The 127,500-nt window shown below is 40.3% G+C and overlaps 2 protein-coding genes across 7 annotated transcripts in view; one reads left to right on the top strand and one right to left on the bottom strand.

Annotated features, from left to right (window-relative positions):
* Positions 1 to 39,306: 39,306 nt before the first annotated feature.
* Positions 39,307 to 113,625, top strand: gdpd5a (glycerophosphodiester phosphodiesterase domain containing 5a). Of its 3 annotated transcripts, none has more exons than XM_062048413.1 (17): positions 39,307 to 39,609; positions 62,004 to 62,178; positions 75,516 to 75,619; positions 76,489 to 76,582; positions 76,669 to 76,728; positions 76,792 to 76,890; positions 79,801 to 79,894; positions 81,202 to 81,347; positions 81,548 to 81,630; positions 83,995 to 84,145; positions 84,519 to 84,740; positions 86,535 to 86,680; positions 94,036 to 94,183; positions 94,418 to 94,500; positions 102,555 to 102,569; positions 102,790 to 102,902; positions 112,745 to 113,625. In XM_062048413.1, exons 2-17 carry the CDS (start codon positions 62,062 to 62,064, stop codon positions 112,834 to 112,836), a joined length of 1,767 nt encoding a protein of 588 aa, XP_061904397.1. In that variant the 5' UTR covers positions 39,307 to 39,609; positions 62,004 to 62,061; the 3' UTR covers positions 112,837 to 113,625. The 3 variants fall into 3 exon arrangements, with proteins under 3 accessions (XP_061904397.1, XP_061904396.1, XP_061904398.1); XM_062048412.1 differs by having other exon boundaries at positions 84,519 to 84,749; XM_062048414.1 differs by lacking the exon at positions 102,555 to 102,569 and having other exon boundaries at positions 84,519 to 84,749.
* Positions 113,626 to 121,598: 7,973 nt separating this feature from the next.
* samsn1b (SAM domain, SH3 domain and nuclear localisation signals 1b) overlaps positions 121,599 to 127,500 on the bottom strand; it is a 44,866-nt gene continuing 38,964 nt past the window's right edge. For all 4 annotated transcript variants that reach the window (XM_062048406.1, XM_062048408.1, XM_062048407.1 and 1 more), the window contains one exon: positions 121,599 to 121,995. In XM_062048406.1, the coding sequence (XP_061904390.1) occupies positions 121,844 to 121,995 (152 nt within the window). In that variant the 3' untranslated portion in view covers positions 121,599 to 121,843. The remainder of the gene's footprint in view (positions 121,996 to 127,500) is intronic.

Here is a 127,500-nt window from a genome sequence, read left to right as displayed (position 1 = left end):
TTCATCTTTTAAAAAATGTCTTGGTGGTCAGCTATGGATAGTTTAATGTCTCTGGAGGGAGGCTGACAAAAAGCAGAATAAGAAAAAAGAATGTCCTTGCTTGGTGCCTTCTGCCGCTCTGGTGAGGGAATAAAAAACAGGGTGTGGCCCTGCGCGTGTCCGTCGCTTCTGAGCGCTTGTCCTTGCGCGTGTCTTCGAAAATGCTGGCATGACGTCATCAAGCTCTGTCTGCTTTGTGCATTGTGCTGTGGCCCAAGTCATAAAATGTTTGACGAAATGATCGATTGGGTTACCATATTCTTGCTGTGGTGGTGAGGGAGTCGAAGCTGTCTGCCCCTTGCTTCGACTCGGTGGAGCAAGGACGGATCTCGCCTACGGCAACGAGCATGGGTCGGTGGAATGGCGTACTCGCGAGGCAACACAGAGTAGACCAGGACCGCATCGCCATCTGGCCATCTGTGAAGTATTTGCGATTCCAAAGATGTGGAAGACCTCAGGCAGCGTGCAGGTAAGAAGATTTATTTACTTCAATACACAAGGAAATGTAACACAAACTAGTGCTAGCTTAGCGTAGCATGAAGAATAACAAAGTGAAAACATAGGTAGCATGAAACAAACAACAAAACCAACAAACAAACCGTCGTTTGTAGCGAACAGCGAACAATGGACCAGCAGCTAAGACAGGGAAAACACCAGAATATAAAGGAGAGTGATTAGGGGCAGCAACAGGTGAGAACGCTAATCAACAAACAGAAAACAGGTAGGGCTAATCAGCCACCTAGTAACAACAAAACGAAACCAAGGGAGATAAGGAGCATTGAAAAACATAACTGGCCACTAAACTGATTCAAGATTCAAGATGATTTATTGTCAATTCTTAACATGCACAAGACCAGTGTTGGGTTGGTTACTGAAAACCAGTAACTAGTTACAGTTACTAGTTACTTCATTTCAAAAGTAACTCAGTTACTAACTCAGTTACTTACACCAAAAAGTAATGTGTTACTGTGAAAAGTAACTATTTAGTTACTTCTTTTTTTTTTTAAAGCTCCCATTAATGCTCTTTTAGCCTTCATTTCAGTACTGTTATTGCACTGGAGAATAATACAATGTGTTGCTCAACTTGACATGCATTTGCATCACTGAACTCTGCTAAGCAATGTGGTCTACATAAAACACACAAAGACAAAGATATGTTACAAAGGCCAATTTGTTTCTGGCCAGAACAAATTGACAAAACTATTTTAAATAGTTGCAACATAACATACATAAGTAACAAACAGCATAATAACAGCATAGCTGTAAAGCAAGAAAGGCACACACTACATACACAAAGCCTAACCAGGCATTTTTTCCTCAAGGAATTCTGACACAAAATCATGTCTGAAGCCCAGAACACTCTACACATTTCCCCAGTTTTAGTTTAGAGATAAGGAAAGATTGGCCTGGCCCACTAGCATCCCTCTTTATGTTTGTGAACTTTATAGTCTATACATTTAGAGTGATGTGATAATAAAACACTCTACAAGTCTAGAATGAAAGAGTATATAAGAGAATTGACAGCAACGTTCCCTCTAAGGTGCGCACCTGTGCAATTGCGCACTGCTCAAGCATCCTCTGCGCACGGCAAATCTATGCCACGCACAAAATCAAATAAAAAAATAAGCGCATAACAATTTTCGACACGACACGACAGAGACAACACTTTTCGTCATCCTTGTTCAAATATTGTAACGTCTGTCGAGACGCTTTGAGGACATGAATTCCATCCATCACTTTACTGAGCAAAACTCTTTATTGTCGGCCATAAACACATCACCAAAACGTTAGTAAAAAAAATGATATCTAGCAAAAGTGGTCATTTTCTGCAGTACAAACCAGACCAAAAGCAACTTTGTTAGATCAACAGCAGCCGCTCGCTCTTTCTCACTTGCGCCAACACATGAACATATGGCACTTAGCCAGTGATGCGTTTACAGCCACACAAAAAGTCGGACAACTCCAACACCACACATAAAGTGTAATTCCAGGTCGTTTTTCTTTATGATTTACCAATCAAATGTGTGCTTATTCTAGTGTCATTTATTAGGAATCTTAATTTATAAATATTAATCATGAAATGCTGTTAGTATATTAAATAAATACTAATAAAAATATATTTTTTACAAACAGGAAGTTGCAGGAATGTACACATGATCCCCTGCTTACATCTCATTGTGCAACATGTGAATGTTTTAATTGGGAACTAAATGCAATGTCTGAAAGGGGTATAAATTATTTCCAAAGCAGGACCACCACCCAGGCAAACAATACAAGTTCACAGTACATGAAAAACAATATTTTTTGTTTTTGTCATTGTAAGTGGGCCTAAACACTTATATTAGAAATGGAAAAGACTGCTGTCATTTGATTATAATAATCAGAATCAGAATCAGAATCAGAATAGTTTTATTGCCATTGTTTGAGAACGGGTTCACAAACTAGGAATTTTTCTTGGTGCAATCGTGCAACATAAAACACATATAACACATATTTGGTAATAAAAAGAGCTGGAACTGAGCTATCAGATCTTGTTATAGACTTAGAAGGAATTCAAGGAGCTACTGTTAGGAGTTATTGTTCATGTGCCTGGTGGCCGAGGGGAAAAAACTGTTCAGGTGGCGGGTGGTGTGGGTTTGGATGGAGCGTAGTCTCCTGCCTGAGGGGAGAGGGGAGAATAGTTTGTCTCCAGGGTGAGAAGAGTCAGCTGTGATCCGACCCACACGCCTCCTGGTCCTGGAGGAGAACAGGTCCTGGAGGGATGGGAGCTTGCAGCCAATCACCTTCTCAGCAGCATGTACGATGCGCTGCAGTCGATGCTTATCCTGGACTGTGGCGCCGGGGAACCACACGGTGATGGAGGAGGTCAGGATGGACTCGATGATGGCTGAGTAAAACTGCACCAGCATCTCGGTCGGCACCTTAAAGGCCTACTGAAATTTTTTTTTTTTATTTAAACGGGGATAGCAGATCCATTCTATGTGTCATACTTGATCATTTTGCGATATTGCCATATTTTTGCTGAAAGGATTTAATAAAGTTTGCAACTTTTGGTCGCTGATAAAAAAAGCCGTGCCTGTACCGGAAGTAGCGTGACGTTGCAGGTTGAAAGGCTCCTCACAAACTGTGTATATGTAGGTATGTATGTATATATATGTGTATGTGTACATGTGTATGTGTATGTTTATGTATATAGATATGTATGTATATTTCTGGGGGTACGTTCTGGGCCTGCCTGTCGGGTGGGGGTCGGCGCCTCAGGCTACTGCATTCGGACTGCGTGTCTGGAGCTCCTGGGTCCCACCGTCCATCCCTTCCGGGTGGCCGTCTTGGTTGGGGCCTGCTGGGTCTGGTCCCTGCGTGTACTGTGGTAGTTTGGTGCTGCAGGGTATTCCGAGGTGCTGCGAGTCGGCCAGTTGTTGGGGTAGCGACCTTGTGTGTCAGCATGTCTGTGATCTTCTTTTAATTATTTTTTTTATTTATTTTTTTATTATTTTTGTTTTTAATAGATTTAATTATTTATTCATTCTTATTTTTTAATGTATTTTATTAATATTATTATTATTATTTATTTTATTTATTTATTTTCCCCTACCTCAGGGGGGGACTCGGCGGGGCGGTTGCTGGTTGTTCCATCTCCATCGTTGGGGTCCCTGCGGGTGTGGTGGGTGGTTCCCGTGGCCCCGTGCTGGGTGGTCCTGTGGCGGCCGGCTTGGGTAGGGTGGCCGTGGGCTGGCCTCGCCGGGCTCTCCGGGTGTGGGGGGGTGCTCATGGGGGCCCGGTTGCCGGTGGAGCGGGGGCGGTCTTCCCGTCCGGTTGCGGGGGGTCTCCGGGCCCCTCGGGCGGGGCGTCCCGCCTTTCTGTCTGTGTGGGGTGTGGTCTCTCGCTGGCTTGGGGTCTGGCTGCCCCCTGCTTTTCTCGTGCCTTGTCCTCTGCCGGGTGCATCTGTCTGCGGCCTGCTGCTGGCCCTTGTGGGCGGTGCGGTGGGCCAGGCTCTGGGGTTCCTGTCGCTGTCCGGCTTGGCTGCGTGGGGGCGGTGGTCCCTGGTTCCCTGGGCACCGCACCTACTGTTTATGAGATGGGCTCTCGGGGAGGCTGGGGCCGTACTCTGGCTCCCGCACACACTGGGAGTCAAATGTATTGTACATGCAAATTCACATATACTCACATACATACATACACACATACATAGGTACCTACGCTCCCACATACATATACAAATACAGTACATATTTACACACTCAAAGTTCGTACATCCACACGCACACTCATTATACAAACATACTGTATACACATGCTGTACATATACATTCACTGTAAAAACATACATATACACATACTGTACATATACACTCACTGTACAAACCCACACATACGCATACTGTACATATACATTCACTGTACAAACACACACATACATATACTGTACATATACATTCACTGTACAAACACACATATACACATACTGTACATATACATTCACTGTACAAACACACACATACACATTCTATACATATACATTCACTGTACAAACACAAATATACACATACATTCACTGTACAAGCACACATATACACATACTGTACATATACAAGTACATATGCACACATACGCTCATGCACATAATCACGTTTCATCAAACATATATTAACGTTGTTGCCCTAGGGTAAACTGGGTATAACACATGGCACACTGACAAAGCTTAACCTATTGTCACTATAACAATCTACAAGGTTAATGTAGGTTGCTTCTCTTTCTTCCCCTCCATTTTTCTGCATTCTTTCGTATCTCAAGTTATCATTACGTATTTGTATTGCTGCATTTGAACAATTGTATTGTTGATAATAAAGGTAAAGTGTTGGTATTGTTTATTATCAATAGCACTATTTCTATTGGTATTCATATTGCTTCATTTTTAGTGTAATAATGCTCATTATCATTTTTGTATTATTTTTTATATTCGCTAACTGCTTATTTGCTGTTACTTTTACCATCATATTTTTACATGTCGTATTTGCTGATGTTGCTCTGTTGTTGTTGTTGTTGTTGTGTTTGTTGATGTTGTTTTTGTCTCTCTGTCTAATCCCCCTCTTGTCCCCACAATTCCCCCCGCTGTCTTCCTTTTTTTCTCTTTCTATCCCCTCCTGCTCCGGCCCGGCTGCACCAAAATGATAATATAAATACATTTAATAAAGTCAAAATACAAATAAGGCAACAAGAGAAGTATCCTACACTTCTCTTTTGTAAAGTAAATCTGAACAGCCGATATGGGCATCTACATCAACTATATGATTTGCCTGAGAAGCTGGGCAGGACATAAAAAAAGAAAAAGAAAAAAAAAAAAAGAAAGGCTCCTCACATTTCCCCATTGTTTACACCAGCAGCGAGAGCGATTTGGACCGAGAAAGCGACAATTACCCCATTAATTTGAGCCAGGATGAAAGATTCGTGGATGAGGAACGTGAGAGTGAAGGACTAGAGTGCAGTGCAGGACGTATCTTTTTTCGCTCTGACCGTAACTTATGTACAAGGGCTCATTGGATTCCACACTTTCTCATTTTTCTATTGTGGATCACGGATTTGTATTTTAAACCACCTAGGATATTATATCCTCTTGAAAATGAGAGCCGAGAACGCGAAATGGACATTCACAGTGACATTTATATATTTAGTCGGGCATGCTGAGCTGGTAGAGCTTGTCTCGTAGCAGTCCAGGGAGGATGGTGTTGAAGGCAGAGCTGATGTCCACAAACAGGATCCTAGCGTAGGTTCCTGGGGAGTCCAGATGCTCCAGAATGAAGTGGAGGGCCAGGTTCACTGCATCATCCACAGACCTGTTGGCTCTGTAGGCGAACTGCAGTGGGTCCAGGAGGGGGCGGTGATGTCCTTGAGGTGGGGCAGGACCAAGCGCTCAAAGTACTTCATGACCACAGACGTCAGCGCAACCAGCCTGTAGTCATTTGGTCCTGTGATCTGTGCTTTCTTGGGGACAGGACAATTGTGGAGGTCTTAAAGCAGGACGGCTCGCGGCATAGCTCCAGAGAGGTGTTAAAAATGTCAGTGAAGACAGGAGCCAGCTGATCCGCACAGTGTCTGAGAGTGGAGGGAATAATAAGAGAATGTTGTCTGTCTATCTGTGTTGGCCCTGCGATGAGGTGGGGACTTGTCCAGGGTGTACCCCGCCTTCCGCCCGAATGCAGCTGAGATAGGCTCCAGCGACCCCGAAAGGGACAAGCGGTAGAAAATGGATGGATGGATGGAGATTGAACTTGTTATTTAGTCAGGTTTGGGACAGGTGTGCTGCTGGTGTAGCCACAGTGTGCACGTCTGATGTTGCTCACATGGGCTCCACTGAATGCTCAGGGAGTTTTTGCGTTTGCTCACACACATGAAAAATTAGAGGGAACATTGATTGACAGAGTGTGTACCTTCAGTGCTGAATAATGAGCAGAGGCAGAGTTAATCCTTAAATGGTGGTGGTGGAGGGAAAGTGGCATTGGAGTCTCTGTCTCTCTTTACTAGCTTCGTCGAAGCATGTTGCTTATGTAGCTTGTTTCAGCAGATTTGAATTGCAGTTTTGGGCAGTAGATGGGATCTTTGATCCAAAGCACAATTTACATTTAACTAAAATGTTATTTTCTTTGTGCTCGACAAAAGAAAAGTAGTGAAAATATCTCCATGTTAACAAACTCCACTTCTGGCTCCGCCATGATCAGACACGCTCCCCCCCTCCCTCCCCACACTCACACCCACACCCAGACACACACAAAGCGCATGTCTCTCTTCTCCGGCTTGTGACACAAGAATAATCAGAACGATGACACTGCAGCGCTCCGATAAAACACACTTTATACTACATAAAAATTAACGTAAAATAACGCAGTAACGCATCATGTAGTAACGGTAACTGAGTTACTGAATATAAAAAATAACGGGTTAGATTACTTGTTACCGCCGAAACTAACGGCGTTACAGTAACGCGTTACTTTGTAACGCGTTAGTCTCAACACTGCACAAGACACATAAGAACTGAAAAGTACATTTTCGGCACAGTCCCACTAAGAGCAGACATATGTTACAGGGAGACAAGATGAGACCGCCAACAGCGTAGACATTTTTAAGGCGCTCCTTAAAAAAAGGTGGGAAAAAGGTGATATTGGGAAAGGGGGGAAGAGTAAAAAAATATCAGTCAAAGGCTGGACCCACAGAAGGGGGTCCAGACTGAGTCCAAGGGAAAAAAACTAATTTGCAATGCACACATAACACGTTACATGTAATCACAAAAAACTCGCAACAGAGGGAGGGGGAGTTGGAGCAAACAAGCGGTGGTGAAGGCGTTGGTTGGGGAAGGGGCGGTCCGTGCATGTATGCCCAATTGTCTTGGGTGTGATGTTGAAATGTTTTTGTGGACTGGGGCCGATCTCAAAGTTCGACACCAGGTGTTGTTGAGAGAGAGGGAGGTCAAAAGCGTCCATCGTTGAGGTGTCCTCGGGGGTGTTTTTCAGAACAGCCTGTTCCGGATAGCGTCAAGGCCATTCGAGGGAATCAAATCGTAGATTAGGATGTTATTTTCTTCGAGCAGTCAGAAACAATGACTTGCCTGCTCTATTTGTCCGTGCTGGTTTTTCTCAAATTCAATTCAATTCTCCTTCTCATCAAACTTCTGCATGATGTGATCCATTTTGCGATTCAGATAAAAAATCGCCGCAGTCTGTGATCCCACAGCCCTGCCCAATCCTTCCATCGCGACGAACAGCCTTTGGGCTCCTTGAGTGGCTGCCATTGTCTTCCGAATTTGCCGATACACCAGAACAATGCCCAGCCCAATCAGCAGGTGCCCCGCGATCACGGTTCCAAATAGGTAGATGTCTTCCACGTCCTCGATGGAAAGGACTGAGAGGCACATGATTCTCCATTTATCCCAGGAGTCTCTCACGTACCCCGCAGCAATGGTTCCATCAGGGCAGCCAGGCTCCCCCGAACCTCTTTTCCTTGTCGAAAAGACTTTGTCAATTGCGTCGAGAGTCCAGCTGATCATATCCATGTTTGATGTTTAGATTTAAGGACAGCGCAAAGAAAGTGGCTTTAAAAAAAGTTCAGACAAGACAAAACGAACTGAGGAGATTAATACACAGATTCTAACATAGAATGACAAATCATAACAAAAATATTGGGGTCTTTATTCAAAGTTAAATTACTATGATTAATCACAACTATAATAATAATTCATCCATTTCTCTTCCACTTGTCCCTTATGGGGTCGCGGTGGGCGCTGGAGCCTAAAATAATTTATTTGTATTGCACTTTACATTTGATCAACAACGGCCCCAGGCCTATGGACATAACACCATTACACCCATGACCAGGGGTCCCCAAACTTTTTGACTTGGGGGCCGCATTGGGTTAAAACTATTTGGCCGGGGGCCGGGCTGTATATATATAAATATACACTATATTGCCAAAAGTATTTGGCCACCCATCCAAATGATGAGAGTCAGGTGTCCTAATCACTTGGCCCGGTGTATAAAATCAAGCACTTAGGCATGGAGACTGTTTCTACAAACATTTGTGAAAGAATGGGCCGCTCTCAGTGATTTCCAGCGTGGAACTGTCATAGGATGCCACCTGTGCAACAAATCCAGTCGTGAAATTTCCTCACTCCTAAATATTCCAAATTCAACTTTATTATAAGAAAAGTGAAGCGTTTGGGAACAACAGCAAGTCAGCCACCAAGTGGTAGGCCACGTAAACTGACAGAGAGGGGTCAGTGGATGTTGAAGCACATAGTGCAAAGACTTTCTGCACAGTCAGTTGCTACAGAGCTCCAAACTTCATGTGACCTTCCAAATAGCCCACGTACAGTACGCAGAGAGCTTCATGGAATGGGTTTCCATGGCCGAGCAGCTGCATCCAAGCCATACATCACCAAGTCCAATGCAAAGCGTGGGATGCAGTGGTGTAAAGCACATCACCACTGGACTCTAGAGCAGTGGAGACGCGTTCTCTGGAGTAATGAATCACGCTTTTCCATCTGGCAATATGATGGACGAGTCTGGGTTTGGAGGTTGCCAGGAGAACGCTACATTTCGAACTGCATTGTGCCGATTGTGAAATTTGCTGGAGGAGGAATTATGATGTGGGGTTGGTTTTTCAGGAATTGGGCTTGGCCCCTTAGTTCCAGTGAAATGAACTTTGAATGCTCAAGGATACCAAAACATTTTGGACAATTCCATGGAATGGCACTTCAAGTTCATATGTGAGTAAAGGCAGGTGGCCAAATACTTTTGGCAATATAGTGTGTATATATATATATATATATATATATATATATATATATATATATATATATATACATATATATATATATATATATATATGTATATATATATATATATATATATATATATATATATATATATATATATATATATATATATATATATATATATATATACTGTATATTCCTCGTGCACTAATTGACTGAAAGAGTGTGCATTTGCTGCGTGCTCGCCGGACACTGCAGCGTGAGCGCAATGATGTCATGTGTTTGATGGAAAAATGCGTTTTTAGACAAATGCTGATATGCCTGAGCGGCTAGGAGACACAGAGAGTAACAAGTGGTTGAAAATGGATCAGAAAGGACAGATTTTTTTTTACTTGGGAATTCCCGCGGGCCGGATTTTGGACACTGGCGGGCCTCAACCGGGCCGTAGTTTGGGGACCCCTGCCCATGACAATGGGCATATACACAAACACACACCCCTCCCCCACCCCACGCCTTCACCACCGCTTGATTCCCCTTCGGGGTGATTGAAGACTGAGTAGCGCTTTATAGCAGCAGGCCGGCCTCGGGGTTCCCAACTTCCCCCCTCCCTCCGTTGCGAGTTGTTGTGATTATATGTAACATGTTTATGTGTGCTATGGCAAATTAGGTTTTTTCCCTTGGAATCAGTCTGGACCCCATCCCGAGGGTCCAGCCTTTGACAGATATTTTTTTTACTCTTCCCCCCCTTCCCCAATATCACCTTTTTCGCACCTTTTTTAAGGAGCGCCGTAAGTGGCTGACCCGTTGGCGGTCCTGTTCTTGTCTCCCTGTAATGTATGTCTGATCTTAGTGGGACTGTGCCGAAAATGTAATTTTATATGTCTTGTACATGTTAAGAATGGACAATAATAAAGCGTCCTGATCCATCCTCAAATCTCAAAGTGCTACAGAGTAAAATCATCATAAAAGCATTAAAACAACCAAAAAAAAAACAATATTAAAAATTAGCTATATGTTTTTTTTTCTAAAAAGGTAGGTTTTTAGCCCTTTTTTAAAAGCATCTGTGGAAGGGTGTTCCACAGACTGGGAGCGGCAGTTTCAAAAGCTCTGTCCCCCTGGCCTTGAGCCGTGTCCTGGGTGTGTGCAGACAGTGCTGTTGACCTGACCGGGTCCTACCTGAGGTGTGTGTTGTGAGGAGATCGGTGAGGTAAGTGGGGGCATCACCGTGCAGAAAGTGGTGGGTGTGCAGGAGGACCTTGTATTCAATGCGGGTGGTGATGGGGAGCCAGTAAAGGGTGCAGAAGATGGGAGTTATGTGCTCATACTTCCGCACCCTCATCAGGCCCCTAACAGCGCTGTTCAGAACATCCCCTGAGGTTTTGGAGGCTCCTGCCAGGGATCCTGATGAGAAGTGTGTTACTGTTATCCGACCTGGAGGAGACAAAGGCATGGATGAGCTTCTCTGCTGCTGGAAGGGAGAGGATAGGGCGGAGTTTGGAGATGTTACAGAGGTGAAATAAAGAGGTTTTGCAGATGTGGAAGACATGTTTGTCGAAAGAAAAGTGGGGGTCAAACTTGACTCCAAGGTTGGTAACGGAGGGAGAAAGTTGTGGCCAAAAAATGAAACTGAGTTTATGTGGGAAGAACTGAGTTGTTGAGGAGTACTGGTTTGGATGGCTTCTGTTTTTGAGCTGTTCAGCTGCAGGAAGCTTTGACTCATCCATGTGTTGATCTCCTCCATGCAGAAGCTGAGACGAGTAACAGTGGCAGAGGGGAACCCAGTGGGGGACATCTTGAGGTAGAATGGCAGTGGAAATTAATTCCATGCCTGCTGACAACACACCCGAGGGGAAGCATGTAGATAGTGAAGAGGGTTGGACCGAATACGAAGCCATGGGGGACCCCACAGGTGACAGTGTGGGGGTGAGATTTAGCATAGGACCACATGCTCGGTCCTGTCAGTGAGATAGGAGCAGAACCAGTGAAGAGCAGCGTCAGAGAGGCCGACGAATTGCTGAAGACGGAGGAGGAGGATGTTGTGGTCATTGGTGTCAAACGCAGCAGAGCGGTCGAGAAGAATATGGAGGGATGTGGAACCGGAGTCAGAGGCCATCAGCAGATCACTGGTGACTCTGATGATAGCTGTTTCTGTGCTATGGTAGGGGCGTAAACCGGATTGGAATTTTTCATAGAGGTGATTTGATTTGGGATGGCTGTGAAACTGAATAAAAACACTTTTCCTAGTATTTTGGAAATTAATGGGAGATTTGAAATGGGTCGGTAAATTGACAAAAGACAATGGGTCTAAGGTTGTTGTTTTTTGAGCACAGGTTTTATCAGAGCTGTTTTGAGGGTGGAAGGAACGTTGGCTGAGGGTGGGAGGAACGTTGGCTGTTTGGAGAGAAAGATTAATTATTTTTGTTATGAGAGGGGTAATTGAATGGTTGTGTGTTTTTGAGGAGAGAATAAGGGAGAGGATCATGGAAGCATGTGGATGGTTTGGATCTGCGTATGATCTTCTCAACCTCCTGCTGCGTTATAGGAATGAAATGTGAGAAATGTGTGCTGAAGTTGCTGGGATGTCTTGAATGGGACTATATGTGTTTGTATGATAAATGAGCGGATATTGTCAGTTTTAGAGGTAAACAATTCAAGGAACTTGTTGCAGTTATTGTCTGTATGATTTTAGTATGGAGTGATTTTAGGTTTGAGAATGTGACTTACTGTAGAGAAGAGTTGCTTGGAGTTAATTGGATTATTGTTGATGATTGTGGAATAGTGTTCTGAACTGGACAAGGAAAGGGCTTCAGCGTAAGACCTTTAGTGTTCCCGGTATGCCAATTTATGCACCGTCAGGCCGGATCTTACGCTAGCTCGCTCCAGGACACAACCTGACCTTTTCATTTGCCTTAGCTTCTCTGTGTACAGTGGAGCAGACCGGGAGAAGGAGACTGTCCGTTTTTTCAATGGTGTATGAAAGTCCAGGATGGAGGATGGACTGTCATTGTAAAAATCCACAAGGTTGGAGACTGAGGAGGTTGTAGGTGGGAGAATAAGCAGGAGATGATGATTGAAAGAGGAGGAAGCAATGTTATTTAGGTTCCTGAAAGTTATTGTACCTTCTGGTTTTTGTGTAGGGAGATGGTAGGGGGTATTTCAAGCTAACTGCTAATGGTCAGATACATCAGTGACATATACATGGAGCTCAGTGACTATGAGGGAGTCGGTAATTGATCATAATTAATCTTATTTAAAAAAATATATGTATGCCCTTTTCCAACGCAACAACTTTTACAGGAACTTTCCCATTTACCGGGGTAAGTACAGTTCATACTGTGTTTCCACTAAAAACTACTTGAGTAGATTTAATTCTTCAGGAACTTTTTTTAGTTCCTGCCAGCTGGGTGGGACTTTTGAAAATGTTTTGCAACCTAATCGGGGGCAGGCTGTGCTGTTGATCGCTGATTGGTTGAACACAGTTGGAGGCATTCCTAAACGTATTTTTTGAACACAGGACTGCCATTACAAAATGCTAGACGACTTGTTTAGTTCCCCTGTCTTGTGTATTTCTGTTACAACAAACCAATTGAAAGAAGAACGAAAGGAACTCTTGACTTGCAGGAACTTTTGTTGGGCATCTTTGTGCTTAAGAACGCTGATCAGTGTTTTTACTCAGCCGTCTTTAAACTATATGCAGTTTAACGTTTATTAGTTTTTACAAACTTGATTTTAATACGCTAAGCTACAAGTGGATGGACTCTTTTAAACATACAGTATTTCTGGGGGAATATAAAGTACTCAGCCGAATTCAAAGCAACTATCTCAGCTCTGAGACTTTGCTTGAGAAATGTCAAGTAACGGAAGCAGTACACGAGTGGAATGAAGACACATGACATCAAATATTAACTATTTACTTTATTACATCTTGTAAAAGTGGCCAGTGTAGTTAATTTGTGTAGTTATTAGCCTCAAGACTAGTGAACCAAATGCTAATGCTAACAAGCTAATGCTAAAGCCGATGCGTTCGTGTTGTCGGCTTGAGATAAACACTGACATTTATTCTTTATGTATTGTTATTTACAGATTAAATGGACCAAAAGGAATCGCTTGACCCTCATGAATTCCTCATTTACTGAGAGGATGACTTTCTGACTGTTGTACACTGTGGACAAACGCTTGACATTTTAGGACCAATTCGGCAGACTTTATTGTTTAAATCATATTGTTTTATATATTATTGCTTTGTATTTAATTTACTTACTTTTATATAAAATAACTGTGACCTAATAGTGTCTGTTTATTTACATGGTAAGAGTGTAAAAATATACTAAACCACTCATCAGCCTGATTAGTATGAATTACCCTGAGCTGTGAAATGTGGTGGAAACCCAAACCACACACTTCTACAGAAGCTTAGAGTTACAGGAACTAGAGGTTCTAGGAGCCGGAAGTTCCTGAATGCTTTGTGAAAAAGGGCCTATTGTGTATGGGGAGACCGTGTGCTGCTGACCTTGACTTGGGATTTTGTGAATCGGGGGAAGGAATACTTAAAAGGCCCCATCAATCCCATCTGCATGTCTTCCTATTGGGAAGCTGTGCCTGGGGACTGGATTTCCTTCAGGCTCTGGATACTGTGGGGTTGTCTTAGTTAACAAGGAGGCATGGCGTGGTGGGTAGAGCAGCCGTGCCAGAAACTTGAGGGTTTCAGGTTCGCTCCCTGCCTCTTGCCATCCAAATCACTGCCCTTAGACCCATAATAAATTCATAAAAAAAACAAACTTCATGAATGTTTTTTGTGACCAACAAGTATGTGCTCCAAACACTTTATCACAAAAAATAAGAGTTGTAGAAATTACTGGAAACTCAAGACAGCCATGACATTATGTTCTTTACAAGTGTATGTAAACTTTTGACCACGACTGTACCCGTGGCAGAGCTGGCCATGGAGTTGTAGGCGTACACCACCCAGGGACGGTACTTGCTCCAAGATGTGGGCTGGCGGGCAGCCACGCAGCGCAGCATGGTCTCCACGCACTGATTAGATCCGCTTGACTATTACTCTGGGGGTGGTAACCAGAGGTTAGACTGACCGTGGCCCCAATTCCCTTGCAAAAAGTCTGCCAAACACGGGAGATGAAATGGGGACCACGGTCTGACACGACATCCATGGGAATCCAATGCAGTCTGATGACGTGTTGCGTGAGAAGTTCTGCGGTTTCAGCGGCGGAGGGAAGCTTGGAAAGGGGAATGAAGTGTGCCCCTTTGGAGAATCTGTCGACAATTGTCAAAAGGGTGTCTTTACCTTGAGAGGTTGGGAATCCCGTAACGAAGTCCACAGTGATGTGGGACCAAGGCCGGCTGGGGATGGGTAGAGGACACAACAGGCCCGCCGGGGGCCTTTGTGTAGCCTTTAAGGATTGACTTCTTCACCCCAGAAGCCGATTCGATATGCATCACGATACGTGATCACCGATACGATACAGTAACGATACACTGAAGCCTCTTGCCGATACAATGCAATGCGATTAACTCCTATTCTCAATATGATTCACTCCTATTCTCGATACGATGCGATTCAAAATGATTTCATAATGATAAAACATAGACCTTACAAAGGGGTTCAGTTCGATTAGTTGTTTTGTTATGCAGTACCATTCGATTCAGAAATGTTTAAGTCTACATCCAGTCTCTTGCCTCAGAAGCTTAAAGGCCTACTGAAAGGAATGTATTTTATTTAAACGGGAATAGCAGATCCATTCTATGTGTCATACTTGATCATTTTGCGATATTGCCATATTTTTGCTGAAAGGATTTAGTATAGAACAACGTCGATAAAGTTCGCAACTTTTGGTCTCTGATAAAAAAAAACCTTGCCCCTACCGGAAGTAGCGTGACGTTGTCAGTTGTTCACTCCCTCATATGTTCCTATTGTTTTCAACGCAGCTAGAGCTATTCGGACCATTACCCCATTAATTTGAGCGAGGATGAAAGATTTGTGGACGAGGAACGTTAGCGTGACGGACTAGAATGCAGTGAAATACATATTTTTTTTCGCTCTGACCGTAACTTAGGTACAAGCTGGCTCATTGGATTCCACACTCTCTCCTTTTTCTATTGTGGATCACGGATTTGTATTTTAAAACACCTCGGATACTATATCCTCTTGAAAATGAGAGTCGAGAACGCGAAATGGACATTCAGTGCCTTTTATCTCCACGACAATACATCGGCGAAACGCTTTAGCTACGAGCTAACGTGATAGCATCGTGCTTTAACTGCATATAGAAACAAAAAAAATAAACCCCTGACTGGAAGGATTGATAGAAAATCAACAATACTATTAAACCGTGGACATGTAAATACACGGTTAATGCTTTCCAGGCTGGCGAAGGTTAACAATGCTGTGCTAACGACGCCATTGAAGCCTACTTAGCAACCGGACCGCACAGAGCTATGCTAAATACATTAGCTCTCCACCTACGCCAGCCAGCCTTCATCTGCTCATCAACACCCGTGCTCACCTGCGTTCCAGCGATCGGCGGAAGGACAAAGGACTTCACCCGATGCGTTTGGCGGCCGGGAGACGTAGGAAGTCAAGGTGAGGGCGCCGGCTAGCGCGTCTGCTCTCCAACAAAGTCCTCCTGGTTGTGTTGCTGTAGTCCGCTGCTAATACACCGATCCCACCTACAACTGTCTTCTTTGCAGCCTTCATTGTTCATTAAACAAATTGCAAAAGATGTCCAGAATACTGTGGAATTATGAAATGAAAACAGAGCTTTTTGTATAGGATTCTACGGGGTACCATAACTTCCGTTTAACTGACTACGTCACACGCATACGTCATCATACCGCGACGTTTCAGCCGGATATTTCCCGGGAAATTTTAAATGTCACTTTATAAGTTAACCCGGCCGTATTGGCATGTGTTGCAATGTTAAGATTTCATCATTGATATATAAACTATCAGACTGCGTGGTCGGTAGTAGTGGGTTTCAGTAGGCCTTTAAACTCTGCCTTACTCTCTGTTTGAACTTGAAGGTTGCATTTCACATTGCTTTTTTTGTGTGGAGCAAACCAATGGGCCTATTTAAATTCACTATTTGAAAATGAAATGACATGTTATTATTAAGCACTCCTCTCTGCTTACTATGTTAACCCATTTTGTTTTGACAAAACATAACTTTACAATTGTAGAGGGCACTCTCCACTCCAGTATGAGCGATATGCATGCTAAGTGCAAACAATCATGACTGTTATGCAAAGAAAAATTGTGTCTATTATATTGATATTAACCCAAATGTATGTTAGTTTACCAAGTACTGAATGTAAAAAACAAATAAATAACAAAACTACAAGTTTCTGATAAAAGTAGAAATATAAAATACTATTGGCAGAAAGTTTCTGCGAACAATACTCTACGTCTCTTCATGTGTGTAGCCAGGTTTGTCGTGTTACTCACGTATTTAATAGCAGCACGGCATTCTTTACATATTGCATGTGTCTCATCATTCTTACCGTCTTCCTTATAAAACCTGAAGAATTTCTATACGTTCGATTTATGCAAGTGTTTGGGAGCATTGACTATCTCATCACTGTCATCGCGTACATTGTTCTGTGCTGCTCCGTCCCGGAAGTGAGTTTCCTTATGTGCCCGCCCTGGAAATAGGACAGTCAGGGCTGCCAGTCAGATCTTACCGCTGACCTCCATGGATCTTACGTGAAAATTAAACAACCGAGACTGTATAAAACTAGTTTCTACAACACGTGACACTGCGCTGAGCAGGAACATCTGTATCATTTTTAACCAATACAGAGAGGCAAGAGCCGATGCATCACAAACTTGCCCCTGTTGTTTATCGATGCATGATGGACTGTATCGGTGCAGTCGCATCACAAGTGTTTGATTCGAACCACCGGTGCAAATCAGTGAATCTGTCCATCCCTAGTAGCCTTGTTGCGAGAGCAGATGTTGCAAGCGGCGACAAACTCCCGGGTATCAGCCTCCACAGATGGCCACCAAAAACGCAGTCGGATGAATGACAGGGATCTGTGCACTCCAGGATGGCAGGTGAAGGCACTGGAATGACCCCAGTCCAATACCTTAGGGCGACGTTCCTTGGGTACAAACAGTCTGTCGGATGGTCCGCCGTTCGGACCCGGGTAGGAGCGCAGAGCTTCCCTGACCAGACTCTCGACCTCCCAAGTTACCATGCCCATAATACGAGCAGGAGAGAGGATGGGTTCTGCCCTAGGTGGGCTGGAAGGTTCCTCCGAGAACTTTTAGCCGGGGAGAGACGTCTTGAAAAGACAGCACATGGGTGCAAAAAATTGTTCTTCCCTGAGCACTGGGGAAGCACTGCCCCGATACCGGAATTGGAGGCTTTTTTTTTGATTGATTGAGACTTTTATTAGTAGGTTGCACAGTGAAGTACATATTCCATACAATTGACCACTAAATGGTAACACCCGAATAAGTTTTTCAACTTGTTTAAGTCGGGGTCCACTTAAATTGATTCATGATACAGATATATACTATCATATAGAGAGAGAGAGAGAGAGAGAGAGAGAGAGAGAGAGAGAGAGAGAGAGAGAGAGAGAGAGAGAGAGAGATCAGAAGGCATAAGAAAAAGTATCTGCATTTGATTGTTTATATTTGATTATTAGCAATTGATTATTAGCAATCCAGGGAGGGTGTTAGTTTAGGGTTGTAGCTGCCTGGAGGTGAACTTTTATTGCGGTTTTGAAGGAGGATAGAGATGCCCTTTCTTTTATACCTGTTGGGAGCGCATTCCACATTGATGTGGCATAGAAAGAGAATGAGTTAAGACCTTTGTTAGTTCGGAATCTGGGTTTAACGTGGTTAGTGGAGCTCCCCCTGGTGTTGTGGTTATGGCGGTCATTTACGTTAAGGAAGTAGTTTGACATGTACTTCGGTATCAGGGCGGTGTAGTGGATTTTATAGACTAGGCTCAGTGCAAGTTGTTTGACTCTGTCCTCCACCTTGAGCCAGCCCACTTTAGAGAAGTGGGTAGGAGTGAGGTGGGATCTGGGGTGGAGGTCTAGAAGTAACCTGACTAGCTTGTTCTGAGATGTTTGGAGTTTAGATTTGAGGGTTTTGGAGGTGCTAGGGTACCAGGAGGCATCCACCTCAATTGTAAAAGGGCTGTTATGTTCAGGATGGACTAGCACCGGGGCTGAACTGAAGCTCTCCTTGAGGGTCTGGAAGGCTGTGCTGGCCTCCTTGGACCACTGAAAAGACGAAAGAGTAGATGTAAGAGAATGAAGAGGAGCGGCTACCTTGCTGAAGTCCCAGATTAAGCGACGGTAATCCCGCAAACCCAAGGAAACGCCTCAGTTCTGTGCGGTCGGTGGGTTGGGACCTCTCAATCACCGCCTCGACCTTCCTAGGGTCTGCTTTGATGTGCCCCTTCTCAATAATATAGCCCAGAAATCCGAAGGAAGGGGAATGGAACTCGCACTTCTCGGTCTTGATGAATAAACGGTTCTCGAGCAGACGTTGAAGAACCAGGCGGACGTGTCGTTAATGCTTCTGTAGGTCTTTAAAAAACACAATAATGTCATCCAAATAAACTACGACAAACTGGTCCAACATGTCCCTCAAGACGTCATTGACTAATGAAGACAGCAGGGGCATTAGTAAGTCCAAAAGGCATTACTTTGTACTCAAAATGGCCTAGGTGTGTGTTGAATACTGTCTTCCATTTGTCGCCCTCCTTGATGCGGAAGAGATGGTAGGCATTACGGTCAAGGTCGAGTTTGCTGAAGATGGTCGCTGGGGCAAGGGGCTCGAAGGACGAACTCAGGAGGGGTAGTAGATACTTGTTTTTTATGGTGATGTTATTTGACTGACGGTAGTCGATGCATGGCCGCAACGAACCGTCTTTCTTCCCCACAAAGAAAAATCCTGCTGCCACCGGAGATTTCAATGGGGTGATGATACCGGATGCGAGAGAGTCTGTAATGTAGTCCTTCATGGCTTGTTTCACTGGAAGGGAAAGGTTGTACAGGCGGCTAGAGTTCAATGGCACAGTCGTATGGTCTGTGTGGGGGAAGGGAGAGTGCACGTTCCTTGTCGAAGACTGCGGCGAGATCATGGTAAATAGAAGGAATATTGGAAAGGCCGGGGGGGTGACGCAGGTCTGGGACTATCCAACAGGGGTAATGCAGACTTCAGACAATGCTCATGACATGCCGTACTCCAGGCCAAGACCTTTTCCGAGGACCAGGAAATATAAGGGTCGTGCTTCTGGAGCCAGGATTGGCCAAGGACAAGTGGAGCAATCAGGGCATCAAGGATCCAAAAGCTGAGGGTCTCTTGTGGTTGCCCGAGAGGGTCAGGGATAAAAACAAAGTTTTGTTGTACAAACCCCGTTTCCATATCATCATCATCATCATCATCATTTTTATTTATCTCCTTCATTGATGTGCATCTTTGATAGACAATTATAACACAATTATTCAGTTACACCGTTACACACCAATGCCTGAGAAGGAGCAGGATGAAGAAAAATCTTATATTTTCCTGCCCCCTTCACATAATACATAGTCTTACTTAATGATATGTGAACCAACAATTACATCCAAATATAACGAGAACAAAACAAAACAAAACAAAACAAAACAAAAAAACACACAAGTGCAAAACTTCATGAAGTACAAACCGAACAAAAAAACAAAAGAAGTAATATACAGGTACACCTCACAGGATGATACAAAACAAATACAAAACCAGGCAAAAAACAAGTAAATTAATAAATATAAAGCAAAATGTAAACACTTATGGCTGTCCATATGATTTTATTGTTCTGTCTTTATATATTTTTTTCAATTGGAATATATTTTTACAATATTTTATCTCATTATAAAGAGAATTCCATAGTTTAACCCCCACCACTGATATACACATTTGTTTTAAAGTTGTCCTTGAATACTGATGTTGGAAATGACCTTTTCTTCTATGCTCTTCATTCTCAGAAGTGATGACAAACATTTTTTGTAAATTTGCTGGTAATGTTTTGCTTTTAGCCTTAAACATGACACATAATGTCTGTAACTTTACTAGCTCCTGTAATTTCAATAAACCTGAATTAATGACTAATATGTTAGTGTGTTCTAAGTAATCTACTTTATGAATAATCCTTATAGCTCTTTTCTGTAGTTGATACAATGCCTTTATGTTACTCTTATATGTGTTCCCCCACACTTCCACACAGTAGCTGACATATGGCAATATAAGTGCACAATACAATATGCGCATTGCCCTATAATCTAACACATATTTTACCTTATTTAATATAAAAATACTCTTAGACATCTTTTTCCGCAGATGTGCAATATGAGATTTCCATGTCAGACCGTCATTCAGTATCACTCCTAAAAATCTAAGTTCAGAAACCCTTTCAATATCTATTCCATTTATTGACAATTTGATCGTTTCCTCCCTTTTCCTCTTACAAAAAATCATGAACTTTGTTTTTTCTACATTTAATGATAATTTATTGGCATCAAACCATCTCTTAAGTTTAATCATTTCCTGTTCAATAATTTTTGATAATGCTTTTAAGTCGTGTCCCGAACTATAAAAGTTGGTGTCGTCCGCAAATAATACAAATTTCAATAACTTTGATACCTCACATATATCATTAATATATAAAATAAACAATTTTGGTCCCAAAACCGAACCTTGTGGAATTCCACATTCAATCCTCATTTGTTCAGATGTATTACCCATAAAATCCACAAACTCTTGTCTATTATCTAAATAACTTCTTAGCCAGTCTAAAACTACTCCTCTCACACCAAATGAATACAGCTTGGACAATAATATAGAATGATCTATAGTATCAAATGCTTTTTTAAGATCGATAAATACCCCTATAGTGTATTTCTTATTATCAGTTGCTGTTGCTATATCCTCAATTATATTCATTACAGCTGAAGCAGTGGATCTATTGGTCCGGAATCCATACTGGCTCTCACTCAACAGCATGTTCTTTTCAATAAAACTATCTAATTTTTTTACAAATATTTTTTCAATTATTTTAGAAAATTGTGACAGTAGTGACACTGGTCTGTAATTAGTGAATCTATGTTTATCTCCCGTTTTAAAGAGTGGAATTACCTTTGCTACCTTCATTTTATTTGGAAAGGTCCCTGTTTGAAAAGAAAGATTAAAAATATAACAAAGAGGTTTGATGATACAGTCAATAGTCTTTTTTACAATTATCATGTCTATACCATCACTGTCTGTTGATGTCTTATTTTTCAGTTTTGTTACCACCGATACAATTTCATTTTCACTAACATCTCCTAGAAGCATGGACTGTAGCACTTTGCTTCCCCCTCTCCATCCACTCTGTATATCTTTATGTTCTCCAATACTCTCTGCCAATTTGGGTCCAACATTCACAAAAAAAGAATTGAATCAGTTTGCCACTTCATTCATATTTGTTATCATCTTATTATCCTCATTGATAAAATGGCTTGGTGGTTTTGTAGGCCCAGATGTTTTTCCTATTACCTTGTTCAGAATATTCCAAGTTCCTTTGATATTGTTTTTATTTTTTTCTAGTAAATTATTATAATATTCTCTTTTTTCTTGTCTCATTATTGTTATAAATTTGTTTTTGTAAACCTTATATTTCGTTTCAGCATCCTTTGTTTTTACTTTTGTGAAATCTCTATAAAGTTTGTTTTTCTTTTTACAAGCATTCTGTAGTCCCTTTATAATCCAAGGCTTTTTATTGTAGCTGTCTCTTTGTTTCCATACATTCGGACAATGTTTTTCATACAATGATACATATATATTAAGAAAAGCCTCATATGCAGCATTTGCTTCTCCCCCATACACCTCATTCTAGTCTGTTTCAAATAAGTCCTTCCTAAACCTATTTATTGCCTCTTCAGTTCTTTTCCTTACATATCTATGAGTTTTTTCCTCCCTCTTTTTATCAATTGGACAGTCATAAGTAAGAAACACAGGTAAGTGGTCACTTATATCATTAATTACTAGTCCACTTTTTATATTATTTTTTATGTCATTTATAAAGATGTGATCAATTAACGTAGCACAATTTGTCGTTATTCTAATGGGTTTGGTGATCAATGGATAAAGCCCTCTACTATATACCACATCCAAGAAGTCTCTTGTTGATTTATTTCTGGGTGAGCTTAGCAGGTCTATGTTATAGTCGCCACACATGACAAATGTTTTATTTTCCTTCACCTTACACAATAATTCTTCCAAACTATCATTAAATGCTTCTATGAGTTGGGAAATTGTGTTAGATGTAAATATAAACGGAATACAATGATTTGCAAATCATTTTCAACCCATATTCAGTTGAATATGCTACAAAGACAACATATTTGAGGTTCAAACTGATAAAAAATATTTTTTTTGCAAATAATCATTAACTTTAGAATTTGATACCAGCAACACGTGACACAGAAGTTGGGAAAGGTGGCAATAAATACTGATAAAGTTGAGGAATGCTCATCAAACACTTATTTGGAACATCCCACAGGTGAACAGGCAAATTGGGAACAGGTGGGTGCCATGATTGGGTATAAAAGTAGATTCCATGAAATGCTCAGTCATTCACAAAGAAGGATGGGGCGAGGGTCACCACTTTGTCAACAAATGTGTGAGCAAATTGTTGAACAGTTTAAGAAAAACCTTTCTCAACCAGCTATTGCAAGGAATTAAGGGATTTCACCATCTACGGTCCGTAATATCATCAAAGGGTTCAGAGAATCTGAAGAAATCACTGCATGTAAGCAGCTAAGCCCGTGACCTTCGATTCCTCAGGCTGTACTGCATCAACAAGCGACATCAGTGTGTAAAGGATATCACCCGGAACACTTCAGAAACCCACTGTCAGTAACTACAGTTGGTCGCTACATCTGTAAGTGCAAGTTAAAACTCTCCTATGCAAGTTGAAAACCGTTTATCAACAACACCCAGAAACGCCTTCGGCATCGCTGGGCCTGAGCTCATCTAAGATGGACTGATACAAAGTGAAAAAGTGTTCTGTGGTCTGACGAGTCCACATTTCAAATTGTTTTTGGAAACTGTGGACGTCGTGTCCTCCGGACCAAAGAGGAAAAGAACCATCCGGATTGTTATAGGCCCAAAGTTGAAAAGCCAGCATGTGTGATGGTATGGGGGTGTATTAGTGCCCAAGACATGGGTAACTTACACATCTGTGAAGGCGCCATTAATGCTGAAAGATACATACAGGTTTTGGAGCAACATATGTTGCCATCCAAGCAACGTTACCATGGACGCCCCTGCTTATTTCAGCAAGACAATGCCAAGCCACGTGTTACATCAACGTGGCTTCATAGTAAAAGAGTGCGGGTACTAGACTGGCCTGCCTGTAGTCCAGACCTGTCTCCCATTGAAAATGTGTGGCGCATTATGAAGCCTAAAATATGACAACGGAGACCCCCGGACTGTTGAACAACTTAAGCTGTACATCAAGCAAGAATGGGAAAGAATTCCACCTGAGAAGCTTAAAAAATGTGTCTCCTCAGTTCCCAAACGTTTACTGAGTGTTGTTAAAAGGAAAGGCCATGTAACACAGTGGTGAACATGCCCTTTCCCAACTACTTTGGCACGTGTTGCAGCCATGAAATTCTAAGTTAATTATTATTTGCAAAAAAAAATAAAGTTTGAGTTTGAACATCAAATATCTTGTCTTTGTAGTGCATTCAATTGAATATGGGTTGAAAAGGATTTGCAAATCATTGTATTCCATTTATATTTACATCTAACACAATTTCCCAACTCATACAAGTACAAACAGGGTTTGTACTTGTGCAATGACAATAAAGACCTATCTATCTATCTATCTATCTATCTATCTATCTATCTATCTATCTATCTATCTATCTATCTATCTATCTATCTATCTATCTATCTCTCTATCTATCTATCTATCTATCTATCTATCTATCTATCTATCTATCTATCTATCTATCTATCTATCTATCTATCTATCTAAGGCTTCTGTGCGGTGTGTAATAGGTCCAAGGGGGTAGCCGTCGAGGGCTTGAACCGGTAGTAAGGTGTCCAGGGGCAGGAGACTGATTCCGGCCTGTCGAGCAAACTCCCGGTCCATGAAGCTATCGTCGGCCCCTGAGTCCAGATAGGCCCCGATGGTCAGGGTCTTCGAGCTTTGCCTTCGCTAGCGAGCAGGCTAGCGAAGGCGACCTCCAGTTTGTTCTCCAGTGAAGAAAAACGGGCCTGGTGTTGCTGGAGAACACTGTGCATCGCAGCTACTTCAGGGCTCGTGGGAGCTCGGGGAGGGAGCGTGGACTTTGCTCTAACAATGCCGTATGGTTCTGACATGGCCAGAACGTACTGTGACAGTACTATGGAGTAGGAGACGGCACTGAGACAGGTTACCGGGAGTTGTTGAGCGAGATGCGGAAGTCCAGGGAGGGCAAGGCAAGCTCTGAGGTCTGTGGGCAAGCGAGAAGCCAAAGGCAGGAGCAAGGCGTCAAGGTCCGTGTCCAGGCGAAAGGTCGAGATCCGAGAAGGCGGCCAAGGAGCCAGAGGGAATGTGTATATTGTAGCGTCCCGGAAGAGTTAGTGCTGCAAGGGGTTCTGGGTATTTGTTCTGTTGTGTTTATGTTGTGTTACGGTGCAGATGTTCTCCCGAAATGTGTTTGTCATTCTTGTTTGGTGTGGGTTCACAGTGTGGCGCATATTTGTAACAGTGTTAAAGTTGTTTATATGGCTACCCTCAGTGTGACCTGTATGGCTGTTGACCAAGTATGGTTTGCATTCACTTGTGTGTGTGAAAAGCCGTAGATGTTATGTGACTGGGCCGGCACGCAAAGGCAGTGCCTTCAAGGTTTATTGGAGCTCTGTACTTCTCCCTCCGTCCGTGTACACAGCGGCGTTTTAAAAAGTCATACATTTTACTTTTTGAAACCGATACCGATAATTTCCGATATTACATTTTAAAGCATTTATCGGCCGATAATATCGGCAGTCCGATATTATCGGACATCCCTAAGCAGAGCGTATTAAATCCTACCCCTTTTCATATCATAGCAGTCTTATCACATTTGTTTTGTCTGTTGTAATAGAACAGTGAATAAATAAATCATATGTAAGTAAAAAATTATTAAATAATCATGATCTCAAAAAAAAGTTTCAAGATGTTCATCATAATTGTTTTTATGTAACGGGTATAAAAAATAATTTATTTCAGTGACATTTCTGCTAAAGTATGTATATTGTTTTGTACTGCAATGAGAGGTCTAATTGCGCCATCTGCTGGTACCTATATGTATATAAATATGGACTGATATTACTCTGCAAAGTATTATAAATTACACTAAAGCTAACGTGAGATGTATTGTAAGATACACAGTCATTTAACAGCAGTTGAAATGCTATCTTGGTGTATTTTTGTTTTGAATTGGTTGTTGCTCACGTCAGATGTACTACTATTTTGCACTGAAGTCAATTATATTTCCCCCTGTAGACATCACAACCAGTGGAGGTGCTAACCACATATTGTGTGTGTGTGCGCGTTCTGATCGCTCATTGCAGGTAATAATTGTTGCACTATGTGCGCTCTTATGTGTCAAGACGTTTATATAAAAGATTATATTGTCCGCCATTATATTGTCGCTGGTCACCACTAGAGGGTGCCAGAAGTCAATTTAATTATTTGTTTCATGTTACGTCTTGTATTTTGTATTGTTCTATTTTCTATTTCATATATATATATATATATATATATATATATATATATATATATATATATATATATATATATATATATATATATATATATATATATATATATATATATATATATATATATATAAAAGGATGATGTTGGTTAAAAATCAAGTTAAAATACGTTGTATTGAAATAATTAAAAAGATAAAGATAAAAGCAAGTTAAAACCATTATACAATCTCAAGCTAAAAAGTATACTGTTAAAACCATTGTATTAATCAAATCAAATCAAATCAACTTTATTTATAAAGCACATTTACAATTTACTACAGGGGTAGCCAAAGTGCTGTATAATGGGCAGGTTAAAAGATAATACGAGAACCGAGCAAACACAACACAACACAAACAGAGCACGATAAAAAAATAAATAACTAAAATAAATAGAACATAAAAACAGGTTAACAGCAGGTGTATTATGGGGCGCCATAGCAGGATGGATATTACTCTGTGTTAAAAGCCATGGAATAAAAGTATGCTTCTAAGAGAGATTTAAAAACAGGAAGAGAGGAGGCCTGTATAACACTCAGAGGTAGGTCGTTCCAGAGCTTGGGAGAAGCACGTGTATTAAGTCACATCTTTAATTGCATTTCATGTAATTGTAAAAATATTAAGATGTTATGTACTTGAGCAGACTTCCCGCACTCTGCTATTGACATCAAAACCAGTGGAGGTGCTAACCACATATTGTGTGTGTGTGTGTTCTGATCACTCATTGCGAAGGTTTTAAGTGTTGTACGCGCATACAAATGTTTTGAATTAGATTCTCCTCTTTTGTTGAGAAGAATTGTTGTACATTCTTGATTAGCAGGTTATAGTTTGCGTGGTACATAATTTTAGCTGTTTGCAAATGTACCAAGTCGTTGAATTTCAATATTTTTGATTAAATAAAGGGTTTGTATGTTCTCTAAATCCAACATTATGTGTTATTCAAATTTATGTTTTTTGTAACACATAAATTGATTGTCACACCATCGAGGAACATCGAGTTGGGATTTCTGTCTCTAGTATCATTCCAGTCCTCAACCAACTCAGGATTTGGAATATTTTCCTCCAATGTTCACAAAGTACTTTTTAAAGCTTTCAACTACTTCGTTCATAATATCATTTTTTACATTTCCATCTGAGAAGTATTTAGGATAATCCTACTTAGCACCATTTTTAATCATGCTAATTACAATGCCCCATGTTGCTCTCATATTGTTTTTGTTCCGGTCCAATAACTGACTGTAATATTCTTTCCTCCATTTTCGAAGTATGCCAGTTAGCTTGTTCTTACACATTTAGTACTTGTTTTCTGCCTCCGTAGATCTTCGTGTTATAAATGTTATAAGCATGTTTCAGTCCTTTTGTCATCCATGGATGATTGTTTTTCTTTTGCTTCTTACCAAGTTGTTTAAATGGACAGCGTTTGTCATAAAGCTTCTCGAAAGTATTGAAAAATATCATATTCATCATCTACATCATTTTCACTGTATACATTGTCCCAGCTTTGATCTCTCAGATCATTTTTGAAAGCTGTCATACTTTGTTCTGTGCATATTCTTCGAAATGTCTTTTTGTCATCAATGTTCCTCTTTTTGTAGTTTCCGTCATAGATTATGAAAACTGGCAGATGATCACTGATGTTGGATATTTGCCGACCACTCGTGGTATTATTATCAAAATTATTAGTAAAAATATCATCAATAAGTGTGGCACTGTGTCCTGAGATTCTGCTTGACCTTTTGATTTTAGGTTATAAACGCAGGCTATACAATGTGTCTATAAAATCATCTATGGACTTTTGTTTGTTAGGGTTCAAGAGGTCAATGTTGAAGTCTCCGTATAGAAAGTTTTTTTGACTGATTTCAGTCAAAGTTGCCTTAATCCAGTTCCCAAACATATCAATGTTTGACTTAGGTGATCTATATATACAACAGATCAGTACGTTTTTGCTTTTTTTCATGACATATTTCAATGGTTATACATTATAAGATATCATCAATAGCTAATGACATATTTTTTTATCACTTTTCGTTACGTACATTGTTACTCTCCCTCCATTCTTGTTGGTTCTGTTGGTATAATTTAGTTAATATCCTTCAAGATCAAAATCCTTTCCTTTTTTGCATCCATCCATGTTTGAGATAGCGATAACTTTGAAGGATTCGGTGAATTGTTCCAAATGCTTCACATTGTTGTAGTTTGCATACAAACTTCTGCTGTTTAAATGGATAATTGACAGTTTGTTGTCTATTTTAATGTTTAATCTTACTAAAGCAGCCAGCCAGCTTTTTTCAAGCGTACACACGCTCCTCCAAGCGCCAGAACCTACACCACTGCTTCCTGAAGCTCAATTCCCACAAGTTCCAGCACCCCTGCTAATCAAGGATCTGCCTCCAAGACCCGTTCCTGTACCACGCCAGGTAAAGCCACATTGCCTCCAATGTTTTGTTTACGTGACAACAAATGTAATATGTTGTATGAAAGAATACAGTGTTGGCGTTAACGCACTTTTTGTGTCTCTTTACACATTGAAATCAGAAAAAAAAAAAAGCCAATTCCAGAAGCCCGCGCGTCCCTTGGACGCAGATCTGTATTTGTTTTTTACTGCCCGGTTTGCTTTTTTTTTTTAATTTGATCGATTATCGCTTTCCGCCGGTGTTTTGTTTTGTTTATATTTGCCGGATCAAATTTCCGTCCCTGATTATTGCGTTTTTATTGGTCGTAAATTTTGATTCGCAGAAAGTTTTATCAATGACAAATACTGCCTCAGCTTGCACTCGGACAACTTTACCGCGAGGGGCTGTCAAAAGAAAGACTTGATGGTAAACACTAAGGTGAGTGTAAAGTCAACTTTTTTTTACTTTATCTTGTGTCATGTCTCCAGTAAATGACTTGTTTTAGTCTTTGTGAGTCCATGGAAACTTCACTTTATATAAGTAAACATTGATTGATTGATTGATGTTGAGAACTGCAGCAGTAAATGAAGCTGCAGGATGTGAAATAAACTGTCAAAACTGTTTTTTTAACATCTTCACTTGTAACATAACTTTGTAACACATTTGTAACAAAATCTAATTAATTCACTTTTAAAATGTAATAAAAGTAGGGAAAAAATAATTTCTATTGGATTTCAAACATAAGTCAAGTGAAGAGCTTTGTTATTAGCTCTTAGCCCGGTTAAAGGCCTACTGAAACCCACTACTACCGACCACACAGTCTGATAGTTTATATATCAATGATGAAATCTTAACATTGCAACACATGCCAATACGGCCGGGTTAGATTAGTGAAGTGCAATTTTGAATTTCCCGCGAAATATTCTGCTGAAAACGTCTCGGTATGATGACGTTTGCGCGTGACGTCACAGATTGTGCGGACATATTGGGACACCATTGTGGCCAGCTATTAAGTCGTCTGTTTTCATCCCAAAATTCCACAGTATTCTGGACATCTGTGTTGGTGAATCTTTTGCAATTTGTTTAATGAACAATGAAGACAGCAAAGAAGAAAGCTTTAGGTGGGAAGCGGTGTATTAGCGGCTGGCTGCAGCAACACAACTAGGAGGACTTTGAGTTGGATAGCAGACGCGCTACCGTGAGTACAGCTTTGGCTTCCAAACATTTGATCGCTTGCCCGTACGTGTGTGCCGCTATGTGCATGTCACGTACGTAACTTTGGGGAAATATATGTGCTGTATAAACTTTACGGAGGTCAACGGTAATTTGGGCTGTGGGATTGAGTGTGTTGTGCGGGTGTTTGAGTTGTATTGGTGGGTTATATGGACGGGAGGGGGGAGGTGTTTGTTATGCGGGATTAATTTGTGGCATATTAAATATAAGCCTGGTTGTGTTGTGGCTAATAGAGTATATATATGTCTTGTGTTTATTTACTGTTTTAGTCATTCCCAGCTGAAAATCAGGTCCCACCCGCCTCTCACAGCATCTTCCCTATCTGAATCGCTTCCACTGCCCTCTAATCCTTCACTCTCACTTTCCTCATCCACAAATCTTTCATCCTCGCTCAAATTAATGGGGTAATCGTCGCTTTCTCGGTCTGAATCGCTCTCGCTGCTGCTGGCCATGATTGTAAACAATGTGCAGATGTGAGGCGCTCCACAACCTGTGATGTCACGCTACTTCCGGTACAGGCAGGGCTTTTTTATCAGCGACCAAAAGTTGCGAACTTTATCGTCGATGTTCTCTACTAAATCCTTTCAGCAAAAATATGGCAATATCGCGAAAGGATCAAGTATGACACATAGAATGGACCTGCTATCCCCGTTTAAATAAGAACATTTCATTTCAGTAGGCCAAATGCAGAGGACACATTTCACCACATCTAGTGTGTGTGTGACAATCATTGGTACTTTAATCTTTAATCTTAATCTTTAACAAGCTAGTCTGTTCGCATTTAGCATCTTTGAACAATATTTTATTTCTCTGTCTGTCTCCTACTGCTTTTACTAAACACTAATTAGCTATTGTCTATTGTTTATTATTTGTGATGACATTAACTTATTTCAGAACACGCTGTAAATCAAGAGTGTAATGACACCTCTACACCTGAGGGAGGCAGTAAAGTAATCCCCTTGGCATTGTAAATATCAAAATAGCACAACTGTTCGTTTGTGCCAGACAAACATTTAAACTATAATAGCACAAATGTTTTTTAGTTGCACAAAAATACATATTTTTTGACATCACTGGTGAGAACATTTATTTTAGAAGGAATTAAAAACCTTAGCAGCACAAATGTGTTTTTATGACACAAATGGTCATTTGTTATTTTAATATTTGCAATGAATTGAGGGTTGGGGTCAGTGCAGCAACTAACTTGTTGCACCTTTAAAATGTTTGGGATTAGAAGGGCGTGACGCAAGGAATCTGAGCTAAGAGTTAATCCTGGCTGCTAGGAATAGATCTCTTACAGGATTTAACTGCTCATCTGAGCACTGAGTAATAACATTGTAAAAGAACTACTGGGACTTGTATATTAATTGTTATTATGCGCGGTGCATTACATTTTTGACTGCCTTAGCATGCGTGACTATTTTAAGGGTCCTAAACACGAACCAGTAGGGAAGGGTTTAGTGTAATATACTGTATGTATATATAGATATAAGGGGAGTATACAAACCCCAAAACCAGTGAAGTTGGCACGTTGTGTAAATCGTAAATAAAAACAGAATACAATGATTTGCAAATCCTTTTCAACCTATATTTAATTGAATAGACTGCAAAGACAAGATACTTAACGTTTGAACTGGAAAACTTTGTTATTTTTGAGAAAGTTGAGGAATGCTCATCAAACACTTATTTGGAACATCTCACAGGTGAACAGCCTAATTGGGAACAGGTGGGTGCCATGATTGGGTATAAAAGCAGCTTCCATGAAATGCTCAGTCATTCACAAACAAGGATGGGGCGAGGGTCACCACTTTGTGAACAAATGTGTGAGCAAATTGTTGAACAGTTTAAGAACAACATTTCTCAACCAGCTATTGCAAGGAATTTGGGGGATTTCACCATCTACGGTCTGTAATATCATCAAAAGGTTCAGAGAATCTGGAGAAATCACTGCACGTTAGCGATGATATTATGGACCTTCGATTCCTCAGGCGGTACTGCATCAAAAAGTGACACCAGTGTGTAAGAGATATCACCACATGGGCTCAGGAACACTTCAGAAAACCACTGTCAGTAACTAGAGTTTGTCGCTACATCTGTAAGTGCAAGTTAAAACTCTCCTATGCAAAGCGAAAGCCATTTATCAACAACATCCAGAAACTCCGCCGGTTTCGCTGGGCCCGAGCTCATCTAAGATGGACTGATGCAAAGAGGAAAAGGGTTCTGTGGTCTGACGAGTCCACATTTCAAATTGTTTTTGGAAACTGTGGACGTGGTGTCCTCCGGAACAAAGAGGAAAAGAACGATGCGGATTGTTATAGGCGCAAAGTTCAAAAGCCAGCATCTGTGATGGTATGGGGGTGTATTAGTGCCCAAGGCATGGCTAACTTACACATCTGTGAAGGCACCATTAATGCTGAAAGGTACATACAGGTTTTGGAGCAACATATGTTGCCATCCAAGCATCGTCTTTTTCATGCTTATTTTTTTATTTTTTCATTATTTTCATTATTAATTTTTTTATTTTCATTATTAATGACGTTAATGCAACTGGTCTAAAATCACTAAGTTGGTTAGATTTACATGTTTTTGGGATGGGATCACAGTAGAAGATTTCCAAATGCCAGGGATCTTGTTACAGTTCAGTGACATTTGAAATATATGTGGGAAGACACTGCAAAGTTGGTCAGCACAATATTGGAGAGTGTGCCCACAAATAAGGTCTGGACGAGGGGCCTTCCTTATTCTAACCCGTATTAAAAGCTCTCTAACATGCTCCTGTTTGATGATAATGTTTGGATCAGGGGTAAGAGACTCTTTAAGGAGGGAAATATTATCGGCAAAGTCATTCTTTTAAAAGTGAGAATAAAAACTATTAAATTCATATGGGAGGTCAGACATTTGTATTCTCTCAAATTTTATAGGATTCCTGCAACTCGCACTACTTCCCTGAGAGATGGAGGTCATTGCTTTTATTCCTTTCCAAGCTGCCCGAAAATCTCCACCGGTATATTTGTGTTCTACCTTATCCCTATAAATTCTTTAGGCTCGCTCCTTACCACTCTGTTAATGTCTTTTCTTTGCTGCATGCTCCCTGTGTAAAATATGCGTTTCTTCATGTTCATGACACTTTTTAGTTCCTTAGTGACCCACGGTTTGTTGTTGGAAAATATGGTAATTTCCTTGAAGGGAATATTAGAGTCTACACAAAAATATATATCAATCAAATATAAGGAAATTGTTAATGTCAGCAAATTTAAATTGCCACATGAACTATGAAATACATCCCAATCTGTCAAATCGAAGCATGCTTGTAAGGTGGCAATACTTTCCTCTGTCCAACATCTTAATGTTTTACTAACTGCACCTGCTTTTTGCCGATGGGTATATAGATGGGCATCAGCAGGACACAAGATGCCCCAAAGGGAGGCATAGACATGGGAGGCATCATTCAAATCATTCCTAAAAGCAGGAATAATAACAAAAAAATATATTATCATAAAATCATGAATGCATTATCTGTGAATAGTTACCACATCCATACATTACAGACTACCTACTGTTTTCAATCAGCTCAGTGGTTTTTATGAAGTCGAATCATTTGGAAAATGCATTCTCTCATTTCCTGCTGGCGACTTGTCATGGCTGGACCCCGCCTCTCACCCGAAGTCAGCTGGGATAGGCTGCAGCCTTCCGTGACCATAATGAGGATAAGCTGCATATAAATTGAAAGAAAGGATGAAAAATGAATACATTTATTGTTTCTACGAAATTGTTGTCTTATGCATGTTAGAATTCAATTACTTCATCCTTGCAGTCATTCTATTGTAACAATACGCTAAATCGGGGGTACCCAAACTTTTTAACTCTGGAGCCGCATTGGGTTAAAAAAATTGTGCGATGATGTCACGTTATCGATGGAAAAAATGCATTTTTAGACAATATGATTTGCCTGAGCGGCTGGGAGACACCGAGAGTAACAAGCGGTAAAAAATGGATTAGAAAGGACAGATTAAAAAAATTAGTAATTAAAGGCCTACTGAAATGAAATTTTCTTAATTAAACGGGGATAGCAGGTCCATTCTATGTGTCATACTTGATCATTTCGCGATATTGCCATATTATTGCTGAAAGGATTTAGTAGAAAACATCGACGATAAAGTTCACAACTTTTGGTCGCTGATAAAAAAGCCTTGCCTGTACCGGAAGTAGCGTGACGTCACAGGTTGTGGAGCGCCTCACATCTGCACATTGTTTACAATCATGGCCACCAGCAGCGAGAGCGATTCGGATCGAGAAAGCGACGATTACCCCATTAATTTGAGCGAGGATGAAAGATTCGTGGATGAGGAAAGTGAGATTGAAGGATTAGAGGGCAGTGGAAGCGATTCAGATAGGGAAGATGCTGTGAGAGGCGGGTGGGACCTGATATTCAGCTGGGAATGACTAAAACAGTAAATAAACACAAGACGTATATATACTCTATTAGCCACAACACAACCAGGCTTATATTTAATATGCCACAAATTAATCCGCATAACAAACACCTCCCCCCTCCCGTCCATATAACCCACCAATACAACTCAAACACCAGCACAACACACTCAATCCCACAGCCCAAAGTACCATTCACCTCCGCAAAGTTTATACAGCACATATATTTCCCCAAAGTTACGTACGTGACATGCACATAGCGGCACACACGTACGGGCAAGCGATCAAATGTTTGGAAGCCAAAACTGCGTACTCACGGTAGCGCGTCTGCTATCCAACTCAAAGTTCTTCTGGTTGTGTTGCTGCACCGATCCCACCTACAGCTTTCTTCTTCGCTTTCTTCATTGTTCATTAAACAAATTGCAAAAGATTCACCAACACAGATGTCCACAATACTGTGGAATTTTGGGATGAAAACAGACGACTTAATAGCTGGCCACAATGGTGTCCCAATATGTCCACACAATCCGTGACGTCATGCGCAAACGTCATCATACCGAGACGTTTTCAGCAGAATATTTTGCGGGAAATTTAAAATTGCACTTTACTAATCTAACCCGGCCGTATTTGCATGTGTTGCAATGTTAAATTTTCATCATTGATGTATAAACTATCAGACTGCGTGGTCGGTAGTAGTGGGTTTCAGTAGAACAGGGGTCACCAACCTTTTTGAAACCAAGGGCTACGTATTGGGTACTGATTACTGCGAAGGGCTACCAGTTAGATACACACTTAAATAAATTGCCAGAAGTAGCCAATTTGCTCAATTTACCTTTAACTCTGTTATTATTAATAATTAATGATATTTATCTTTGTGGAAACACTGATCATCTTAATGATTTCTCACAATAAATATATATAGAAACAGATAAATATCAATATGCAACACTTTATTTTTATATTTTCTCTAAGTGCACATTTTTCAAGTTGAACATTTTCAAATGATCACTTCTAAGACAGTCTTGTGAAATCACAATATCCCATTTTAACTAGCTAGCCACTAATATTTTTTTAACAAATCATGAATTATTTTGCACCATGATTGTACAAATAATAACTCATGTAAAATACAAAAGTAAACTCTCAAATTTTTAAATCATGTCACACTTTGAACTGGACACCAAATCTGTTATCTGTTTCTTTGTCAGTTAGTGGGGAGCCTGGCATTGCATGCTGTTAACTAGTGAGTTGTACTCTGGTGTGTAACTTGACACTGCAACTCTGAGTGAGTCTTGCAGATGTGCATCAGTGAGGCGTGTTCTGTGTTTGTTCTTGATGAAGTTCATGTCAGAAAAGGCTGATTCACAAAGATAAGATGTTTCCTCATTGTTTGCGGAACCTTCTTAATCTTTTGGACATATTTTCACAGCAATCTGGCCTTAAGCTTAATTATGATGAATGTAAAATGTTAAGGATCGGAAATCTAAAGGGAACGTCCTTTCGAATGGAATGCAAAGTGCCTGTTTTGTGGACAGATGGACCAGTTAACATACTTGGTGTTGTTGTCCCAGAAAATCTGGAAGATCTAGGCTCAGTAAATTATGATAATCGACTAAGAAAGCTGGACAAAATTATGCAATTATGGAAAGGGAAATCCCTAACCTTGTATGGTAAAATGTCTATTGCCAACTCGTTAATTATTCCTCAATTTATTTATTTGTTTTTGTCATTACCAGCTCCATCACAAAACTTTTTTAAGATTTATGAGCGGAGGGTCTTCGATTTTGTCTGGAACGGCAAACCAGAAAAGATTAAAAGAAAAGTTTTGTACAAAGAGTATGAATATGGGGGCCGGAACTTCTCAACCTTGAAGCTATGTGTCTGTCTTTAAAAGCATCAATTGTTCCAAAGATGTATTTAAACATTGAGTGGTACACAAATGTCCTGTTGGACAAAAAACATGTACTGTATCAAAAGAAATGGTATCCTTTTTTACAAGTGATCCCCTCCCAGAGAGTCTGCTGGGAAACATGGCGGGGTTCATAAAGGAAACAATCCACTCATAGTGGTGTTTTCAATTTTATGTGCCAGAAAAAAGAGACGATATTTTGCAGCAGTTAATATGGATGAACTCTAATATTGTAATAGATGGAAAGCCTTTCTTTTGGAAATATATGTTTGAAAGAGGAATACTTTTTGTCAATGATATTATCAATGAGAATGGTAAAATTATGAAGTATGATGAATTTAGAGCTATGTATGGTGATGCTTGCTCAAGCTTTTCATTTTATCAACTAACTGGAGTAATTGGGAAAAGATGGAAACAAATAATTAATTATGGAACTACTAAATTATTAGTTTGTAAACATCTAATAAGAAATTCTAGTTGGCAAAAAGGAACTAAAATAAATAGAAAAATATATATTTTTTATTTAATAAAGAAATCTTTGAAGGCTGCCTCATACAACACAAATGGAAAATGGGAGGACTTTTTTGACTGCCCGTTGCCATGGGATGCCATATTCAAACTAATCTATAAAACCGCTATCGATGTGCAAAATCGTTATTTTCAAATTAAAAGTATTTATAACTTTTTACCCACAGGGAAAATGTTAAAATTATGGAATATGACAGAGTCAGACGATTGCCGATTTTGTTGTCAGGAGCCTGAATCCACCCTGCATTTGTTTTGGTATTGTCATATTGTGTCTTTGTTTTGGGTGGAAGTTGAAAAATGTGTTTAAGGATTGGTTTGTTTATGAAGCTTAATGTGGTTTCTGTTATTTTAGGAGAGTTCATTGACAATCATGATTTAGTCAATTTAATTATAGTACTCGGTAAAATGTTTATTTTTAAGGCCAAAAACAGATATTCACTTAGTATTACTTTCTTTAAAACATTTATTCAGTATTTTCTAACTATAGAAAGTTACATGGTTGAAAACGATAATGATGCCAAAAAACATTAAAAAAAAAGATGAGAAGTCCTCAAAGGCTTATTTTGAAAGTATAATTATGTTTATAGATTATATGATATCTGTTGTTGTGTTCCCTGATTTGAGTGACCTGGACATAATCTGGACTGTACATAAATGCTTATTTTGAAAATGTAATTTTGTTTATAAATTATATGCAATCTGTTGTGTTCCCTAATTTTTTTCTGTGTACATGAATGAAGGTGTGTGTTGCTGAGTCCGACTTGGACATTATCTGGACTGGGCCTGGTTTAAAAAACCCTTTAAACAAATCTAATTTCATTGACAACCTGGTCTGTTGAAGATAAGGCCCTTTTTTAAAAAATAAAATAAAATAAGATAAATAAATAAATAAAAAATTATTCGATAAAAAAGAAAGTAAAACAATATAAAAATAATTACATAAAAAATAGTAATTAATGAAAATGTTAGTGGACCAGCAGCCTATACAATCATGTGTGCTTCAGGGACTGTGTCCCTTGCAGATGTGTTGTCTATGTTGTGGGAACCAGAATATTGGTAGCAGAAAGAAATAACCCCTTTTGTGTGAGTGGGTGTGGATGAGTGTGCATGGGGGAGGTTGTTTGGGTTGATGCACTGATTGAAAGTGTATCTTGTGTTTTTTCTATGTAGATTTAATTTAAAAAATAAATAAAAATAAATAAATAAAACAATTTTTTTTTTTTTTTTTTAGAACAGGCCCGCGGGCGACTCATCTGGTCCTTACGGGCGACCTGGTGCCCGCGGGCACCGCGTTGGTGACCCCTGCAGTAGAACTAAAAAAAAAAGAATATATATATATATATATATATATAAAATATATAGATAGATAATAAATATAAATTATATATATATAAAAATATATAGACAGATAGATAAATATAAATTATATATATATATACATACATGTATATATGTATATATATATATATATATATATATATATATATATATATATATCAATCAATCAATCAATCAATGTTTATTTATATAGCCCTAAATCATATATATATATATATATATATATATATATATATATATATATATATATATATATATATATATATATATATATATATATATATATATATATATATATATATATATATATATATATATATATATATATATATAAATCAATCAATGTTTATTTATATAGCCCTAAATCACAAAAGTCTATATATATATATATATATATATATTATATATATATATATATATATATTCATAATTGTATTTTATTTTTTCAACTTGGGTCTTCCCGCGGGCTGGATTTTGGACGCTGGCGGGCCGGATGCGTCCCGCGGGCCCTAGTTTGAGGACCATTGCGCTAAATAAACTTCTTTTTTACAGCGTGACTTTTTTTAAAGCGTGCCATTTCACAGTATGATTTATTTTTACAGTGTAACTTTATGTAAATTTTAGTTTTTTCAGCCTGACATTTTTTCAGTGATATTTTTTTAACTATGACATTTTAAAGGGAACTTTGTAATTTTTTTCCTACAGCCTGCTGCTGCTTATTTATGGTGTGACCTTTTTTTTTAAATTCTTTATTCTATCTTTTTTACAATTTGATAGGTTGATTGGCAACACTAAATTGGCCCTAGTGTGTGAATGTGAGTGTGAATGTTGTCCGTCTATCTGTGTTGGCCCTGCGATCAGGTGGCGACTTGTCCAGGGTGTACCCCGCCTTCCGCCGGATTGCAGCTGAAATAGGCTTCAGGACCCCCCACGACCCGAAAGGGACAAGCGGTAGAAAATGGATGGATGGATGGATGGACTTTTTTACGACATGATTTTTTACAGTGTGGCTTTTTCTTTCAGTGGGACATTTTACAGCATGTTCTCTTTATTTGTTGTGTCATTTTGTAGCCTGACGATTTTTACAATGCAACTTTATTCACACATATTTTTTTACAGATTCCTTTTTTTTTTACCACATAATTTTTTATAGTGTCACAAGAGTGTGACTTTTTACTGAATATTTTTGTTAATAATTTAACATTGTTGTCTTTTTTTTTAGTGTTTTTACACAGCTTTTTTTTTACAGCATGCCTTTTTCCCCCAAATCATTTGTTCTCACTGTGTGACTTTTTTACAGTGTGAATTTTTCTTTTGGTACAACTTTTTTTTCCAGTATGCTGCTTTTTACATTATGACTTTGATATATGGTGTTACTTTTTTCACATAGTGATTTTTTCTTCATTGTGACACTTTGGTTTTTTACAGTGTGCATCTGAACTCCTCCCACTCTGGAGGATTAGTAATCCACTTCTCTTCTGCCTCCAAAGCAACAACTACCTGGACTAACTAACTGGACTAAAAGCAAGAACATTTTACAACTCTTTCCGCGTTTTTGCTCAATTTAAATTAGTAACACTAATGTTTGACAATTTTCGCTCTGATTTTGTGTGCTTTGAAAAAACGTCATGTCGTCATCTAACGAAATAATTATCTAAAACATTTATTCTTGCCAGGAAGAAAAAAAGACTGTGTTAAGGTAAGAAAATGCTCTGTTTAATTTATCAAGAGTACGTTTTACATGCTTTGTTTTGTTTGGTGTTATTTTGACTTATAGATCACTTTGAATCATTAATTTGTGGTGATCAGACCTTGTGGTAACTTGCTGCCATTGAATAATGAGTATGACAAATGACAGAAATATTGAAATGGTTTGCTTTATTTTCACAAAGGTGTTACCATAAAGTACATCAACATGTTTGAAAATGAGTACTTGCACTCTATCTCCCTTTCGCAGCAATTAGGTATACTATAAAGATAATAAGGATTATAAAGTATAATACATGTAATAGTTTATAGATATCTCCGATCCTGCAGTGCGTTTACTTCCACACAAGGTTGGTCTTTTTTGTATTTTAGTCATTTACAAAAAGTAAACATTGTAGGCCATATGCTACTAGGAGTTAGCAGCTACACAACAGCTCAGCACACAGTAGCACACAAGCTAGACATTCGTAATAAGTGTCCTTCATTGAACAATATGTCAGTCTAAAACAGCACATTTGTCAATATAAACAAGTACCAACACATTATAGTTGCATATTACTCACACACACAACGTTTCCAAGGCTTAAGCGTATTAGAAAAAGTATCCAGTAACACACGTGTCTGCATCATTCAACTTACTATGTCATGAGCTTAACTTCTTGAATTGTTGTGGCCACTCAGTGTCCCCTCAAAAAAACAATTGCCACTGTACTTCAACTTAAAGACAGCACAAGTCCATTCCAGACAGTTAATAATAAATAGGTTAGTGTTTTTCATATGTACCACTGTTTTCTGTTTGACTAATTTCACTTAATCAAACATTTTCTAACATTCCAAATTACAACATAATAAAAGTATGATATATTCCTGCTGGTATCGTATCTTATAATAATTTCTAACATTCCACACTACTGATAACATATCGGCCAATAATCAAGGCTCCAATATTGGTATTGTATCCTAAGTGAAAAGGTTGTATTAGGACACACTTAGTTAGAATCCGTTGATAGTTTATACCTACATTTGTTCTCAATATTAAATATTAATACAATATCCATCCTACATGTAACTTGATGACGTTTAGTGATGTCTCTATCTATTATTTTTAATTGTCTCCTCGTTTGGTTTTTGTCTAGTTTGATCTAAATCTGTCTCATTCGATTTTCGAACTCTCCCATCGGTATTGTTAAGTTTAAGTTGGTATTTTAATTACGTCCATTACTATTGTTTTCTTAGTCTGAGCACCCTCTCTTGTTGTTTTATTTTTGTTTGTCTTGTCAATTATTTTACCTACGTCTTGTGACAATCGTAACAAATGTAATCAGATTTTATTTGACTGTAAATAGGGCTGTCAAAGTTAATGCAATAATAACTTGTTAACTATAAATTCCTTTAAAGGTGATAATTGTTTTGATGCATGATTAACGCACGCAAGTGTCCTGACTCCTTTTTGACCTTCGTCCATTCTGTAGCGTGGAGGAATGTAATGGCCTTCTGTTACTGTTGAGCCACAAGCTCGAAAATAGCGGGCAGAAATGCACAAAGAAAAGGTGACATTATGGAAAGCTCAGGTCCAAAGCCATGGCAAATTGTTCTCTCGACAAAAAAAGACCATTTTATCTTCAATTGCCGTGAGATAACATCATTGCTGGCACGCTATGCCGCTTGTAGAGAGGAGGAGCTTCACGTCTATGTTTGGATTACATAGATGTAAATTGTTATTCGAACTGCTTTAATAAGATGGAACAAAAACTCAGCCGAAAAAAAGATGGGTTGAAAGGGAGTCTTGAGTCACTTTTATTGGAGACATTCGTCAAAAAAGTTAAGACGCTTCTCATACCACTCACATACTTCACAATAATAGCCCTAAGCGTCAAATTTGGTCTAACTACCATAAAAAAAGGAAAAAGGAAAAATTACAATACAATCATGCTTTGTCAAAGATGTTTTGTAATGTTGTGTGTGATATTTTTACTGGCAGATTGAAAAAAAGTGTATATTATGTTATAACATGTCCTGGTTGAGTCCTCAATTACAGAATGTTTAGCAGGCCTAATACTACATTGTATTATTAGAAAGGGTTAAAACATTGTCATGCAGAGATATGAACATGATTAACTTGTACAACATGTAATGTACAGAATATCAGAAACATTTATACAGGTAGAAATATCACAGATTATATTACCAAACATTTTTGACGTTCAAACCATGATCGTAGCAATGCATATTTTGTGTTATTAATGTGTGAAACTGGTATCTGAACATAGAAGTGTAGCTCCTCCTCTGAATGCAAGTGCTCCTAAAGCAGCAATACAAATTCTGTATTTCTACAAAATACAAAATCTGGCAAGACACCAAGGCAAGGTTTTTTTTTTCATTGTCATTAAAAGGGTGTTTGTGTCCTTTTTGTATTGAGCTGTTTCAAAAAGCATAATGTTGAAAAACATTTCATTAAAGCAAACCAATTATCTAGTCATGGTAATAAAAAACTGAAAATTATCTGTCTAGGGTACATGTTTTAATGAAGAAAAAGTATATTTATCTGCGATTAATCGCAAGTTGTATTAAATATTTTAATCCTTTGACAGCCCTAACTGTAACACAATAGTGTAACACAGCATATGTTGGTATTGTCAGTAATCAAATTACAGTTACAAATCAAAGAACATTGAGTTACTTACCAAGACACAAATCAAACACCTTTCCATATGCAAGCATCACACAAAACAAAAACAGAAAAATATGGAGCTGACAACATTACAATGTTTGTGTCAACTATAAACTGTGTCCCACAGACAATTGAGTCTCTGCGGCTGCCAACACTACTGACGCGTCCCATTTGTACGGGGTAGTCGGAATTTTCAAATTCCTTCTAGGAAATTTCTACTTAAATGCCCCCCAAACTCTTAGGCCCCTTCTACACTAAGGTTTATGCAGGGTAAATCCCACCTAACTTTATCCTTGTCCACAATGGTCGTTTAAGACCCCCTACCCCCTCCGTCCGCCGGCACAACGCGACCGAGTACGTATGCGCGGAAAATGCACACGTCATAGTCATCTCCAGTGTTGCTGTGTGTGCAAGTTCTTACATTTAACTTATCTGAACAATATCCAGTGTTGTAGTATTTCAATTAACTGGAATCCAGTGTGCTGTGGGGGCCCTATCGTAGTGAATCACACTTGAGCCATCATAAATTAATCAAATCTTTAATGGACATGTGAAAATAAACGATGTGATAAAGAACATTTTACATCAATCAATCTAGGGATCTAAATATCTGGTTAGGACACTCCTCACTCTTTTGCCTTCACCTTCATTGTCCATTCGTTTTTGGTGACTTTATATACCTAGACTTTGAGTCTGCGACATACATGGCGGACAATAACTGATACAGTCTACTTTGCCAGTCCAAAAGCATTCGCCGTTTTCCGTAGTCTTCCCTCGACAGCCAGGTAATACAAAGGACACGCTACCTGTTTTAGCACATCCACGGGAGCCCACATTCTCGTTATCTCTCCTTCGACAAATGGACAAAGTTTTTCGGTAAGTAGAATCACAGCTGACCTGTACATTCGAAAGTTCTCTTGCCGTCTGAGAAGTGTTGTATCCCAAATAGCTGCAATCGCTTTCTCTTAAGCTATTCATGTGTGATTTCCACAAGCGTCTGTACAGACGGAGGGAGAAACACGGGCATGTCTGGATGACTCGCCTTCATATTTCCAGTGGTTGGCTCCGAGTTACGAAACCGCTTTATTATGAAGCTGGCTGTGGCGCGTTCTTTCTGGCGTCACTTCCTGTGTGGGGCGCGGTCTTTCTGGCGTCACTTCCTCTACGAACTCAGTTTGTACCTACTCAGTGGCCTAGTGGTTAGAGTGTCCGCCCTGAGATCGGTAGGTTGTGAGTTCAATCCTCGGCCGAGTCATACCAAAGACTATACAAATGGGACCCATTACCTCCCTGCTTGGCACTCGGCATCAAGGGTTAAAATTGGGGGTTAAATCACCAAAAATGATTCCCGGGCGCGGCACCGCTGCTGCCCACTGCTCCCTTCACCTCCCAGGGGGTGAACAAGGGGATGGGTCAAATGCAGAGGACAAATTTCACCACACCTAGTGTGTGTGTGACAATCATTGGTACTTTAACTTTTAAATGATCAATGAGTCCATACAAAGCTAAGAGCTGGAGATTCAAGAAATACACGGCACACTTACCCGTGTAAAAAATTATCCAAGGAGAGGAACCTTCACAATGATTTAGTGTGGCTGAACGGGGCTTAGGCTAAATGATTATTTGTTTAATGAGTTATCAGGCTTAATGTAGACAGGGTCTTAGAAAGTTGGGTGTCCCACCACACCGAGATGGCTTCAAAAATGGCTGTTCTGAGTCTAAACAATAATAGAAGCTTCTGTAATATCCGTCATTAGCACTAGTTTTTGTCGGATTAAATCATCTATATACAATGCATTGTTGGACATTTATTTATGGTGATGTTACTGTAGTGTAATTAAAATTTGTTCATGTTTTTATACGTTCTACATCATTAGCAATGGTGTCTTTGTGCTTCCTTTTATCCTCAGTGTTTGAAGGTGACAGAAGGAGTGCATATGTTTGTCCATAATTGGTTTTTATATTCAGATAAGGCCAGCGCAAGAACAACTTTCGTGGATGCGGCCATCTTAATTTCTGACCTCATAACTAGAACGCCCTTAACGTCGCTGTGACCTCATTCCCAGCTCCGAAAACGTCCGGGGTAAATGGAACGCAGCGTACGTCCAATCGCTCGAAGCCGCGACAACACCAACACGCTAATGTTGAGCTAATAGCTGAGTCCTGGTCCCTGAGGCTGTTATGGTCATTCATGGTTTCATGTCATCCAAAATGTAACTACTGGTTAGGTTGAGCAGTAAATAACCAAGTAAGACTTGTAATGTGTAATTAGTTACTTTTTTTGACTATTTATCATAGCACTTGTGGTTGATATATAGATAAAGTTGAGGGATAATTATGGAGAAAAACATGGCGACGGCATGGCTCAGATTGTAGAGTGGCCATGCTAATAACTTGAGGGTTCCAGGTTCGATTCCAGTTTCCACCATTCTAGCCACGGTCGTTGTGTCCTTGGGCAATACACTTCACCCAGTTTCCTCCCAGTGCCGCTCACACTGATGAATGAATGTTTGGCGGTGGTACGAGGGACTGTAGGCTCAAATTGGTAGCTACGCTTCTGTCAGTCTACCCCAGGGCAGCTGCGGCTACAAATGTTGCATACCACTATCAATGTGTGAATGTGGAGGGAATGAATAATGGGTTCTCAGTTCTGCGAATATAAATCCATACTTGCCAAACCCTCCCGTTTTTAGCCGGAGAATCCCGTTATTCAGCGCCTCTCCCGACAACCTCCCGGCAGAGATTTTCTCCCGACAACCTCCCGGTATTCAGCCGGAGCTGGAGGCCACGCCCCCTCCAGCTCAATGCGGACCTGAGACTGAGTGGGGACAGCCTATTCTCACGTCCGCTTTCCCACAATATAAATACGCTTGCAAGTTCCAAAATGAATGGAAACAAGAATTTCAGTTCATCCTGGACAGTTCGAAGGGGAAGGTGTATGTTGCCTGTAAATATGTAGAACAGACTTCTCCATTGAACACGGTGGCCAAAATGATTTCTCAGTCATGAACAGAGAAGTTAAACAGGACAATACTGCCATCTAATGGATAGATAATTCAAGTATTTCTTTTATGTAAATAAAATAAATATATATATATAGCTAGAATATATATATATATATATATATATATATATATATATATATATATATATATATATATATATATATATACATGTATATATATATGAAATATATATGAAATACTCGAGTTGGTGAATTCTAGCGGTAAATAACCACGCCCCCAACCACGCCCCCCCGCCCCCCCTACCCCCACCTCCCGATATTGGAGATCTCAAGGTTGGCAAGTATGATACATCTAATCCATTATTGTTTTCTAGAGATGCCCAGATTGATCAGCTAATACCGATTAATGCCTTTCAATGCCAATCACAATAGCCTATGCCTTCCAGCTGATACTTTACTTATTCTCAGTCCTCCGTCCGACAGAAGTAACGTCCGTACGTTAATAATCATCACCTCCTTCTTACAAGTAGTATTATCACTGGAGGACATGGCTAAACATGTTACACACAGAGTATGAGCAAGCAACAGCAGACAAGAAGGCTCGCGAATTGTTAAGGTAGCCACTTAGCTAGCTTGGAACATCATAAGGAACAACATAAGGAATAAGGCCGTCCTAGCCGGTTTGGTACTTGTTTGCAATGTTGTTGTTGATTTTTTAAATATCGTACCATCAGTTTGTGATTTTACCGATGTGTTATCAATGTTTTAAATGTAAGTTTATGTAATTATTTTAGGAGCCTTTATGTTTAAATAATAAACATTTATGTTGGAAGTTGCATCTCCATTCAACACCGGCATGGTGGGTGTGGGGGTTGTCTTGTCATTTATGTGTGCTTTACAGGGGTCGCACATAATAATAATGATGGTATTATAGAGAGAAAATAAAAATGATAATAATGATAATAATAAGGTGTTATTCAATCCTTTACTACCGCATCTAAATGTTTTCTTTAACACTTTCATCACACAAGCTCGGTAACGCAGCTGTAGCTTGCAAACTAAGATGTCAGACTGGCAGTGTCACGCCAAATTTCTTCCCTCTACAAAAACCTTCCCTCCCCCATTTCCTTCCGTGGTCATGTTTCCTCTTACGTCATTGACAGCGATCGATAGCACTTCGGCTTTGACTGCCCGTCGCTGGAAGGATACTTCGTCTTTGACAGCTGCTGGAATCTGAAGAAATCGATTATTGGCGCGAAACAGGACAGTCGCGTGCAGGTTAAGGACCCCCGGCAACTTTGTGATTTTATTGGACGCAGCCCCGGAAGTAAATGGGGGAGGGAAGGTTTTTGTAGAGGGAAGAAATTTGGCGTGACAGCAGCAAACGCACCTCACTACAATTTACTACATTTCATGAATTATTAGACCGATAATCTACTTTCAAAATTTTCATTAGTCATGCTTACATTGTTGTTGTGTTTGGTAAGAAAAAAAAATGGCTGGTCATAACAACATAGCACTATTGTACATGTAGCTTCTCGGAGTGATGATGTAGCGGGAAAATGTGTGGTTTCTCATTTCTTAGAGCGTATTCTCCACCTCCATCTTGGCCTTCTGTTTTAATGGGTGAGAGCTGGTGATAAAACAAAGGAGGAAAGGTTGAAGGGGATAATTCAGATTAGTTTTTGTTTATAAACATGTCCGAAATAAATACTTATTTAATACTTACTTACGATACAATACAAAATAATCCTTGCCCTGTAAACCAGTGTTTTTCAACCACTGTGCCGCGGCTCACTGGTGTACCGTGAGATATTGTCTGGTGTGCCGTGGGAGATTATGTAATTTCATCTAATTGGGTTAAAAATATTTTTGGCAAACTAGTAATTATAATCCGTAAATGTGCCGTTGTTGAGTGTCTGTACTGTTGAGAAATCGGCAGAGTAACCGTGTAATACTCTTCCATATCAAGCAACAGGTAGGTAATTGCTTTGTAGATGTCAGGAACATGGTTTGTCGCGATCACAATATGCAGACGACAGCGGGAGGCAGTGTGCAGGTAAAAAGGTATCTAATGCTTACACCAAAAATAAACAAGACGAGTGACGCTAAGAAAAGGCATTGAAGCTTAGGGATGGCTATGCAGAACGAAATTAAAACTGAACTGGTTGCAAAGTAAACAAAAACACAATGCTGGACTACAGTAAAGACTTACAGCGTGTGGAGCAGACGGCGTCCACAAAGTACATCCATACATGACATGACAATTAACTACAAAATAGGAGCGCAAGACAAGAACTAAAACGCTACACACAGGAAAACACCAAAAAACTCAAAATAAGTCATGGCGTGATGTGACAGGTCGTGACAGTACACCTACTTTGAGACAAGAGCTATAGTGATGCATGGTAGGTTATGGTTCAAATTCATATCTAAATATTGCGATAACAACTTTTTACTGTCAATAACGGCTGCTGAGTTAAATTTGTTTATGTTTTCTGCTGGTGGTGTGCCTCCGGATTTTTTCAATGAAAAAAATGTGCCTTGGCTCAGAAACAATGTAATATTTTATAGAGATAAATGTGTCCATTTATGCAACCAAATAAAAAAAAAAAGTGTAAATAAAAATAACTGATTTGCAACTAAATAAAGACACAACACAAAACAAAAACACGATTGGTTTGAAATGTCAAAAAACATTTTTTTTGGGGGGGGTAAACATATTTTGTAAGGTTACTAATCATGTTCAGATTGCAAATCTTTTTTTTTGTTTTATTGCAAATCCTTTTGTTTAGTTATAATTGTTGTTTTGTTTTTTTTGTTGCTACAACAAACATTTTTAGGTTACAAATAAAGTCAATCTTGTAGGCAGACCTCCTCCGAACAATGTTAGAAGTTTTAGTATTAATCAGTATCATCCACCCTTCGTCTTTGGTTTTTCTCCTCCAAAAGTTTTTGAGGGCAAAAGTAGACAGCAATCACAACCAAATGCCATCCGAGACTGACCAATAAAAACATATTGTTCAGGAGGCCCCGCCCACAAGATTGAGGTAACCAAAACAAAAACAAAAAAACAAATGATTTGCAATCAAAAGTAATTTTGTTTGAAACTATTTCTTTTTATTTGAAATCCATGTGTTTGTTTGCAAATATTAGATTTTTGTTTGATTGAATGGAAATGTATCTCCATAATATTAATGTTGTATTTCATAAAAATAAACTGCCCCACTGGAATCTCAGCTAAAATGAGCAGAATATAACTGCTGTAAAGGAAACAGTATGAGAAAAAAAAAGTTAATGAATTACCTTCTCTTTCTCTAGGCCTTTTGTATATTTGAGTATAATGATCATTGTCTTGAGTGAAGACTAGGGTTGGGTATCGAGTATCGAGTATCGAGTATCGATTGGAACCGGGACTAACTTTCCGATTCTCCCGGAATCGTTCAAAAGTTTACATTTCGATTCCTATTTTCGATACCAGTCCGCCGACCGGAAAAAAATATGTCCGCCGAACCGGAAGAAGAAGCCGCTGAACACCAACGAAGAAGCGCCCACCGCCGGAAGTGTTAGCATAGCCGAGCGAGTCAGTCAAGCTCAAGCATGGATAGCGGGCGTCGGTGGTCGAAAGTGTGGCTTTACTTTACAAAAAAAAATGAAATAACCGCAAAATAACAGACCTCCATGTCCATCAAGAAACGAGTGGACAGAGAGCTGCAGATGTACCAGGACGTTACACCGATACTTATTTCTGACGACCCTGCTGCATGGTGGTGGTCCGGTGGAACCAACAAAAGACTTATCCTTTGCTGTCATATCTCGCTTTCTCCTATTTATGCGTTCAAGCCTCTTCCACACCCAGCGAACGTGTATTTTCCACAGCAGGAGACACTATCTGTTAAGGCTGCAGCTAACGATTATTTTTCTATCGATTAATCTATAGATTATTTTTTCGATTAATCGGTTAATCTATAGATTATTTTTTTCGATTAATCTATAGATTATTTTTCCTTTTACCGATTATTTTTTTATTCAAAATGAAGATGAAAAAATAAATGTAGGCCCGTTTTTTCAAAAGGCATGGCTTTTATTTACAAAAAAAAAGAAGTATGGCCACCCAGTCAACATTGACAACAACATGACTAAATATTCTGTAACAATGTAAACATTTAAAACTTTTAAAATTTAACCAAATTAAAAGTAGCTTATTTGCTTTTTAATGTGCAAATATAAGAGTCAACATCCAGTGCAAATCTTAATATTCTGCAATAGTATAAGCATTTCAAAAGTAAAAGTATTGCTTATTTTGCTTTAAAATGTGCAAAAATAAAGATAAACATCCAATACAAAAAAGTGCAAAACGAAATATTCTGTAACAACAGTGTAAACATTTCAACAAAAGTGAAAGTATTGCTTATTTGCTAAAATGTGCAAAAATAAAGATAAACATCCAATACAAAAAAGTGCCAATCTAAATATTCTGGAGCACTGTAAACATTAAGTATTGCTTTTAAAATGTGCAAAATAAACATCCAGTCCAACACAGTACACAATAACCAATTCTACTCATTCCAGTGAGTGTCTAACAGTTGTAATGAAGAAAGGTTAGCATGTCTACATGCTTTGGTTCTTTTCTTATTTACAATATTCCCAGCAGCTGAAAATAGGCGCTCAGAAGGGGTCGATGTGGCTGGAACTGAGAGCTAATTAGCCTTCACCTCAAGCCAGGATTGCGAGTGAGCTGAGCTGCAGTTTAAGTTTCTAGAAGGTCAACGGGCTCATAGTGATGTTACTAGTAGTTGACTGGGAGGTGTTTATTATCATTTGGGGAGAGTCCGCTGCCTGATGCTCACCTGCTAAACACCTATCTGCTCCACCCTGAAGCGCTGACTACATGCGCTCTGAATACGCACTGCTGATTGGCTGATAATGCTTCGTGTGTACCAATCAGATGGTTGTGTGGGTGGGACAATGCTGCGTGTGTACCAATCAGATGGTTGTGTGGGTGGGACAATGCTGCGTGCTGAGACAGAGGCAGACGGAGCAAAGCAGCTTGCTAAGACTTTAGCTTAGAAACTCGTTCGGTACACCCCCGTACCGAACCGAAAGCCCCGTACCGAAACGGTTCAATACAAAACACGTACCGTTACACCCCTAGCAGATACAAATGACACATTCATGTTTTTGTGTAATGATGACAACGTATGCTCGCGCGGACGATTGACTAGTTGATGGTTTTCTTTCAAATGTTCGTTCATAGCCGTTGTGCTGCTATGATAGGCCATTTCCGCTCGACACAGTGTGCATACAACAACATTATTAGGCCGTTTATTGAAATACTCCCACACTTTTGACCACTTTTGGCATGCTTTTCCCCCCTCGCTCGCACCGCTCGCATCGTCTTCTTTGATCGTCTGCTTTGCGCTTCGCCATGACGGTAGTGTGACGTCATTATGCGACGCGTCGACGCACAAAAACGGCGTCGACGTATTTACGTAACCGATGACGTCGACTACGTCGACGCGTCGTTTCAGCCTTACTATCTGTCCAGAACGCTCACGCATCCTGCCTGAGAAGGCGGATATGGTCATTTTCCTAAACAAGAACTGTCTCTGATTTTATACTGTACCTGCTGCTAATCTGGACTGGGTTTTGCAAGTTGTTTCTTATTGTTTATTTGCTTTTCTGCACCAGGTTAGCCCATCAGTGGGAGCATGGTAACATTTTTAAATACCTGCAGCATCATACACTTGTGTGTAAATGTGTTTTCATGAGGTTTTCAAAAATAAAGCTCTCTTGAGGAAAGTGTACCGTACCCCTGGGAAAATGTATTCATAATTTATAATATTTATATTCAAGTTCATAGATTTGATATTTATATTCTAGTTGAAAACAGCCCTGTGAGGAATTTATAGTAAAGTTCATAAAAAGTTAATAGAATTAAAATTGATGGAGAATGTCAGACTATTTCATTCAGAAAGACTGTAGGTTAGCTAGCTCATTTAAAATATCCTAAACTTTTTTTTGACCCTGCCTCTTAAAAGAATCGGAACAGAGAATCGCCAGGAATCGGAATCGAAACAAAGAATCGGAATCGGAATCGTTCGAATTCAAACGATACCCAACCCTAGTGAAGACTCTATACTAAGCATATTAATAATGCACACATGCTGAATTTTAATGTAAATGATGAAAGGCAGTGGTGACCGATGTAGGCAATTAATAGATTAGAACAATAAATTCAGACTTTTTGTTGCAATTATTTGCTAAGCTACAGAATATGGAACTAAATTTTATGAGAACATCTAAAAATGTCTTCTGAAAAGTACTGTGGCACCACACTTTTTAATGAAATGATTGTAATATAATATACCGTACTGTAAATCAATGATGCACGTTTGAAAAAACAAGTTGAGGTTGTTGTAACAATGTACATTTCCTTTTAGGGTTGTTTTTCAATGATCAAGTCAAACTCAATCATTATTATCAACAATTACCTACCTCTTTACCATTAAAATGTCATCTTACTACCTTTTATTTTGCTTTTTGACGAGCATGTTGTTGACTTCCCCGAGAGGAGTTGTTACAATTACCTACCTCTTTACCATTAAAATGTCATCTTACTACCTTTTATTTTGCCTTTTGACGAGCATGTTGTTGACTTCCCCGAGAGGAGTTGTTACCCCAAACAAAGTCCAGTGCTGTCATCATATTCACATTGCTTAGTGTAAACAAGCCTTCATAGTAAGACGTCATCGAATATGAACTTCATCGTGTAGACTAGACTGTTATGGAATGAAACTGAATTCCAATTGTATTCATGGTGGTAATGGTCAACAAAAACATGAACTCATTCTGAAGTTGATAAATGAAACAATTCTCAGAAATAATTGCCAAACTTTTATTCCATCCATCCATCAATCCATCCATTTCTACCGCTTGTTTCTCTCGGGTAATGGGGGAACTGGAGTCTTTCCCAGTTGCACTTGAGCGGAAAGCAGGGTAAACCCGGACCAGTTGCAATTAATGGAACATTTTAATTTTTGGGACTTTTGGCCATCTTTTATTAATTAGTAAAATTGGTACCTAGGAATTGATTCTGGTATTCAACGGTACCAATTTTCTGTACTTTTGTGTTTGTTAATAGATATTAACTGTTTTTGTAAAAAAAAATAAAACATTTTTTTGTAACGTAACGTTTAAAAATTAGCTCATTATGATAACTGCTGTCAAGTTGTTATATCTTGTTTCATTGTCACATTTCTGAGTTTCATTAGCAGGTATGTCACTAAGTTTCAATTTCAGTTGCAAGTCCAAGACACTGGATGGCAGTGGTGTATAGTTTATGGTGTGTTTTTTAGGTTTTGGTGCACCCTAAAAAGGGTGCATAATACGGTAAGTATTGTACTTATTACGCACCAGGTGTTTAATTATAACGTGTATCTTAGCTGTAGTTTTCATTAACAAATTTGGAGGTGTTTAAATCGCCATGTAAAATCGCTAATGCGAATCAGCAGCATGTCAATAGCAAAGCCAAAGTCATTTAGCATCAAGCTTGCACATTTTTTGAAAAGTGAATCCTTATTTAAAAGGGAACTGCACTTTTTGGTGAATTTTGCCTATCGTTCACAATCATAATGAAAGACATGACAACGGATGTGTTTATATAACTGCCAACAATTTACATTTCGTGACTTGAATATTAACCAAGTATTAGTGATATTGTTATAGGGCTGGGCGATATGGCCTTTTATTAATATCTCGATATTTTTAGGCCATGTCACGATACACAATATATATCTTGATATTTTGCCATAGCCTTGAATTAACACTTGATGCATATAATCACACCAGTATGATGATTCTATATGTCTACATTAAAACATTTTTGTTCATACTGCATTAATATATGATAATTTTAAACTTTCATGCAGAGAGGGAAATCACAACTAAGTCAATTTACCAAAACTGTATTTATTAAACGGTTTTTAAGCAGTGGCACAAACATTCATGTCATTTCCAAAACAGAAAGTGCAATATTGTTGACATTTTAAAACAAGCTATGAGTGCACTTTTGTGCATGATGTCACTAAGATGACATATCAAAACAACACTAAATTAAAGTGCACTTTTTGTACAGAACGCCACTACAATAGTTTAAAACAAATAAACTGCACTTTTATGCATGATGTCACACAATATATTTAAATAACTGTCAAATAAAAATTAGCTGCATAATAGGAAATCCAATAGTGTATCAATCAATCAATCAATCAATCAATGTTTATTTATATAGCCCTAAATCACAAGTGTCTCAAAGGGCTGCACAAGCCACAACGACATCCGCGGTACAGAGCCCACATAAGGGCAAGGAAAACTCACCCCAGTGGGACGTCGGTGTGAATGACTATGACAAACCTTGGAAAGGACCGCATATGTGGGTAAACCCCCCCCCCCCCTCTAGGGGAGAACGAAAGCAATTGATGTCGAGTGGGTCTGACATATTATTGTGAAAGTCCAGTCCATAGTGGATCTAACATATTAGTGAAAGTCCAGTCCATAGTGGGGCCAGCAGGAAACCATCCCGCGCGTAGACGGGTCAGCAGCGCAGAGATGTCCCCAACCGATGCACAGGCGAGTGGTCCACCCCGGGTCCCGACTCTGGACAGCCAGCATTTCATCCTTGGCCACCGGACCTGTGTCCCCCCCACCTCCACAAGCGAGAGGGGGGCAGAAGAGGAAAGAAAAGAAACGGCAGATCAACTGGTCTAAAAAGGGGGTCTATTTAAAAGCTAGAGTATACAAATGAGTTTTAAGATAGGACTTAAATGTTTCTACTGAGGTAACATCTCTAACTGTTACCGGGAGGGCATTCCAGAGTACTGGAGCCCGAATAGAATATGTCCTTCACTATGTGGTAGGTTACTGTGGACGTTATCTCCTTCTGTTGTTGACTAATTTTTTCCTACGGTGTTGATCTGGAAATTGTTGCTTGGGCATTTTGTTGGTGTGGCACCGAATGGAGATGTTGACATGCAGAGTTTCAAGCACTCTTCATTCTCTAGCGGGTGACTTTTCAAATGATGCTACAAATTAGCAGTAATGCTACTTTTTGTAGCTTTTGCCGCATACTTGACATATTATGGTTGTCCGTTCGACATCTTCGCGCGTAAAGCCAAACCACCGCCAGACGATGGACCCCCTGCTGTTTTTCTTGGGAATTAATTCTTCCTTCATTTGTTACCAGATTCGCACCTTCTTTCTCTCGTATTACCACTCGCACCGCACCGTTAGCATCACAGCTAACGTTACCCATGCCGCTACCTCTCTGCTCCGCGAGGGCGTATGACGTTGCACGCGCGACAGTATGTGACGTATGTAAGAAGGTGCGCTTGTTTTTTTATGTTTCTGTGAGAAGGAGAGACTAGAAAGAGTGAGAAACGCATGTAGTGTAATGCCCGCAGCTAAAACCAACTGCGTGAGAAGTATACTCGAATATCACAATATAGTCATTTTCTATATCGCACAGAGACAAACCTGCGATATATCGAGTATATTCGATATATTGCCCAGCCCTATATTGTTACTATAAGTGCTCATGCAGACAGACTATTTATAACGGCGGGATGATCACAAGCTTGTGTGCTTATATTGACATCTTCAAGTAGTAAGCTGCTTCCTCCTTCCTTTGCTTGTGGAAATGTATTGTAGATTATAAATGATGTGTTTCACCTGGATAGTAGAAGGATGAGGACGTATTCCAACAACACTTTGAAATCCAATTTTGACCGGAGATGGCGAAAACGACACGGAAAGATGCTTGGTTCAGCCCCCCTTTCTTCTCGAGAATTATGAGTCATTCTTCATCTAAGCAGGAATATAACAAGATTATATCAATCACGTCCGAATGACAGCAGACATTGTACAGAAAGTGATGAGTTTTTGAAATTAATGCGCCTCATTTTCGCGTATAAGGATACACATATATAAATACAGCGATGGGCAAGCTATTAGGAAAATGTAGCTACAAGTTACTCCTTATTCAATTTAGCTAAGCTAAAGGGGAAGCTATCCCCAGAGAATTGTAGCAATAATTGTAATAATAAATGTAACATTAAAGCTACGTTATATAAATATATAACTTAATGTACAACTTTACACCAAACCAGAGAAAACACACTCAGTTGGATTGTTTATTAAAATAAACAGTAGATAGAAACATGCCCTTTGTCTGGCTTTTTAACATTTCTTTTAAATTGCGTACCATGTACAAAATAAGGGAAAAAACACAGAACACAAATTAAATAAAACAATAATAATGATAAATAAACATCATTAACTATACTGGAATGGAGACTTTTCAGCACAGGTTAAATTACTGTTTTAACAGAAACCACAGTGGCTAAATTACAAATCGACCAAAGGAACAAAATATTTGTCTCACAAAAGAGACATTAAAAGTGAACAGTACTTTTTTGGAATTTTGCCTATCGTGCACAATCATTATGAAAAACATGACGACCGATGGATATTTTTTAATGCATTCTATCTTGTAAATAAACCTACATAAAAGTCGGCTTGCAGCAGAGTCAATGGGAGCTCCTCTATTCCGCCCAAAAAAAACAATAAATAACCATTCATCATGACGAGAATATTTACCAAGTATTAGTAATATTGTTATTTTGTGGCTAACACAGACAAACTATTTATTGCGGCAACGTGATCACCAATTTATGCTGCTATGATTACATCATCAAGTGGTCAGCTGTTTCCTTGCGTCCCTGCTCCTTGGAAGTTCATTGTAGATCATAAATCATGCATCTCAACTGGATAGAAGAAGGCTGAGGCAAAAATCCGACAAGTTGGTACATTTTGACAGCCAATTTAGACCTGGCAGTGGCTAGGGATGATGTTTGATAAGAAATTATCGAGTTTGAGCCTATTATCGAATCCTCTTATCGAACCGATTCCTTATCAATTCTCTTATCGAGTCCAGATAGGTTGTTGTAAATGCAAAAAAACACACAATAATTGGTTTAACAAAAGCTCACTTTTATTATTTAAGAAAACTATTTAATCTAATTAATAAATAAATATTGACTGTTACCCCCCTAAAAAAATAAAATAAAATAAATAAATATTGACTGTTGTTACCCAAAGTATATTAAGTGGGATTTTTCAGAAAAACAAATATATACAGTAACACAAAAACAACCTGTCTGTGTGATCACTATAGGTGTATAAATAATAATATAGTGTTAAATAAAATCAGTCCCTTGGGCACAAAACGGAAAATAATACAGCTCTCCAAAAAGTGAAATTCTGCTGCTATTTGACATAACTGTTTGTTATGATGCTTTGACATTTTTGCACTTTATTTCTTTATTGAAAGAAAATTCTATGAAGAGAAAAGTTGTTTGCAAATGTGGTTACAATGCTAAAAAATGAAAAGTTAAAGCTAAAAAAAGAAATACACTTTATTGAGTTAACATTATTTCTTTATAGGGGGGAAGATGTTTTGAGCTAGGGAATATAACAACTACACTACCCAGCATGCAACGGGAGTGACGAGCATGCGCGGTAGCCCCGAAAAGTGTTGCATGTCGTCACGTAAGAATGAGGTTATGAGCACGCTGTGAAAGTAAACGTCAAGAACTAAGCCAACACGCCTCATCTGCATTATTTATAATTAGACAGACAACACATATACAGTGTGATATTGTTTTGTTTACAAGGAAAGAAAAACAAAAGTTAAAAAAGGGAGATGTGTTGTATATATATGTATGTGCTGCAGTTGCTTTAAGAACGTTGCGACAGCTGCCGTAAAGGAGGTGCGTTGCTAGCCTGGTTGCTAAGTTTCCGGTTGGTCGTAAAAGTGTTCGTCATGTGTTTGTACTCTGCTCAAATCTCTCAGTAAAGTTATTCATTGGATTATACCTTTTGTTTTGAACTTTATTACACCTTGGAGCGCTTTTCCCCGTCCATTTTTTTCCTGCTTTCGCTATCTGCGCCTAATGACTGAGCTACGTGACGTCATTTCTTGTGATGTCACACGGAGCATTTCTTGTGGGACGGATTCGTTCCGAGGGATTCGAATAAAGAACCAACTCTTTTTCTTTACTATAGTGGTCTCGATAACGGGTACCGGTTCTCAAAAAGGGATTTGAGTCCGAGGACTCGGTTCTTTTCTTATCTAACAACCGGGAAAACCGGTTTCGAGTATCATCCCTAGTAGTGGCGATACAAAAAGACGCTCGACTCCACCTCCCTTTTCTTCGTGAGGATTATGAGTCATTCTTTATCTAAACAGGAATATAACAAGATACTAGCAGTCGGCATCCTAATGACAGCAGACAGTGTACAAGTAAGTGATGTCTCACTATGTAGTTGGCTCTCATGAAGTCTGCAGTGAGTAAAAATCAGTGATGTTGGGGAAAAAAAGCATACGGTGTGATGCGTTTTTGAAAGAAATGCGCCACGCATGCTTAAAATGATCAAACTATGTAAATAATACATCTTATTATACATGTGCCTGTTACTATATTACAAATACAGTAACAGGCACATATTGCCTGTTACTCATGTCAGGCAATATGTGCCTGACATGAGTCAGGCACAATGTGTAAAACGTTTACGTTTTACACATTGTGTAAAACGTAAATAAAAACAGAATACAATGATTTGCAAGTCCCTTTCAACCTATATTCAATTGAATAGACTGCAAATACAAGATACTTAACATTTGAACTGGAAAACGTTGTTATTTTTTGCAAATATTAACTCATTTGGAATTTGATGCCTGCAACGTGTTTAAAAAAAGCTGGCACAAGTGGCAAAAAAGACTTACAAAGTTCAGGAATGCTCATCAAACACTTATTTGGAAAATCCCACAGGTGAACAGGCTAATTGGGAACAGGTAGGTGCCATGATTGGGTATAAAAGCAGCTTCCATGAAATGCTCAGTCATTCACGAACAAGGATGGGGCGAGGGTCACCACTTTGTGAACAAATGCGTGAGCAAATTATGTATTCTCTCATACACCAGTGTGGGTGGCACTGGAAGCAAGGTGGGTGAATTGTCTTGCCCAAAGACACAATGGCAGTGACTGGGATGTCGAAAGCTGGGCTTTTACCAGGAAACCCTTAAGTTTGTGGGAGACTGATCTACCTTGTGAACCACGCTGCCCCCAAATCAAAAGACAAAGACAAATGGTGAACCTTTTGCAATAAAATAACAATTAGTGGTTAGCAAAAAAAAGGAATCCCTCAGAAATGAATAAGGGACACCTTGTTAGCAGGGCTAGCCGACCTCGTTGTGTTCACTCGGTAGGGATGATGTTTGATAAGAAATTATCGAGTTCGAGCCTATTATCGAATCTTCTTATCGAACCGATTCCTTATCGATTCTCTTATCGAGTCCAGATAGGTTGTTGTATATGGAAAAAAACACAATATTTGGTTTAACAAAAGCTCACTTTTTTATATAAGAAAAAAATCAAATCTAATAAGTAAATAAATATTGACTGTTACCCCCTAAAAAAATAAAATAAATAAATATTGACTGTTGTTACCCAAAGTGTATTAAGTGGGATTTTTCAGAAAAACAAATATATACAGTAACACAAAAACAACCTGTCTCTGTGATCACTATAGGTGTATAAATAATACTATAGTGTTAAATAAAATCAGTCCCTTGGGCACAAAACTGAAAATAATACAGCTCTCCAAAAAGTGCACTTCTGCTGCTATTTGACATAACTGTTTGTTATGATGCTCAGACATTTTTGCACTTTATTTCTTTATTGAAAGAAAATTCTATGAAGAGAGAGGTTGTTTGCAAATGTGGTTACAATGCTACAAAATGAAAAGTTAAAGCTTAAAAAAGAAATACACTTTATTGAGTTAACATTATTTCTTTATAGGGGGAAAGATGTGATGTTATGAGCTAGGAATATAAAAACTACACTACCCAGCATGCAACGGGAGTGACGAGCATGCGCGGTAGCCCCGAAAAGTGTTGTTGCATGTCACCACCCGGCAGCTAAGAATGAGGTTATGAGCACGCTGTGAAAGTAAACGTCAAGAACTCAGCCAACACGCCTTGTCTGCATTATTTATAATTAGACAGACAACACATATACAGTGTGATTTTGTTTTGTTTACAAGGAAAGAAAAACAAAAGTTAAAAAAGGGAGATGTCATATATGTATGTGCTGCGGTTGCTTTAAGAACGTTGCGACAGCTGCCGTAAAGGAGGTGCGTTGCTAGCCTTGTTGTTATGTTTCCGGTTGGTGGTAAAAATGTTCGTTATGTGTTTTTACCCTGCTCAAATCTCTCAGTAAAGTTATTCATTGGATTATACCTTTTGTTTTGAACTTTATTACACCTTGGAGCGCTTTTTCCGGTGCATTTTTTTCCTGCTTTCGCTATCTGCGCCTAATGACTGAGCTACGTGACGTCATTTCTTGTGATGTCTCACGGGGCATTTCTGGTCGGGACGGGATTGGTCCCAGGGATTCGAATAAAGAACCAACTCTTTTTCTTTACTATAGTGGTCTCGATAACGGGTACCGGTTCTCAAAAAGGGATTCGAGTCCGAGGACTCGGTTCTTTTCTTATCGAACAACCGGGAAAACCGGTTTTGAGTATCATCCCTATCACTCGGGCTGCGATGAACTCTTGTCATGAGCAGAAACTTAAAAGACCAAACCATTGCATGGCTATTGTGACTGTTAATGCAAGTAATATAGTACGATATTGTCATGAATGTCATGACAGGTTTGTACTTTATTTTCTTTACTGTGTTTGGTATTGTTTCTTTTCCAGTGCTCTTATTTTCAGTGGTACTTTCTGTTTGCCTCATTACTTTGGCCCCAGCGCTGTCTCCCACACCTATCCCTGATTGGCAATCTGAGCACACCTGTTCCAGGTTGCCAATCAGGTTTCTTTATAAACCAGCCTGCCCTGCACAGAGTGCTTAATCTTTGGTTCCTGTTTAAATTGCATTGTAAAGTCTCTTGTGCGTGGGCTCTCTATAGCTGACACACACGACGGGACCCGTAGTTCAGGTTGCAACACAAAGTCTTTTATTGTGGCGTTCTCTCGCTCAAATAGTCTTTTTGGTCTTGCTCCCGGCCTCCTGCTCGCTTGTCTCTGCTCTCCTTCTCCCCTCATGGCCTCAGCCCCTGCTGATAAAGGAGACAGGTGATTAGATAACCCGCTTAATCTGGGGAATCCACTCACCTGTCAGCTGCTTCGAAGCCGGTCCATACACACGCCCTTCCCGCAGGAGGCGTGCCGACCACGCCCCCCTCCACATGCATGTTCCCTGCATGTGCACTTCCCAGTTGCATTATTTCCTTTTGACATGTCATGTTTATCTGCTCTCTGCATCTTGGGGTTCAAGACCAACAGAACCTAACAGAATAATCGAGCCAAATACGAACCCCGCAAAATCTGGGTGGGCTGTCTGGAGGCAACAAATGGCTGCTCAGGAGAAAGCCGACAAGAAGTCGGTCTCCCCGATGAAGAAGCTATGTGGCTTGATTGCTGTACGGACTGGGGCGGGCTAAAGTCAGCTGTGGAACAGGGGAAGCACAGCTCTCACCTCTCTTCTCACCTCAGATGCTGCCACCACCATTCTTTCCTCTTCTAGTGAGACCTTCTCAGTTGCTGCTGCCATTATTCCTTCCTGCTCCAGAGGGGTCGCTGCCTGTCTCTCTCCTGGTGGGGTCGTCGCCTACTTTGCCTTCTGTGACATCATTGCCTGTGGTGGGTCTTCGCCAGACACCATCTATCTCTTCGCCTGTGGTTAATCCTCCCATGACGTCATCGCCGCTTCCCCCGAAGCACGCACACCATGCTAAACCTCCAAATCGACAACAGAGGCACGCACCTCGAGTGACGCTGGCATCACCGGCGTGCAGCCCACACTCACCTTCCACGCCAGTGGCAGAACGCAGACTCTTCACGTGCCTTCCAAGCATGCAGCAGAAGCACACACTACGTTCCTGCCTTGCCCTTGCCTGCCTTCCACGCCTGCAGAAGATGCGACCAAGCGCTTACCTTCCACGCTTCGGGAAGATGCATGCACTTAGCACTCGTCTGCCTTATCGTGAGCTCCAGTGGATTTCTACTCGTCGCCGCCGCTACCTACATCTTCCTTGCTGGCTGTGGGGATTTAAGGCCTGGACTGGTGGCCGATCCTTTGCGGCAAGAGGGCAATGTGGTGACCCTCTGCCAGTCCACCCTCCCTTGTTTTGGACCTTAGTTAAACGTCTGGCATCCGTTTATTGATGGGGAGCTACTATCATGACAGGTTTAAACTGTTTATTTTCTTTACTGTGTTTGGTATTGGTATTTATGTTTACCTGCTCTACGCCTGCCATCTCTGCATCTTGGGGTTCAAGACCAACATAACCTAACAGATTTGTTACAAATAAGTGCTTTGCGCACATTATAAACCTTGCAACTTGTTGCCCACATCACTCGTTTACTCGGGAGGGTGACAAGTGTGGCTACTTGTTGTTCAACAGTTAATGCATTGTTTCTGTCCGAGCAGAAGCAATTACAACGGCCGTTACATAAGTTAATTATAGACGTGATGGAACAGCAATTTGAATATGCTTGCTCCTTACGTTCCATCGCAACACCTCTAGTCTTCACCCCTACCAACGTGTATGTTCTTGCACAAGAAGAGCTGAGGTTGATTTGCTTAAACATTTTTATCATCTCATTTCCTGATCTTCTTTAGGGTTCCCAGACCACTGTGGGATGCTAACAGGCTGGTGCTACGTTGAGGCTAAAGGAGCATGGTGAAACACCAACCCTTCCAGGTCTATGAGAAGCAGGTGTTCGTGTCCTTTGTCACTGGCATCTATGGTTGCCGTTGGAAACGGTACCAGCGCTCTCAGGACGACAGCTCCAGGGTAAGAAAATATTGGTCATTTATTTTGAGATGGGCACTGAATCAGAGTTTCACCAAGGAGTCCAGTTTAGGTATTATGTAAAGATCTGGCTTACATTTGAAATGATATGACAGGAGACTATGTAGCTTAGCAATCAGAACTGAGCCGTATTCCGTGGTGGAAACGGAGGCTAATTGGGTATTGTTAATCCGGCCTGTAACATGGAAACAATTATATTGATCAATCTGATTGGCAAAGCAACAATCCAATATTGTCAAGAGATCAAAGAAGATAAACTAACTCGTTCTGCCTAACGGTCTTTTTAGTAATGTGAGAATGATTATGATAATCTACGCTTAGCCAGGACTGATTTTTTGATTTAATAATTTATTAAAGAGATTTTGTGTTTAAAAGTACACATTTAAGTTTTGAACATTGCTGAACTGATGAAGTGATAGTCACCTTGTTCGTCAGTTTATTTATTTATATAGTACATCTAAAAACAACCCCAGTTGGCCAAAGTGCTGTACAGACATAAGAGAAGGGGCACATAGTGTCACATTTACATCATAACACGGAAGGATGAATAAAATACAGTAGTAAAATATACCTTCAAAGTAGTGCAGAATATATCACCTGAAATACTAAAATGTAATAAATAAATAAAAAGGATTAAACAACAAACAAAAACCACCAAGATATCCTGTCTAACTGGATTTGAATGCTAGGGAGTAAAAAAAATGTTTTTAGCCTAGATTTAAATTGGCTCAGAGACTGGGAGGACCTAATAGATAATGGAAGGTTGTTCCGTAGTCTGCGCCCTGCCACTGAAAAGGCTCTTTCTCCTCTCATTTTTAGCCTAGTTTTTGGGACAGCGAGGAGGAGCTGGTCTGAAGACCTCAGGATCCAATTATTTTGCTGGCTTGTTTTATTAAGAGGTAAAGTTTTGTTTTATGTTCAATGTTAAGTGAGTTGTACCAGGAAGCCATGTTGAAAGTTAGGATGGATTCTATTAATGATTTGTAGACCAGGGCCAGAGTGTCCTTACTCATGCTAAAAGACCTGAGTTTCCTCAGCAGGTGGAACCGCTGCTGGGCTTTCGGATAAACGGCATCAGCATGTGTGGTGAAGGAACATAACTAAAAAATAGTTTCTGTGGAACAACACCGCTAATGTTCGTAGCTGCAGCTGTCAAGGCGACCAATTTTTGACAGAACAACACATGCATGTGTTTTCAGCACATGGAATTATATTGTTCAGCATTTACTTTGGGGACCAGACTGATGTGGTGTTTCCTTAAGGCTGCTTCTCCGTCCAATATTGCCAAGTCTGCTTATTATAAGTGACTTGTTTTCATAGAGCTGGGCACTTGTTTCTCTCGTGACATTTGGCAACACTATCTACGTCGTGTAACAATAAGAACTTAGACATCATTGTTTGTGTTGCACACGGACCTCTTTAAGTGACAAATTTCACAGGCCAGAGTTGACAGCGACAGATATATATGTCTGACCCAGGAATCAAGGCTGATGCTCACTAATCCAGTTTGTAGAGTCAGGAGAAAAGGGCAAATTGAAACACATCAGGCAGACCTTTTGGCAGCTTATTTATATTTTCATGGATTAATAAACACTGTGTGGATATTTTGGGGCCAAAGATTAATTCTGCTTCTGTGTGGTGCAGACAAGCAGTTCGACGGTTGCGGTAATTGTCTGCTACACGGTTGATGGTTTGTTTTGCTGATTTAGTGAGTATCGTCTTTCGCACACATATTCTCAGTTCCGGTGGTTGGAGAGCAGTATTGTGTTGATCTCTGCCAGTGTGTGTTTATCTGTTTGATAGAGACATTGTGCAATACATACCGTGTATTGCACAGACCATATATTTAGTTTTAGATACACCGTCTGGTGCATTAGTAACGTAATCTGGGATCACAATCCCAACAATCAGACTTCTCCCCCAGACGACCCAGTTGGGGTTGATCAAGCCTCAATTTGTGTCCAGGTAGCACTACCCTACATGACACGCTCCTCCCCTCCTGATCCACAGCCACCTTGATGCCACTTCTGCTCCACTAGTAGCCAACTTGATGGCCCTTCGCTGGCTGGCCCCTGTAATGCCCAGCATTTTGTAGGCTTGCAGAGGGATTGGCCCCAGCATCCCACTTCAATGGGTTGGCATCTTGCCTGTCAATCATAGTTATTCCTCCACTAGCTCAGCATACTTTGTCCTCTTCCTTTTGTGGACCTCCTCCATACGGCCCTCTATGGCACAGTGAGCTCCAAAGGAATTGCCTGCTTTAAGGCTACTGAGGAAAGAACAATGTCTGGCCTTAATGTTGTCTTGGCGATTGCTTCAGGGAACTTCAGCTGCTTCCCCAGATCAACTGCCATCTCCCAGTCTCGTGCCATTGCTAACAAGCCAGTGGAGGTGTTTCGGGCTGCTGCTGTAGACTTCTCCCAAGCTCTGATAAAAGTGACGGTGTTCTTTACTGGGCGAAGGCTCTTACTCTGGCTGATCCCACTGCAGAGGGAATCCGCTATAGGTTTCAGGACCTGGTCATGTCGCCAGTCTTATTGCGCTTTGCCCAGGGCTTTTGTGTAGCAGCTTAGGATGTGCTCCAAGGTTCCTCACCTCTGCCAGAGGAAAATGAAGAGCTTGGATGGACTTGGCAACACCTTGTAGACCGCTTGGATTAAGAATCATATCTGATGGGGTTCAGCTTTCCACAGCTCGGTCTATGTGACCTTGCACTCTGCAGCTTGCTCCCATCTCGTCCAGGCTCCCTGCTTCCGCCTTCACGCCATTTGGCTGACTGGTTTCTCACCAACATCTGCTCATGCCTTCTTATGGATCAGCGACCTTCTCTCTGTCCCCTGCGCCCTGTCGTAGCAAGGTGACCTGCCGCTGCCTCGGCCAGCTCTATCCTGTGCCACTGTTCCCACCAACACGCTTTGCCGTAGTCCTGCATCTGCGGCAGCCACAGCCTCAACCGCTCTCCACTTCTGCCTCGTCCTGACTTTGATCCCCGCCTGGACAACCTTTGGATTACTGGACTCCTGGTATTGTAGCAGCTCCCTTCACCGTGTGACCAATGAACTCCTTGCTCAGGCTGCTAATGGGGAGTTGCAACTTGATGTACCTGTACAAAGCAAGGCTGCTAAGGCTCTCTGCAGTCCCATTCACCTGCGCAGAAACCTGCTGATCCTCCTCTCAAAGCCTCCCACTGCTGATATGGGGACCTAATAGACCAAGAGGGGCCAGATGTTCCCGAAAGAGAATACTATGCAAGTGAAGGCAGACTTGTCCACCACAGCTAGCTAGGTCCCCAGGTTTTAGTTGGTCTCTTGTATGGAGGCTGCATCTCTCGGGCTTTAGCTGAACACCTTACCCAAGCTCTTCACGGGTTCCTCAGTTGGTAAGGGTATTTTGGTGGTGCCGAGTAAGAAGCAGAACTTGCCAGCAACTTTCCCCCTTTTCAGCTCAAGAGACCTCAACTTAATGCTCATGCGAGCCCAGGAAATTAACTCCTAGAGGCTGTTTAGGAGCCACCTGCAGCTTGGGACAGATGTGCTTGTCAGGTTGTCTATGAAGGCTCGGATGGGTGGCTGACTGACTCTAGACTCGGTGAGGGGCTCCTTACACTACACTTCTACAGACTTCACCAGCATATACATGTCGAATGCAAAGAGGATGACCAGTATTAGTGATGGTCAGATGAAGCCTCATGATTACAGCCAGGACCCCCTTGATTTCTAGGAGTTGGTTTTAAAAGAATGAATACAGAATGTGTTAGTTTATTAAATGTAATGTTTACAGTGATATAAACATTCGAGAAGTGCTGTTGCAGAGAATCAAACCCATGTCTTGTGGAATAAAATGTGCACTCGTGAACCATTATGTTACCAAATACCTGCTGACGTCACCAATACAAGTTACCGGAGGCTATTTAATATCATGACATGGTGGTGACCGGTTTGTCATCATTCTTTGATTCTATTGGCATTTTAAAAACAATTTTTGTTCTCAATTGGGATTCCAAGCTAACCACAACTCTCAAAATCTCACATTTTCAATGGAGCTTGGACGGTATATTGTCAAATATTCCGGGAAATCTGAACCACATCCTGAAACAGTCACGTGGTACAGGCGGGCAGGGAGGCTGGACCGTGTCCCGAAGCAGTCACGTTGTACGAGGTCACGAGTCTTCACATGTCATCATTTCCGGCTCCTCCCCTACATGAGGCAACCCCGATATTCCTCCATTACTCGACACACGCCTTAAAGCCTCTGCACATTTAGTCTCATCACTAACCGAAATGGTACGTCTGGTGATGATCCCCTTTTGTGCCAGTTGGAGGTTGTTGTTCGGGAGGAGACTCTCAGGCGGAAATTGGCATAGTAGTCCAGGATGGGGTCTTTGAACTCCTATGGAATGTGATGCCGGTTCAGTGCTTCTCCGACAAGCTTGTGGTGTATTGATCTGTAGGCATTTGTGGGGTCCAGCCACAGTACAGCCAGGGCCCCCTTGTTCTCCCTGGCTTCCTTGACTAGCCCTGTGACCACGCTTGTGGGCTCCAGACACCTGGATACTGTTTAGATCCTTTCTTTCTGTACCGAGGTATCGATGTAGGAGTTCCTCAGGAGGTGGTATATCATTCGCCTGGCAACGAGGCTAAAGACGATATTGACTTCAACACTCAATAGAGAGATGGTTCGGAACTGATTGATGGTCTTAGACTTTTTGTCCTTAAGGATACACACAACCTCCGCTTGTCTCCACTGATCTGCTACCTTTCCCCTTCTCACCTTCAGGATTTACCAGAGGCTGTGTAGTAGTCTAGGCAGTTCTTGTCCACGTTATAAGATACTCCACTAGGCCCCAGAGCAGAGCTTGCTCTTAGACCTTTAAAAACTTCCTGGATTTCCTTACAACTGGGCTCCTTCTCGTTAAACTCCAGGGCTGGTGCAGGTGGCTTAATCAGAGACCTGCAACGTCCTAGGTCTTGATTTCTGCATTCATTGCTGTAGGTCTTCTTCAGGTGGTGGTAGACTTCAGCTTTGGAGCAGTTAAGTTGAAAGCTACGCTTCTTTTCTAGCAGCTGTTTTGTGAACCCAAGTGGGATCGCTAGGAAGGCAGCCCGCCTCCGAGCCCTTTCCTTCTTTCTCAGCCTATGCCACTGAGCTCTCCTTAAGGTCATCAACCTTTTGTGGATTATGCTGCACAACTCCGCAAGAGGTCCCCTCTCCTCTTCACTCTCAACATTGAGTTGCTGCCTCAAGCTCTTCAGTTCCTGTCTGAGCTGATGGATCTTGCTAGCTCTTTTGTTCATGTTATAGGGGGGGCTTCACTGCTCGCTTTTCCTCCAGCCCTTACCTCTCTGCAGCTAGGCTAATAATGATCGTTGTCGTCTCAACGCATCGTTCGGTTCCTCCTTTGGCAGTTGCCTCCAAGATTGTGTCAGTGTCTTCATCAACATTAAGCCACTTCTTCTCCTTACTAACTTGGGGCCACTTCACCTGACAATGTTCTGATATCCTGTGTGCATCAGGTCCTTGCATCACCGGGAGGCTCTTGGCACTGTGGGGTGACTTCGGGTCAGGTTCATCTTGCGTCTCACTAGTCGTAGTTTCTTTTCGCTCTGACTCTACCACCTTCTGCATACACTTTATCTTGGCCTGGTGGATCTACAGGCCATGTCAGTTCTTGCATTTCTTGCCACATATGCAGATATAGTAGCTACAGTACAAGCTAATTTGCTGGGACGGCCAAACTTCTCCATTATCTCCCACAAGCCATTTCTGCTGGCAAATTCAAAAGCCCTGCTCCTATTGGCATTTTTTCCTGAATTTGATGCACAGCAAAAATCATATTGATGCTTCCATGTTCTGCACAAAAGCCGCACAGGCTTTCCGGGAGGAGATATTGCTCAATATGTTGTCGACAGGAGAAAGATGCCGCAGTGATTATCACAGGCGTGTCTTTCTACTTGTAAATGTGGATGATGATCACATATTTTATCTGTTGATGGACCTTCCCATGGACTTGAAGAGTTATGTCAGTTTATGCATAATGGCTGGACTGCCTGCCTTGTAAACCTCAGCGTTTTTGTGTTTCCCTGAAGCAACCTGACTCCTGCCTCTGAGCGCTATTCCCCGCACCTGTTTTCTGTTATCAATCAAGACTATTTAAGTTGTGCAGCTGCTGTCTTTTGTTGTTGGGACTTTGATTGTTGATGGAGAAATATCTATCCGATGTGGACGACGTCTCTGCTCCATACTTTTCCTAAGTTTTTGCTGTTGTCCAGCATGCTGTTTGTTTTGCACAGCCTTGCCTATGTTTTGGTGCCTTTCCTAGTGATATTTGTCTTTTTTTTTATTTGAGCCTCAGATTAAATACCCTTTTACCTGCAAGTTGCCTCCTCGGCTTTCTGCATCTTGGGAACAAGCCAATTATCGCCGTCATGCGTCTTAGAAAGTCCTGAACAAGACTGACAAGTGTTCCCGCAGTTCTCGTCGAGGAAGTCACAGAGGAAGAATATAAGAGGATGATTTGGGTGGTTACAGAGGCAGAGGCTAGCGGTATACCCCGTCGCCCCAAGACTGGCCTCCTGGCTTCCCGGAATCCACCCAACCTTGGCTTCTGCTCGCGCTCAGGTCGTGAGTCAAACGTTCCCCCTCGAATCAGAGACGGCATCTTGAATCCGCTTCCTGAGGTGGGTGTTAGTGCTGGTAGCTGTGTGACTGGGGAGGCACAGCTTCATCCAGCAAAGCCGCCACAAGCCCAGTTCTTCTTCCTGCAAGACTGCCATCACTTGTGCTTCTTCATGCAAGGCCTCTTCCTCCTGCAAGATTGCCACTTCCTGTCTTTCGTCCAACAAGGCCGGCTCCTCTTGCAAGGCCGCCTTTGCCTGCAAGGCCACTGCCCGCTTTTTCTTTTGCAGCTTTACCTACTGCAAGGCCTCCGCCTCCAGTTCTACGTCCAGCGGGGCCTCCACCTGCTGCACGGCTGCCACCGACAGTTCTACGTCCAGCCAGGATGCCACCACTTGTACATCCGTCGCTGCCAGTCCTACGTCCAGCCAGGTCGCCACCTCCTGACGCCATTTCCATTGCTGCTTCTAGTGGTTCTTCCGCTTACGCCATCTCTACCACCTGCGCCTCCAGTGGTCCAACAATGCCACCAGCTTCTCCAGTGGGCCCTCCGTCGACACCAGCCAGACCTCCAGCCCTAAAGCTCGCCTTACACCTGCCCTCTTTGCTTGCTGCGGAGGCGCCTGTCTGGCGGCAACATGTTTTGCCATTTTGCCACCTATTGCACACACAATGTGTTTCTGTGACTCCAGCACCAGTTTGGCCAATCGAGCAAAGAGCAGCCACCGGTGGTTGCAGCACAATAATGGCACTGGATGAATGAACCACCTTTCTGTCACCACTGTGGCAGCTACCGTAAGAAGCTCTTCTGTGTTGTAATAATACATTGAATAATTAAACAAGCAAGAGTCAAAGTCGTTTGTATTCTTTGTGATATTGCAACGGGGTGCAGAATGGTGACACACTGGCTAAGTCTGTTGCTACACATTTAATGTTGGGTTTCCTGCAAAAGGCAAACATAGGACTTTTGACAATTCCTGCGCAGCATTTGCTTAATTGTGGTATCATACACAGGGACTCTCATTTTCTGACATACTCAAATAGTACTACAAATGCATATTTATAACATACAGAACAATTTTTCATAATAAACCATACATGGCTCTATAACCAGTATACATAATTACTCATAATATAAGCAGTTGACGGCCAAACAGAATTCAGAATATTAATATGAGTAGCGAGCTCCCTCATAAGAGCTCATTGTCAAGCTATCTGCCCCGCACTCATACTTCTACCCTAACATGGCGGCCGTAACGTACATTAGCTGATAACTGTGTACTGCTCAGAAACACATCATAGAAATCATAGTGTTACCAACTTCACATTTTAACTTAACATTGCCAGCTTACCTGCAAAAGGCAAGAATAGGACTTATATTGAAAATTCCTACACAGCATTTGCTAAATTGCGGTGTCATACACAGGGACACTTATTGTTTGATGTGCTCACGTAAGAGTTACACCCTGTGACACTCCAGTCCCATCGAATGCTCATGTGGTGTGACTAACACATATTGGGGATTTGAGGTTACTACATCTTCAAAATGACTGGCAAATATATATATAAACACTGTACCCTGTATTTAAACCAAAAACAACTTTCTTCCATAACAATATAAACCATGAGTGACTTTTTAACTCCCTCTTAACATTAGTTGGATTCAAGAAATACGCTGTTTAATGAGCTTCAACAGGCTTATGCGCCACAATATGCTTGCATGTTTGAATTTAAAAGATATCAAACAAATCGATCCATTAATTTTCTACCACAAGTTTCCCACTCAGGATCGCTGAGGTGGGGCTTTAGGGGAATTTACTAAGATCCTAACACCACGCGCTAAGCAGCGTGTGCAATCGAACTGCATGTACAATTAATTGAAAGGTGTGCAAACCGCCTTATTTAAATGAGGATTTTGCGTGTACTATATTGGTCATCACCACAGAGACCCTCGGTCATTCACTGCACATTAATTTTATCTTGCTCCTACCTGTGGCATTTGCTATGTTTTTAAACATGCAGGAGACATCTACCACTTGTTATGGGCATTTTAGACACAGTCCAACTTGCATCTACAACAGAACACACTTTTTCTTTCAGTGTTGACGGTGCGCTCATGCACAAAAAACATGCAAACTTCAAGATTTTTTTTTCAAATAGGAGATATGTTAATGATGTATATTATAAATAAATACAAATAATGCCATTAAAAAAAACAAAATGCCAGCAACACCAACACATCAATTGAATTTGTTTTAATCAGCCAATTAAGTCACCCAGTATGCAGCTAAAAATTATAAAAGGATGTTGCTGAATAGACAATATGTCTAATACTTTTTTCTGACAGACCATGCAAATATGTTGACACACATGTGTATGACGGAGGATTCTCTGTCAATCATCACACCGATCATTTCTCTCTGTGTCACTTTCCAAATACTTTTCAGACGTGCTAAATAAAATGCTAAATAGTGCTCGCAAAACAGTGATGAGTCCATAAATTACATTGCGTGTGCTGTATAATATATTTGCATCTTCTCCTCCTAGTATTAGTGGGTGTTTTGATGATCAGCATACTGTATATTTTCCATATTCATGAAGACAGAGACAAAATGGATTGCACGCCTTATTCTGCTATCTTAACAGACGTATTCCACTTTGCCCACATTAAGTTAATCAGCTTTGCGTGTGCTATCAAGTTTGCACGTGTTTTAGTACTCACAAACCTTTCGTAGATCAGGCCCATTGTGTTGTAAGTTACACAAATTATATTTATTTATGGGGTAATCAGAGTTAAAAGTTTTGCGTATCATATTGCAGCGACTATCTTTTTAAACAAGGTGCAGCACTATTTTCCCCAATTCAGTTTTGACCACACACATCTAACTTCTTCACCTTCTTCGTCACTTAACCATTCTTTTTATTTCAGTCCGTGATTAGTTCTCCGAGACACGGCAATGTCAGGCTCACAATGACTCTGTCGTTTGCTCCAAACACCAGAAAGAAGCCCCTCCTACTGACTTGTGATTGGGCATGTGCTTGCAGACCAAGCAGACACTTGGGATCAATTCCAAGTTGATTACAATATATAAAAAAACATTCTTGAATTTGTGCGTGCACACATTTTAATACAGCTGAATGTTTACCTGACTGTTGTTTTCTGGATTTGAACGTACGTCTATTTTAGTAAGAAATCCATGCAACTTTTGTTACATGAGGCCCCAGGTGTATATGAGCTGTGTTAAGAAGTGGAGTTAGGCTGCATGTGGCAGGCCACCTCATATAAATGAATGTATGGCAAACACTGATGAGCATCTGGCAACAAAAACCATTAAACAAGCAAAAAATAAATATATTAACAAATGATATTTTATCAATGCATATGCTTTTTGGCATATACATAAAAAATATGGATATATTAAACATAAGGGCCTCGTTTACTAAAGGTTTGCGTGTACTAAAACACGTGCATACTTGATAGCACACACAAAGCTGATCTACTAAATGTGTGCAAAGTGGATTGTAAGTTAAGAGAATAATGCTTGCAATCCATTTTGTTTCACTTTCTTCATTAGTATGCAGAATATATGCTGATCATCCAAACAACCACAATACTGGGAGGAGAAGATGCCAATATATTATACAGCACGCACAAAGTAATTTATGAACACTCATCACTGTTTTGTGAGTTCTATTTAGCGTTCTATTTAGCGTTTTATTTAGCACGTCTGAGAAGTATGCACAAACTGACACACACTTGATGCTCACACTATCCTTCCTCATGCGCGTGTGTGTCTACATGATTGCATGGTCTGTCAGAAGAAAAAAAAAAAAAAATTGGACATATTGTCTACACAGCAACATCCTTTTATAATTGTATAGCTGCATTCTGGGTGACTTAAGGGGGAACTGCACTTTTTTTGGAATTTTGCCTATTGTTCACAGTCATTATGAAAGACATGATGACGGATGTTATTTATTTTTTTGCATTCCAAAATATTAAATATATGCGATCAAAAGTCGCCTTACAATGGAGCCATTAAAAAACACCCAAACACCTCCATTGAGGTTTTATATACATTATGTAAGTATATATGTAATGTAGTAACGAGTACATTTATAATACCATTTAATATTTACGTATTTTGTTCATTTTAAACATACACGGTGCATTAATTTAAAAAAAAACATCACATGCTTTTTTTTTTATTCATCACTATTATTACTCACTGCAGACTGTCTGACTGCTCATCGCTAACTGTACAATGTCTGCTGTGATTAGGATGCCGACTGCTAAGGTGTTCATATTTTCCCGTTTAGATGAGAAATTACTCATAATCCTTTCGAAGAAGAGAATAACAACTTTTTATTATTTATTATTAGTTATTTATTGATTTAATTTAAATTTTATTTTATTTATTCTCAAAAGTTTACATACACTTGTAAAGAACATAATGTCATGGCTGTCTTGAGTTTCCAATAATTTCTACAACTCTTATTTTTTTGTGATGGAATGATTGGAGCACATACTTGTTTGTCACAAAAAACATTCATGAAGTTTGGTTCTTTTATGTATTTATTATGGGTGTACTAAAAATGTGACCAAATCTGCAGGGTCAAAAGTATACATACAGCAACGTTAATATTTGATTACATGTCCCTTGGCAAGTTTCACTGCAATAAGGCGCTTTTGGTAGCCATCCACAGGCTTCTGGCAAGCTTCTGGTTGAGTTTTTGACCACTCCTCTTGACAAAATTCGTGCAGTTCAGCTAAATTTGTTGGTTTTCTGACATGGACTTGTTTCTTCAGCTTTGTCCACACATTTAAGTCAGGACTTTGGGAAGGCCATTCTAAAACCTTAATTCTAGCCTGATTTAGCCATTCCTTTACCACTTTTGACGTGTGTTTAGGGTCATTGGGTTGGTAGAGCGGCCGTGCCAGCAACTTGAGGGTTGCAGGTTTGATCCCCGCTTCCGCCATCCTAGTCACTGCTGTTGTGTCCTTGGGCAAGACACTTTACCCACCTGCTCCCAGTGCCACCCACACTGGTTTAAATGTAACTTAGATATTGGGTTTCACAATGTAAAGCGCTTTGAGTCACTTGAGAAAAAGCGCTATATAAATGTAATTTACTTCACTTCACATTGTCCTGTTGGAACACCCAACTGCGCCCAAGACCCAACCTCCAGGCTGATGATTTTAGGTTGTCCTGAAGAATTTGGAGGTAATACTCCTATTTCATTGTCCCATTTACTCTCTGTGAAGCACCAGTTCCATTGGCAGCAAAACAGGCCCAGAGCATAATACTACCACCACCTTGCTTGACGGTAGGAATGGTAATCCTGGGATTAAAGGCCTCACCTTTTCTCCTCCAAACATACACTACCGTTCAAAAGTTTAGGGTCACCCAAACAATTTTGTGGAATAGCCTTCATTTCTAAGAACAAGAATAGACTGTCGAGTTTCAGATTAAAGTTCTCTTTTTCTGGCCATTTTGAGCGTTTAATTGACCCCACAAATGTGATGCTCCAGAAACTCAATCTGCTCAAAGGAAGGTCCGTTTTGTAGCTTCTGTAATGAGCTAAACTGTTTTCAGATGTGTGAACATGATTGGACAAGGGTTTTCTAATCATCAATTAGCCTTCTGAGCCAATAAGCAAACACATTGTACCATTAGAACACTAGAGTGATAGTTGCTGGAAATGGGCCTCTATACACCTATGTAGATATTGCACCAAAAATCAGACATTTGCAGCTAGAATAGTCATTTACCACATTAGCAATGTATAGAGTGTATTTCTTTAAAGTTAAGACTAGTTTAAAGTTATCTTCATTGAAAAGTACAGTGCTTTTCCTTCAAAAATAAGGACATTTCAATGTGACCCCAAACTTTTGAACGGTAGTATATGTATATATATATATATATATATATATATATATATATATATATATATATATATATATATATATATATATATATATATATATATATATATATATATATATATATATATATATATGTGTGTGTATATATATATATATATATATATATATATATATATATATATATATATGTGTGTGTACATATATTGGCATAAAGTACTGAGAAAAGACTCATGTTGATACTAATAGGGAATAAAAACACAAATGTTTTCAATAAACTAGTGAATTTAAAAGCTTATGGTTCTTTTATTTTTTATTTTTATGGTGGTATCGAGTAAGTATCGAGAATCGTGGAAACACTGAGGAGAATGACACAATGGCTGTTGGGCCAATCAGATTCCAGGATGGAACACAATGCTCTGGTTGGTCCCCACTAGCCAATGGTGTGCTGTGTGCAAGCTCATGTTCGCAAAATAGCTTTAGCTGGCAACGTTGCGATGTACTTTAAAATAATATAACAAAGTGATAGAAACACATCTTCACAAATTTGCACCGAGACCGTAATAGTTTTTGTGAGGGCACACTGTATATCGTTATCGCAAGAGGGTTCAATATTTATTGCAATTTTTTGGGCCCTTCCACACAAACAAACAACAAAAAAATAATGATTTTTAAACTTGCTTTTTTTCCTAAAGATGTTTGTTTAGGAAAAAAAGCAAGTTTAAAAATCATAATTTTTTTCCCTATATTGTTCTTAGAGATGTTTTTTTTAATTTGTGTGCAAAACCCCTTATGATGATCGATCTTCTTATTTTTACAGTGGGAATGCTCGTGGTTTGCCCTCCTGAGCTGCTCTTTTTTTCTGCTTCTCTTTTGGGCCTACTTCTGGTTGGTGGCTCAAAATGACTTTAATGAGTTCAACTGGTGAGTCTATGTTTACGAGTGTGTGTGTGTATTTGTGTTTGTGCGTGCATGCGTGTGTTCTTGTGTATGTGTGCGCATGTGTGTGTCATCTATCGATAAGTTTGTTCGAGTAATTAGATAAAACACAATGCATAGCCTCAATGTGAATTTTAGAGAAAATTGTTGAAATAACCAAAACATTTTTAGTTGCCTTAACCTTCATTATTTTTGGAAACTATATAGGCCTATTTAAGGTTTCTGGCACTCCATGCGGTCCGGAATGTATACACTTATATTAGTTAATATAGTATAAATCAATATTTTTTTTCTAATCAAATTAATCGAATAATTGCTGAAGCCTTACATGAACCTAAATATAGAAACTGCTACAATCACATACGTGCTGCAGGATCAAACACAATTGGAAAAGAAAAATGCTGCAAAAGCCAAAAACACATATTCTACACAATTAAACTTCATGAGAGGAATGCTGCAGGTTACAGAACAAAACACAGGTTAGTCAGGCTACCAAGTGAAACCTGAGAGATGTCCGTCTTTAAAGACTTAAGAGGTACTATTTACAGTATTATATAGCAACGGATTTGTAATAAATATAATGGATAAAATTTATATGATATTTTTTTGTATTTCAGATCCCCAAAGTGCTTGACAGTGAAATACATCTATTCACTTCTCAGTCACACATTAGTAACCTGGTTTAGAACATAGTCTTTTGAGTGTATATTTAATTTGACACATTACGCCAAAAATTCATAATGTGTATTTTCAGGTAAAGAACTCTACTTTTAAAGGGAAAGACACAGTTTGTGTTAGTGTACGGTACCGCTCATACTGTAACTCTACTGTACTCCAACCTGTTCAAACTACAGGTCTGTATATAACCGCTCTGGAGAATGGAGGGATGAGACCATCCCCATACTGGCATCCACCATTGTGGGATTCAGCTATATTTCAGTCTTGATGGTAAAAAAATGTTTTCATTGGAGCACAATCTACCAGTAATTGGAGATTATCAATAATAAACTCTGTTTTTTTGTTTGTTTAATTAGATCTTGGCACTTTTCCACATATCCTTGGGCCAACAGTTAAATCTCTACTGGTTGCACAAGGTGTAGTGATTAACATTGTTGTTTGTCCAAAGACATCACGTTCTTATGCTCTCCATTTCACAGATTGGAGTGCTGGCCACGCTGCTCACCACTATCTCTGGTGTTGTCTCTGTTGAGGACATATGGGGCGAGGAGTGGGATGTCCTGCTAGTGTCCCTGCATGTTAGTTTACACTATAAAACCATTGACTGAGTCTATGAAGTCTGCACAGTAAATATTTTAAAGGCCTACTGAAATGAATTGTTTTTATTTAAACGGGGATAACAGATCCATTCTATGTGTCATACTTGATCATTTCGCGATATTGCCATATTTTTGCTGAAAGGATTTAGTAGAGAACATCGACGATAAAGTTGCAACTTTTGGTCGCTGATAAAAAAAAGCCTTGCCTGTACCGGAAGTAGCGTGACGTCAACAAAGGAAGGACTCCTCAAAATGTCCCATTGTTTTCAATGCAGCTAGAGCGATTTGGACCCAGAAAGCGACGATTACGCCATTAATTTGAACGAGGATGAAATATTCGTGGATGAAGAACGTTAGAGTGAAGGACTAGAATGCAGTGCAAGACATATCTTTTTTCGCTCTGACCGTAACTTAGGTACAAGCTGGCTCATTGGATTCCACACTCTCTCCTTTTTCTATTGTGGATCACGGATTTGTATTTTAAACCACCTCGGATACTATATCCTCTTGAAAATGAGAGTCGAGAACGCGAAATGGACAATCACAGTGACTTTTATCTCCACGACAATACATCGGCGAAGCTCTTTAGCTACTGGGCTAACGTGGTAGCATCGGGCTCAAATGCAGATAGAAACAAAATAAATAAATCCCTGACTGGAAGGATAGACAGAAGATCAACAATACTATTAAACCATGTACATGTAACTACACGGTTAATAATTCCCAGCCTGGCAAAGCTTAACAATGCTGTTGCTAATGACGCCATTGAAGCTAACTTAGCAACGGGACCTCACAGAGCTATGATAAAAACATTATCTCTCCACCTACGCCAGCCAGCCTTCATCTGCTCATCAACACCCGTGCTCACCTGCGTTCCAGCGATCGACGTAAGGACGAAGGACTTCACCCGATCATCCGTGCGGTTGGTGGCTAGCGTCGGCTAGCGCGTCTGCTATCCAAGTAAGTCCTCCTGATTGTGTTGCTACAGCCAGCCGCTAATACACCGATCCCACCTACAACTTTCTTCTTTGCAGTCTTCATTGTTCATTAAACAAATTGCAAAAGATTCACCAACACAGATGTCCAGAATACTGTGGAATTTTGAAATGAAAACAGAGCTTTTTTGTATTGTATTCAATGGGGTACCAATACTTCCGTATCAATTGTTGACGTCACGCGCATACGTCATCATATCTAGACGTTTTCAACCGGAAGTGTGGCGGGAAATTTAAAATTGCACTTTATAAGTTAACCCGGCCGTATTGGCATGTATTGCAATGTTAAGATTTCATCATTGATATATAAACTATCAAACTGCGTGGTCGGTAGTAGTGGGTTTCAGTAGGCCTTTAAGGGGAGGCAAAATGTGTTATAGTGCCTTCTTGGAAGTCAAATTGCATGCTACAGTGCCCTTTTGGTTGAACCTAAATTTGCTAAAGTGTCCTCTTAGAACACAACACATGTGCTAAATGTCCTTGGGAGCCAAAACATGCACCAAAGTGCCCTATCAAAACGCTCTAAAATGCCCTCTCATGAGTCAACAAGTGCTAAAAGGCCCTCTTGGGAGCTAAAACTCACTACATTGCCCTCTTGAGAGCCAAAACATATGTATCACTATCAGTGCCCTCTTAGGAGCCAAAACGCATGTTAGAATTGTCACGTACTTGCATGGCTGCGATCGTTGTGAACCCAAGATGCAGGAGACAGAATGGTGAGGTGCAGGTAAGACAATTATTTAATTATATTTAACACAGGATGAGCAGTTATGCACACAGAATGCAGCTAACAGTAACAGAAACAATCCTCCAGCCCTGACGAAAGGGCGAGGCAGGCATCTATAGAAGCCAGCTGATTAACAACCACTACCAGGTGTGGCCAGGCTGCCAATCAGCGGCAGGTGAGGGGAAAGAGCGCTTTGGGAGACATGCCGGAAAGGGGAACCAAAAATAAGAGCGCTACACAATAAACAACCACAAACTAAGGAAACATAACAAGACGTAATGTGACAGATTGTACCCTCTTGAGAGCTAAAACGCATGTTAAAATGCCTTCTTGAGAGCCAAAACTCACTAAAGTGCCGTCTTAGGACCCAAAACTTGCTTGGGTTTAATGCTTACTCGATGGTAAATGGGTTATACTTGTATAGTGCTTTTCTACCTTCAAGGTACTCAAGTCGCTTTGACACTATTTCCACATTCACCCATTCACACACACATTCACACACTGATGGCGGGTGCTGCCATGCAAGGCCCTAACCACGACCCATCAGGAGCAAGGGTTAAGTGTCTTGCTCAAGGACACAACGGACATGACTAGGATGGCGGAAGCCGGGTATTGAACCAGGAACCCTCAGGTTGCTGGCACGGTCGCTCTACCAACCGAGCCACGCCATCCCTCTAGCTAATATGGTAGGCTGTTTCTGAAAGGATGAATAATACACAAACAAATATTCAAGCGTAATGGAAGTTGTATCGTTATTCAGAGAGGGAGAGACCAGGGTGGTGATCTGCTAATCAGAACAGAGCTGGGTGAGTTGTGAAAACTAGCTTTATTGTACATTATGAAACATCAGGCTACTTACATTGATACTTTTGCAGACATGAAAGGTCTGCAATTCATCCCACAGAGCACAGTAAATGTTTCTTGAATATTTGTTGAGTGAAAAAAACACATTCAACTCAAGCAGACTGGTAGGACCAAGAAATAATATCACACATTATTGTTACAATAACTTGTATGTTGGGCCCTCTGTTGATCCGTATTGAGCCAGAACTATATATCACATAATCAGTTTAGATTATCTGGTCCACCAACATTGTCATGAGTAGTTAAATCAGTGAAAAATCTCAAATGTTTGAGTATGGTTTTCACTAATTGTTTCCATGTCAGTCCACAGCACCTTTCCTGCACATTGGAGCGCTAACAACCGTCACAGCCCTCAGCTGGCTGATAGCTGGATATGTGGTCCGCAGAGAAAGATCCAGTAAGTCTTCGCTTCTGTTTGACTTCCGCTTTTAACAGCAGTACTAGAAAAGTATTTGGTGAGCCCAGACCTCCGCCATCTTCCATCTACATTTCTTAAACCTTACTAAGCACTTATTCATTTGTGTTGCTCCAAGCTAGCTTAACACCTAGCTTAGCAAATAGCATGCCTGCCCCTGGCTGGCTCTCAGTGTGTAACATGTTTAGCCTTGTCCTCCAGTGATAATGTTAATTGATAATTACTAAGAAATGCAGTTTATTTTCCGTAATAAAGGTGATTATTATTACAGAGCTGCCAAGCCTCACTCTTTGAGCGTGACAGTCATGCAATCTAACCCTTTCTCGCGTCACATGCCACATTTGACATTTATCACGCTTATTTTTCCCCATTCACTACTCTATATTGATTTTTTCACGATAATACATTTGTTTCAATGCGGCCTGCCATAGTTCGAATAATTCTGATTGACTTACCGAAAGAACCAATCACAGACCAATCCATAATCTTTGTGCCTAAATCTAGCCAACCACAGAAGGCACCATGCAGTGTAAACCAATCAAAAGCAACCTAAAGTCTTTACGTCTTTATTTTTGACACACACCTCAGCGTAGTTTTGTCAACGTGGCGACTTTCTTGATAATTCTAGGATTTTTCCAACACCTCTTAGTGACTTTCTCAAAAGTGACTAGCAACAAATCTAGCAACTTTTTTTTGGATGTTTTGGAGACATGAAAGTGCACATCACTCTAATGTCCTCAACGTACAAGCGGAGCCCCTGTGAGCTCTGTGAGCCATACCTCACAGGTGGTCCCTGTATGTCTGCTTTTAGACAGCTTGTACTGAAAACACATTTCATTGTACTTTTAAATACAATGACAATAACATTTAAATCCATTCCAGTCAGAGCAGAGAGGAGACGCACACCCACTCTGTGCAATTCTGCCGCTGTTTCTGCCTTGGTTGAGATGTAAATGTAACTTTCATCACTGTCACGCTTCACATAAAAATAAACCAATCGTTCATGTCAATGAACCAGTCAATGGATTTGGTTTGATCTTAAATATCACAACTCTCACTTTCGTCTATCTGAAACTTAACAGCCCCGGTATTATTAGTTTAGGGAATCTGTTCCCCACTGTGTATGGAGTCACATGATTAGCTGATAGGTTTTCAGCCAGTGGACTAAAAATAAATACAGTAGAAAGATGTGGTGCCTTATTTCAAAGAAGAGCCATTATGCCGCATTGACTCCCATCCAAAAAAGACCAAATATTAATTAAAGAAATCTAAATTTTTTTCTGTCTTAGATTTCCAAATGACGATATTAATCATCTACGCCATCATTCTCCTGGCCCTTTATTTGGCACCGCTCTCATTTTCCTGTCCCTGTATAATGGACAGACCCAGCCTCAAACCTCGACCAGATGTTATTGGCCGACGAGGGGCACCAATGGTGAGTTGACCCAGTCAAGTGTTTAATCATCACCTCACTATAACCTGTTAGTGACTTAGTAGGTACAGGTATTGGTATCACACTGGTGTGTGGTAATTGCTCTTGGTCCCACACCTAAACATGTAATGGTGGACATCATAAATGATAAAAAATAAAGAGTCTGTGGAAATGTGTTCAATCAAATGTTGTCTGTGCTCCAGCTGGCCCCAGAAAACACCATGGTGTCCTTCAACAGAGCCCTCCAGCACGGAGCCATCTCCCTGGAGGCTGACGTCACTCTCAGGTCACTAAGCAGACATTTTCATTCATATTTCATTAGCTACTCATATGTTCAACTGAAAGCAAAATGCATGGAGTGCTGCTTAGGTGTAGCAAAATGTGTTCCTCCGGTGCTCTTAAGTTTAGGGAACCAATGGAAACTTAAAATAAAAAATCTGAGGCACTCTAAAAGATAATGATTAAAATGCCTTTTTTTGTACTTGGCTACTCTAATAAAACATGCCTACGCGTTTCAGCCTGAAAGGCCTTCGTCAGGGCGAAGGCAAAGTGTTTGTCGGTCAACTTTACTCATCGATAAATAGGTGGGTAATTAGAAGCAGCTGTTCATTGTGAACAGGTGGGTGGTCACATGATCAGCATAACCTGCTAATGAAAGGAAAACAATTACAAATATTACAGACTTTACACAACCAATCGAAAATCAGCCCCTATCCACCAATCCAACATATTCAACACAACAGACAATAAATTATACATAGTATATACATTCATATACTAATAAATATTAAGTCTGTAAGGACCTGTCTGAGAGAAAACAAAACTCACAATTTTAAGGGACAATAATTATACCAAAAAGGAGAGAAATCTAGTTCACCATTCAGACCTAGGTACTCTGTAGCTTTTATTGTATAAATCCAAAATGCCTCTCGTTGAAGGAGTGTTTAAAGGCCTACTGAAATGAATTTTTTTAATTTAAACGGGGATAGCAGATCTATTCTATGTGTCATACTTGATCATTTCGCGATATTGCCATATTTTTGCTGAAAGGATTTAGTATAAAACAACGACGATAAAGATCGCAACTTTTGGTATCTGATAAAAAAAAGGCTTGCCCCTACCGGATGTAGCGTGACGTAGTCAATTGAACATATCCACAAAGTTCCCTATTGTTTACAATGATGGCCGCCAGAAGTGAGAGAGATTCGGACCGAGAAAGCGACGATTTCCCCATTAATTTGAGCGAGGATGAAAGATGTGTGGATGAGGAAAATGCAAGTGAAGGACTAGTGGGGAGTGGAAGCGATTCAGATAGGGAAGATGCTGTGAGAGCCGGGGGTGACCTGATATTCAGCTGGGAATGACTACAACAGTAAATAAACACAAGACATATATATACTCTATTAGCCACAACACAACCAGACTTATATTTAATCTGCCACAAATTAATCCCGCATAACAAACACCTAGGTGTTTGTTATGCTAGCTCCTAGCTACTAGCTCGAGCTAGTTATAGCTCGAGCGGGTAATATGGACGGGATCCCGTATATATAACCCGCCAATACAATTCAAACACCTGCACAACACACACACTCACTCAGCCCAAAGGACCGCTCACCTAACCCAAGGTTCATAAAGCTTATATATTTAACCAAAGTTACGTACGTGACACGCACGTACGGGCAAGCGATCAAATGTTTGGAAGCGCGCGGGTGGGACCTGATATTCAGCTGGGAATGACAACAACAGTAAATAAACACAAGACATATATATATACTCTATTAGCCACAACACAACCAGGCTTATATTTAATATGCCACAAATTAATCCCGCATAACAAACACCTAGGTGTTTGTTATGCTAGCTCCTAGCTCCTAGTTCGAGCTAGTTATAGCAAGCGATCAAATGTTTGGAAGCACAGCTACGTACTCACGGTATCGCGTCTGTGTATCCAAATCAAAGTCCTCCTGGTTAGAGTCTCTGTTGTCCGAGTTCTTCGATCTTGACTGCATCTTTCGGTAATGTAAACAAACACCGGCTGTGTTGTGTTTCTGACTTCCCTCGCAAAATATCCGCTTCGCACCGACAACTTTCTTCTTTGCTTGCTCAGCTTCTTTCTCCATAATGCAATGAATGTCCTGAATGCTGTGGAATAATGAGATGAAAACAGAGCTATTTCGTATTGGCTTCAATGGGGAAGCCATACCTCTGTTAAACTGGCTACGTCACGCGCATACGTCATCATACCGAGACGTTTTCAAGCGGAAGTGTGGCGGGAAATTTAAAATTGCACTTTATAAGTTAACCCGGCCGTATTGGCATGTGTTGCAATGTTAAGATTTCATCATTGATATATAAACATTGATATATAAACTATCAGACTGCGTGGTCGGTAGTAGTGGGTTTCAGTAGGCCTTTAAAGCCTGTCTCCACCCCTGATTGAATTTTGCCTTCCTTCATACTTCCTCAAAACAAGCCGGGGCTGTGCCGTCACCGGGTTATCCATATAAGGTATAAATGTACCCAAAGTGCCTTGTGCGATTTATGGTTTTGCTCATGATTGTTTATCCATCTTGTCAGCTCACAAACTGATAACAACAGTCCTGGTTTAGGGAAGGCGACACAATCTTCTGTTGTGTGTTTGGTCTAGTGTGGATGGGGTTCCGTTTCTCATGCGAGATCACACCTTGAGACGAACCACGGACGTCAAGAGGGTCTTTCCAGACAGACAGCATGACGACGCTTCGTCCTTCAACTGGACAGATTTACGGTCCCTCAACGCAGGCCAGTGGTTTCTGGAGGTAACACAACTCAAAACTAAAACGGATGTATGGCTTTATTCCTCTTTGAATCCGTCAACGTCCAAATAAAGTAGTAACTTGGGATTCTAGTTTAGTTGTTTTTTTATCTCCAAAAACTTATATTGTGAAACAGTGTTTAAAGTTGAAAATTCATTAAAATAGACAATACTGGAGGCTCTGTGGTGATGGAGGTACTGACTATTCATTCTTGGCCCCCTTGTTTGGCCGGGTCCTTGGTTTGTTGGACTGCGTTCCTGCGGACCTTGACCAAACAAACTATATTAGCAGAGCAAACTAAATAGTATGCTTTATCTGACTGAAAATAGTAAGAGGGAACCTGCCCTCAGTATCTGTTTCTTTCCTTCATCCCCAGAGGGACCCCTACTGGACAGTAGAGACGTTGACCGGCAGGGATCGGAGCAGAATAGGCAACCAGACGGTTTGCAGTCTGTTGGAAATGCTTCGTCTAGCAGTCAGAGCCAACAGCTCGGCGCTGCTTAACGTCCGCAGACCCCCACCAGGACACCCCCGCTACCGGAGCTGGTTCATGGACACGATGTGGGCAGTGCAAAAAGCAGGAATTTCCCAAAAGAGGGTGAGGACTGTAGGTCACAAATCTTTTCTATATATATATGTTTGCTGCTTGTTGTGAATATACATGTCCTATACCAGACCTGGGCATTGCACGGCCCGCGGGCCGCATCCGGCCCTTTGCGCATCCCTGTCCGGCCCGCGTGAGGCCAATCATAAATTACAAAATAAATGTCAAAAAGTATCTATGTCGAGTGTGAAATACAACGGTGCTGCTTTTGTTTTGAAAAGCGTTATTTGTATTACTTCCGTGTGGACGTATGCGCGTGTGCGATTGTGAGTGAATTGAACGGCGCAATCACAAATTACAAAATACAGTTTAAAAAACATCTATGTCGTGCGCGCAATACAACTGTGCTGCTTTTATTTTGAAATGTGTTATTTATGCCGTATGTCCGGGGGGAACCTGTGAGTGAAGGTGCATAGAGACAAGTGATGAGACGCTAAAAAGAGAAAAGTTGATGACGAATGGCATGTTTTCAACAAGACATGGACTGCCAAGTATTTCTTTACATAAATGAATGGTAAAGCCGTGTGCTTAATGTGTGGTACACAGGTTGCTGTGTTTAAAGAATATAATTTTAATCGCCACTACACGAAGAAACACGAGGGAAAATACCGGAATGTGTCTGATGAAGAGCGCGCAAGGGAGGCTGATGCGTTGATGGTAAAACTGCAAACCCAACAAGGACTTGTTGCCATATTTCACACCCCCAGAGTTGCAGCTGTCAGGACAAGTTTCGTAATTTTTCACAAAAGCGCCAGAAAAAGTAAGGCGTTTTCTGACGGAGAGTTTATTAAGGAGTGCTTATTGGACTCTGTTGCGCTGATAATGCCCGGAGACATGGACTGTTTTTCGCTAACTTTGGATGAGATCTGCGATGTACGTGACACCGCCCAGCTGCTCTTCTTCTTATGTGGGATAACTGCAGACTTTCAAATCACGGAGGAGCTGGCAGCCATGCAGTCAATTAAAAAGACAACCACAGGTAATGACTTGTTCACATAGGTAAATGCGTATTTGGACATGTTAGGACTGAAATGGGACAAGCTGGCAGGTGTGACAATCCAATCCACTTTATTTATATAGCACATTTAAACAACAAAATGTTTCCAAAGTGCTGCACAACAATATTAAAAACAATATTCAAATATTATCCTTAGCTCCACCAATGACTGAATAAAAATAAAAAACAATTACATATAAAACCAATATAAAAACAATATAAAATAAATATGATTAAAAACTATTTTTAACAACAGATGGTTGTCCAAATCTGACGGGGAAAAACGTTGGATAATGCAGGATAAAGTGACCATCAAAAGCAATCTGCTTTTGTATAAATTTAAGTTAGGTTAAATTAAATTATCATTATTATTATTAATTATTATTATCATCATTATTATTTATCTTACGGTATATCAAAAATAATATTGAGCAAAATGTAATTGAAATATTGTCGTGTGGCCCTCCAGCAGTGCTCGGGTTGCTTATGCGGCCCCCGGTGAAAATTAATTGCCCACCCCTGTCCTATACCCACATTTTATAAATGGCTGCCATGAGGATAATAACCATTAGGTGTGTTCCGATCTAATATTGCTATCAGCCCCATATCGGCAAAATACTAGTATTTGATTATATCGGTTTTCATGTACTGTAAAATGTCCAACTTCAGCTCCCCTTTGACCCTAATTGATATAGAAAATATATGTTATTTAATGCTGCACATTCATTAACCATATATGACACTGTATCAAAACTGATCAGGGTCTTTTGTGCGTTACATGTTTGTGCCAGGTGACGTGGACCCCAGACACAGACAGGGGGCGGGTTCGAGGCTTTCAGCAGACGACCAATGAGAAGCTGTCGATATCTGAGATCAGGCAAAGGGGCATCACAAGCCTGACCCTTCACTACAGCAAGGCCAGTCACAAAGATATACAGTAAGATATAGCTCACCATCACTTAGCACTACGAATGGAATGGTTTATAAAAACATCATGAGGCGAAATACAGAATCACGGAACTAGCCAATAAAAACGGAATCTACTGCTAAAGCTTTATCTCTTTTTCTTATAAATTCACATCGTCAATATTGAAATTGCACTTAAAATGAGCGCACCAATATTGCTGTTTTTTTTATTGCGGTAATACTGTGGTACTTCAACTCCTGAGTGGCCCAACTTAACAGTGTTTGAAGATAAGAACTATCTCTCGGCTAATTGCAGGGCTGCCAAGTTTCAGAAAATGACAGGAGTGAATCTTCAGTGGCATGATGCGTTTTGAAAAAAATTGACCTTTTCTAATTCTAATTTCTAAATTATGACCAGAATTGTAAATTAATTTTCTTCTGTTGATTCTTAGTTTGGTTGTATTTTTCTGTGTTTTACATCGTTAAATGTTGGAATATCAAATTTAATCAAAAGACTGAAGGCTTGTGATACTCACAAACTCACTAAATCTATTGACGGGCCATAACATGATGGTCAGGTTTATTTCTATTTGAAAGGGGACAGTGATGAAACATTTATAATCTCACTGTGTAAACCAGGGCAGAAACAGCGGCAGCTTTGCACAGAGTTGGTGTGTCATTGTCATTGCACTTAAAATTTCAACGAAATTTGTTTTCAGTACAAACTGTCTAAGAGCAGACAATCAGTAGACATGGGACTGCTTATGAGGAATGGCTGTGCTACCGCTTGTACGTTGAGGACAGCGTTATACATGCTTTCATGTCTCCAAAACATCCAAAAAAGATGCTAGATTGGTCGCTAGTTGCTTTTGAGAAAGAAAGTCACTCAAACGAGTTGGAAAAGATACTAGATTTGGCAAAAAAGTCGCCAAGTTGACAACATTTCACGGAGGTGTGTGTGAAGATAGAGACGTCAAGACCCGCCTTACATTTCTTCTGATTAGTTTACATTGTGTGGTGCCTTCTATTGTTGGCTAGATTTAGGCACAATAGCTTATAGTGGGATTGGTTCTTTCTGTCAATCAATCAGTACTTGAACATGTCGCAAGGACAAATTTTTATTATAAAAAAATATAGAGTAGTGAATGGGGAAATATAAGTGTGATAAATGTCAAGTGTGGTGTAAGAAACAGTTACATTTCGTGACTCTCACACTCAAAGCTTGAGGCTTGGCAGCTCTGTAATTGTTATGCTTTAAGTTGCAAACAAAAAATTGAATTACAAGAATCCTTTGGCGTAGTGAATGTCACAGTGAACCCTGTGAGATCTGACCAAAACATCTAATCTCTATGGATTGGACTTTCACAATATTATGTCAGACCCACTCGACATCCATTGCTTTCGGTCTCCCCTAGGGGGGGGGGGGGGGGGGGTTACCCACATATGCGGTCCTCTCCAAGGTTTCTCATAGTCATTCACATCGACATCCCACTGGGGTGAGTTTTCCTTGCCCTTATGTGGGCTCTGTACCGTGGATGTCGTTGTGGCTTCTGCAGCCTTTTGAGACACTTGTGATTTAGGGCTATATAAATAAACATTGATTGATTGATTGACTGAATCTTACTCGCTAGCATTAGCTTCTAGCTAGAGATGAACATAACTTTGTTTTTCCAGCATGGTTGCGAAGAAAGTGAGTGTGAAAGACAGTGCTGAATTAAAGAAAGAAATTACAAAAACATGACAGAGCGTGTAGCTTGCTAACTTGACAAACCAGTTGGAGCGTAGCACTGCTAGTCTGCACCATACTGAAGCAGAAAGAGTAGGTAATACCAGCCAAGGACATTGAAATATTGAAATGGTGGACATTTTGTTACGTGTTTGGCTGCTCTGCTGCCTCCTTTTTGCCCTTCTTTGCAGTACATGCTTTTAGAGTTCCGGGGCGGAGCCATCCGCACAGACATGCAACCTGCAGCAAATTTACTTCTAACCTACTTAAGCCTCCCTGCCAATTGTCTCAGTGCCAGTAGATTGTGGATGTTTTACTCACCTACAAGGACTTCTTCCACTCGCTAGGCATTTCGGGGTGAACATAATTTTTTTCTTCATGGCTCTCCTCACACTTACCTTTCTAGTGGTTTTCGTCCCGGAATAGTTGTGTTGTATATTTCCCCACTCCGTCTGAGTGTGTCTTTTGTTCTCCTCTCCTTTTTTGAGTGCGCGTTTTGTTATTTGTTCCTCTCCTTGAGTGCGCTTGTTATAATTATTTTTACTGACTTTTTCTTTTCTGCTTTGGGGTCCTAGTCTGGCTTGGTGACAGATCAACTAACCAATATGGACCCAGCAGAATTGGGACACATTCGCTTCGCACTTAAGGGCTTCTGGAAAACATCGAGCGGTAATCACGACCAGATACTGCAAGATATGGCAGCTGCCAATCAGGCTTTCTCCGCCAATATTGGGTCTCTCGATCAGTACTTGGAGCAAACTAGCGCCACTGCTAATCCAGGGGGTGTTCACACCGGGACAGGGCCCATCACACCCTCACCAGTGGCAAGCTCCTCCTCAGCTCGAGAACCCAAAATTTCTCACCCCTTCCACTTTTCCGGTGAGTCAAGCTCATATTGCAAGCAATTCCTTCATCGGCGCTTGCTGGGTATTCGACCAGCAGCCCAGTTCCCATTCTTCTGACCAAGCAAATAGTTTTTATTATGAGCTTATTGTCTGACAAAGCCGCCACCTGGGCGATGGCGGCTAGTAAGACTTTACGACGTGGGCACCCCACTGCCCGTTTTATGGACTTCAACAGGGAAAGCTTTCTGTGGCCGCATATCCTTTTGACTTCCGCATCCCAGCGTCATAGAGCGGTTTTGGCGGCAAAGCACTATGTAGTATTTTTTTTACAAGGGGCTTAACCGCCGCATCAAGAAGGAACTGGCTGCCCGTAACGAAACTCGCACGCTTGATGAACTCATTGACCTCTTGGAGTCCTGTCGCTGGCCGGCCTGACTGCATTTGTGCCGGTAGTCCCTTGTTCCCTGGGCACCGCACCTGCTGTTTTGGGTTGGGCTCTGTGGGTGGTTGAGGCCCTACTTTGGCTCCCACACACACTGGGAGACAAATATATTGTATATACAAATACAGATACATACTCACTTACACACAATTATACATAAATATATACATTCATACGCGCACAGATTGGTATTTATCCACACACATAGGTACATACCCTCCCACATAATAGAATCTCCTGTCGATGCGACAGATGAGTAGGCAAACAAGTCATTTGCCAAGGTAGGTACTCATGTGAGAATGAAGACCAATTTGCGATGCACACAATCGGCCACAGCTGCTACAAGGGAAGAAACCCAAAGTGGAACTCTGTTTCTTTCTCTCCTTCTTTGACTGAATGTTGATTGCTCTGTTGGTTTCAAAATCCTTTATATCTTGTGCACACTGGTGCTTCCAAAGAGCTCTGTCATGGGCTGTTGCTTCCCAAGAGTTCACAGTGAAGTTACATTTCTTAGGTTTGCCTTCAGAGTGTCTTTGTACCTCTTGAGAGGTCTTCCCTGACCACGATGCCCCTGCTTCAACTGTCCATATAGTAGCATCTTTGGAATCCTGTTGTCTTCCGTGCAGATAATATGTCCTGTCCATGTCAATTGGCACTTGATGATCAAACACTCGATGCTGAGGAGGCCACATTTTTCCAGAACCTGGAGGTGAGACACTGTCTTGCCACTTGATGTTGCAGAGCCTCTGCAGACAACGCTGGTGAAACTGCTCCAGCAGTTTGATGTGTTGGCGGTAAGTGGTCCATGTCTCAGAGCAATAGAGGAGTGCGCTCTGTACACGGCAATCTTGGTGGAGAAACTGATGCCGTGAACTCGCCAGAGTCTCTTTGTCATTCTGCCAAAGGCCGCGCTTGCCTTTCCAATGCAATGCATCATCTCAGCATCCGGGTATCCGTTGCTCGTAACGGTGCCACCCAGGTAGCAGAACTTTTCTACAGTTTTGATCTCTGTATTGTTGATGACGATATATACACATACATTACATACACAAATACAGTACATACATACACACTCACGCACATTCACTGTAGAAACATACATATACATGTACTGTTCATATACAAGCACATATGCATACATACACTAATGCATATAATCATGTTTCATCAAACATATATTAACGTTGTTCCCCTAGGGGAAACTGGGTAAAACACGGCACACTGATAACGATATAACAATCTACAGTGTTAATATAGTTTGCTTCTCTTTCTTTCCGTCCATTTATCTGCTTTCTTTTGTAATTAGACTTAGACTTAGACTTAGACTTCCTTTTTATTGTCATTCAAATTTGAACTTTACAGTACAGATAGGAACGAAATTTCGTTACATAAGCTCATGGTAGTGCAGGATAATGTCACGACTTGGTCCTTGGCGTGGTTTGTTCTCCCAGAAGGCAACGGAAAATTGGCGCGTGCGAGACGTGAATTTAAATACATGTTTATTATAATTAATCAAAAAGGGTGCAAACAAAAGGCGCTCACAGTGGAGGTACAAAACGACTATGAAAACAAAACACTAGCACAAAGGCAGAACTAGGACATAAAACAAAACTTGCAAACTACGGCTTGAATAAAGAAAACTTACTTGGAACCAGAACACGACAGGAAAAAGAGCAGCATGGATCATGAACAAGGGGGTGTAGAAAGTGTGTCAAGAGTGATGTCGCCAGGCTGACTGCCTGGCAACAATGGCCTTAAATACTAGTGACATGATTAGTGAAAACAGGTGCGTGACTCAAAATGTGAAAACGTGAGACATGTGCGTGACATGAGGATGTGAACCAGGTGAAACTAATGGTTACTATGGTGACAAAGCAAGGTGAAGACAAAAACTAAAAAGTGTCCAAAAACCAAGCAAAACAAAAACATGATCAACACAGACATGACAGATAAAAAAGCAATTAGGTGCATATATAAATAAATAAATAAATAGATTACTGTACAGATAAATATATTGCACTTTTTTTCACATGCATCCACGTTTATGGCTGTATGTTATATTGTCTTTCTTATTCCTGTGAGTTAATCCATTTTGGGGGGATTTGAGGGGATAATTATGATGCGTTCAAGAGTCTTACGGCCTGAGGGAAGAAGCTGTTACAGAACCTGGAGGTTCTGCTTCAGAGGCTGCGGAACCTCTTTCTAGAGTCCAGCAGTGAAAACAGTCCTTGGTGGGGGTGGGAGGAGTCTTTGCAGATTTTCTGAGCCCTGGTCATGCAGCGGCTTTTTGCGATCTCCTGGATAGGAGGAAGAGGAGTCCTGATGATCTTTTCCGCCGTCCTCACCACTCTCTGGAGAGACTTCCAGTCTGAGGCATTGCAGGCTCCAGTCCAGACAGAGATGCTGTTGGTCAGCAGGCTCTCTATAGTGCCTCTGTAGAATGTGGTGAGAATGGGGGGAGGGAGCTGTGCTCTTTTCATCCGACGCAAAAAGTGCATGCGCTGCTGAGCTCTTCTTACAAGAGGTCCGGTGTGTAGGGACCAGGTTGTATTGTCAGTTATCTGCACCCCCAGGAACTTGGTGCTGCTTACTATCTCCACTGCTGTGCAGTTGATGTAGAGTGGAGCGTGGCTGGACTGGTGCTTCCTGAAGTCAACAATGATCTCCTTGGTCTTGTCGACATTCAGGACCAGGTTGTTGGTTCTGCACCAGTCAACCAGATGTTTCACCTCTTCCCTGTAGTCGATGTCGTTGTTGCCCACTACTGTTGTGTCGTCCACATACTTCACAATGTGGTTAGTAGTGGACCTGGCGCAGCAGTCATGGGTCATCAACGTGAACAGCAGCGGACTCAGGACGCAGCCCTGGGGGGAGCCGGTGCTCAGGGAGATGGCACTGGAGGTGTTGTTGCCCAATCTCACAGATTGGGGTCTGTCTGTGAGGAAGTCAAGCAGCCAGTTGCATAGGGGTTACTGAATCCAAGTGGGGCCAGTTTGCTCACCAAGTGCTGCGGGATGATGGTGTTGAATGCTGAGCTGAAGTCCAGAAACAACATCCGCACGTGTGTGTCCTTTCCTTCCAGATGTTCTAAGCTCAGGTGGAGTGCAGAGGAGATGGTGGAGACTCTGTGGAGCGGTTAGGGCGATAAGCAAACTGGTATGGGTCGAATGTGGGGGGAAGTCTGGAGACAATATATTCCTTTACCAGCCTCTCGAAGCACTTCATTATGATGGGAGTGAGTGCAACGTGGGCGGTAATCATTGAGGGAGGAGATTGTGGGTTTTTTAGGCACTGGAATGATTGTGGCCGTCTTAAAGCATGATGGTACCACAGCCTGGGTCAGCGAGATGTTGAAGATGTCTGTTAGAACCCCAGCCAGCTGGTCTGCACATCCCTTAAGCACCTTGCCCGGAATGTCATCAGGTCCCGGTGCTTTCCGGGGGTTCACTCTCCTCAGGGTTTTCCGGATATCCGCTATGTCCAGGTTGAACGGCTGCTCATCAGGGCAAGGGATGTATTTTCTCGCCGGAGTGGTGTGGAGATCGAACCAGGAACCCTCAGATTGCTGGCACGGCCACTCTCCCAACAGCGCCACGCCGTTTGGAGGTGGGTCATGGTTTTATTTGCAACCTGGGAACGTCTCAGGAATCAAACATATGGTAGACGGATTCAAAAAATGGCGTATAAAAGTGACTGTGGAGCAAAATGTACGCATAATTTACACCAAAGCATATCTGATACCTATTATCTATACCACAACATGTTTTAAATGTAGATTAAAATGATGATACGTCCCCTTTAAAAGTGTTTCTGGAATGATGCTAAAATGATTTTCTGCAAAAAAAAAAAAAGAATCCCCATAAATTTGTTTTAGCACCAAATATACATCAAATTCAGTTCAAGTTTGATTAAAAAAAGGTGAAAAAATCATTTGAAATAAAGTGTAAAAATGTGATGTGGGAGGGTTCAAAATAAAATACTGCTTATGGCCCCTATTTAGTTAGCCTGGGGTGAACATTACAAGTTCTTTCTTTTTTTCTTTTCGTCTTAAAATCTGAGGCCTCTTTTCTGTATAATATAAATCGAATATATATCCGATGATGCAAAAGTTGTATTGGAACACTCCTAAAAGTACCTTATGTCCCCATATTTCAAAATGCATATTAGAAGGTATGATGGCGGATGTATGGATTTGTCTATAAACAAATTATTGGATTGGATTGTTGACAAATGGATGAATGCAGGGTTCATTGAAATGCATGCATGATTCAGCCTGGTCTTTCAGTGACATGAAATTCTGCAAAATTATTATTATTTTTTTTTGCAGTGATGATCTATTTTTTTTTAACCCCCACCCCCACTCCACCCCATAGGGAATATCTGGCAAACAATGTGAGTGTGACAGTCTACCCGGTGAACAAACCATGGTTGTACTCACTCCTGTGGTGTAGCGGGGTGCCTTCTGTGTCCTCTGATGCCCCCCAAGTCCTCCGAAAGGTGCCTTACCCCATCTGGCTCATGGTAAACAACTCTTTATTCTGACACCGCACACAAACACACAAAGCCAAGGTCACAGTGAGACAAAAGGACGACAGGAGATTACGAAGACTGGCAATAACAAGGAGCAGTTGATCTCAGCAGGGAACAACAAAGTTTGAAGGACATGTTCAGTTCCAGCTTTGTTCTCCTTTAAGCATGTTGACTGCGCCCTCAAGTGGTTCTTTACGGAAACTACAGCACTTTGTTCTCTTTCAGAGTCAGAAAGCTTACAGCTTCATCTGGATCACATCTGATCTCGTCTCGCTGGCCGTGGTGATCGGACTCTTCAGTTTTCAGAAGTAAGAGTCCGTACAATACAAACATCCCTTCATACATCTTCTCACGTCAAAATTAGTTGACGAAAACAATGTCATCATTCCTTCATTGCTTTATTTGAATAATACAGTGGGACCTCGGGTTTAATCAGTAATCCATTCCAAAAGGTCACAAGAAAAACTAAATCGTACAAAAACTGAAGCAATTTCATCATGTAAATCTGATTAATAATTATAGTTTTACATGCCAAAATCAATGTGAAATACATATGAATGATGAATAAAAATGTATAAATGAACAATTAACATTACTTCTATTGAAGGCTGTTGTTGGCGAAGACAGCGTTGAGTGGAGAAGGAGGAGGAAAGGGGAGAGCTTTGCTACGGGTTATTTTGTGAATTCAATAGTGTTTCTCACCTACTTTATGAAACTGCTGACCTCGAAACATTATTTTGCACAATAGTGGATTTTTTTTTGCAGTCGTTCTCAATAAAAGTACAGAGACTGAATCACCAACTAGTCCCTCCAGAATTTTACAGGCTTTTTTTGTGATTGTGGCAACATTTTTCAGAAAACAGTGGCAAAAGTTGCCAAGTTTTGCGGCTTATTTTTTTAATCAACTTGTGATTTTATGAATTTGCTATCAATCAATGTTTTAAGTGTTCCTTGTGACCTTAACCTCAAAATGCAAAAAAAAAGAAAAGAAAGGAAAACAAATACTGTATTGATATTTTATTCATTTTATACCACACAGACTTAAAAGTAGACACAAAATGGCAGTAGAAGCACATACATTACTGTACAGGTTTAATTAATCATAACTAATAATAGTTATGATTAATTGTAGTTATAGGAAGGAAGAAACAGGGCCAACTTAACCCAGGGGGGGTGGCTTTGGGGGTAGCCCGCTAAACCTCAACAACCAGCATCACCGCCAACACCAACCCTCAACTTCAACAACCCCACCGCACCCGCCCGAAAACACAGTTTGAAAAAAGAAACATGACTTCACTCAATAGAACAGCAATAATGCAAAAATCTCACACATTTTAAAAATATTTTTCGTAGATGAATACATGTCCTTTGCATTGGGCAGATGCATGTGCTGGTGGTCCAGTAGACTGCCTGTGTTTTAGCTTAATAGTAGTACAGTGGTCTCTCGCATAGGCAATTTGGGTTTGAGCACTGCTTGGAGTAGTAGGAAAAAACAATGCAGCCGAGAGAGAGTAAACAATCGCTATACAAAGCTGAGCTGTTTGTGATTGATAGCTACGAACACCAATCATTGCATTCCGCCTTCAAAATCGGGGCCTCTGATTGGGTGTGGCCCCAATGCTTCAGCCCAGGCAAGCCCGTGCATTAAGCCGGACTTGGGGAGAAACACCACTAACGGCTTCCTTTCAGTCCCCTGTTTGCTTTGTTGTCCACAAGTTGCAGACATTCTCCATGTATGTTTTACGCTTGAAAAGTGTGTCCATTTTAAACATTGATTTAGGTTCCAAAATATTCACCCCCGCACGTTAAGAGTTATATATGGCGCAAATGTTTTTTTTGTAAATGAAAGACGATGAGCGATTAACATCACACTTCAACATCTCTAACAGGAGGACGACAAATGTGCTGTGTGAGCAGTAAAGAGTTGGTGTATTGTTACACGTTGTTGTTCCTGCTCCGTCTACTTAAGAAAGAAACATAAGTTTTGATTAGACCAGGGGTGTCCAAAGTGTGGCCCGGGGGCCATTTGCGGCCCGCAGCTAATTGTTTACCGGCCCGCCACACATTCTGCAAAAATTGCAAAATTGATAATATTGCAAAAATTTAAAAAAACATTTAAAAAAAGTGGAATGAGGTGAAATCTAACAAGAAAAAGTTGCAATGTTGACACAAAGCTGCCATGCAGGCTGTTTTTTTTCTTTTGTCTTTGTTTATTTTTATTTTTTTTGCCATTGCTAAAATAAAACAACACTAAAAATCTATGTTATAATGAATTATTACTTAAAAAATATCACTTAATAATGTTTTATGTGAGAAAAATATTGCATATATTGTGTGGTTGCCATATAAAAACATCAAAGTTTTATTTGACAAAAGAGCATAAAACAAACAAAATAATAGTTAAAACGTAAAATCGACAGATATATCTGAAGTTGATCTTGTAATTTAAGTGTTAAAAGTAAAAAAAAACGAATAAAAATGTATGACTTTATGAGTGGGGGACCTTTTGGATCCCAAATATATTTAGTAGGATTTTATTTAACTTTTCACTGTGATTACTCAAAAATATTAGATTAAATTTCAGTTTTACTATAAAAAACAAAGTTGTCTTTGACAGAAAACCTTTTTTCTTTTACTTAATATCAACCTCAAGTTGATATAGAGATTTACTCTAAGTGTTAAATTAAAAATAATAATAATAATTTGACTTATTTTTAACAGTTTAATGACTGAGACCCTTTATAGTCCCCGGGAGCCCTAAATGTTAAAAAAAAAAAAAAAAAAATCCATATATTTTGTTAAGGTTTGAAAATGAAAAATATCAAAATGGCCCCCGCATGCTTAAATATTTCCGTGTACGGCCCTCAGTGGAAAAAGTTTGGACACCCCTGGATTAGACAATTGATGTGCGCCTTTTAGAGCCGTTCAGAGATAAATGATGATGATTGGCCAAAATGTGTGGGGATATTGCGAAGCCGCACATAATTTACGCTTGAGATTCTATGTTTGCACGCTCCCTTGTGCTAAATAATACGCATACAAACGGGACTAGTTTGTAACGTGGTATGTTTGGCCATTCGATAACAGAGATGGTATATAGCAGGGCTATCGTGGTACTGACACCATACCTGCCTGCAAGTTCAGTTCCAAAAACTTGGAAGAGACTAACATTTTTGCAGCAGATTCCTAAAATGCTGTCTTATAAATCATATTTGACTAGCTTCTTTGTAGTCGCTCCTTAAAAACAGCAGAGCTCTCCTGTTGTCAATGGACGCTCCCACTCATCTGTTCATTGTCAGGGCATTCAATCCATCACAACTGGACTGTTCAGTTTGTCTCAGAAAACGTTTTCACTCTAATCGAAGTAGACTTCAGTTCAGCAGTTCATGCTCATAGACTTAGATTGGTCATATCATTGTGAGGAGTAGGAATGCTCAGGCAGGGATGGTTTCTCTCCTGTTGTATGGAGTTTGTTTTTCCTCACAATTTTGTAACTAACAAAATAAATGGACAAAAATCAATTTCTCACTGTCGACAATGCTGGTTTTCAGGAACACACAAAACAAAAATACAGTCGTGATAGCCACATCACAGCTTCACTATAACGCAGATTTTTTTTAAAGCATATTTTACATATGTTTGGCCTAAATTAAGGGTTAAATTAAGTCTCAATGTGTTTAATGTATTACAGTGCAATAATTGTCTTATTTTCTACTATGATGTGGCGATCAATAAAGATATCCACCAAGCAGGACATCCATTTCCTGGTTAAGGGTGAACAATGCTAACAACACGATGGCTCGTTTTGGTCCTATCTTCACAGCAACAATGAAGTTGACCAACTTTTGGCAGAACATCTTTTTGATGGACTTCAGGGTTTCCCTTAGATTGCCAAGATGCCTCTGGTGATTGGGGCGTGGTTATGGGGCGTGGCTGGGGTGTGATCAATATAATAATTACAATATTTGCTATGACGAATATATTTTCCTTAAAAAAGAAAAAAAAAAAATACTTATACGTTTAAAACATATCTGTTTTTATTAATCATAGTATTAACATATATTTTTTCTTACATAAGATCCTTTTTGCTCTATTTTTCAATTGTTGCTGCATATTGTACTATGTAATTTATTGAGAATTTTAAATTTTTTTCCAGATATTTCTCCAATCTTTTTAGTCACTCTTTCTTTATTAAAAACAACTATTAACAAATATAGCATGTATTTCAAGTGTAATAGTAGACTGTACTCGTGTTTAGAAACTCTTTACTTCTGTCGCTCCATGTCCGTGACGAAAAGCGAGCTGCACAGAGCCTGACGTTATACTTGCTTCATGCTGCTGGGAGCCTTTCTCCCCTGAAAATCTGCCAGTATCCGCTTGAATTTTGAAGATCGCTGTCCGCAGGTATATTTTGGATACATTAAAGTACGTCCACATCGCAGATATGCTGCCTTCGATCGGCTTAAATCATCATTACGTCTGGTTTTCGGAAGTGGTGATCAAACTACATCTTCAATGCATCACTCGTCAATAGCGCACAAATAATGAACTAAATATATCTATTTATACTGTACCTACCAGCTTGTGTTAATGTGTATGTTAGTTTGTTATGATGTACATTTTTCCCATGGTCTGTGAACACATTGTGTTGGCGGAGAATGAGGAAGTGTTGTGTGAGGAGTGAAACACGGAGACGTGTGTGTACAGAGAAAATAATTGTTGGTATTGGGCCCGTTGTGGGCATAAAATTGGCAATAATAGATAAAAAATAGCGTCAGACTTTGTGTCCTCTTCAAGACGCTGCAATACATTATATTACTTTATTTTGTTTTCATGTAAAAAGCCCCCATTTTTAAGGTGTAGCGGCTAATATGTTGCTGTGGCAGACCTCCATAATGAAACACATTAAGGGGAAACCCTGAACTTCATCTTTAACTTCTGCCTCATCAATGTGGAGATCACATTGATGAGAGTTAGACGTGATTGACATCAAAAGACGAGATGTACCAGTACCGGCGCGTCACTTAACGATAACAAGACTGCTATCGCAGCTGTCCTTGCAATTCTAAGTGTGGACACACAATGCGAACAACACGGCTAATGATCGTAGCTACTGACTGTCAAGTTGACCAAGTTTTGCAAAAAAACACACGCCTGTGGTTTCAGCACATAAATGCCCAGTTGTAACTTAAGAGAAATTGCGCAGGTTGTGATGAAGTATTTCCACGCAGTAGCCGTGTTGTAGTAGCCGGGCGGCACTTAGAGGATCCTCCAGCCTACAAGTGAGTACTGTAATCTACAGTAGAACACACTCAAAGCTACTATATTTGGTTTAAGGTGTATAAAAATGACTAAATGGGTGTTATTTTATGTTCTGAGGGCTCTAATTAGGTTTAAAAAAAAGCGTGTTTAGAAGGTTGTAAACTGTTTTCGTTATGCTCTAATTATAGAACAAAGACATTTAATAATCCTACTTCACGGAAATTGGTTTACCAATTAGCCGCACTAAACGAGTGGAACCTCGATTTATGATTTTAATTGGTTCTGAAACAGATTTAATAAATAGAAAAATATGTACAATAGGGAAATAATTTGTGTATGCCCTCATTCTTGGGTGGATCTCACGTGAGAGGACGGTGGGGTGGTTAATCATTTTGCATGCTAATAAAAAGATAGAAAGTGCCACCCTACATACAACTGACGCTGTAGTCAAAGTTAGAATTGCCACAAAACACATTTTAAGATATTCAACACTGGTGCCCTGACAATGGCTTCTTAAATAGATAATGCACCCCGAGCCCCAATTCGTCACGTTTCATGTGTCAGGTAAACCGCGATTAATGGGGTCATACGAATACCCTTCCTACTTTATATTGAAGCAAATTCCTCCGCTGTATTAGTGAAGGAAGAAGTCCATCCCCTCAGTCCTTGGCTTTCTGGAAATGTGGTCCCCGAGCAAAATTGTGGCGAAAATTCTCAAACTGAATCCCATGAAAAGTGTGGCGTACTAAAACTGAGGTACCACCATATTAAGCAGCAGAAGTTGTAAGTATTCAGTCTGACCTCCTCTAAAAATACACTTTCAGTATTTAGCAATGATTTTTTCACCTCTGTGCTCGCTACGCAGTGTTTTCAGCATTCATACTCGCATCTGTCCAGTCTGCCTCAGGGCTTCGCCTTGTCATCTGCATTTTTCTACAAAAGTCCTTGCGTTTACTTGAAGTCTCAGTTTTAATCATTAAACAGATCTATTATCACAAACTAAGGCTACTTTCCCAGTGCAGGTCAATTCCATTTTGAATTGTTTTGGCTCCTCAAAGTATGTGAAACACTGACTTGCAAGACGTTACTTGCTCAATATCACCTTCGCTGCAGGTTGTTGAGTCTGCATTAATTTAGCATCCAAATGAGACACCAATAGCTACCTAGTCTTTTGGTCTAATTACTAGCTTTCAATGTTGGGATGGGTACCGAAACAAGGTTCCATAATGGCACTGGTAACCACACTGAAAGAACTAGCCATTGGTGCCTCCTTTGAAAGATACATGAATGCAGACTCAGCAACCTGCAACAACTATTTGTTGGTGATATTGTACAAGTAACATATTGTAATGTAGTAGTAGTGATGTTGTACAATAAATATAATGTAAGTATTGAAGTAGTAGTGATATTTTAAAAGTAACATTCTAAGTCATGGCGTAGTAGTGATATTGTACAAGTAATGTAATGTAAGTAATGTAGTAGTAGGGATATTGTACAAGTAATATATTGTAAGTAATGTAGTAATAGGAATATTGTACAAGTAATGTACAATATTTATATTGAAGCAAATTCTTCCGCTGTATTAGTGAAGGAAGAAGTCCATCCCCTCGGTCCTTGGCTTTCTGGAAATGTGGTCCCCGAGCAAAATTGTGGCGAAAATTCTCAAACCGAATCCTATGAAAAGTGTAAAAAAATTGTAAGAAAAACACTATATAAATATAATTCACTTCACTTCACTTAATGTAATGTAAGCAAAGTAGTAGTAGTGATATTGTACAAGTAACATATTTTAAGTAATGTAGTAGTAGTGATATTGTACAAGTAACATATTGTAAGTATTGTACTATTAGTGATATTGTGCACGTAATGTAATGTAAGTACTCTAGTCGTAGGAATATTGTACAAGTAATATATTGCAAGTAATGTAGTAATAGGGATATTGTACAAGTAATGTAATGTAAGTAATGTAGTAGTAGTGATACTGTACAAGTAATGTAATGTAAGTAATGTAGTAGTAGTGATACTTTGTACACGTAATATAATGGAAGTAATGTAGTAGTAGTGATATTGTTCGAGTAATATATTGTAAGTAATGTAGTAGTAGTAGTGGTATTCAAGTAATATATTGTAAGTAATGTAGTAGTAGTGATATTGTTCAAGTAATATTTTGTAAGTAATGTAGTAGTAGTAATATTGTTCGAGTAATATATTGTAAGTAATGTAGTAGTAGTAGTAGTGATATTGTTCAAGTAATATATTGCAAGTAATGTAGTAGTAGTGATATTGTTCAAGTAATATATTGTAAGTAATGTAGTGGTAGTAATATTGTTCGAGTAATATATTGTAAGTAATGTAGTAGTAGTAGTGATATTCAAGTTATATATTGTAAGTAATGTAGTAGTAGTGATATTGTTCAAGTAATATATTGTAAGTAATGTAGTAGTAGTAATATTGTTTGAGTAATATATTGTAAGTAATGTAGTAGTAGTAGTGATATTGTTCGAGTAATATATTGTAAGTATTGTAGTAGTAGTAGTGATATTGACCGAGTAATATATTGTAAGTATTGTAGTAGTAGTGATATTGACCGAGTAACGTCTAACACAGTTAGCCAGGAGCCACAACAACAACAAAAACAACACAACACTTCCTCATTATGCACCAACGATGATTACAATGAGCGAGGTTGCATTCATGACACCCGGACTTATGAGCATCAAACAAAAAGTTATCAATTCATGTATATGATTGAACTATTCAAATGACTAGTCTGTTCAGCTTCAGTGTCACAACATAGAAAAAGCCATTGTTTTATTTTTGTATTTTTTTTTTACATAAATGTTTACTTTTTCCATTTTTTTAAGTAACAATTTTATACTACTATTGTTTAAAATGTGAACAATCTTATGATAGTATACATTTTCAGAAAAAACATAATTAGGGTAAAAAAGTCAAAAACTTGAACACTATTTCAATACTTCACTTTACTCGTTTAACCGCATAGTTGTATTGATGTAACCTCTGTTCTTCTTGTCTTTGTCCTCTCATGTGCTTTCTTGCCTGATCTAACCTTTCTCCGCTGCCCGTTGGCGTCTGTCAGCTTTCATATGATCAGGTATTGCTGTGCCCCTCCTTGTTTGGCGTCCTTTTCCTGCCTAAACGCCCTCGGGCTGATCTTGCAAGCATGTTTGTATCCTGCTTCGTGAATAGAAATTCCCTTAGAAGGGCATGATTGTGTGTGCATCAGCACTTTTACAGGCAAGCTCTTCAATGTCACAGCTCAGGACTTATGCAGCTCAGTGTGAAGTCTGCAGCTTGTCGTGTTTTGCTGTTAGGTGGAGGATGAGCGCCATGCACAACTGCAACCCTGAGCAGATCATGCTGAGCGCTGTGCCAAATCGCTCCAGTCGGGACGTCAACATCATGAAGGAGAAACTCATCGTCTCAGGTGCAACGTGCCCCACATGACTGACACTGACAAATAGATCCACACTTAAATTGGTGTTCAGTTATTTATTTAAAAAACATAAAAAAATATGACATAAAATGCCCACCATCTATCATTATTGCAGAATACTCGAGAAATATAACATTCTAAATTGGTAAAACTTAAGAAAATATGCTGATTCAGTTATTTTATACACAATTATTGACAACCTAGCACCAACACCTCTTAAAAACTGTTTGGTGGTGCTCAGAAAAAGTGTTTGGGCAACATGAAACACAATACCTGCTTATAAGGAACTTGTCACAAGCTGAAAATCTTACTTGCAACGTGACCCCAGGATGCAGATAGAGTTGTGGCAGTGAGTGTCAGCAACACCTTTGGACCTCAAACCTTTATTTGACATTTTAATATTGTTAATGTGTGTACTAAGGTACTAAGTGTGTACTATGATCCAAATAACATGCGCTAAACAGCGTGTGCCAACTATAAAGGTATGTGTATTATTAGTGGGCGTGTTCCTGTGATCTACTAAATCTGTGTGTACGATTCAATATCTGGTGCAGACCACCCTATTTAACTGAGGTTTTAGAACTACACGGCTGTCACCATGTACTGCACATGCACGTTATCGTGCTCCTATCTGTTTTGCTATGTTTTCAAGCATCCAGCAGACAAATGTAAAGTGTGCCACTTTGTTGGGGCATTTTAGAGGTATACTGCAGTGCATCAACAATGGAAATCATCTTTTTTTAAGACACTGCTAACTGCGTGGATGCCCTGATAAGTTCCAGATGCAAGAAAATCCATATTGCAAGAAGTTTTTTTACACATAGGAGATACGTTGATAATATAACTTCTCTAAAAAAAAAGGGCATTAAAAAAAAAAAAAAAAGCCACCAAAACACATTAATTGAATGTGTTTTAATCAGCCCCTTAAGTCATCCAGCAGCTATAAAATTTTAAAATTATATTGCTGGATAGACAATATGTCTTAATATTTTTATTTTTGACCATATATGTTGACAAGCATACGTAGGATGGAGCCGCAGCGCAATCGCCTCTTTCTCACAGCTATTTCTGCACATCCGTTGTCGACGTGCTAAATTAAAAAGTAAAACCGCTACTTCAGTACAATTTTGTCCTTGATTAATCACACTGTGTGTGCTAAATAGTTGCTTTAGCATTTACTCTCTCCAGTATTGTGTGCGTCCTGATGATCAGCATATATTCTGCATGTTCATGAAGACAAAATGGATTGCACTCCTTATTTTGCTCAATCCTTAGTAAATTAAATTGCATGCATTTAGATCAGGCCCAATGTGTTTGTCCTAATTTTAACATCAACTTGCCGAGGGACTTTGAGGTATAAATTAGCCATTGGCTATAATCTCACATATTCACATGTCTCACATGTCAAATGTTTGTTAATATTTATTGGTCCCTTTTAAATAAATGACATCTACAAATGAGCCTCACCTAGTTAGCCTTCTGGTGACGTTTTTCATAGGGCTGTGGGTATGGATTTAAATAATAATAGTGTTGGAGCCATTGAAAGAGAAACTACAAACGTCACATTTTTTTTGGTTTTGAGCGGTGACGCAATCAATGCAGGCCCTACCTAGCCTTGATAATCAATCCGCATGCATGCATTGGCTTTTGAGTTTGTTTGTTTACTTTGACATAGCATACACTCGCAACACACCTATTTCATTAGTTGCTCATTCAAACATTCACCCACTACAACAGGGGTCTCAAACTCTATTTACCTGGGGGCCACTGGATGCAGAAACTGGGTGAGGCTGGGCCGCAAGAAAAGATTTCTTAAAAAAATCTAACATGCACTTTTTAATGAATTCACCTTCTTTGAATGGCTATCCCGCCCTAGCAACATACTTGCCAACCCTCCCGATTTTTCTGGGAGACTCCCGAACTTCAGTGCCCCTCCCGACAATCTCCCGGGGCAACCATTCTCCCGAATTTGTCCCGATTTTAACCCGGACATCAATATTAAGGGCGTGCCGTGATGGCATTGCCTTTAACGTCCTCTACAACCTGTCATCGCGTCCCCTTTTACACCATACAAACAGCGTGCCGGCCCAGTCACATGTTGTATGAGGCTTCTGCAGACACACGTAAGTGACTGCAAGACATACTTGGTCAACAGCCATACAGGTCACACTGAGGGTGGCCGTATAAAAATCTTTATCACTGTTACAAATATGCGCCACACTGTGTACCCACACCAAACAAGAATGACAAACACATTTCGGGAGAACATCCGCACCGTAACACAACATAAACACAACAGAACAAATACCCAGAATCCCATGCATCCCTAACTCTTCCGGGCTAGAATATACACACCAGCTACCACCAAACCCCCCCAACCCCGCCCACCTCAACCGACGCACGGAGGGGGGGTTGATGTGTGTGTGTGTGTGTGTGTGTGGGGGGGGGGGGGGGGGGGGGGGTTTGGGAGGGCGGGGTTTGGTGGTAGCGGGGGTGTATATTCTAGCCCGGAAGAGTTAGGGCTGCATGGCATTCTGGGTATTTGTTCTGTTGTGTTTATGTTGTGTTACGGTGCGGATGTTCTCCCGAAATGTGTTTGTCATTCTTGTTTGGTGTGGGTTCACAGTGTGGCGCATATTTGTAACAGTGTTAAACTTGTTTATACGGCGACCCTCAGTGTGACCTGTGTGGCTGTTGACCAAGTATGTCTTGCAGTCACTTACGTGTCTGTACAGAAGCCAAATTCAACATGTGACTGGCGCTAAAGGGCGCTAAAGGCAGTGCCATCACGGCACGCCCTTAATATTGTTGTTTGGGTGAAAATCGGCAGACATTCGAGAGACTGGTTGCCCTGAAATTCGGGAGTCTCGCCATTCATATAAAACTCGCGGGCCGCACTAACATTAAAGGCCTACTGAAATGAATTTTTTTTATTTAAACGGGGATAGCAGATCTATTCTATGTGTCATACTTGATCATTTCGCGATATTGCCATATTTTTGCTGAAAGGATTTAGTATAGAACAACGACGATAAAGATTGCAACTTTTGGTATCTGATAAAAAAAAAGGCTTGCCCCTACCGGAAGTAGCGTGACGTAGTCAGTTGAACATATACGCAAAGTTCCCTATTGTTTACAATGATGGCCGCATGAAGTGAGAGAGATTCGGACCGAGAAAGCGACAATTTCCCCATTAATTTGAGCGAGGATGAAAGATTTGTGGATGAGTAAAGTGCAAGTGAAGGACTAGTGGGGAGTTGAAGCTATTCAGATAGGGAAGATGCTGTGAGAGCCGGGGGTGACCTGATATTCAGCTGGGAATGACTACAACAGTAAATAAACACAAGACATATATATATACTCTATTAGCCACAACACAACCAGGCTTATATTTAATATGCCACAAATTAATCCTGCATAAAAACACCTACGTGTTTGTTATGCTAGCTCCTAGCTCCTCTGCTAGCTCCTAGCTCCATAGAACACGCCAATACAATTCAAACACCTGATCAACACACACAATCACTCAGCCCAAAAGACCGTTCACCTAACCCAAGGTTCATAAAGCTTATATATTTTTAAAAAGTTACGTACGTGACGCGCACGTACGGTACGGTACGTGTTATGCTAGCTCCTAGCTCCTATGCTAGCTCCTAGCTCCATAGAACACGCCAATACAATTCAAACACCTGATCAACACACACAATCACTCAGCCCAAAAGACCGTTCACCTAACCCAAGGTTCATAAAGCTTATATATTTTTAAAAAGTTACGTACGTGACGCGCACGTACGGTACGGTACGTGTTATGCTAGCTCCTAGCTCCTATGCTAGCTCCTAGCTCCATAGAACACGCCAATACAATTCAAACACCTGATCAACACACACAATCACTCAGCCCAAAAGACCGTTCACCTAACCCAAGGTTCATAAAGCTTATATATTTTAAAAAAGTTACGTACATACGCAAAAAAAAGTTGCGCACATACGGTCAAGCGATCAAATGTTTAGAAGCCAAAGCTGCATACTCACAGTAGCACGTCTGCGTCTTTGTCATCCAAATCAAAGTAATCCTGGTAAGAGTCTGTGTTGTCCCAGTTCTCTACAGGCGTCTGTGTATCGAAGTCAAAAGTCCTCCTGGTTAGAGTCTCTGTTATCCGAGTTCTTCCATCTTGACTGCATCTTTCGGGAATGTAAACAAAGAAGCGCCGGCTGTGTACTGTTGTGGCTGACTACGTTCGAAAAATACGTCCATTTCGCACCTACAACTTTCTTCTTTGCTTGCTCAGCTTCCTTCTCCATAATGCAATGAACATGATTGAAACAGATTCACGAACACAGATGTCCAGAATACTGTGGAATTATGAAATGAAAACAGAGCTTTTTCGTATTGGCTTCAATGTGGAAGGCATACCCGTGTTCCCCGGTCTACGTCACGCGCATACGTCATCCTCAGAGGCGTTTCGAACCGGAAGTTTAGCGGCAAATTTAAAATGTCACTTTATAAGTTAACCCGGCCATATTGGCATGTGTTATAATGTTAAGATTTCATCATTGATATATAAACTATCAGACTGCGTGGTCGGTAGTAGTGGGTTTCAGTAGGCCTTTAAACGTACATATTAAGGTGCGGGCCGCAAAATAAAGTCTCACGGGCCGCAATTGGCCCGCGGGCCGTGTGTCAACCTGCACTACAACCTGGCGATCTTCAAGCAAAACGACAACAAGTTTAATGTGCTCTAAATTCTGCACGGGACGTGCGCCTATTTGCGCTTTTGAGTTGCCGACAAAATGTCAATTGAATACAAAGACGCCAGTAATGTGGTTGAATATGAGGAATGTGATACAAATGTGGTGGGAGAAAATTTCCCTGCAAAACCTAAAGATGGAAGCAAGCCAGAAGAAGTTAAACAAAAGAGACAACCCAAATTAACTGAAAAGGGTCTCGCAGCTAAAGTGGCGCAGTTAACAAAGTCGAGAAGTCCTAAATTAAAGCAGCTGACCACAAAAATAAATCAAATATGGTAGCCTGGAGGTTATTTCACAAATGTACAATAACTTCACTGAGCTTATTGATGATTTTAGTGAAATACAATGCTCAATTTAAATTATGAACTGCTTCCAAGGGAGAAAGAGAAGATGATCATATACACCGGTATTTACCAAAGCTTGCTTGTTTCAATGAATTCAAAAGTTACTGTCAAAAAATGGGATGCGGTTGCAGAAGAGCATTCTTCTGTTGCCTCTCATACAATAGCAAGGGTGGTCAAAGCAGTGCAGCCAGCAGCCATAGATCTTCTACAGCTGAAGCTGAAAAAGCAGCTCTCATGATACAAGCTGAAGGCCTCAAAGGAATATTGCACTTGAAAGAGAAGAGGCTGAGCTCACTCAAAAGAGGGAACAAATAAAGGCTCAAAAGAAATGCTTGCCATTGAAACCCAACTTGCTGCTTCAGATGCTAAAATCAAAGTTTATGTTTGCATGTTCTCCCCGTGACTGCGTGGGTTCCCTCCGGGTACTCCGGCTTCCTCCCACCTCCAAAGACATGCACCTGGGGATAGGTTGATTGCAACACTAAATTGGTCCTAGTGTGTGAATGTGAGTGTGAATGTTGTCTGTCTATCTGTGTTGGCCCTGCGATGAGGTGGCGACTTGTCCAGAGTGTACCCCGCCTTCCGCCCAAATGCAGCTGAGATAGGCTCCAGCACCCCCGCGACCCCAAAAGGGACAAGCGGTAGAAAATGGATGATGAGATGGATGGAAGGAGCAGTGTGCTTTCAGGACAAAAGAGACTGTCAAAAAACTCAATTTTACAACAGCTTAGTATGGCGGGGCAGAAGAGGATGATGTTGATGAAGGAGAGAGGAGAGGATGCATATGATGATGGAGATGAACTTGTATATTACAAGAAATACAGTCATGCTGCTGCACCGTTACTCGGACAGAGCTCAAATGCCCCCAGTGGTAAAAGGCTGCATGTACCAGCAAAGGGTCCATTACCAGCGTCTTACAGTGGCAATCAAACTCGTAACAAGCATAGTGCAGAAGCCAATCTGTTGAAATAATGCAAAAACGAAAGGGACAAGCGGTAGAAAATGATGGATGGATGGAAAATGAAATAACCAAAATGCTGATTGAAGGAACAAAGACTTTCAACTTTGCCCTCAAAGGAAATGCCTGTTTTTAAAGGAGACCCACTGCAATACTTAACTTTCATGCGCAACTTCAAGCATTGCATTGAAGGAAAGACCAGTAACGAGCGGGACAGATTGTTCCTTCTAGATCAGTATACTGAAGGGCAGCCAAAGTTACTTAGTGAGAAGCTGTCTACATATGGAGGATATCAAAGGACAAAACAATAGTTGCACAAACATTTTGGAAATGACATGCTGATTGCTTCAGCTTATCAGGAGAAAGCCTTGATTGGCCAGTACTCAAGTCTGAAGATCGAACAGCACTGCAAGAGTATGCATCTTTCCTGCGTAGTTGTAGTAATGACATTGACATTGAAGCTCTTAATGATATGAACAATACATCCCACATGATAACCTTTGTCTCAAAGCTTCCTTTCAAGTTGAGAGAAAAATGGAAAGGTAAAGCTTATGAGCATTATGAGCAAACCCAAGCATGTGCCAAGTTCATGCAATTGGTCAGCTTCATTGAAAGACAAGCAAATATGGCATGCAACCCATTGTTTGGAAACATTCAAGACATCAAACCAAAGGCTGACATAAAAAAGTTCCCCAAAGTAAAATCAGGCTCTGCATACAAGAGTAGCTTCACTACTGTGGCAACGGAAGAACCACTTCAAGATCAAATACCTGTCACAACACAGCTCAGAATATGTTTATTTTGCAAAAAAAAACACAACTGATACCTGGAAAGAATTAAATGGCAAAAAAACGTGATGAGAAAGTTGAAATCTTCAAAGCTAATGGAATTTGTTTCGGCTGCATTAACAAAGGTCATCCAAGCAAGGATTGCAGAAAGGGACTAAGTTGTAAGATCTGCTCATTAAATCACCCCACCATGCTGCACATTGATATAAATAAACCAGAGGAAATAAAGAGGCAGAATGCAGACAGAGCGACAGCAGTAAACAGCTCTCTGATATCGCTGGAGAAACATGTCCATACTGGGGCCGGTGAAAACCAAGCGTTGGCCATTGTACCTGTACAAGTCAAACTGTCAAGCTGCAATAAAAGCATCCTAACATATGCCCTTTCAGATGCAGGCGGTACCGCCACTTTTTGCACAACAGCTCTCCAAAGACAACTGAATGCCAAAGGAAAGAAAACAAGAATCTTACCGAAAACCCTTGGACAAGAGAAGATTGTGACTGTGGACAGAATTTCTGGTTTGAAGTATAAAATCTGCAAGGAGATGATTTTATTGCACTGCCAGCAGTCTACTTCCAAGATGAGATACCTGTTACAAAGGAGCAGATTCCCACAGCAGAAGCCTTGAAGGAATGGGATTACCTAAAGGAAGTGAATTGACCCATATTGACGCTGAAATTGGGCTTCTGATAGGAACTATTGCGCCTAAGACCATGGAAACATGGAAGTTAATTAATAGTAAAGAAAATGGTCCTCATGCTGTTAAGACCAGGCTAGGATGGGTGGTTAATGGACTTTCGAACGACTGTGGTGGCACTGAAGGTCAGCTCCAACAGGTCATCATATAACAGTTGTAAACTTGGATGATCTTGTAAGGCAGAACTTCAACCATGACTTCCCTGAGAAGGTGTATGAGGAGAAGGCTGAAATGTCCATGGAAGATAAACAATTCATGCACATCATGTCTCCATCTGCAAAATTGAAAGACGGACACTACCAGCTGAAACTCCCATTTAAAAATGGATGACATATCCATGCAAAATAGTCGAGCAGTAGTACAGCAGCGAGACTCATTCTTGAAAAACGTTGGTGAGCAGAAAATGGCAGATTTGCCTAGTGACAGGATGACACCTGATCTGCCACCTTTCACTGAAGTCGGAGTGGACTATTTTGGCCCCATCGAGGTCAGAAGAGGAAGGGGCACAATAAAAAGATATGGAGTCATTTTCACATGTTTAGCCAGTGGTGCAGTACACCTGGAGGTGGCTCATGCCCTTGACATGGATTTGTGCATTAATGCCCTCTGATGCTTCGTTTATAGAGGAGAACAAGTGGACAAATTAAGATCCGACAACGGGACCAACTTCATTGGCTGTTGAGCGAGAGTTAAAGGAAGCACTTAAAGCATGGACTCATTGCAAGATCAACAATGCCATGCTACAGCAAGGTGTGAAGTGGATCTTTAATCCCCCTGCAGCAGCCCATCATGGAGGTGTGTGAGAGAGATTGATTCGGTCGCTGAAAAAGATTTTGCTCTCTGTCGTAAAACAGCAAACGTTGGATGATGAAAACCTCATCACTGTCATGTGTGAGGTTGAAGCTATTCTAAGTAACCGTTCTTTGACCACCGTATCAAATGATCCGAACGACTTGGAACCGCTGACCACAAATCACCTACTGCTATCTAAGGTACAGCCCCTGCTCCATCCAGGAGTCTTTAAGCAAGAGGACTTGTACGTCAGAAGACTTCGGCGCCTAGTACAGTACATAGTGGACCTGTTGTGGTCCAGGTGGCTTAAAGAATTTCTACCGCTCCTGCAGGAACGCCAGAAATGGAACAGAGTTAGACGAAATTTCACACATGGCGACATTGTGATGATAGTGGATGGAAATGCCCCACGGTGGTCATGGGTTATTGCTAAAATTGTTGATACCAACCCTGACCGAAGAGGGATCATAAGGAGTGTAAAGCTTCAAACCTGGACCAACATAATCGGAAGACCGGTCTCCAAGATCGTTCTTCTGGTTCTGGCTACCGTGTGAAGACACACGCTTACATACCCTCACATTTTGATTTCGTTCTGTTTTTTAGTTGGCTCCGATTTTTGTTTTGATATTGTTAGTGCGCACCTCACATAACAATAGGGACCGGTGTTGTTGAAGCCATCTAAAGAGAAACTACAAACGTTGCATTTTTGTTGGTTTCAATGCAGGCCCTAGCCTTGATACTCAATCTGACACAGGTGCGCTAGCTGCACACAAGAAACGCCAGCAGAAATTGTTTTCAACCGCTCGGTTCCGCTCAGTATTGAACATTAGTTTTGAAATAAAAAGAAAGTACAAAGCGTTTAAGTGACGCTGTTATTTTTGTTTTGTTTTATTGATTTGGGTTTGAGCGAACGGTTTGATGCATGCATCGGCTTTGAGTTTGTTTGTTTACTTTGACATAGCATACACTCGCAACTCATTTTAGGCCCCTGGAAGCTAGCAGCTACACAACAGCGAATTACACAATATCACACACGCTAGACATGGTAACAAAGGTGTCTTGATTATTCACTGTGCCATGAGCTTAACCCAATTAATATTTTTTGGCAAACAAGAATTACAACTCCACTTCTCATTAAAGACAGCATAATTCCATCACAAATACTTGATAATAAATACAGTTGGTTAGCGTTTCCCTTGATCAAACCTTTTCTAACATTCTACACTACAAAATAATAAAAGTACGTATTATTCCTGCTGATATTGTATCGGATTAATATCAGTTTGGCAAATACTCAAGGCTCCGATTACGGTATCGGAAGTGAAAAAGTTGTATTGAAACATCCTCAGTTGTCTGTATTTATTGAAGGTTCAGAGTCATGATCACGTTTGTGAAACAATTCCTAATCTGTGTTCACTTGTTACACGTCATGTGACCATGTGACCTCATAAGTGGTCACAGCCGTGATTGCGAGCGTCCTTGTAAACCATGTCTTTGTCTTCCAGAATTCAACAATGGGCTGAGCAGTACAGAGGAGCTGTCTCTGTATCCCGAGGACCCTTTTGCAACATACTCTCATGAAGGCCTCAACCGCTGAATCCTCTTACTGCGCGAGAGGCAAAAACATAGTGTGTAAAGGTCCAGGACTGTTGATGGCCTTCTTTAAACGATCACGCAGCACGCCTACAAAGAGATCGTGCAGCGAGAGTAGTGGCTAGACAACTGGTGGCTGCTTCACCATGACATCATGTCTATGTCGACGTTCTGGCAGGGCCGGCCCGTCAACCACTCAATTATAGTTTTTTTTAGGGCCACTACCAGTAGGTGACCATGGCCTGGGCTTTTGTAAAGATTTAAAGATGTTATTCTTTCAATAAATCCGTCAGTTATAGAAGACCACGTCAGATGAAATATGTTTTGCTATCCAAGTTCAATAATAAGGTTGTTTGAATCTAATTACGAATGTGTAACACTACCTACACCCCTTGGAAAAATGCCAAACAAACATTTCACTCTTCAAGTGGTGACTTGAAAGTGAACCCAAAAGGAATATGCGGTAGAAAATGGATGGATGGAAGTGAATAGTGACTGGTTGTATGATTATTAAAACTCAAATTCTTGCTACTTTATGTAACATTTTTTGCAACTACTTTCTTCTGAATTTGCAAATGTAATCCTGGAACTTTTCTGGCAGACTTTGGTTCCCCTGATGAGCTGGTAGAAAGCAAATATATGTTCCAAGGACTAAAAATGTATACGTCACATATACACAACATTGATGCACCAATAAAATTATAGAATTATAATTGTTTTATGTTCTGTTTTTCTTTTCGTTTGACTTATGTGTTAGTGTATTGATGAGTATTAAATGCTTATGTAAACATGACGTGTTTTGCATATTTTTCCTTTCCTGAAGGTATTTGTGATGAAGATATACAAAACCAAAAACCAGTGAAGTTGGCACGTTGTGTAAATCGTAAATAAAAATGGAATACAATGATTTGCAAATCCTTTTCAACCTATATTCAATTGAATAGACTGCAAAGACAAGATACTTCATGTTTGAACTGGTAATTTTTGTTATTTTTTGCAAACATTAGCTCATTTGAAATTTGATGCCTGCAACATGTTTCAAAAAAGCTTGCACAAGTGGCAAAATAGACTGAGAAAGTTGAGGAATGCTCATCGAACACTTATTTGGAACATCCCACAGATGAACAGGCTAATTGGGAACAGGTGGGTGCCATGATTGGGTATTAAAGCAGCTTCCATGAAATGCTCAGTTATTGACAAACAAGGATGGGGTGAGAGTCACCACTGTGTGAACAATTGTGTGAGCAAATTGTCAAACAGTTTAAGAACAACATTTCTCAACGAGCTATTGCAAGGAATTTAGGGATTTCACCATCTACGGTCCGCACTATCAACAAAAGGTTCAGAGAATCTGGAGAAATCGCTGCATGTAAGCAGCAAGGCTGTGACCTTTGATCCGTCAGGCGGTACTGCATCAAAAACCGACATCAGTGTGTAAGGGATATCACCACACGGTCTCAGGAACACTTCGGAAAACCACTGTCAGTAACTACAGTTGGTCGCTACATCTGTAAGTGCAAGTTAAAACTCTACTATGCAAAGCGAAAGCCATTTATCAACAACACCCAGAAACACTGCCAGCTTCGCTGGGCCCGAGATCATCTAAGATGGACTGATGCAAAGTGGAAAAGTGTTCTGTGGTTTGGCAAGTCCACATATCAAATTGTTTTTGGAAACTGTGGACGTCGTGTCCTCCGGACCAAAGAGGAAAAGAACCATCCGGACTGTTATAGGCGCAAAGTTCAAAAGCCAGCCTCTGTGATGGTATGATGGTGTGGCATGGATAACTACACATCTGTGAAGGCACCATTAATGCTGAAAGGTACATAAAGGTTTTGGAGCAACATATGTTGCCATCCAAGCAACATCTTTTTCATTAACGCCCTGCTTATTTCAACAAGACAATGCCAAGCCACATTCTGCACGATTTACAACAGCGTTGCTTTGTAGTAAAAGAGTGCAGGTACTAGACAGGCCAGCCTGTACTCCAGACCAGTCTCCCATTGAAAATATGTGGCGCATTGTGAAGCATAGAAAAAAACAACGGAGACCCTGGACTGTTGAACAACTTAAGCTGTACATCAAGCAAGAATGGGAAAGAATTCCACCTGAAAAGCTTCAAAAATTGGTCTCCTCAGTTCCCAAACGTTTACTGAGTGATGTTAAAAGGAAAGGTCATGTAACACATTGGTAAAAATGCCCCTGTGCCAACTTTTTTGCAATGTGTTGCTGCCATTAAAATCTAAGGTAATGATTATTCGCCAAAAAAATGAAGTTTCTCAGTTTGAACATTAAATATCTTGTCTTTGCAGTCTATTCAATTGAATATAAGTTGAAAAGGATTTGCAAATCATTGAAATCTGTTTTTTTTTATATGATTTACACAACGTGCCAACTTCACTGGTTTTAAGTTTTGTAGAAAATACTGAGGATAAGTTAGTAAAATGAAGTGGTCAGCTAATATTGCTGAATCTTTTCTGCCATTATGTGATGTCCAGGCGTTGTTTTCGTATCGCAACATATTTCACGTGTTTGCCTTATTATTTTATCATTTAGAAGGATGTTTTTAAGTATGGTGGCACTTGAAATAAAAATAAACTATAAAGAAAACTTGATGGTTGGTCTTTTGCGCACAAATGTGATCGAATATTAAAAGCCAAAATTGTATTATGGCCATACAAATATTTCTAATTGAATTTGCCGAGGAGCTTCTTAACTACCTCGGCAACCTCAGCCCCAGAAATAGGAGAGCACACTACAGAGTCCCCAGGCACTGCTTCTTCATAGAAAGACGTGTAGGTGGGATTAAAGAGGTCTTCGAAGTATTCCATCCACCAATCCACAACATCCCCAGTCAACGTCAGCAGCACACCTGTGACGATCTGTCACATTCACGTCTGGTTGTGTTTCCTAGGTTGGTGTTTATTTCCTATCAGTGCTCTTATTTTGGTTAAATTTCCTGCTTGTCTCCCTGAGCGCTGTTTCCCCTCACCTGCTGCTGATTGGCAGCCTGGCCACACCTGGTGTTAATCAGCCGGCTGCTATTTATGCCTGCCTCGCCTGTTCCTCATGGCTATAGGATTGATTATGTTGAGAACCATTTACATGCAAGCCTGCTTCCTTTTCTGTTTAAATATATTAAAATCCTCTTACCTGCGCATCCATCTCCTGTTTCCTGCATCTTGGGGTCACAAATACTGCAGCATTGCGGGTTCACGACAACACCATCCCCACCAAACTAACACCCTCCCCGGATTGCTAATAATCAAATGTAAACAATCAAATGCAGATACTTTTTCTTATGTCTTCTGATCTCTCTCTCTCTCTCTCTCTCTCTCTCTCTCTCTCTCTCTCTCTCTCTCTCTCTCTCTCTCTCTCTCTCTCTCTCTCTCTCTCTCTCTCTCTCTCTCTCTCTCTATGTCCACTACTTGCTGTCCATATCCTACCCCCCCCCTCCACACCCCTGATAATTCAATGTGATTATTTTGTGTGATGACTGTATTATGATGATAGTATATATCTGATAGTATATATCTGTATCATGAATCAATTTAAGTGGACCCCGACTTAAACAAGTTGAAAAACTTATTCGGGTGTTACCATTTAGTGGTCAATTGTACGGAATATGTACTTCACTGTGCAACCTACTAATAAAAGTCTCAATCAATCAATCAATCAAACCATACACAGTGTTGACAATGCACTGCTTCCCCCTCCTGAAGCGGCGGTTGGTGGTCCAGAATCAAATCCACAAGCTTCTGGCAAGTTTCTGGTTGAATTTTTGACCACTCCTCTTGACAAAATCAGTTCAGCTATATGTGTTGGTTTTCTGACATGGACTTGTTTCTTCAGCATTGTCCACACGTTTAAGTCAGGACTTTGGAAGGCCATTCTAAAACCTTAATTCTAGCCTGATTTAGCCATTCCTTTTCAACTTTTGACGTGTGTTTGGGGTCATTGTTCTGTTGGAACACCCAACTGCGCCCAAGACCCAATCTCCGGGCTGATGATTTGAGGTTGTCCTGAAGAATTTGGAGGTAATCCTCCTTTTTCATTGTCCCATTTACTCTCTGTAAAGCACCCGTTCCATTGGCAGCAAAACAGGCCCAGAGCATAATACTACCACCACCATGCTTGACGGTAGGAGTTGTGTTCCTGGGATTAAAGGCCTCACCTTTTTTCCTCCAAACATTTTGCTGGGTATTGTGGCCAAACAGCTACATTTTTGTTTCATCTAACCACATAATTTTCCTCCAGAAGGTCTTATCTTTGTCCGTGCGATGTCTGATGTACAGTATATACAGTGTTGGGACTAACACGCCGTTGTATTCTAACGCGTTATTTTTTATATTCTGTAACTCAGTTACCGTTACTACATGATGCGTTACTGCGTTATTTTATGTTATTTTTTATGTAGTATCGGCTAGAAACAGAAGATCTGAGTGTGTTTTATTGGAGAGTTGCAGTGTCGTCCTTCTGAATCTTCCTCTGTCACAAGCCGGAGAGAAGAAAAGAGGCGTGCTCTGTGTGTGTGTCTGGGTGTGGGTGTGGGGAGGGAAGGGACACACGTGATCCGCGGTTTGATATATGAAAAAAAAAAAAAGAAGTTGTTCGCACGTTCAGTCCACACACAGCGTGGTCATGGCGAGCGGAGTAATGGAGGAGCTTCAATGCCCCGCGCCATTTAATTGGTGTGTTTATAGGTGCAGACTCAGTTGTGCAAAACGAGGGTTTTAAACACATGCTGAACGTGCTTGAGCCACGTTACGACATCCTGTCGCGCACCCACTTCGCGATAAGATTGTGCCAGATCTTTGTGAGCATGAGAAGAAAAAAGTTGTGGATGAACTATCCCGAGCATCATCTGTTGCGCTCATGACAGACTGGTGGACGTCCAGGGGAACAATGTGACGATAAGCGCTCACTTAATCACAGCAGACTGGCAGATGAGAAGACACGCCCCCTCTACGAGAGTCACCTTGCGCAGGTACTGACACAAGCAGTGGAGGAATGGAAGATAAAGATATCCCAGTCACATGTGATAATGCCAAAAATCTAATAATTGCAGTGAATGAGGCAGGACTGGGACCACAGATACCACTTGTCCTTCTATGCCACATCAATATGGAATGCACTCCCAACAGGTGTAAAAGAAAGGGCATTTCTACTCTCCTTCAAAACCGCACTAAAAGAACACCTCCAGGCAACTTCAACCCTAAACTAACAAACTTCCTTTCACATCCTACCTTCCCGGATTGTAAATAATCAAATGTAAATAATCAAATGTAGATACTTATTCTTATGCTCTCTGATCTCTATCTCTATGTCCACTACCTGCTGTACATATCCTACCAAGTCAGTCCTACACTGTTCCAATGTCCATTTCTCTGATGATGCAATTGTTGATGACTGAAGTGTTGATATCAACCAAACCTAACCCCCCTTCTCCACACCCCGGATTGTAAATAATGTAAATAATTCAATGTATATACTCTGATGTTTATCTTGTGTGATGACTGTATTATGATGATAGTATATATCGTATCATGAATCAATTTAAGTGGACCCCGACTTAAACAAGTTGAAAAACTTATTGGGGTGTCACCATTTAGTGGTCAATTGTACGGAATATGTACTGTACTGTGCAATTTACTAATAAAAGTCTCAATCAATCAATCAAATGCTTTGCACATGTAGTGAGTTTGGCATCACAGAAGGGAATCTCAGTCAATAGGATGGAGCACCTCCTTGGGAGGATCAGGAAGGAGGTTTCCTAGCACAACAGCTGCTCATGTGCTTAAGACAAAGCAAGAAATGCTAAAGCTGCCTACTCACAAGCTCATACATGATGTCCCAACAAGGTGGAACTCCACTTATGATATGTTGGAGCAGCAGGCAGCTATATACTCTGCATTGACCCACAAGACCCTGAAGACAAATGTCAAAGACATCATCAACCTGTCTGATGATGATGTGAGAGTGGCAGAGGAGGTCCTCCAGGTGCTTAAACCCCTCAAAACTGTTACATCTCTACTGAGCACTGAAACTTCACCATCTGAGTCAATGATCCTGCCACTGAAAACAAGGATTCTACAATCCATGGCTCCAAGTGTGGAAGACAGCAGCATCACTCCAGATGTCAGGCTTTATTTCACTACCTATGTTTCAAGGAAGATGATGTGCCTTCTTATGTTGCACTTTAAGTTGTTTTTTATTAATGGTCATCGGTCCAAGTTTAAAGAAAGGAGAAGTGCCTTTTTATGTTGCACTGTTTTTCATTAATTATTTTAAAAGGAAGAAAAAAATGCATGTCAAGTTGATCAACAGATTGTATTATTCTCCAGTGCAATAACAGTACTGAAATGAAGGCTAAAAGGGCATTAATGGGAGCTTAAAAGAAAAAAATAAGTAACTAAATAGTTACTTTTCACAGTAACGCATTACATTTTGGTGTAAGTAACTGAGTTAGTAACTGAGTTACTTTTGAAATAAAGAAACTAGTAACTGTAACTAGTTACTGGTTTTCAGTAACTAACCCAACACTGTGTATATATATATACATACATATATATATAAAGCGAAGCGACTGGGATGGGAATGAGAACCTCCAAGTCCGAGTCCATGGTTCTCGCCCGGAAAAGGGTGGAGTGCCATCTCCGGGTTGGGGAGGAGATGTACCTCGGAGTCTTGTTCACGAGTGAGGGAAGAGTGGATCGTGAGATCGACGGGCAGATCGGTGCGAAGTCAGTAATGTATCAATCACGCTGTATCAATCCGTTGTGGTGAAGAAGGAGCTGAGCCGGAAGGCAAAGCTCTCAATTTACCAGTCGATCTACGTTCCCATCCTCACCTATGGTCATGAGCTTTGGGTCATGACCGAAAGGACAAGATCACGGGTACAAGCGGCCGAAATGAGTTTCCTCTGCCGGGTGGCGGGGGTCTCCCTTAGAGATAGGGTGAGGAGCTCAAAGTAAAGCCGGTAGACGATTAAAATGTTTAATTGTGATTAATTGCATTGTTCATAGTTCCCTCAATATTAATCACAGATAGATATCATTTGTCATCAATAATAAGTGTACTCTAGATGGATAATTTTGACGTTTTAACACCATGAATGGACAATTATTTGCTTTAATGAATAGCATTTAAAAAATGATGGTTTATTAAACAGCTCAACACAAAAAGGACAACCACGCTTTTAATGGAAAAAAAATGCTTGAAGTGCATTGGTGTTTTGCCAAATTTCGTATTTTGAAGAAAAACTGAATTTGTATTTTTCCTTTAGGATCACTTGCATTCTGAGGAGAAGCCACACTTCCATGTTTAGATAGCAGTCTCATAGATTAATTACACAAAATGTGGATTGTTACGATCATGCTTTGTTTGTCAAAGATGTTTGGTAATGTAAAATGTGATATTTGTAGCTGGAAAAATTACTTCTGATATTCTGTACATTACATGTTGCCCAAGTAATTCAAGTATATACAGTATATATATATATATATATATATATATATATATATATATATATATATATATATATATATATATATATATATATATATATATACAGTATATAGGCCAAAAGTTTGGACACACCTTCTCATTTCAATGTGTTTTCTTTATTTTCATAACTATTTACATTGTAGATTGTCACTGAAGGCATCAATACTATGACACCTGTGAAGTGAAAATCATTTCTTGAAGCTCTTTGAGAGAATACCAACAGTGTGCAAAGCAATAATCAGAGCAAAGGGTGGCTATTTTGAAGAAACTAGAATACAAAACATGTTTTCAGTTATGTCACCTTTTTTTTAAGTACATAACTCCACATGTGTTCATTCATGGTTTTTATGTCTTCAGTGACAATCTACAATGTAAATAGTCATGAAAATAAAGAAATCGCATTGAAGGAGAAGGTGTGTCCAAACTTTTGGCCTGTACTGTATATTCATACATTTACACATATATATATATATATATATATATATATATATATATATATATATATATACATATATATATATATATATATATATATATATATATATATATATATATATATATATATATATATATATATATATATATAAATATACAGTATACAACACCCCAAAAAAGATTTGTAACCAAAACAGTTTTTGCAGCCAAAACATTGTCAAAAGAAAGTTTGAGCTAGCAAAAACATTTTTTATATATTTTTTTGGTCAGTTTTTACTATTTTTCCTCCAAATATCACGCCCATATCATATGTCATCTGCGATCAACCAATAAAAAAGTTTAAAAACAAATTGTTCAGAAGAGGCCCAGCCCACAAGAATGAAGTTGAGTTGTAGACAAAAAAATATATATTTCTTACCAAAATAAATGTTTTGCAATTAATTTGTGTTGGGTTTTTTTCATTTGATAACATTTTTGGATTTGAAAATCATTTTTGGGGGTTACAAATCACTGTTTTGGTTACATTCATTTTTTTTAATTTGTTGCATATAAAGACACAGAATTCTCTCATAAAACAGACTTCCCAGCTGATACAACATTGGGTGCAGTGGAGGATGTAATCCTGTTTGGGTTTGCTGATAATATCATGTATTGAAGACGTTAACTTATCAAAAATGAGATTTTTTAGAAATATTGATCGGACAGCAGATGAAATGACTGGATAGTCATTGTTCGTCTAGCAGCACTGGCTGCATTGTTTATTAACACTGGTGGTTTCTCCCCAAGGAACTCCTAATATGGGCATAAGAGAGTTCATGACACACATTTAGCAAATTTTAATATTTTTTCCCACATGATATATTGCAAGTAGATTCATTATTCTTTCAGAACATCAAAAACACATTTGTAAATATCATACTCATTAGATTTTTCAAACTACTGCTTAGAAATCCCTTATTTACATTTGACCAGCCTCAAATGTTGAGTTCCACGGAGATGCTGAAATATTAGAAGCTCAACATGAGCGTTGTGTCTTTCCAAAAGTCATGTGACCTGACAATGACGTCTTGTCATGACGCTGTCATCTCATCAGCTCCAAGGTCGTCATGAAAATTATGTTCCGTGACCTCGCCGTCAGACGACATGTGGCAGCCGGAGTCTCTCGGGCAGGTCTTCATGTCTCCCTTCATGTGCTCGCTGGGGGTCTCCAAGTGACAATCATCTGAAAAGAGAAAAATGTTGTGTTGCATTCCGTCTCACTTTTTATTTTTTTTATTTTTTTTAGCTTTCATCACTGCTCATTAAAAATAAATCTGTCTTCTTGTCTATTCTCACACAGTCGTAACAATCCGCCTCTTTGGGGATGAGGTGGAGTACACTCATGCACGTCAGCTGTCTAATCAATTATGCTTGTTTCTTGTGTAGACGAAGCAGGAACAGCACAATTAACATTATATCACGGCACAATTGTCTTCAGACCTACTTCCTGTTCCTGTCTACAGCGCTAAGCCTCCTGGGAAATTTTGTAGTTGAACTGTATTATTTATATAACATTAATCCATTCAGGGTAAGAAAATTAAGAACATATTTTAATTTGCAATGCTGACCGAGCAAAGAGGCATTTACATGTTACAGATGTTGAAGTGTGATGATAATTTCTAATCATCTCTCACTTATCAACAAAAAACAGCGCTGTACTCAGTGTAAACCACTCTCAACAGTACACAAATGCCCTTAAAGGCCTACTGAAATGCGATTTTCTTATTTAAACGGGGATATCAGGTCCATTCTATGTGTCAAAGTTGATCATTTCGCGATATTGCCATATTTTTGCTGAAAGGTTTTAGTAGAGAACATCGACGATAAAGTTCGCAACTTTTGGTCGCTGATAAAAACGCCTTGCCTGTACCGGAAGTAGCAGACGATATGCGCGTGACGTCACCGGTTGTGGAGCTCCTCACATCTGCACATTGTTTACAATCATGGCCACCAGCAGCGAGAGTGATTCGGACAGAGAAAGCGACGATTTCCCCATTAATTTGAGCGAGGATGAAAGATTTGTGGATGAGGAAAGTGAGAGTGAAGGACTAGAGGACAGTGGAAGCGATTCAGATAGGGAAGATGCTGTGAGAGGCAGGTGGGACCTGATATTCAGCTGGGAATGACTAAAACAGTAATTAAACACAAGACATATATATACTCTATTAGCCACAACACAACCAGGTTTATATTTAATATGCCACAAATGAATGACGCATAACAAACACCTCCCCCCTCCCGTCCATATAACCCGCCAATACAAATAAAACACCCGCACAACACACTCAATCCCACAGCCCAAAGTACCGTTCACCTCCCCAAAGTTCATACAGCACATATATTTCCCCAAAGTTACGTATGTGACATGCACATAGCGGCACGCCCGTACAGGAAAGCGATCAAATGTTTGGAAGCCGCAGCTCACGGTACCGCGTCTGTGTTTCCAACTCAAAGTCCTCCTGGTAAGAGTCTCTGTTGTCTCAGTTCTCCACAGGCCAATGGTAAAGCTTGACTGTCATCTTTCGGGAATGTAAACAATGAAACACCGGCTACGTGTTTGTGTTGCTGCAGCCGGCCGAAATACACCGCTTCCCACCTACAGCTTTCTTCTTTGCTGTCTCCATTGTTCATTGAACAAATTGCAAAAGATTCACCAACACAGATGTCCAGAATACTGTGGAATTTTGTGATGAAAACAGACGTCTTAATAGCTGGCCACAATGCTGTCCCAAAATGTCCTCTACAAACCGTGACGTCACGCGCAGGCGTCATCATACCGAGACGTTTTCAGCAGGATATTCCGGGGGAAATTTAAAATTGCACTTTAGTAATCTAACCCGGCCGTATTGGCATGTGTTGCAATGTTAAGATTTCATCATTGATATATAAACTATCAAATTGCGTGGTCGGTAGTAGTGGGTTTCAGTAGGCCTTTAACGTGGGGGGGGGAGTTAGAAACCTTCTGGTCACAAATGCTTATTTTGTGCCATTTGTTAGATCTAAATGGAATGCTAACGTGGGTGACTCCGACTGATTTTGGGCTGACAATACCACAGATAATGCTTCATTGCAAACAAGGGGAAATGCCACTTTCAATTGGCATTGACAGAAGAGTTGCTCATTTGCATCTCAACAGTTGTTTTTTCACTACAAGAGGGCAGAACCATCCTTGTACAGGCACACTCTTCTGGTGTTGCAGTATAAATAGTTGGGTTTTGGCACTAGCTGTTAGACTAGATCTGCTCAATGATAAGATCTAGTCTATGAGCATGAACTAATTAAGCCTACTTGGATGAGAGGCGAAAAGAACCAAACAGTCCAGTTGCAATCCCTGTTGTATGTCCCGAGAATACAATGTACAAGTAACCTAGGATTGTGCTATATAATTGATATACAATATAAATTATATATATTTGGCCGACGATAGAGCTTTTAAAGGCCTACTGAAACCCACTACTACCGACCACGCAGTCTGATAGTTTATATATCAATGATGAAATTTTAACATTGCAACACATTCCAATACGGCCGGGTTAACTTATAAAGTGCAATTTTAAATTTCCCGCTAAACTTCCGGTTGAAAACGTCTATGTATGATGACATTTGCGCGTGACGTCGATGGTTGCAACGGAAGTATTCGGACACATTGTATCTCAATACAAACAGCTCTGTTTTCATTGCAAAATTCCACAGTATTCTGGACATCTGTGTTGGTGAATCTTTTACAATTTGTTTAATGAACAATGGAGACTGCAAAGAAGAAAGTTGTAGGTGGGATCGGTGTATTAGCGGCTGGCTGTAGCAACACAACAAGGAGGACTTACTTGGATAGCAGACGCGCTAGCCGATGCTAGCCGCCAACCGCATCTGTGATCGGGTGAAGTCCTTCGTCACGCCGTCGATCGCTGGAACGCAGGTGAGCACGGGTGTTGATGAGCAGATGAGGGCTGGCTGGCGTAGGTGGAGCGCTAATATTTTTAACGTAGCTCTGTGAGGTCCGGTTGCTAAGTTAGCTTCAGCGTCGTTAGCAACAGCATTGTTAAGCTTTGCCAGGCTGATTATTAACCGTGTAGTTACATGTACATGGTTTAATAGTATTGTTGATCTTCTGTCTATCCTTCCAGTCAGGGATTTATGTATTTTGTTTCTATCTGCATTTGAGCCAGATGCTATCACGTTAGCTCAGTAGCTAAAGAGCTTCGCCGATGTATTGTCGTGGAGATAAAAGTCACTGTGAATGTCCATTTCGCGTTCTCGACTCTCATTTTCAAGAGGATATAGTATCCGAGGTGGTTTAAAATACAAATCCGTGATCCACAATAGAAAAAGGAGAGAGTGTGGAATCCAATGAGCCAGCTTGTACCTAAGTTACGGTCAGAACGAAAAAAGATGTCTTTCACTGCATTCTAGTCCGTCACTCTAACGTTCCTCATCCACAAATCTTTCATCCTCGCTCAAATTAATGGGGTAATCGTCGCTTTCTCTGTCCGAATCGCTCTAGCTGCGTTGAAAACAATAGGAAAATATGAGGAGGCAAACAACTGACTACGTCACGCTACTTCCGGTAGGGGCAAGGCTTTTTTTTATCAGAGATCAAAAGTTGCGAACTTTATCGTCGTTGTTCTATACTAAATCCTTTCAGCAAAAATATGGCAATATCGCAAAATGATCAAGTATGACACATAGAATGGATCTGCTATCCCCGTTTAAATAAAAAAATGTAATTTCAGTAGGCCTTTAAGTCTGTTGTTGTATCGAGATAATGCGTGTTGGTGACACATTCTTGATTGACAGCGACAAGCATCCTCAACGCATACTCGCATCCTACGGTGCAAATCACTAATCTTCCTCTCCATGACGGCAAATAAACTATGATTTTTACAGGTTGCATTATCACTGGTGGACGAGGAACAGCTTAACATGCTACACTACACATCATAGGAGGATGAAACAAAACATAGCAAATGGCTAAGCTAAAGCTTTTAAATGTAAACAGTGGTGGGCGGATCGATACAAACATCGACAGTAATGAGACCAAGCATAGTGGTTACACCATTATTATTTTTGTTATTGTTAACAAACTCAGGAAATATGAGCCAATAGTAGTTTTTACTTGTGTTAAGTTATTTTGTACAATCTACTGTCATAATTTTTTGTATACAATAAAAGAGAAAAAGTACATTATTTAAATATTAATTGATATTGTTACACCACCATCCTGTCTTGTTGTCTGACTATAATTGCGATCAAAAATGTTATCATTTACTGATCTTGAAAAAATATAAGCATGAACACTGGGATGGAATATCTATCCAAATTTGTAATGACATGAGTGTTTATTACATTTGAACATAAGTGTAGATAGAACCATGATGCAAAAGAAAATAACCAAATTTGAACATAAATTTAACAGTTTATAATATAATAGTTTTTACAAAATAATACAACTGGAAATGATGCAATGTTACTGCATGTGTCAGCAGTCAAACTACAAGCATTTGTAACCCATTTTGAAATAATGACATTATTATGTATATACCACACAGTATAGTGAGGTATAAATTGTTATCACAAAGGGCTGCAATAATATATGGATTTTAGGCCCTATTGGCCATCTCTAACCACATGCTAGCTAAAATGTAAGCAGATGCTAACTACAAACCCGGTTTCCATATGAGTTGGGAAATTGTGTTAGATGTAAATATAAACGAAATACAATGATTTGCAAATCATTTTCAACCCATAGTCAGTTAAATATGCTACAAAGACAACATATTTGATGTTCAAACTGATAAACTTTTTTTTTTTTTTACAAATAATCATTAACTTTAGAATTTGATGCCAGCAACACGTGACAAAGAAGTTGGGAAAGGTGGCAATAAATACTGAAAGTTAAAAAAGTTAAGGAATGCTCATCAAATACTTATTTGGAACTTATTTGGAACATCCCACAGGTGAACAGGCAAATTGGGAACAGGTGGGTGCTATGATTGGGTATAAAAGTAGATTCCATGAAATGCTCAGTCATTCACAAATAAGGATGGGGCGAGGGTCACCACTTTGTCAACAAATGCGTGAGCAAATTGTTGAACAGTTTAAGAAAAACCTTTCTCAACCAGCTATTGCAAGGAATTTAGGGATTTCACCATCTACGGTCCATAATATCATCAAAGGGTTCAGAGAATCTGGAGAAATCACTGCACGTAAGCAGCTAAGCTTGTGACCTTCGATCCCTCAGGCTGTACTGCATCAAGTGACATCAGTGTGTAAAGGATATAACCACATGGGTTCAGGAACACTTCAGAAACCCACTGTCAGTAACTACAGTTGGTCGCTACATCTGTAAGTGCAAGTTAAAACTCTCCTATGCAAGGCGAAAACCGTTTATCAACAACACCCAGGAACGCCGTCGGCTTCGCTGGGCCTGAGCTCATCTAAGATGGACTGATACAAAGTGGAACTGTGGTCTGACGAGTCCACATTTCAAATTGTTTTTGGAAACTGTGGACGTCGTGTCCTCCGGACCAAAGAGGAAAAGAACCATCCGGATTGTTATAGGCGCAAAGTTGAAAAGCCAGCATGTGTGATGGTATAGGGGTGTATTAGTGCCCAAGACATGGGTAACTTACACATCTGTGAAGGCGCCATTAATGCTGAAAGGTACATACAGGTTTTGGAGCAACATATG

This window comes from Entelurus aequoreus, linkage group LG05 (assembly GCF_033978785.1).
Source record: "Entelurus aequoreus isolate RoL-2023_Sb linkage group LG05, RoL_Eaeq_v1.1, whole genome shotgun sequence".
Lineage (NCBI taxonomy): Eukaryota > Metazoa > Chordata > Actinopteri > Syngnathiformes > Syngnathidae > Entelurus > Entelurus aequoreus.
The sequence above is the reverse complement of the archived record's forward strand: the minus strand, read 5'-3'. Positions and strand labels throughout refer to the sequence as shown.

Excerpts from the sequence above, each read along its gene's own strand:
- gdpd5a (XM_062048412.1), top strand. The coding sequence starts at position 62,062 with ATGGTGAAACACCAACCCTTCCAGGTCTATGAGAAGCAGGTGTTCGTG. Across the intron at positions 84,750-86,534 it reads CCCAAAAGAGGGTGAGGACT|GTGACGTGGACCCCAGACAC; the intron begins GTAGGTCACAAA and ends TGTTTGTGCCAG. Across the intron at positions 86,681-94,035 it reads GCCAGTCACAAAGATATACA|GGAATATCTGGCAAACAATG; the intron begins GTAAGATATAGC and ends TCCACCCCATAG.